This window comes from Leptidea sinapis, chromosome 34 (genome assembly GCF_905404315.1).
Source record: "Leptidea sinapis chromosome 34, ilLepSina1.1, whole genome shotgun sequence".
Classification (NCBI taxonomy): domain Eukaryota; kingdom Metazoa; phylum Arthropoda; class Insecta; order Lepidoptera; family Pieridae; genus Leptidea; species Leptidea sinapis.
The window spans coordinates 7,586,088-7,707,983 of NC_066298.1; the positions used below are offsets into that span (position 1 = coordinate 7,586,088).

Here is a 121,896-nt window from a genome sequence, read left to right on the forward strand (position 1 = left end):
GCCCTTTGAGATATAACAAAATTATGTATGGTGGAATTGTTAATCAAAAATAGGTCTACAGAAAAGTCCATAATGGCATACGTCTATCTATTAAGGATAAGATAAGTACTATATGCATTGTATTACCTACTTAAAAAAATTGACAATTATAGTCGTAATGTAGAGCTGCTTATAAAAGTCATAAAAGGCATTTATTTTCTCAAAATTGATTCCTTTCGAATTCTTTTTGATGTCATTTCTAATAACTACTAGATACTACTACCGCTTCGGAAACAAATGGCGCTCTGAGAGAGTAGAAGCGGAGCAAGAAACTCTCCCAGCATTCTTTTTTTGCGCTCTTTTCAATAAAAATTAATTAATTTACAATATTGTACAATCATTTGTATCGCTATAAAATAATCACAATCTAGTCCCTGGCTGTCCGATCATTTAGATATTCAGCAGTGGAGTAATAGGATTTACGACAGAGCCATTTTTTTATAAAACATTTAAATTTATTTATAGATAATGCCTGAAGTGGCTGGGACTTTATTATAAAAGTGTATACATTTACCCTTAAAGCTATTATGTATCTTATGAAGCCTACTAGAATTAGTTACAAGCAATCCCACATTTCTAGTGTTATAATAATGAAAATCACTATTAAGGGCAAAAAGGTGACGATTTTTGTGAACGTATATTAAATTTTCATAGATGTTCTGAGAATGAACAGTCATAATATTTATTTCTTTAAATTTTTCTTTGAGAGACTGTCTATAACCAAGCTGATATATAGCACGAACAGCTCTCTATTGCAGTGCAAACACTATATCAATGTCAGCAGCATGACCCCATAGTAATATACCGTACGTCATGATGCTGTGAAATAGTATACACCTACGATATTAATCCTTATCTCTTTATAATTACATATCTATACTTCTATACTAATATATAAAGCTGCAGTGTTTGTTTGTTTGTTTGTTTGAACGCGCTAATCTCTGGTACTACTGGTCCAATTTGAATGATTCTTTCAGTTTTGGGTAGTCCATTTATCGAGGAAGGCTATAGGCTATATTTTTTTTCAAAATTAGGGATCCGTAGTAAATTTGCTATTTTGTAACACAAGGTGTAAAATTGAAAACCTATTTTTGCGTGCCCTGTAAAAACTATTGACAATAGAACAAAATGATGTACAGGCTATAATATAGGCAATATTTTATTACTTATAAAACTATCGCGTGAATTATACTTTATATGGCAAAACAACGTTTGCCGGGTCAGCTAGTTTATTATAAAATCATTCAGAAATACGTTATTACATATTTCCGATGGCTTTACACTAAATTATTCCCTAATACTTATATCATTTTTTTTTCTATTGACAGAACAGCGTCTGTCGGGTCAGGTAGTAAGTTATAAAGGATTTAAAGTTAGTTACAAGTAGCTATATTTATACTGGCTATTTAAATGCATAGATTTATTATTTAGGTATTTACTTTAATGACATTTTAACAGGTAGATTCAAATGCTTACCTCTAGGTTTATAGAAAATCCTGCAATTAACAACAGAGAATTTAATCTCTACATTTTTTCACAAAATGGATTGTCACACTGATGGTGCCATCCATAGGTCCATTCACCTAAATAGTCGTAGTTAAAGAGAATATATAAATGCTGTTTAAAATATATTTATTAAATTTTATTGTATGTCTGGTTTTAAGTATCTTTCACGGGGTCTTTTTATTGATAAGATGGAATACGTTGGTTGAGGGCAGCGTAGGACCGATCGTCGTGGATATCTTTGGGGGAGGCCTTTGTCCAGCAGTGGACGTCTTCCGGCTGATGATGATGATGATGATGAGAGTGATAAATAGTGATAGATTACTTGAGGAGACTACCTTAGCCACAGTACGTAGGTAGAATTGGCGTAGCGTGCCTTGGCGGAGCCCCGAATATAAATTTGTTTGGGAGCCCTTATGAGGTAAAGATTTCTCGCAAAAGAAAAAAAAGGATTGTGTGGTTTTATGAAACCACGGTAAAAGTGAATCTTTTTTTCCTATAGGTACCTAATGGATATCTACATAAAATAGAAGCAGCGAACGACAGAGTGCATGTCACGAGGCGAGTAAAATAGAAGGAATAACTATCTTCGACGCTCTTTTCGCCAGTTTCCCGTAATTATTTGTATATGGACACTGGACAGCTTTATTTATGTTTTGGTTTTTCATCGAAAAAAAAGTCGTGAAATCTGCTGCGTATATTTTTTTTATAAGACTCTTCTATTGGACAATCATTTTTCAAACGCGAGTAATTTATTGTATACTAGCTGACCCGACATACGTTGTTCCGTATATAAGATAAACAAAATGATGTTTTTTTAATGAATTTGTCAATAATATATCATAACGTCAAGAAATATTTCGTAAAATATGTTTCACCTTCACTTTATTGTCACTCTCAAACTTGTGACTTATCAGTCTATATAAAAATAATCTGATAGGTAGTTAACAACTGTAGTTAATATACCAAATATAGTTAACTAAAGTTAAGTACATTTTTATTTTTTACCTTCTGAGAAAGTGGGAAAGATATAAAAATTCTTATTAGTTATTCATTTTAAACTATTCTTTCAATTTGATATTTAATCACCTTTTAAACCTTCCCTAGAGTTTCAAAAAATAATTCAAGACCAAAATTAGCCAAATCGGTCCAGCCGTTTTCGTGTTTTAGCGAGTCTAACGAACAGCCATTCATTTTTATATATATAGACTAGTGGACCCAACAGACGTTGTCCTGTTGGAAATTTCAGACACACGTCTTAAATTTGAAAAATCGGTCCATCCGTTGGGAGGAGTCCACTTAAATACACATGAGCAGGATAATTATATTATATCGACGGAATTGAGAATCTAAACCAATCTCAAATTTACTGGAACACACAAAAAAAATCATCAAAATCGGTCCAGCCGTTTAGGAGGTAGTTTAATTGTGAATCAAAACCATTATCAAATCCACCTGAAGACACACACCAATCTCAAATTCACTGCAACACACAAAAAAATCATCAAAATCGGTCCAGCCGTTTAGGAGGTAGTTCAATTGTGAATCTAAACCATTCTCGAATCCTTTTGAATACACACAGAAAGTTTCATTAGAATCGGTCCAGCCGTCTAGGAGGAGTTCAGTGACATACACACGCACACAAGAAATATATATATATATATAAAGATTAGAGATATATTTAGTTACCATGGGGAGTGACAATAACATCACATATTGTAACAACACTTGGTAAACTTCATGAAGCTACATCAGTTGGTATAGTTGATTTGGCATGGGGAGAAGAACTAATAGGTAAGAAGCTCACAGCCCATCCTTTAAATTATAGAATAACTTAATTGTTTAGCGTACCAAATAGAATACTGTACAATTTTAGGAGGACTTTGCAGAACCAGACAAAAACTATGCATCATTATCCTTTATAGCAGGGGTGCTGAAACGGTCGATCGGTAAAAAAATCCGGTATAATAAACTAAAATCGGTAATTACGTACCATCTTATGAAAAGTATGCTCAGGACATGCAGTGTCACACTTCAACATCCAAAGTCACTCTTTAGTTAAGCTTAGAACTTTAGAACGCGTTTGTTTTGTAAGACCCAATAAACTCGCAATTTTGAATAATAATTATGAGCTTTTTCATTGACATTTAAGAGCAGACCTACACTTACCTTGACTAAAAAAATGCATATTTTGCGCAAAACTAATATCTATGTCATCGTGACACTCTACCTAGACGACAATCCTTCATCACACATACTTGAAGCCTCTCAGAGACGATCAATCGTAGTCTAACAATTTTGAGGTAGATCGCCAGTAGTTCAAGCTTGAGCACCCCTGCCTTATAGACTTATAATATATATTTAAAAGGCTTTTAACTAACATAACTCATAATATATTCGATTCAGCACCTTACAAACTAATTTATTTTGTATATTATAGCTATTGTTAAATACTGTTATTGCTAATATTGTTATATTTAATAGACTGAAAAGTGTGACCGTTGAGTTTCTTGTACGTTCTTCTTACGAGCTCTACTTTTTCCAAACAAAAGTCAAAGTCAAATAAACTCTATTAAATTAGGCTTAAATTAAGCGCTTTTGAATTGTCACTATAAATATTTATTTTTAATTACTGAATCTACCATGTTTTCGGAAAAAGTTGAGCTCGTGACAAGAACATACAAGAAACTCAACGGCCACTCTTTTATCAAATAGAGTATTTTACAATGGCTGTAATATACAATACAAATAAGTTTGTAAGGTGGTAGATTTACAATTACAATTCATAATATGGTAGAGTCACGGACGAGTAACATAAGAAGGACTCCGTGTCACCTTACATAACAGTGAGGCACCAAAACAAGCCGGTAAACGTGTAAATACATAGCCCCACGCATACAATACAAGCCGATCAGCCGCCATTATGAGATTTGCCATCATCTACCAGTGGGAGGCTCCTTTTGCACAGGATGCCGGCTAGATTATGGGTACCACACCGGCGCCTATTTCTGCCGTGAAGCAGTAATGTGTAAACATTACTGTGTTTCGGTCTGAAGGGCGCCGTAGCTACCGAAATTACTGGGCAAATGAGACTTAACATCTTGTTATGTCTCAAGCTGACAAACGCAATTGTAGTGCCACTCAGAATTTTTAGACCTTTCAAGAATCCTGAGCGGCACTGCATCGTAATGGGCAGGGCGTATCAATTACCTTCAGCTGAACGTCCCGCTCGTCTCGTTCCGTACTTTCATTAAAAAAAATGCCGTCGTGCGTTTTGAAAAAGTATAAAAACAATACTATAAAAGTATTTGTGGATATATGATTGTTTAAGGGAGAAAAAATTGTGTATGGTATACCCCGTAACCGCACACACACTAGCATAAAGGTGCTTCACTTGCTAATATCACGGCGCGGAGTTCTTTTTTTTTATGGAATAGGAGGACAAACGAGCGTAGGTCAACAGGTCACCTGTTGTTAAGTGATCACCGCCGCCCACACTCTCTTGCAACACCCGAGGAATCACAGGAGCGATGCCGGCCTTTAAGGAAGGTGTACACGCGCTTTTTATGAAGGTACCCATGTCGTATCGTCCCGGAAACACCGCACAAGGAAGTTCATTCCACAGCTTTGTAGTACGTGGAAGAAAGCTCCTTGAAAACCGCTCTGTGGAGGACCGCCACACATCCAGATGGTGAGGATTATATCCTAACTTGTGGCGTGTCGTGCGAAGGTGGAATTCGGCGGCAGGAATCAGGTTAAACAGCTCTTCGGAACACTCCCCGTGATAAAAGCGGTAGAAGACACACAATCTCCGACTCTGGTAGAGCCGGTACCCTCCTGGGGTAAAATCTTTTAAAGATCCACTGTCATATTCGGGTGGAGAGTGAGTTCTTCTTTTTTAACTAGTCCGTGGGTAGAGTCAGTAATTTAAAAGAAATATTTATAGTGACGAAAAGCGCTAAGTTTAAGACTAATTAAAGTTTATTTCACTTTGACTTTGACTAGACTTTAAAGACTAAGTAAATTCGGAAACATTAGTAACATAAATATTTTTTAAAGTGAATATCTACATGAGTGTCGTGTAGAGGCACTTCTCATAATTGTTGGCAGTTGAACAAGTCCCGATTGCATGGAGCGACGACCCTACCAGCACCCTTTCTCCTAATCAAACCACTTACATAACTGGCATCTGTCTGTCACGACATCCTTAATTTTAACGGTTTAAGTATGAATTTATAAAGATGAGATTATTCTTCACATTAGTACGGTAATATTTTGATGTGCTTTTATTACGTCAATAAGGGACGAGACGAGCAGGATCAGTGGGAGGCTCCTTTGCACAGGAAGCCAGCTAGATTATGGGTACCACAACGGCGCCTATTTCTGCCGTGAAGCAGTAATGTGTAAACATTACTGTGTTTCGGTCTGAAGGGCGCCGTAGCTAGTGAAATTACTGGGCATATGAGACTTAACACTTTATGTCTCAAGGTGACGAGCGCATGTGTAGTGCTGCTCAGAATTTTTGGGGTTTTTCAAGAATCCTGAGTGGCACTGCATTGTAATGGGTAGGGCGTAATTTGCCCAGTAATTCCACTAGCCACGGCGCCCTTCAGACCGAAACACAATAATTCTTACATATTACTGCTTCACGGCAGAAATAGTCGCCGTTGTGATACCCATAATCTAGCCGGCATCCTGTGCAAAGGAGCCTCACACTGGTAAAAGCTTGGGTAGCTGTTATGATAAAAAATGATCAAGATTAGAGAAACTCTCTACTTTTCAATATGTAGGTACCTGGTGAGGGAAGTACCTACCCAGTAGCTAACTTAAATAGATTTCCTATGAATTAACGTAATTACACCTCTAACAAATATCATTAATTTATACAAATATGCAAACAAAACTTAACAAATTATACACTAAACCCTTCCTCAGAAACCACAATATCCATTGGTGAAAACAGCATGAAAATCGATGCAGCAATTTTTGAGTTTATCGCGAACAGACAGACGCGGCGAATGACGTCCTTTTGTACCTTGTATCCGAATATATTATGATGATTCGGGACTCGAATCTGCGCCTCTCGGCTATATCCATAATTATGCCCTTTGCTTCACTAATAATACTGCTTAAAAGTTAAACCATTTTTATATAATATTTTTGTTTTGCGTTATAATGTCTAAATAAACTGTAAAATTAACGACATCGGCTCCGTGGATCGCGGACCACTAAATTATAGCATAAAATATACCCCTAATACAAAATGGCGCAGTAACCGTTATAATTACTATAGACAATTTTTTTTGCTTTCTGTCAAAGGTACATTAAAGGCGGGAATCGAATGAAAACTCTTTTATAATTTATTACAATGTAATTTCAGAGAATGGCATCGATACAAAAGCAGTACATAGCTGGGTGTAAAATAACATTCTAAATGAATCTTTTGGAAGGGGCGCCATAATAGGTGTTCCGAGGTCTCTCTACGCGCGACGGGCGACGCACCCTCGCCGCTTAAATCAAAATGTTGCCTTCTAACACATGATATACGAGGACATTAATATATATGGTTTTTATATACTGGGACAACTAGTCAAGCAAAGCGTTCATATAATTAACATAAAAATTCGCAAATATAGATGCTTTAGTAGAGCTCTAGGTATACTTTATATAGAAAACATAAGTTAACTAATGGCTTATTTCAATAGTGATTGTTAAAAAGCTAGATTTTATGTCATTCATCAATCGCTCATGAATGTGTATTTTAATATGTCCGACTTCATTTCCAAACCATATTAGATATAGGTACCTACTAAAAACGATGCTCTGTCACTTTTATAGAAAACCCAAGCTTAAGTTAACAATAGGTTTGTCAACGTAATGGTTTGATAAATTATATTCCTTGGATAGGTAAGTCATTGAAATGCCGTAAGTTGTCATCAATCTACTTTACTCATTGGCATGCTGCGAGATAGCGACGATCTATAAGTATGTGTTAAGTAGGTATAACTACCTACTTATAAATATTATTTTTCATTTACCAATTACAAGACAACACATCATTCGCTATGTACCTAGTTAAAAAAACAGTGTTATAAAACGGTTAAAACTATTAATAATAATAAAACACTTATAAAACAAAAAAATGAATACAATTAAAAAAACAAGAATAATAACTTCAACAAAATTTAAATTAAGTATTGGAATTTGTATAATATTGAACTTTATTTTATTCAATAAATCAATATTGTAAAAATAGTGATTAATATTTTTATTATAATGTCCGCTTAGCTCTACAGCAAACTCAGAAGTAAGAGTGTACGTGAGCGTTCACAAACGAAGTTACACAGTCAAGTAGACAACGAGTGCCCTCTATTGTGCCCTATACATAATGCACGGATACAGAGAACTAACTTTGTTACTGGCTGTCCGCAACGACCGTAGCCTGTGCGCATGCTAATGTCAACCAAAAAAAGCTAGAATCCATGTCCAAGCGTCAATGCGGAAGTGGCGCGAACATGGAATTGAATTTCAATTTTTAAAAAGAGAATGAAAAAGAACCTTGTGACGACTGCAACGGTCTTGACTCTTGATTTTTGGTTGGGTAAAATTATATGAAATAGATATAATAAGCCTACTAATACTTGCATTAATATTGTACTATGATTTCTCAATGCTAATCGAGAAGCTATGTTTTTAGATGCTATAGTGGAAGATTAAAGATTTGAAAACAATGTATGGTTGGTTCGGTATCTTTTATTTTCTAGAAAAAATGGCTTGTATATTGTCATTTAACTACTTAATTTCATCTGTAATTGAAAATAATTCATGACACCATCCCTGTAGTATAAATAACAATGGATACCCGTAGCAATGGGTATGGCGTCGTATTTCACAACGATATCCCAAAACCAGCAACGAGACACCACATACCAGTATTACAACGAATAATTTGATAAATATCTCTGTAATGGTTTGTAATATAAGTATTGTATGCCATTAATACGTGCCTTCAAATATTATTTTGATGCCGATTGTTGTGGTAACTTTTGTTAAATAATGTGGGTATCTTACTACATGTAATCTTATACCGCGGCCAAAGAATATATAATAGCATAAGTACCGCGGCGTGCAAATCTGTCTGTTTGAATTTGTATGAATTCTTTGTACTCTTGGTAAAAAAATTTGAGATATCATTGTATTTGACTTAGTTGTATTTTAAGAAAAACTATAATAAAGATTTTATATTAGGACAATAACAGTAAAATTTCATGATATGACCTTCGATCTCAACTTTGGACTTGGTTTTGTCAAGGGGTTGCGTGTTCCAATCGTTAAATATTGAAATTATACTTCTTTAGGCGCGTTATGAAAAAATTATGAGAGTGAAATTTTAAGATGCGCGCGCATCACTGTAACACAAAAGTAACAGGTTGAAGTTGGTTCCTATAATTTTCTGACATTTGCGTCATTCGTTACTTTTATTTTGGTTTTTTTCGTCCGTTATTGTCCACATAACGGAAAAGGCAAAGGGTTCAAGCCCATACAGCCGTATTCATTATTTAATAATTAATTGTCACAGCCATCTTTGCAAGATTTTTAGAAAATTGTTCTTTCTAAAAACGCTCGAGATATAAATCATTTTAATGATTTTTACTTGGTACATAAGTACATATACCCTTTTTTTTATTAAAAGCATCGTATTAACTAAGTATCATTTTATACCAAATAACACGGACAATTCTTGTCTGTTTTTGAGTCTCCTATAGATAGATAGATATTTATGAAATTTACTATAAGTACCTACGGGCATTTTCGGAGAAAAAAGACTAGTTAGGCTTAGGTAATCTCAAGAAAACGCACTATCCGAGTATTTTAAAATCAATTCGTAGTTTTTATTGAACTTTGAATGTAGGTGGGTACTAGGTATGTACAATGTCCTCATAACTCAATATTACGGTTCATTTGATACAATTAACTTTAATAGAAATATCTACAAAATTAAATATAATTTTTGAAAACAAAGTATTAAAATGCATTTTATATATCTAAGTTAAACTTAGCATTACTTATTTCGGTAAATTAACATCATTTATTTATCTCATCGTTTCGTTTATTATTTTACATAATAGTCAGTAGGTAGGTAACTTACTTTTCGACATTTTGCAGAACAGTAATATTGAAAAGCTATCCAGATTCGACTTCGTGGCTAATAATGTCACATCTCAAGTATCTACTTATATAACAGTATATAATGTATAATAATAAATAACTGTTGGATAATAATTATAAATCCCGTCACGACACGGGGGCGTGCGGACCCGTCGTGTCGCAGTCGTGTCGCCCCCGCACAACACATTTACATCACAATAGCCCCACGCTATGTACTCACATTTTAATGACTGAAGACACCCCGTCGACTTCGATATACTATACTTATGGTACAGAAATGATTTACAAAAAATGGAGTCGGCTTAACGAACTACTTACATTCAGTAGCTACTTAGATATTATAAAGAAAATAAATAATGTAAGAAATAAAATAATGTAAAAAAACCTATGTGTTTAAAGTGATGTGTCAACGCTCATAAAAATATTAGCCAATTTAAAAAGAATAGTGATATACGCAGTGTCAATACTCGAAACAAACATAAACTCGCAATTCCATCTACTAGGCTCCGTAAAATTGCTAAATTTTTTAAAGTGGATTGTGTTATATTTTATTATAAACTCCCAAATGAAATTAAAATATTACCTATTAAAAAATTTCAATGTGTCGTAAAAAACAAATTAACATCTAAGGCCTATTCTAATGTGAAAGATTATTTGAATGATAAAGCATACTTCATCCTGACTTGCACTTAATAACTTATAAAGTTTTACAGTGAATATAGATTTTTTTGACTTTGACTTTGTGTAGGAGTTTCTCTAGAATGCATATATTTAGATGGCTCTAATCGCCCTTTTTTGCAAAACAAATTCTGTATCGATATCACCTGCTTTCCATAGCAGCAATATTCCATATGACATAATGCTATGGAAATATCTGAAATAGATCAGTTTCGCTTTGATAATATCAGTACAATTTTCAATTCCTATAATAGCTGATGTAGCAGCGCTGAGTTTATCTGAGATTGCCTCAATATGTACATCCCATGGAAGTTTTAATCTAATACGATTCCAATAGACGAAGTGGAGTGTACAAGTTTTAATGTTTCCCCATTTATAATACTATTTTACATCTGGTAGGGAGAAATCTATAAATTTAGTTTTACTGACGTTCAGTGACAAATTATTTACCCTAAGCCATGAAAAGATAGTTTTATCTAAATTCTGTGATTCCATATTTAAAACTAAAGAAGTATCGTCTGCGAAAAGAATAATCTCACATTATTTCGAGGCTACAAATGATAAATCGATAATGTGGATGAGGAATAAGAAAGGTCCTACGAATGACACCTGAGGAACACCCATCCGCATTACAGTTCCAGATGAGTTTAGTATTGCTTTCTATTAAAAGAGTGAAATTAATAGCCACTCAGTATCTAAATGGTATATAAGTAGAAACAAATTTTAATATATTTTACGCATTTGTTTGAAATAATACATTTTAGCACTCTCTACTCCTTTTGCATATAAATTAATACTAGGTTTTCTTTTCCGTTATAATGTTTAAATTTGAATGGTTTCTCAAGCATCCAAGCATCTCTTATACGATGTTAAACGTTGTATTGCATAAAATATGTCGTGTCTAATCTATTGCACATATAAAATTAATTCATTGTCACGTAAGTTCCGCACTATCAGATCTATCTTACCTATGTCTCGACGAGCTTTCGACATTCAATCGATTGTATTGTACAAGACAAGTACCTATGTAACCAAAGCGATTGTCAACAAAATATTAAACAATTTCGTGTGTGTATATTTCAAAACTGGGTCCACGATGATAAAAATTAAACACCTTTAATCCGGGTAGGCTTTGCGATCAATTTTGGTCGCGGCGCGGTTTATACCTGAGTGACGTATTTCCAGCCTAAGCTAAGACGGAAAATTTACGTAAAAAATTACACACGATCGTCAGCATAATAAAATTTATGTATGTAATGGAATCATCGAACGATTTTCACATACTTCAAGACGTCCGATTTACTTTAAAATTTGCACACGTTTCAAAGAATAGGAATAAAATATTTTCATTACTTTGGCTTGTATCCTAACCAGGATCGGCAGAATAATAAAATAAGTATAATTATGCAATGGAATCTTTTCGTTTCTTTTCGATTTAGTTGAAACTTGTATCCTTAGATTAAGGATTGGTCTCCGCTGAGCTCCAACTAGTTACCGCACTACCCAAGAACAAAACCTTTTTTACGGCAACTATTAGATGCTTGTGTGCATGATCTTGACACTCAATGGCATCTTTCAAATTTTGTAACTTATATACGCTTCGTGTTATTTTTCATTGAAGCTGGTATATGATCCCAGTGTTTTTCTTATTTCTTGTAGCATTATTTTTACAAAGTTTTACGCAACCTGGCATTTTATTTTTAAACATTAGCAAAGTTTAACAGAACATGTGGCACGCCAACGTCACACCTTGTTCAAGACTGGCTTGAGTACGCCTACTTGAGCGTAGTATTAGTTGCCACATTTTGCGACTACGGCTGCGGTCGTTGGAGTGCAGCGGAGACCAATCCTTATTCTAAGCTTGTATCCAAACCAGGCTCACAAAGACAGGTAAAAATTATCAACATACACACAATAGGTATAAGCGAAATCGAGTTTTTTAATTATATCAATTACATTGTAAACTGTTTTACTGTTGTTGTTAAACATTCACTATTAAGGAATGAAATATTATATATTAATTAGTAGCCCTTAGCCCAGTAGGAGGTTATTAAGGACGCGTTTACGAATCCGACAAAAATAAGATATTTTTCGGCAGAGTTTGTGATGAAATGAAACTAAATCTAACAAAACTAAAAATTGCCACAAATAGATTACTTCTTTATCTCCAATTAGCGGGAAATTTTGATATTTTATGTCGTAAAATCGATTATCCGTTACCTCTTCACACCAAATTGACGAAATGGTGCTTCATTCAGGATCAGTTTTCTGATACTACTTACATAATTTTGTCTCTTAAAAATTACGTAAGGAAAGCAGATATAATATTTTCTAAAACACGGGAAATAAATTAATGAATATGTTTTAAATAGTCTAAGAAAAAAAATAAAATTAATCGTCTAAAATTCATATATTTTTCTGATAAGCATGAGCTTAATGTGTGGTATTAAGGGTTATTATATTTTGTCACTCCATACGCATTGCAGAGAGATCAATCGAAACAACGTCAGTCCGCGTTCGGCCGCCGTCGTGGGTAGACACTGTGTTGGTTGTAAGTAGCAGCTCGTACTCGGAAAGATCGCTGTACGAACATGAATATTTTTTATAAGCTCTACAATACTGTCTTTGATACTTTACATATTTTGTACACAGTCAGATTTAAAAAAAATTATGTTTCTGTATTTTTTGAAGAATTAGTGATTTGTAAGTTCATCTCAAAATATAAGGTCTATACTAAATCGAAATCCAAGATGGCGCCTATGATATTTACCACCTTCTCTTCATGGGTGTCATTTTCATGGTTTTCGGGGTCAACAATAACGAATATCGGGTCAAAATCGAAATCCAAGATGGCGCCTATGAAATTCACCAACTTCTCATCATGGGTGTCATTTTCATGGTTTTTGGGGTCAACAATAACGAATATTGGGTCAAAATCAAAATCCATCCATCCCAAATTCGTTCTCTGCAGCCTCGAGAACCTCGGATAGGATACCCATATTGCTGAAATCATAATTTTGCGCGGCGGCCATCTTGGATTTCAAAAGTGATGCCAAAATCGTTCTCTGCACCCTCGATTACCTCGGATACGATACCCATATTGTTGAAATCATAATTTTTCGCGGCGGCCAACTTGGATTTAAAAACACTGCGTTTAGTGCACACGACGTTATGCGACAGAATTGCCATCTAAAGTTCTAATATTTAACTACTAAATGAATACATCAACCAATTATCAAAAATACATAAGTATTAAGCAAAAACAAAATTCAAACTTGCTAAAGTATCAAATTCATTTGATTCCCGCAATTAACTTTAAGTACGTGTATGTGTTTGAGCGGTGTCAGTGTAGTGGTGCGATTCGATACCTCTCTGTTTTGAGAACGCGTCCTTAATTTTATCTACACCCATGCTTTAAATCCTCTATTAAAGATTCTGAAACAGTTAGCTTATTGCCAACATTAAAACACCCAATATCCTAATAACCATTACATCATCCAAACGAGTGTTGTAATGTTGTACCGAATTTCATCCTTTGATTTTTTTTCGATCCCTTCATGCGCAAAGAGTTTTGAACAGACAGCCACATTCTTATTGCTCGATGCGTGGTATCTGTACGAATTTCAAAAAAAGAACAGTTTCGTTTACGCGCGTTCCACACTACCAGAACGTCGCGCGCCGTAAAAAAAGGTTATTCGAATTTTCTTCGATATTTTTATTGTTTTGTTTACAATAATATATTTTGTATTCACGTCAAAACTATGAAAACTTTAAAATGTGGAAGATATATTTTATTCTATTTTTAGGTAAGTAGGTACGTACCTTGTTTCAAAATATTTAACTAATGCAGTTGTGTTTGACGTCGATTTTTTATCAGAGTAGTTATTCTTTTTCTAGTATAAACCTCATTTATACAAATAGGGTAAGTCCATGGCAGTTTGCCATAGTTTTTCTTAAATGCTTCTAAAAAAACCTTACATTTTTTTTATAGAATTTTTTATTTGTAATTAAACTTTAAACAATTAACGTTAAAATTATACAAACAAATTAAAAAAATTCTGATGTTATCAATTAAAAAAAAAATCTTTTAAATCACGATTGGCTCTCCCGCGGTATCCGGGTATGATGACCATAGCCATGACCATATACCATAAGAGAGAAGATGGCCATAATAAATCAATTCTATTCGTAACATAATTTTTGGTTTTGTTTCTTATTTTTTCACAGCCTTTTTTTCTCTGCACCACATTTAGAACACATTCTTAGAATACAGTGCAATTTTCGTATACCCAAAATTTGCACAACGTGCATTGGAGCCATTCTTCGCAGACATGAGTTTTATAATAATTTTGCTCCACATCCGCGACAATTATCTCTTTCATTAAACTTCTTATTCTCGTTTTCTTTTCCTAATAAACTAGATGGTCCCACATGCCACTTTTTATAATTAGACTTCTTTCTAAGGTTTTTCTTGGAATTTTGTACTTGATAGCTGCGGCACGCGCAGAAAATTCATTATTATGTACAGCACTTATAGCTGCTGTTAGTGAATCTTCACTCCAAATGTCTCTTACAGCTACTGACTTTCGCTTGTATTTATTGAGCATCTAAAACAAATGGGAAGATAATGTTCTTTTAAAATAATATTTAATTTCTGTACCCGGTGTAAGATGGCCATATGGCCATCATATACCGACTAACACTGCCCATCTCTCCTTTTCCTTCGGGAGAGATGACCACACCTAAAAAGAACAGGTCACCACACGATGCGAGTAATTTCGAGGTTATGACACATTGTTACTCATATACTTTGCAACCAAACCAAAAATAACCATTATTTTACGAAACCAATAACACGACAACCTAAAACAAGAACGCTCTAAAAAATATTTCCCCTACACAAAACAAATAAGTACAATTTTACTTACTGTTTGATTATTTTTCGCAAAAAATTTGCACGCGCCTTTGCTCTCATGCGCGTCACAAAGTGAACTAAACTATTACAAGTGCCACCCAGCCGACAGTTCAGGAATTATTTCGATGGGCCATCTCTCGCTTATGGCCATCTACCCCAGAATTACCCTACAAGTACAAATATACATACAGTTTTTTAGATAAGTATTTTTCGTTACGTTAATTTACTAGCTAAAGTAATTTTTGTTTTATTTAAAATTATATTAAGCGTGTCGTCACCAAATGGCCCAACGGAAGACAGCAAACACGATGAGTTGGGACCATTTTTGTAACGTATAGGTAGTATTCTCTCAGATTTTGTTTGTTTATTGTTTGTCTGCTTTATAAGTTTTATTTTAAGTTATTTGTATATTTATGTGTACTATACGTTTCAAGTAAACATTCTTCATTTATTGTAAGTAAACAAAAATAAACACTACTTATACTTAATTAACATGTACTGCCTACATAGGTATAATAAGGAGTATACTTAGTGCAAACAATAAAACATATCAAAGTGTTATCAAATGAACTCTCCTAGTCATCGTTCTGACAATCTTTTGCATTAGTCCTTTCATATAGGTATCATTTTGTAGGCGTCATAGGATTCTTTGAGCGTGCGTCAAAGGCAGGGACCTACTCATAAGGGGTTCAGGTACAATCTGGATAGAGATTTTCTACCTACAGAAAAGAAGAAAGAATTGTACAAAACAGCAGACCCGTTTGCCGACTGGTACCTAAATATTATAATGAAAAACATGCGTATATTATAGGTGCAATATTTAATACCTCTGGGTGGTTATAATGTAGGTACCTATACATATACAGAAATAGGGTGTAGTAATATATTTATGTACCTATTTAATGTTTATCTGTCGCCGCGGCTGATGCACCGCTAGCAGACTGAGAGCGCTTCCGCACTACGTCCGATCCGAATCCGATCCGTACCCGTGAAAACGCTCTAACGGCTGCCGGTAGAGTCGTGGTCGGTGGAGGCATTTGAAAGTCGGTAATAGATGCTTAACAAGCTAACTTATGCATAGTGAACACAAAGTGAGCTTGCGGCGATCCAATCTAAACATTTCCTACAAGTAATTATCCGAATCAGTAAGAACTCCAAGTAGATAAAAGTTAAATATTTTCGGAGGGGCTACGAACAACTATTGTACTTTACCGCTTCAGTTTATAATCGCTTCGATTTTTTTTCGAGTTCGATTAACCACGTTGTGGACATATCCTCTTCCGCTAAAGTTCAAAAGTCCAAAAAGTCCTCACAATTGTTGTTCTCGAGTGACGTAGATCGACTATATTACACATAAAAGACATACCTACCTCTATCTAGGTCATCTGCTTGTTTCTAATTCATACTAATTCGTCATGCTATTTGATTTTTTTTTTCATGAAGAAAAAATCTTTTGCAGAGATTTAATGTGCCCATACGGCTAGGTACCCACTAGATAAAAATAAAAATGGCAATGTTACCGTTCAAAATTAAACGACCAATTTAGACGATAAAATAATTCGAAATGGATTTATCATAGATGGCTTTCAATCTGTACCTGTTCTACGCAGATTTAAATATTGTCAGATCACCCATGCACGGTTGCACCATCGTTAGCCACAATGACTTGGCGTTTAACTTTGTCATTACATGATTCATCTTAAGTGCATAGCCATCTTACAACCTTAATTTGTTTTAAAACATCCAGATGATGACACCTTGTTACAAGGAAAATGCTTAAAGTCCGCTTGTGTGATTATGAGAAGATATTCAGGATTACTCGGGTAAAATGAATAGCTGCCTATCTTTTCCTCTTGAGTTTAAGTGACAAGATTCAAATTCATAGTGCGATAGGAATGCGAATAATTTATACCTAAACACTAATACAATAATAATCCTTATTAATATGATAAGTCACTGCCATCACCGGATAGTCAGCAAACATGTAGATCAGTTCGATGGAACTAACTATAAAAATGAAGTACTTACATGACAAAAATTAACCACCAAAGAGACAATAAATTGGCTTATTGTGCTAGGCACAGATCGCCAAGATGGCAGAAAATATCAAAGGAGAAAAAAAAATGATAAGTGAGTTTGGCTGTTTGGCTGTCACGACTTTACTACTCAATTGATCATCATAAATTTTGCACACAAGCTATAATAGCATAGAACGTATTTTGCGTTATTTATATGATACAAGATGGCTGATTACTGTTGCAACAATATGGATAGCTATCGTTTTCCAAGGTTCTCTATATACTGAAAATAACTAGGTTAACAAAATTTAGCCTCTGTTATGTAATGACTTAATTAACAAGATAAACTCTTAGACACAATTCGACTGTCGATAACAATCGATCTTTACAATCGCAGTGTACTTAAACTCATACTTTGGAAAAAAAGAAGGGTATTCGCGATCCCATCTCTAAACTTCAACTCTGTCGATAACCAAGTTTAACGCGTGAATTTTACGCGCGCGATATATATATAAGACCATCCATGAATTGTTCATATTATTTCATATTCAGTTCATGTTTTATATTATATATGTACACACGAAACAAAGTTGAAATACCGTTATATTTTAGAATGAATAAATGTCTAGTGTTTATGTTTTTATAACCAACCAACTTTATATATACTTTTTTGCTTTCATAGTTATAATTTGAGACATTCATTGCGAAAGACTAAGAAGAATCCCTTGACCTTGATCGACCTTGAAGTGCTTGATCGCTTATGTATGATATAAAATGTAACTATAATATAATTGGACATAATAACCACTGAAATATATTTTACGGTATTTTTTTAAGTAAAGTAAACATTTCAACATATTCCAAAATAGTTAAATAATTAATCAAAAACAGACAAAGAAAACGTGGCTTCAAAGTCCTTATTAAATTTGAATGTACGTTATTTCAAGTTGAAAATATAGCAACAAAAACTAAGTATATCATGCTATTATAATTTTTATTATGTCTTGGAAATATAGTCTAGATATATTATAAAAATAGCAACTTACCAAATATCGGGTAAAACTTCGAAAAAAAAATAATTGGGCCATATGTGCCGGTGTCATGTTACGTTCCTCGAATTGGTACGTATGAACCTGTGGAACGCTAATCCATCCCTACTCTGTGCATAAACTTATAATTTCATTACAATTTTATTGTTATTTACGGCCATTTTCAATAACCTGTCCTTAGTTTAACTTACTAGAGGTAAACAAATATATCGTTTTACGCGTACTTACATTTCAATAATCTATCGACATAAAGCTTTGGACTATCGGCCGTTTTCAATAACCTATCTATCCTTAGTTTAACTTACTAGAGGTAGACAGATCTATCCTTTTACGCTTACTTACATTTCAATAACCTATCAACATAAAGCATTGGACTATAACTATATTGGACATAACTATGGATAAATAAGATTTGTCACTAAACGGCGACAGCAATGTATCCGTATCTTGAGATACGTTATTGAAAACGGCCGTATAACTATATTGGACATAACTATGGATAGATAAGATCTTGTCATTAAAAGGTGACAGCAATGTATCCGTGACTAGAGAAACGTTATTGAATTCGGCCGTTAATCATTAGATATTACAGGCGATTTCTCCTTTCTTTGACTTGGCTCGTTTTATAAATTGATTGTTTGTTTAATTTATTTAGAGCATATTTTGTAACAAGACCATCAGCTCAGACCATAATACAATAAAGGAAGAATATTTAAATAATTTTTCAACTCGATTACAAGAAAAATCCCCGTTAGGTTTGAGGGCAAAAAAATTGTGATAGAAAATAGAAGTCCATAGTATAACTTTTAAAATGTCATTACAATTTGACAATTTCATCATGACATTGACACTGACTCAGACATCACACAGCAACATGTTATTATTTGCCTTTTGACCAGTTGTTCAAACTTCAATTTAAATGTTAAAAAAGCGGTATGATAACAGCGACCTGTGATAGTGATAAGAGAGTATTCAGAATTGCACTTTTAATATTTAGTTTTCTGAGTGCAGTGTGTCGTACATTTACACTAAGACGTATTAGTACGCGGGAGAATTGAACATTTTGCGAGAGCAATGAGTGTAAAAAATAATAAAGTAATTCAAACAGTGTCGGGTTGGGTAGCGGTAGAAATTCTTTTCCAGTGTGTTATTATTGGTTTCTGGCAGCTATTTCAGCTTGCTTTAAGAAGGTTATGGAAAGGACACCGTAGGAAATTATCTAAAAATGTCCCACCGGTGGAATTAGCTGTAGACACATCAATAGGAATACATTGCTATATTATTGTCCAGGTTGGTGTTTTTCTGCTTCTTTCTTTATCTAAATACATTTATATGAAGTTTTCAGCCTGACAAAATTAATAATTATTGTATGTATAACAAAGTTAACTTTAACCCACTGTGTAATGCAATAATTAGCGTTTTTATTTATGTCTTGATTCTTATAACTTTGTAAACAAACTCTAAATTAAATTTTAATTTTTAAAATTAAATTTAATATAATAGACATAATTATATTATAAATTTTATATTTTAGGGAGTAAAATACCACTATGTAGAAACAGGCCCAAAGAATGGACAGTTGGTCTTGATTCTTGGTGATGCCCCTGACATAGGCAATCTCTGGGTCCCATCATGGTCATCAGTAGTTCAAAGACTTGCTGAAAATGGTTACCATGTGGTGACCCTTGATCTTAGAGGAACTGGGGGTAGTGAGTCTGGTGACCGCTGTGACCTCTCACCTCCTAAAGCTGTTGAAGAGCTGGCCGCATTGCTTCAAGCATTAGAAGTATCAGAAAATAGTCCAGCTATTGTTATTGGCTTTGGGATTGGAGGAATGCTAACTTGGTGAGTTTTTATCCCAAAATTATCGACTGCCCTAAGATATTAAATATTTGTCTACTAACCTTGTTAATTATCAGGGCTCACTGTGATTGAATTACTTGGGTGTATTAGGGGTGACCCCATATGTTTTTATGCTCAAAATTACCCTGTACCCTATCATGTTAGACTGTAACTCACAGAAATACCAGAAATGATCTGTACAAAAGATCCAAAAACTGAGATTGTAAAGGCAGACAGACAGTCTTCAAATTGTTACTGTAACTACCATTTTTGGTTTTTTGATAAGATCAAGAGACCTCATTAGTTTTTTGATTCTTAACACATTAATCCATCATTTGTTGTTGTTGAAAATGGGCCAGAGCTTCCAGATAATTCCACAAATTAACTGTGTGAAATAAAGTTGTCTTGCCAAACACCTTTGTGGAATGCTAGATATCTATGTTGTATTAGCTGGTGACCAGTGTGTTTTGCTTCACATAAAAATTTCAGATCAAACTTTAAAATCTTCACAAAATTTGTAGAAGATGAATCATTACATTAATTATTTACTTTTTCCCTAACTAGAATGTAATGAGATAATCTTGTGAGATTTGAGATGAGAACTGTCAAACTGTGTGTTATGAATCAAGATAAAAACTACCCTAAAGTTGAATGAAATAAAAAAACACATGGTGTCCATTTTTTTTAAAAATCGGTTTCGTAGTAGAAGTACATCGCGGACAAACTTGTGACACGAAATTTGCATAAGATGAAGGAAATTTCGCATTTGTAAAGTCTGATCAAATCATTGGTGTCAACCTAAACAATTCCTCCAACCACTTCCCGTGATATGTTGAGAGAGGGGCCCCACATTTCATTTAAACTTTTATATCTTTTGGTTGGGACTAGAATGATGTAGATATGATGCAACCATGCATAAGATATGATATTAAAATGTTGTAATAATAAAAATATTGGTTTTATCAAGACACAGTTGAATAACCTTAAGCTTGTTCGTGATCTAAATCATTGATAAAGTATTACCAGTGATTATAAGATTAGGAGTAATATTGCATATGTTTCAAATTAACTCTTATAAATGCTTACGGTATTCTATTTCATACTAAAATAGAAGAAAAAATTTTTTTTCGTTTGTAGAGCGCCATAACTGGTGAAATTACTGAAGTAATGAAACTTAATAGAGATGTCTCAAATTGTGTTTAGCGCCACTGGATTGTAATGCGCAGGGCGTATCACTTGCTATCATGTGATATTCGTGGTTGTCTCGTCACTTTTTCTTATTAAAAAGGTCACTGATACAATCTCACTGAATTAGTCTTGCTTTTTGTACGCCAAGACATTTCCTTGAAAAACGAACTTCAGAAGAACATGAGACATCCAGGTGTTGGAATGATATCCTAGTTTTTGACGTGTCGTGCGAATTCATCAAACACTTCTTCGGAACGCTCCCGTGATAAATGCGGTCAAATGGTTCAAGCTGATACTGAGTCGCACCAGACACAGATAAGAGCAATACTCCATATTCGGCCGGACCTGCGCTTTGTAGAGCGCTAGAAATTAGAATGTAGGCCGGCTTGAAGTATTGTCGTGCTCTATGTTGTTTATGTTTTGTAATATTCTTTTTTTATATAAGCAGTTTTCCGTTTATCACGTGAGGCTCAGCTGTGTAGTGAGATATCATGAGTGTTTATAAGATACATAATAGTTTTAAGGGTAAATGTATACACTTTTATAATAAAGTCCCAGCCACTGTTCAGGCATTATCTTTAAATAAATTTAAATGTTTTATTAAAAGATGTCTCTGTCATAAATCCTACTACTGCACAGCTGAATATATCTAAGTGATCGGACAGCCTGGGACTAGATTATGATTATATCGTAGCAATAGCTATTACAATACATTATTGTATATTTTATTAAAAAGAGCGCAAAAAAAATAATTCTGGGAGAGTTTCTGGCGCTGCTTCTTCTCTCTCAGAGCGTCATTTGTTTCCGAAGCGGTAGTAGAATCTAAATTATAAATGACATCAAAAATAATTCTATAGGAATTAATTTTGAGAAAATAATTATGCCTTTATATATTTTTTGTTGAAAAGTAATCTTAGTCTGAACTTCACCATTAAAATATATCACTCGATTAATTGACAATCCGTAAATGTTTCGATTTAATTGACCCATGTTAATAATAACAAGGTATCTGGTGCATTGCCAAGGCGCCATGATTCACAAGTTCATAGTGGTGGGAGCGCCTCATCCGAACCTGTACTGGCAGCACCCACCGGCAGCCTTCTGTCATCGCTCCTTGCACTTTATACAGGTAATAATGAGAGAAATTAAATTTGTAACCAAAATTTATAATCGATGCGGGACAACCAACATTTCGAGGTCTTGTTCAACTCTCAGGTTGTGGCTTCATCAAATTGACTTGAGATGTCGCTCTTTCAATTAATCTAAACAATTTTTATCATTCATAAATTTTGGTTACAATTTACACATACACTTTAAAATAACATTTTTATTACGAGAGTGGGTTAAGAAAATTTTGGGTTTATCAAAAATCCTGAGCGGCACTGCATTGTAATTGTCAGGGCGTATCAATTACCATCAGCTGAACGTCTCGCTCGTCTTCTTCAATACGGGCCGAGGCTTGAGAGTGTCAAATAAATTGCTTTATTTTTTTATTGAGTTGACTAGGCAAATGATTTTTATTAGCTCTTTGATTCAAACATGTTGGTTATAAGGCCTATTACAGTTTAAAAGACTGTAATTATTATAAGGCTGCTTGATAGTGGAATATATTGCTCATAAATTGGTATCAAATCGCCCAATAACTACACCAGGACAAAATGTTCTATATATGTTCCTCATTGCAGTACTAATTACAGGCAACATTCATATTTTATAAGGTCAATAAATCAGATATCAGTAGACTTGCCTGATTTCGATATATTCAATACAAAGTTCATTGCTTGTAAAGCTGTCAATGTCCGCAGTGGCCGCACTTCCCCGAGCGTTGGTTAGCGGAGATGGAGACCAGGGACGGGGCGCGGTGGTCACGATCCAGGGCGAGGGACTGGAGCGGGGCACTCAACTACGTCAGAGGTTCGCTTTTCTGTCTTACTCATCTTTTTGTATTTAGAATATAGAAAGAGCACCAATAAAATAATACTGGGGAAGTTCTTTCAAAGATTCTTCTCTCTCGTGGCGCCGTTTGTTTCCGAAGTGGAAGGTGGAACTTTGACATGAAAAAATATCTCACTAAATCAATTTTGAAACTATAAATGGCTAATATGTGACAGGTTCTAGTAGCTCTAGAACTAACTGTTTGTTTATTTGATTCCAACTTTGGGTGTGTGAGCAAAGAACTATTTTTTCGCACAGTATGTAAGCCTCAAGATATTAAAGAGATTTTTCTTTCCCTACTCTTAAAGTCAATGTTGAGCCCAATAATCAGATCCTAATAAACCCTTTAGTCAAAGAAATGATTAGTTCCTTAACAAGTCTATATGTTTTACCAGTGGGAGGCTCCTTTGCACAGGATGCCGACTAGATTATGGGCATTACTAGGCAAATGAGACTTAACATCTTGTACAAGCGCAGTTGTAGTGCCGCTTAGAATTTTTGGAGTTTTTCAATAATCCTGAGCGGCACTGCATTGTAATGGGCAGGGCGTATCAACTACCATCAGCTGAACGTACTGCCCGTCTCGTCCCTTATTTTCATAAAAAAAATGTTCGCCTTCCACTAGGTAACGCAAAATTAGGTAAAATAAAAAATCTTAACCTTAAATAACTACTTACAAGAAATTTTAATATGTATCCCAACTTTGCATTACCCATGTTCATTGGAATATTCTTTTAGTTATTTCACACCTTTTGCCCAACTAAATTGTTAGGTGTGACTCCGTTGTAAGTCATTGTCACTATTTCAAATTATCTATTAGTCAAATTTGAGTGTTTACCTTTCCTAATACTCAATTATGTTTTAATTCTTTTTAATTTTTTACTATGCAATTTTCAACGGTGTTAAACAAGACAGAAAATTCGCAACATGTAAAGAAAAAATAACAATTTTTTATAAGTAGTGTATGTCCGAAAATGTTGTTAGGCGCAGCGTGGTACAGAATCCACCCGGACCACAAGGCGCGTCCTCGTGGGTTGCTGATGGGCACCAAGGATAATGCTGCTCAGCTGGTAGCTAGCGCACAGCACTGTGTCACACCCGCCATCCGGTTGGTGACGAAACCAGAGCCAGGAGACAAGAGCCTCCCTCCTCACGTCATAGACTTCATTGTTGGTGAGTTTCTGGTGACATCCACGTTACCCTAAGTGGCGTTCCATCATAGGAACTTTCTCCCACGTACAACCAAACTGTAGAATTAACTTTATTCTGAGTATGCTTAGAGTTGTATGTAATATTTGAACCTTTGAAAAGTATGCCTTTAAGCTGCCTATCGTAATTCTGGATTGATTTTTTCAAACTCGATGGAGAGTCCTGAATGAAACGTCTTGGACAAAATAAGCTTTTCTCTTCTTCTCTTACGTATAGGTTTGAGTTTTAAGACTGTAATCACATACTGTGTAACTTATAAAAGCGAAGTATAGTTAGTCCAAGATAAAAACTTTTTGTACTTATCTTACTTTTGGCATGTTTGGAATACCTTTACTTCACGTTTATTAAGGCCGCTGTCCCAAGAAATCGCCAAAATAGCACATGATTGGAACAATTTCTTGACGGTTTTTTTTATAAAAATAAGGGATGAGACGAGCAGTACGTTCAGCTGTTGGTAATTGATACGCCCTGCCCATTACAATTCAGTGCCGCTCAGGATTCTTGAAAAACCCCAAAAATTCTGAGCGGCACTACAACTGCGCTCGTCACCTTGAGACATAAAATGTTAGTCTCATTTGCCCAGTAATTTCACTAGCTACAGAGCCCTATAGACCGAAACACAGTAATGCTTACATATTACTGCTTCACGGTAGAAGTAGGCGCCGTTGTGGTACCCATAATCTAGCCTGCCTGTGCAAAGGAGCCTTCCAGTGGTAAAATAAAGCTTATATTATTACAAAAAGTATTTGTATATGTACAGAATATGAGAAGGAAATTCATTTTTTCTTCACATTTCTATTTTTTATAGAGAGTGCGAAAAAAAAATCACCGACATGAAATCTTTTGACGTTTGAGTATTTTTATTGCATCACTTTACATATTATATTGCAATTGAAATGATTTGTAAAACGAAGAAAATGTAAATGTTGATTTAAAATAGTGGCAATGAGTTGCTTGCCATTTCTTCTCGTTAGGATATCATCCTCACCATCTGGATGTGTGGCGGTCCTCCACAGTGCGGTTTTCAAGGAGCTTTCTTCCTCGTACTACAATGCTGTGGAATGAGCTTCCTTATGCGGTGTTTCCGCGACGATACGACATGGGTACCTTCAAAAAAAGCGCGTACACCTTCCTTAAAGGCCGGCAACGCTCCTGTGATTCCTCTGGTGTTGCAAGAGATTGTGGGCGGCGGTGATCACTTAACGCTCGTTTGTCCTCCTATTCCATAAAAAAAAAGCTCAACCCTTTACGAAGTCAATCATCAATGTCATTTCCGTGACCTACATGAATAAAGTGGATTTGATTTGAGACATAAACGTATAATGCTTACTACTCGGCGATGTATATGCTTTTACAACAAGATCCCATAAAATTTTGAAAATAAATGTATGTATTACGAAGTTCAAAAGAATTGTTATAAAACTTTTGTGTGGAAAAGGTTACTATAACATAAATGACTTTCTTAATGACACCACAAATTGGGAATGGAGCGATCGCCCTCAGGCTATTAAATAATAAGTTTTATTGTACGATACTGTAACCATATTTTTTATGAAAAAAAAAGAAGCCCGCTGAGCTTCTTACGACCGTTACTCTCAGGTCTGAGGCATACTTTTTCGAATGGTTTTTTTTACTTTCAATAAGTCATACCATATCCCATTTTTACACGCTTTTTATTAGCTTCACCTGTATGTATGTTTGTTTGTAGCCGACTCATTAGGGTTTGACCCACTTAAAACGGCCAGATTTCGTTCAAACTTCGTAGATTTATCGAGGACCGATGACAATACACTAATTTGATAAAATTATTTATCAATATCAATAGACAGGAATTCATGTTCATTTAAATTTCAACCATTATCTTTTCAACCAAATCGTGTTTTTTAGCCTTTTTATACTATTTTTATTACTAAGCAATAAAAATATTTGAATTTGTTCAATGTGGAATTTAAAATTACCAGGGCGGAAGAAGCAAGTGGATGAGGCGCCCCGTGGCTTAGTGACCAGAGTTCTGGATGCGGTGGCCGACAAGGGTCGCGAGTTCACGGCCAGGCTCGCACTGCCTGCGAACGCGTGACGGTTAAAATCCCTGCCAGAATCACCAGTGGTCCAAATTGGAATTGTGTTATTTTTCGTGAATGTATACTACAGCGTTTTAGTTATATTAGTTTTATGGCTCTCTCTGTATAATAAATACTAAGAAAAAATCAGTCCACTGTTGTGTTTCCAGTGGAGTTAATATAATCTAAGATTTGCCTTAATCCAAAGTACGTACAAGACTGCAGTATATATGGATGATATTATAGTTATTGTGTAAACGGAATTAATTGTAAAAGATTTAAATTTATATTGCATTGAAATTTTTAAACTAACCTTAATTAAAATATGATATTAGTCTCTATATCATAGGTATATTACGATATCGATGAATAATTATTGTCTACTACTTTACTTTGTTCGAATGTTTAATTAATATAAATTAATTATGTTGCTTGGCGTGTTAACAAAGGTACTTTGAACCTACTTTGTAAGTTCCATCAACATAACTTCAGTAGGCATTATCTCCATACATATAATTAGTTAGGATAAATGGCAGCTATTCGTCTTACGGCCGTTCCCAATATACTATCTACGGATAGAGATAAATTACTACCTCCTACTGTCAGTAATTAGCTGTCAAAAATCTGAAGCTGATGCGATAAGTCATTCTTATCGGCTTATATTGTGACGCGTGAATTTTAATTTTATTACTGCACTTTTTTAAGAACAAGAATTGGTCTCTAATAACTATAATTGTTCTAAATTAAAACTTTTCTTATAGTACTACTGTCATTCACAAAAGAACGGTATTGCCGATATAGCGCGCTCGGTTGCACTTGAAGTAAATTGTTCTAGGACAGTTGGTGTAAAAGTACTCAAATTAAGTATCTAATGGTTATTCTATGCATGCTTATCTAATGATATCATGATATTAAATATGTAGATACTAACATTAAAATAATCTTAACCCATTTGAATGAGAGCTTAATAATTAAAAAAAAAACATTATTTAAAGCAAAAATATTCGATCGCAATGTTGGTATAAATAATTTATCGGCATCAATTCATGTTGATTAACACTTTGAAAATGAAGTTTAATTTCAGAATTGGTCTATTTTAGTTTTTTTTTTTAGGTGGAAGATAGAGATGTCATACATAATTAATGATTATGCAAATGATTTGAGTTTTCTTTAGTGTTAATTCCGCCAAAATTTGTCTTTAAACAATTCGACACGTGTTTCGCCTCTACACGAACCATCCTCAGGACGTGTTGTCTCGCCAATATCTGGCACGAGACTAATATATAATTAATGATATCTATCGAGTAAACCTAGCTATATACCTAGTAGAATGTGGTAGTGAACTATACTTGTAAGAGATGCCAACACTCGTGGCAATAGCAGGATAGAACGGTATTGTCACTATAGCGCTCTCTTTCGTACTTAGACCTAAGGACGCATCAAGGGTAAATAGTAGGTATCTTATTTCACAATAACTTTTCTTTCACCTTTAATATTATAAATTATCAATAAAATTTTAATTACATTAAAATATCAATATTGACCTGCTAGTGAGGTTATTGGCATCGATAAACTTTTTGCATTCCGTCATTAATCACTCAATTGCATGTCAACAACGTTGTTTATACAATCACCTAAAGATAAGTTTATTTTTATACTCAATGTTTAAGTTAACGTATTGCAATAAGCTATCTTACAGAGTTATTTAGATGTTATTATCGCCTTTGGGTTAAATCATAATATGTACGTGAAACATGCTTTTTATTTCAAACCACATACTTAATAATAGTTTAATCAAGTGATGACTAGTTTGTTTATGAGATTAAAAATTATCATCGTTATTAACGCTTACAAGTCAAGCTAAATACGATTAATATTTTAAAGTCGACCAACATCGTAACTAATGGAAGGCCTACATTGTAATATTAATAACTTATGGGTAGATACAGATATTCATGTCATCTTTGTCTCAGGAAAGAGATTCTCGTCGAAATATCAAAAACTCGAAATAAGTTGTATCTTTTTTTTTTCCAAATTGTTTATTGTATAATAATTGTAATTAATATAATAAAATACATTTATGTAGATCGAAACACTCCAGTTCTATTATTCCGGCACTCTTTTTTTTGGTTTTTTGCCTGAAATTGACATTTATTTATTGGTGACGTACCTAACGCTAAGGTGCTTTTCGGGTATCATTTTTCTGCTATTTTTGATTACATCAGCTACTATGCAAGACATTTGCAGTTTAGTCCACAGGAATTACGTTTTTTATCATTTCTCATGTAACTCTAAACCTTTATTATAAGGCCGGATCCACGTATTAAGTTATCGAACGAAAGCTATAATGGAAGAGAAAGAGTATGTACATACATACCGAGGCAAGTGAAAAAAGGAAGTTCTGTGTATAGCTTTCGTACAGTTTACCGCCGCAAAGAGTCTGGGAATACGAACATATTTTTCCTCACATGTAGAAGACTGTTCATTTTTATCTTGACCTTGATAGAGGTTAATTTTTAGAAATCGCTATTTTTTCTCGTTATACGTAATAATTACTAAGTATGATAATTTTTATAAGAGATATAATTATTATTATATAAAATAATAAAAAAGTTTGTTCGCCAAAGAAATGTTCCTAATTTTTATATTAATGTTTGTTATGAAATAAAAAACAATGTGCACATTACAAACGCTTTTTATTATGCAATATGCCCACAAAAAGCTACTCAATAAATATTTTATGTATAAATTATTTAGCTATATACAAACATTTTTTTAAATACCCGAAATTATAAACAAAATTGTTTGAAGTAAATACATTGCCTTATTCGTAAACTGGCTTTTTAATGTATGTATCTATATGCCTACTATTACAAATTGTGGTCATTAGCTACCATTTATTCAATAAATTATTGTTTGACATAATAAGATACAAGACATCCAAATATAAAGGATATATTGGACCACATTTAGGGTATGTTCCGATATGCACTGCGTTAACTGCACAGTGCTATCACTGTAGAAAAATTCGTTCCGTTATGGACTGTCAGTATACTGCCGCAGTGCCCTAGGGAAATATATGACGTCGTAAATTGCCGCCATATTCTACTGTGAGCACTGGCGTTTTCGAGGTAAGGTACTAGTTTGATCACGTGATCAGTCAAAACCACTCGAGTGCCTAAAGTCTTAATTAAGTATATTTTTAATTTGACAGTACTCCAACAACAGTTTAAGTTTTTAATGCACTAGAAAACTTTAATACACTCATTTGAATGCCGCGTCAAAAATGCGGCTGACAGTAAACGGGTTACGTTCCGTTTTAAATAGTAACCAATACAACTGGCTATAAAGGAACGGCTTCACAGTATACTAAATTGACGTCACACTGTACATTGGCGCAGTGCATATCGGAACATACCCTTAGTTACACACATTTATTTCTTTCATAAATACTTCACTAGATTATTATTGAAATATAGTGTGACAAGGGTGATAGTGAACGTGGTCACAACGCACTATTGCGCCATATTGGAATATCCACTTCTGTTTTGTTGTTGACTTTGTCCATATTTAAAACCAACACTTAAATAAGTATAAAATAAATTATTATGTATGCCTAGTGTACTTATACATTGAACGCTGAAGCGTAGGAGTAGGGTTGACAACTTCAGACGTTCAGAATGATATAAGCTGACATTCAACAATCTAACAACAGAAGTAGAAAGATTTTTTCGAATTTTTGTCGCTTCGAATTTGTTGAGTCTGTTCAACTGCATTCGAACCGTGTGACCACGTTCATTAAGCAGAACGTACTACCTTTATACATTGTAATTAGTTTATAATTATTAAGTGTAACGCCCGTCTCAAAATCACTGATTTTAAGTAGTTATAGTATATTGCGAATAGCTGCAATGTATTTTCATTAAATTCAACATTGTATATTGTAGCGCCTAGGCCGTTTGGGAGAAACTAACAAACACGAGAGAATTTAATCTAAATGGCTCTTACAATACACGTGAGTAAAAATTGCAAAAATCGGCAGCCGAAATAGACTCAGGTTATAATATTGACCCCAGCACGGAACTTGAGCGGTGTCTTTTTTATGACAATAAGGGACGAGAAGAGCAGGACGTTCAGCTGGTGGTAATCGATACGCCCTGCCCATTACAATGTAGTGCCGCGCCAAACTGAGGGACACTACAAATGCGGTCGTCTCCTTGAGACATAAGGTGTTAAGTCTCATTTGCTTAGTAATTTCACTAGCTACGGCGGCCTTCAGACCGAAACACAATAATGCTTACACATAACTGCTTCACGGCAGAAAAAGGCGCCGTTGTGGTACCCATAATCTATCCGGCATCCTGTGCAAAGAAACCTCCCAGTAATAAAAGCCCTTAGTCGCCTCTTACGACACCCTTGGGCCTGGAACTTCCCTATTCTTTTTATGCCCCAGGGAAGCACAGTCTATTTGTAAGTGTGTCCAAACACATGATCATCTGCCCATAAGTATCACTGTGATCAGAATCGTAACCCAACAGACCGAACTAAAGCGTATCGTAATGGGATACGATCATAAAATGTCTCATGTGCCGGTCATATACGGAGTTCAAAATCCGAGATCTCTTGAAAATTGGGTCGTGTTTTAAAAAATTGACCCAGCTTGAAAGACGTTTATTTAATTTCTTTTATAAAGATTCAAATGATACTTCATCACCATACGTGTATTGTGTATGGTAAAACCATCATAGGAAATTCTTTTCACAAAATTTTTCTAGATCATAATATCAAAATCTTATAAAATCACATCAATACAAAAGCATTACATTTGATCTAAATACAAAAAAAAAAACATAAAATGGCTGACTCTTGTTTCGTGAAAAAGTCGATAAAAAAGACACTAATATCCAACACTTTTACTTTAAAAAGTACTAGTAAATTTTTTAAAATAATTATCCTGCTTAGAGTAAAATACCAAATGGAGACGCCATGAACAACACTGCTGTGACACACAATTCAGATAAAATCGTAAATATTGGTCGTGAAACAAGTTCTGACAAACTCGTAATGAAATGTGTTTAAGAATAAATATTTACAGATTAAACAAAAATACAAGACGACTGCCTGATATTCTCTCAATTTTCTTCTCTTCATACGTCATAAATATAAAGATACGTAAAAATTATACTTAATCTATTCCTTTAACAAAAAGATAGTAAGATATTCAAATTGAAACATGGGTCATCCTAAAATAAAGCATCAATTAATCGCATTAACAACAGGAGAGTTTTTTGAGCAGTGTTGAATCTCTATTATAAACAGTAAATTTTTTGTTGCATTTGCAAAAGGTGCTTTATTTTTGAAGTTATATTTCTTTAGGCACGTTATGAAAAAATTAACAGGGTAACAGGGTGAAGTTGGTTCCCAAAATTTTCTAACGTTTGTGACATTCGTTTTTTTTTTGGTTTCTTCGTCTATTATTAGGATAGGCAAAGGCTTCAAGTCCGTACAGCCGTATACGTTCATAATTAACTCTCAAAGCCATCGTTGCAAGATTTTTACAATATTGTTCTTTCTACAAACGTAGAATAGCACAAGGAATAAAAATAACTTTAAGAATTTTTGCTTTGTTAAGCCAAAGAAGTATAACTTCTTGCGTGCATACATAAGTAGACAGACACTTTTTTTATAGACTTATGAACCTTGTATTTGAGCCATTGAACTACGAAAAACCCACGTTTTTCAACTAAAATAGCGCCCGTCAACGCGTCTCCAGTTGATTATATACTCTTAGCGTCTACACTAGTGAGAGGTATTAAAAATATTTCAGAAGTTTAGAAGACTAGATAAAGGCGGGCTGTCAGTCCATGAGAATAAAATTTAAAACAGTAGAGTTTGTTCTTAATACTTACGATCATAATAATTATCGCTAATAACATTCCAATAAAGATTTGGCACATCATCTATACATTATATTACATTAAGTTCATTAATTTAATTTTGAAAAGCTGAAAGATTGGCCAATACTCTTGAATAACAACAATTTTATAATGACATTTTACTATAAATATCCGTTTGTCCGAGCCCACATTAATTTAAATTAAATTACAAGAAAAAATATAATCTTATGTCCCTACTGTTATGTAAGAAATTATGGAAAAAACCATGCTAATAAACTAGAGAGTATTGACAATCAAAGTTTGCTTACAAATAAATAACATTACATACAAAGGCACCTAATTATTTTTACATTTATCATTGCTTTTGTACAAAATAAAAACAATAAAGAAACATTCCAAATGAATTATTAAGTAAAATTGTTATTTATTATTATCTAACTGGCAGTGTCGATTCAATCCATAAAATAGGGTCCTCCATAAACTTTATAAATGACCAAAAAATTATGGTTACAAGAAATAACACTATTCAAAATTCTTTACACACCTTGTCTATCACTTTCAAGACCTATTTTGTATATATTCGACAATAGCTCTTATGAAAGGAGACAAATACTATGTTCAATCTAAACAGTAGTTTCACCTTTACGTTCAATGTCCGATAACGCTTCGCTCACACAACTGTCACTGTCAGGTTTGAGTGTGACGTCACTATTCATTGTCACATCTAGCCCGTGGTCTCTGCGCGGTAACCGATCCTTGTCCCTACTTGTTATTTGTGTATAAAGTTCATCCAAATCACTTGAAAACGACACTGGACTTTCACAGTTGACTTCCGGACAACTCAACGCAGGCGTCGGAACGTACTTCCCCAATTTCGGATTGTTCTTCATCGATTTCCGCCAGCCCGGGTCGTAATTTACGTACTGACTTTCTATCGTGGAAACGTCTTCGGTGCTAAAACTGATCTCGTTTGGACACATAGACGATGGAGAAGGCGCGTATAGCCCGTGACTTCGGATGCTGACTTCCGACATTTGATAGTTCGGACAGTATATGTCGCTTTCATTCTCGAAGCCTTGTTCACTAGCATTCATACTACTAGTCTCCAAATCAAACGGGGTTTTCGCCATGAAGTATTCCTCTTTCCCTCCGTCTACATCATCAAGTTTTTCTTTTGATACTGCAAGACAGCTATCTGTATTTTGCAGTAAATTATCCATTTCCCCGAAACCTTCAGCATCATCCAAATGAGGCGTCGTCGAACGATTGTTATCATCACTATTCATTGTACATTCTTCAGATATGTCTTGCAGGGACTTATCAACCATATCTTTCTCCTGAACTTTATTCGGCTGTAGATAGTCTATGTACTGTCCAAAACTTTCTGTGTCAGTGATTTCGTTTGTTGAACATAAGGCACTGTGTGTTTCTTGTAACGACGTCATTTCCGAATGAGTGTTTATGGTTTGATCGGAACAAGTGTGAGGCATGGCCATTTCTGATGCCGAGCTGTATTCTAAGCTACACTGTTGTGATATAGTTCTCATTTCTGGTTGATCACTCGCATGACTTTGCAAACATTCTTCGGAGACACTATTTCTTTGACCTTTATTTTTCGGTACGGTTGATTTCACAACCTGGTGTTGTGGTACTTGAGTTTCAGGAACATTTGTGTAAATATTAATTATCTGTCCTCTGTTTGTCTTGGGGTCATCATTTTTATTCCACGATTTTCGGTCGACAGAATAACTTTTGAATTCTTTCGGATCTTCTACTAGTAAATTCGGGTTGAGATTATTGTGACTTTCCTTCAAACCAGCATTATTTTTATCTACGTGTATATTAGTGTTGTTAACTTTGGCCCCAGAATTTATTAAGTTTGCGATACCGTTGTACGCTTCCTTCTTCGGCAAAGGTAAGGAGATATGCGAATCTTCATCACAGTCTCTTCTCAGAGGTAATTCTAAACAATTTCTCTTCATGTTTTGTCTTTGCTTCTTAAAAAATCTTTTGGCAACATTTATTTGATTTGGATTGTAGAACATTTCCGGAACATTACTTTCAGGGTATGTCATCATGGTATTGTTCGATCTGTATTGCTGTCTGTGTAGCACGACTAAATTAATATTGGGAGTCTTTCCATTAAGACTTTTTGCCCCGTCTTTATGCAAGGTTTGTCCGTTCAGTTCGGCACCCGCTTTATACGTCCCACTGTTGTTGGTCTTCGAATTAGTCCTATTTGAGTTCCTACTGTCCGTTCTAGATCTGTTATCGCCCGGAATCTGAGGCGCTGGTAAATTAGATATTGGATTCTGAGTTGTTTGATTCGTATCATAAACGCTTCTGTTTCTGCAACAAGGTTTTCTGTGCTGAAAGTAGCACGTCATCATGGACCATTGCGTTCTGACATCACTGCGGGCAATGCCATAAAAGAACAGTATAAAAGTGCCGAGAATCGTTGCGCAAACAGCGTACACAATACTGCATATGTCCTCTTGGTAGGGCAAATACGCAGGAAGTGGTCTATACACAGCTACGGCACCGCATGTCCATACAGATAAATACAAACAGAGTACTATCACTTGAGCACGCAGTTGTATGATAGGAGTGTGCTCCATGTCAACTATTTCGGAGTCAACTGCAGATTTAATACTGCGTCTTTCTGCGTCACTCGGCTGGGCAGGCTCCCACATCTCTAAATCAACATTTTCAGTCGCCTGAGTGCCTTCCGACAACTGCACGTTCATATTGCGTATCGTGCACCGAATGAGGAGGAATATTATCGATAAGAACAGGAGCAAGATAGCTCCGGGGATAAAAAGAGCGCTCAAAGCGGGCGCCGTGCTCAGAAAACATTGGGAATACCCGGCGTAGTCCTTCAAATTTACAGCCCCCGAAATTCCGCAGACTATTAACGCGATGCCCCACCCAACCAGATACAAGCCGAGGATTGGTTTCTGTATCGGAACATCCGGAGGTAATTCGTCGTCTGGGGTCCTTACAGGATTGTGGGTCTTCATGACCCATTTATACATATTACTGGCTGAGACACACATCCACAGAAGACAACACATAGACAGGTAATGGATAAGTAGACCTAGTATTTGGCAAAGTTTGACATCTTCAGTTTGATAAATGCCTAGGGTGTAAAGGAAGCATAGAAGACCAATGGCAATCCAGGTGTTAATGAGAGCATGCTTCGTCTTCTTTGCCATTTGAATAGCTGGATAACACATGATGTAGGTGAGTGTTGCACAGCTAACACAGCCAATTAGTATAAGGCTGCCCACATACACGGCGGGATGAGATACCTTGAATCTCGCGCCGTCAGTACGAGCCCCATATATGCCCGTTTCAACGTTCTGCAGCAGGCCCACGTAAGCCAGCCGTGTGCAGCTTATTATTATCATATCTGACACCACGTGAGTTATTCGGCAGTCTGCAAAAATAAAAATTTGCAATCAGTCACGCTCATGTAACAATTTTTTTTTTGAAGTGACAACTTCTTATAGGAAGGTAAACCGCTTCGTTACGTAACGCGATACTTCCGTCAGAAAAAAAAACAATTGATACTATTTTAACCGCTAAATTTTAATGGCTTTAAAATGGCTAAAAAAAATTGTTTCAAATTACTCAGTAGGTAATATTTTTTGTAAATCTCCAAGTGTATTTGTTTTTTCTTATTACCACTTTTATAATAAATAATAATAATAAAAAACGTTTTCAGAAATTTTCTGACGTTTGCGACATTACTTCCGTTAGAAAAAAATCAATTAATATGATAAAATTTAAGTAATAACCTAAGCTTATCTCAAGTTAACAATTTCAATATTAAATAGTTCAACTTAGATTAGTTATAGATTAGTCTCCATCCGCCACTACTATCCATTCCGATGGCGAGAACAAATGTGTTGGCAAAATCGCCTTTAACTAGAGCCATTCGCCATATAAATGAACTCCACAACAAAGTGGACATTTTTGAGTGTACGTGGAGTGAACTCGCAAGGGTATTATTATATGTAGTATGTTATGGTAAATAGAAGTATGTTTAAGTTTTTTCTATTTTCTGGTGTGATATATTATTTGTAATGTAATGTTTGATTGTATAATTAGTTTTAGTTTTATTTGTTTGTTGTTTGCTGTGTCTGTTATTCTTGTTTGTGTGTAACTGTCGCATTAGGTAATACCTGTAATGATAGTTGCTATGTGTGTGATAAATAAATAAAAGTTTAAGTTATGTCTGTCCCGGCGACCCGAGGCGCACACGTTTTTTTCTTCCATGGTTGATGCTACATTCACACATACTTACAAGACTTAAATCTAGACATTTTGCTAGTACTTAATTGTTATTATACACCTTTTAAAACCTAAAGAAAGTAAAACCTTTCAACATATTTTGTTTTGTTCAGAAATTTGTTTGAGAGCTACTTTATAAAATACTGAAAGTTGATTTTGAAGATTGTCATATTTTTGAGCCAACGACAAATTTTATTAAAGAACATTTTAGTTAAATAGTAAAATATTAATTTGATTATAATTGGTATATATATTTAATAATATAATTGATAAATTTCATCCAATAAGCTCCCACTTTAAATATTAAAACACCGCTACAATACAACATAAAAAACTTAAGTTTTCTGTACTTATCTAGAATTATCTCAATATCAAAATTCTTAACCTTAGAATTTTGATATTGAGATTGTTTCGATTGTGGTAATGAGTTTCTTGCTACTAATTCTTATTAGCTCAACCCTTTGCGAAGTAGCGGTAGATTCAATGAGAAAAAAAAAATTTTGACATTCATAAGTGTCATTTCCGTGACCTACATGAATAAAGTGATTTTTATTTGATTACTGACCTGTGGGTACGCGATAATAACGAGACCAAGCGTTTATATTTTGTTCTGTCCATTTATTTATATGGCCGTTTCATTAGATGTTACCTCTAAATCTAGTCCATATCTGATATCTAAGGACGGCTTTACGGCCGTTCCCTAAATACTATCTACAGATAGAGATAAATTACTACCTTCTACTGTCAATAATCTGAAGCTGTCCCCGATAAGTCATTCTTATCGCCTTATATTGGATCGTGAATTACAATTTGCATACAAACTTCTATCGCTATGGTAAGCGTAATACGTCCTCCCATTGACAGAGGTGAGTTACCGTCGATAAGTTTATTGGGACAGAAAAATCAACGATAGTTACGATTTTTATCTCAAATAGGCCACAACCAGAGATGGACTGAATATTGGGAACGGCCGTTAGGCAACTTAGTGTCGCCAACCAACAATCAATTTAATCTGCTATGAGTTGTAAGAAAGAAAAAAAATTTCACACGATATGTTATATTATTCTTTATTTATGATTTATTTATATACTTTATTACCTGTAGTGTTGTCCCTCCAGCGCCGCGCGGCCCGCGTCCAAAGCGCGGCGCGTGCGTCCACCCCCGCTCCCCCCGCGCCGCTGACCCCACTGTGCACCCGCAACGTCACTATGATCGGCTCTATGAGCTCGCCGTGAACTAGCGACTTGTCTGTAAAATAATTTCTTATTGAAGTTATACTTTTTTAGTCGCGTTATGAATAAATGATGAGAATGAAATTATAAGATCCGCGCGCATCACTGTAACACAAAAGTAACAGGTTGAAGTTAGTTCCTAAAATTTTCTCGCGTCATTCGTTTTTTTTTGCTTTCTTCGACAATTTTTAGGACAGGCAAAAGGTTCAAGCCCATACAGCCGCATTCATTATTTAGTAATTAATTGTCAAAGCAAGATTTTTACACGGTTGTTCCTTCTAAAAACGTAGAATAGCACGAGGAATAAATCATTTTAATGATTTTTACTTCGTTAGGCCAAAGAAGTATATCTTCTTGCGTGTATACATAAGTACACACACACTTGTTTTTTTCAGCAGCATTTTGCATGTTCATTCACATGTCATCAGCAAAGAGTTTTTGTCATACAAATTTTATGTATTCTTGGGTTCGTTACAATTGCAAAGGCTTAATAAGTGTGTAAGTAAAAATTAATAGCAAAAATCAAATTCATAATTAGTATTAAAAGAGTTACACTGAGTCCATTAAACCTTACAATGGTAATTCGTTTCATTTCCAAACTATGACTGGGATTAATTGAAACAGTATGGTATTAAATTTTCCAGTTCCTATTTATATACCCATCTTAAGAATGATCTTGAATCATCCTCTGTCTATTCAATCAATATCTATACTTATAATAAATCTGTAGATTAATTTAGCAGGGTCAAACATTATTGTGTTTCGGTCTGAAGGGTGCCGTAGCTAGTGTAATTACTTGGCCAATGAAACTTAACATCATATGTGTCAAGGTGATGAAGGCAATTGTAGTGCCGCTCAGAATTTTTGGCGTTTTCAAGAATCCTACGCTAAGAAGCGGTATTGTATTGTAATGGGCAGGACATATAAATTACCATCACCTGAATGTCCTGCTTGTCTCATCCCTTTTATAAAAAACACATCTTACCAAGTTGAAAGCCAACAACAGGCGAGGTGATCTCCATGTTGATATCCTCACGCTTCGTGCTTCTTCCGTAGTAGTCCTTCGATCGATGTCCTCTGACGTGCCCGTCGTCAATATCCGGCAGTAATGGGAACAACGAAGCATCCTCATAGAATGACACCACCAACTCCTGCGGTTTGCTCTGCAGCAATAGACCAGATTCTGTTGTGCTGTACAACAGAGATTGGGGTATCTGGAAATATAATCAAATATGTTGAAAAAAACATTGTGTTATTAAATTATTACTATACATACTATCCCCCTTATTCATAATGGTCCGCTAACTTTAAACAGCCACTAGGGAGTGTGTTTTCTCATTCTGACTTAGGTCAATAGAAGAAGACAGAGTGAGAATTAGCAATGCTTTAAGTTAGCAGACTATTATGAATAAGGGGGTACATGATTGATTACTACAGGACTCTGACTCTATAAATAAGAAAGAAAAACCCTGCCGAGTTTCCTGCTCCCATTCTTCTCAGGTCTGAGGCATACTATTTCGAATGCGTTAGTTTTTGACGCTTAAGAAGTGATTTTAAATACAATTTTGAATAAAAATATTTGAACAAGCAGGTCTTTCTAAGTTCGTTATCAGTTGTACCTCTTTCATGTGCTTAAAGCATATTCTCTGATGGGAGATGTAGAAGGATATTAACACAATTCAACCCAATAGCCAATACATGAACACACCTGTACACTGGCGTGTATGAGCGCGTCGGTGACGGTGAGCAGAGCCACGGTCCGGTTAGTAGTGGAGCAGTGAAGTCTCCGCTCGGCGTCCCCCGTACTGTACCAAACACAAGTCACGCCGCTGAAACCTTCTCGAGCCGGGAACCTTTCTACTGCCAACTTTTTCTAAAATAACCAGATTAACACCTAGCAGTTATAAACCATAACAGCAAAAACACATAAATTTTATATATGTATGTCGAAGAACCTGCTCGGAAACTAGCGAACGCGAGTCGAAGTCTATCGAATTGAGTTTTGACATTATCGTACCATGGCAGCGGGTGAGTAGTCCAAAACTGGAGCTCGTACTGAGCGGACGTGTCTGTTCGATCCTCAAACTTTATTTATTTGATTATTAAAGTATTTGTTAGTTAATTTGTTTGGGTGTTAAATCTTATTATCCAGACTAACCTGACATAATATACATAAATATTATATGAATGTCCCTTCTAATGTTTATTAATTTGATCACCACATCAATAATGTAATATGACTGTTCATGACGGAAAACAAAAGTATTTTCTGGGTTTTCTGTTTTATAAAACACTTAAGTAAATGAAGAATTAAATATTGTTAAAAAAAGTTCAAACAAGCAACTTGTTACTTGATAGTCAAACAAAATGACATAATAAAAGTTTACCTTATGTCCTTGAACATTCGCAGTATATGCAGATATATCCTCTGCTGACACCACCATGTCCGTACAAGATCCATACAACTTCTCTGCCTGTGTCATAACATCCTTCGAAATGTTCATGGCCGCCTCTATCACATCAAGTAGGCTTGTTCCTGAATATTGGTATAAAGAAGTTATAATAATTAAATTGAAAAATTTCATATTATACTCTAACAGACTATGCTACTGCTGGTTTTAATAAACAGAGATGTCAAACTTACCCAATTCTTTCTCTTCTGAAATATATTGCATATAATTTCGAATAGCTGCTGCAACAAACATAACATCATCTGGATCAGAAAACTCCGCCAGAGGATATGTTTTCTCTTGTATCAGCATCGCCAATCTTTCAGAAGCATTGATCGCCGAATATTGTACCAAACTCACATTCAACAGAGCAAACTGTTGGAGCAATTTAGTTATATTACTTATGTATGAACATTCTGTTGTATTCATAATGTCCCAAGTTGAATTACTTTTGCAAAATCTATAAGCCATTCCATTTCCACTCTCACACGGCACAGATGCTGTATGGTTCAATAACAGCTGTGGCCATGAATATAAACCTTTATTGTTAACAAGAGAACTTGTGGGACAGTATTGTGTTGAATTTGATAGAACAACAATTTGTAATGTGTGGTTATGTTTAATATGATTCTGATCCCGATAGGAACATGTCCAATTGCCAGCATGATGACTTGAAAGAGACGGAAAATACACAGCTGTTTCAGCTAAGCCATCTTCCTGCATATCTGTGCTTGTTGCATTCACATCACTACATACATCTGTCACAGAGTGAGTCCATTTTAGTTCATATTTGCCAATCACTGAAGCGAATGGTGCACTGCATGTTATTGTTAATGTATCACCCTCAAATACAACTTGATCGTGTGGTGGTTTGATAACTAAACTACTTGCTGGTAGAACACTACCACAAGCAGAGAGATCGATAAATATTTTGAGTCGCCTGACAGGTTTGTCAACCATGTTGTCAGGAAATGCACATTTAGGTCCTCCAAAAAGTCTCACGCTTGTATTATGTGACCAATCTCCAACCCATAACATCTCACAGTCACATATTAGGGGGTTTTCAGTTATATCCCTGAAAATGGAAAATAATATTTGTCATAACTATAAAAATACCACTGAATATTTAAAAGGGGGGGGGGATGTAGCATCAAGCCATCAATGTGCAAAGATTATATTATATAAGATTATATGATATTTATTTTTATTCTATTCTATCTTAGCATGTTAATACATAGGCTGCACTAAAAGTATCGGGAATGGAATATTTCCACTGTTCCTGTCATATTAAAATCTTTTTAATTGAAAATCCCTGGTTTTAAAAATCAAATACCATTTATTTATTTAAAAAAAGATTCTCGGTCTTATCACAAGGTCTTGTCAAACTTGTTTAGTCGTTGAGAAAATGGAATTGACTCAAGAAAATTCTAGAGCAATGGTTTCTTAACTTTCGAAGTGGTTTAACACAAAAACAGTGTGTTGACCAAATGATTTCTGCATTTGGTGATGAAGCCCCATCCAAAACCACAATTTATCGCTGGTTTGCTGAATTTCAACGTGGACGTGTCAAGCTCAGTGATGATCCCCTTCAAGGTCGTCCAAAAACTGCAGTCACCAAAGAAAACGTTGATGCTGTGCGTAAGCTGATTGAGGAAGGCAACTTTAGACATTGGCATGAGTCAAATACAAATAATCTTGCATGAACAATTAGGTGCAAAAAAGTTGTTTTCCCGATGGATACCGCATTTCGCAATAAGCAGCTCGCGTTACTTGGTGCGTCAGAACTCTCGAAAGATTCCACGCAGGATCCTCAATTGCTGTATACAACATCGTATCAGACGAATCCTGGATATAAGCGTACGTACCCAAACCATAAAACCAGTCACGAGTTTGGGTGTTCGAAAATGAGTTAAAGCCAACAAAAATTGTTCATTCACGGAGTGTTACAAAAAAAATGGTGGCCACGTTTGTCTCCAAAACCGGCCATGTTGCGACTATTCCTCTTGAGGGACAAAGAACGGTTAATGCAGAATGGTATACTAGCATTTGTTTGCCACAGGTCGTTTCTGAACTCCGTAAAGAGAACTGCAAGAGTTCTCACACCACGCACAGAACAAAAGAGTTTTTAGAGCAAGAAAACATAGAATTATTAGACCATCCGCTGTGCAGCCCCGACCTAATCCCTAATGATTTCTATACTTTCCCAAGAGACGCCAACAAAACGGCCATTTTGGAGACCCAACTTCCGAATGGAATGGTTGCTTCAATGATTGGTTCCATCGTATGGAAAAATGTGTCAAATTTCGCGGAGAATACTTCGAAAAGCAATAAATACATTTTTAAATAGTAATATTATGTCACTTCCTTGATTCCCGAAATTTTCAGTGCCGCCCGTTTATCTATTAGTATGCCAATTTTAAAATTGCAAGACAGACATTTCTGTCTGTATGTCTTTCTATAAATTGAGACAAAAATTAAGAATATCATAGTCAGTCATCTGTAAACTGTATATACAGGGTGGTGAAAGCCAAGTCGAAAACTAGGGGACTTAGAGAAAAGTCGTAAAAAGAGTTATGAAGTTGATTTAGAATTTTAATATATTTTTTAATTTCTGGGGACTTTTTGACGGAAATCGACCCAATTGATTTAAAAAAAAATACATTTGAATAGGAGATGAGTTTCCTTCCATGTAAAAAAAATAAAATATGGTATTTCCTCTCATTTTTAGTCACACATTACCTTGTAAAGATTGATCCTTATCAGCAATAGAAGCCATTGGTTCAATAATACAGGGTGTATGACATATATCATAATTATTTTTTTATTGTTACAAAAAAAACTAAAGCAGAATTAATATCAAATTTAATTTTTCTGTTACACATTCAAAAATAAATGTAATTTCATACTTACAGCTGCTTTAATCCAATGAGATAATTGAATGTGCCCATACTCAGTTGGGAAATATGATTGTGTGATAAGTTGAGCCTTTCGAGATTAATCAAGCCATTGAACATTTCCTTGTACACATTACTGATCTGGTTGTGTGATAGATCCAGCCTTTGTAACATTGTCACATTGTAGAAAGCATCTGATTCTATTAAATTTATTTGATTATGGCTGAGATCTCTGTAATATAATAACCATATATAACTAATGGGTGGTTAAATTTGTAATTAAATCAAGTAAGATGTTTGTATAATACACAAATAAAATTTGAAAAACAAAATTTTATGAAAGATGCGGGATTCAAACCCACAACCTCCGGCGTTCCGTGTCGGTGCTGTAACCAACTGAGAGTTGAACAAAGCAAACAGAATTTTATAACGAGGCGGTACTAGAACGGTTAGCTCAGTTAGTTAGAGCACTGGCACGGAATGCCAGAGGTTGTGGGTTCGAATTCTGCATCATTCATAAAATTTTGTTTTTCAAATTTTATTTGTGTATTAATCCTAGAAGTGAGGGTTATCACTTTAAAAACATAACATAATGTTTGTATAAAATATACTTGGATTAAGTAAGAAATCACTAAGTATTAGAAGCCATTAGTAAATTTTATATTCCCTCTTGTGAATATCCCCAATTTTTAGAGATATCCTAAATATTGTACTCAACTATGAATGTTTGTGAGATTGTTTGTTATTTATACATTTAACTAAGGATATAAGATATATATTAACACCAAACTGTTAAGAGTACCTGTGGGAAGGTTTGAATTTAACTGTGGATGAAGTGCTTCATTTAGTGAAGTAATCAAATACCATCACCAAAACGGATTCAATTCTTACCAATCTTATAATATTTTTAAACATGCAACATGAATTACTTACAACTTCTGTAGCTTTGGTAAATTAAGGTCTCTTGATAAGGTTGAAATAGCATTTCCGGACAAGTTCCTGTAAAAAACATTAAAATGGATGTTTAATTACTTCTCATAATGATTATAACAACAGATATTTAAATGAACACATTCATATGATGATAAAAATCCTTGTGTACCTATTGACAGTATATTGAATGCAAATGAATTTATTTTGGAAGAAAAATGGACACATTCATACAAAATATATGCTTACTTAATATAAAACAAAAAAGAAAAGCAATACAAAATGATCTGTGTGGCACTGGTCTTCCAAAACTGGAGTCAAATCAGTTACAGTTATGTCCATACATACACAATGAGCACTACACTGATTTTCAGTGACCCCATTGTGTGATGTTTGGATGGGATAGACTCCGCAAATCTCAGAACCGCAATCTCCAAACGGTTTGTGACGGGATGCCTAGCAATATTTTTTCATATTGGCTATCTGTGCATAAAATACAAAAATAGTAAATAAATGACGGTGCCATGACCAAGACGCCTGGGAAGAGCTTTATTAACATTTCCAGATAGATTATAAGATTTGTGTATATTTTATCTTTTTATAATGTATTAGAATATTACAACTTATTTGTTTCATAATATGTATAGTGGGTAATTTTGCCTTTAATAAAAACTTATTATTATAATTATATTTTGTATATATATATATATATATATATAATAAACATAATATATCTACTGATCGTAACTAATCGAATTGGCAATTAACCATAGTAAACCATTGAGTTCTGCACTTTTGGAGTTAATTTCTAGATTCTGTAAACCTGTATCCTCTTCTCACACACTATTATAAAAAGATTATACATAGCTTTATATTTTGACAGTTACTTAACTACTGCCTACAAGTTCCCAAGACCTCAAGCCTCACTATGCAAACCCGGAAGGCTACCATGAAAGAAATGGAAAACAAGCTGAGCTGTGCTGCTAAGGAGCTAAAGAAGTCAAAGGATCTTTGTCAAACACTTTTAAATGAACGGGAAGAGTGTGAATTGGAGATCCAAAAAGCATTGAAAACATACTCTTCTCTTAAGTCCGAGCTGGCAGACATGCACCAAAAATGTTTAGATTTAACCTTAGAAAGGGACAGCTTACATAAAATCATTAATTCATTTGACAACTGTAGTTCTGAATATGAATGGGCTTTAAGTCGAATAAACATACTTGAGTCTGAATTGCTTCAAAAACAAAGCATGGTAACTGTAGATTTAACAAATGAAAGCTACACTAATAATAAGAATTATATTACAACAAATTCTCATAAAAAGATAAAGAAATATTTGAAAATCAAAAGGTTTATAGCAAAAAGTAGCAAACTCCTTAATAACCAATTCCTAGGCCAAAAATTTTGTAAAATTAGGTCAAAAAACCAAGAGTTGCTAAAAAATTACATAAATATAATAAAGAATTAACAGAGCCCCATGCAATACATAAAATTGATACAGATATATTAAATAATAAAATATCTTCTCTAGAAACAATGTTGCAAAACATTACTCAAAAATATAATTCAGCGCAGGAGCAAATATCAGAACATATTAAGCAGGCTGATTGCTTAATTAAATTAGGCAATGAAAACATGGAACGCTTTGAATCCCTTATAAACAATAATAATAATAATAATATGTGCCACTGCTCCAGCACAACTAATAAACATTCATTAGAAAATTATCAAGACCTAAGTGTATCCCCATTAAAAACTAGTCAAAGTATGGATACAAGTGCATCAAATAGGTTTATATTATTTTCAGACAAAATTAGCCAAGGGTTTGGACCTTTATTAAATAATGCAGTTGCAAAGAATTGTGAGTTGATAAATATATGTAAACCCAATATAACTTTCAATAACCTCATAAATTCCATACCAAAAATAAATCTAAAAGAAAAAACGATCATAGGTATAATGTTTGGTAATAACTCTCATAATATTAAAAATAAGGACCTAATTAAAAATATAGAACAATTAATTAATATTTCCAATAACACAAAATCTAAAGTGATGATGTGTACATTTCCATACTCCTCGGATTTGACACAGGAGCAAAATAGAAAAATATTTAAATTAAATACAACTTTGTATAATGCAACATTCCACAACAATAACAATTTAATTTTATTTGAGACAAATAAATTCATTAATTATAAACTGAAAATAACCAATGGTAACCTATACCTACCATTTAGAGTTAAGCAACAGCTGGCTACTTTAGTAGCTTATAGTCTTAGTCAACAAACTACTTCCTCTGTAGTATTATTTAATAAACATGCCTCTATTGGGAAAAATTGTAAAATAATCGACATACAAGCCTCTATTGGGGAATGTATTAGTAATAATGTACAAAAATATAACAATGAAGACTTTTCTTCAATTAATTTAAATTAAGTTATTTGACAAGGGAGGACAACTCTTGCAATATCATACAAAATAGGCAACATTCACCAAATATAAATGTTACTGCTATAGATAATCATAATATAAAGCTCATAAATATTGTTCACCAGAACATACAAGGTATCTCAAGTAAGGAATTAGAAATTGAACTGTTTTTGAGCTGCTGTAATATAGATATATTATGTATTACAGAACATTGGCGTAAGAGTCATCAGCTCCAGTTTAGTTTTAGAGAACATAAAGTAGTCAGTTCGTTTTGTAGAAGTAGGGCAATACATGGAGGTTCCCTAATTATTATTAATAATAGATTAAAATGTAAAAATAGAAGAGATATTGTTAATCTCTCTATAGAACAACTAATTGAGATAGCTTGTATAGAACTAGAGCAATTTATTATTGTAAGTGTATACCGCCCCCCCCACTGCATCATATGAACAATTCCAACATAGAATGGAGGAGGTACTATCAAAATTTAGCAAAACTAGCAAGTCAATTATAGTGTGTGGAGATTTTAATATAAACTTGCTTGAACCTTCGGCCAATTGTACTAGCCTTAAAAATTTATTTCAAAGTTTTAATTTGTTCAATGTATTTTGGGAATCTACTAGAATCACTTCTACAACAGCAACCTGTTTAGATAATATTTTTACAGATGTTACTATTACTAGTAAACTCATAATTAATAATCTTCAGTCCGACCATAGTGGGCAACTTATAAAAGTAAATACAAGATTGGACAATGTCAGAAAAGGTGACGATTATACCAGTTACGGGTAGCCGTCTTGAGAGGTTTAGAAATAATTTGGTAAATACGATACCATTTTTACACTGTGGCGAAACTGCCAATTTTCACTACAACTTAGTCTTCAATTCCTTCTGTGAGGAATTTGACAGGATTTTTACTCCAGTAATGGTGACAGTAAACAACAAACATAGTTTTAATGATTGGGCAACAATGGGTATCCACAAAAGTCGTAAACGCTTATATGACCTTTATTATGAGAAACATTACAATAATAGTGAAGAATTTAAAATATATGTAAAAAAATACTCCAAGCTCTTTAAAATAGTTTGTCATGAAGCGAAAACACGTTTCATTGCAGATAAAATTAAAAACAGTAATAATAAAGTAAAAGCGACTTGGAGTGTAATTAACAATGAAACTGGTAGATCGAATTGCCGTAACACCTCTATCTGTTTAAATATTAATAATCGCGTTATAAATTCGGAAATAGAAATTGCAAATGAATTTGATAAATACTTCTCCGAAATCCCGATTGTCACGACCAAATACCTTAATTCTTCGCCAAAAGCAGCATATGATATGCTTAAATTACACGTACCAGTATGAAGATACTGATCAGTAGAATTAATTTAAGTATGTTACAGGTAGCGATATAATAAAAATCTTCAAATTAATTAACCTAAAAAATACAAAAGACCTATGGGGCCATTCGACTAATATTGTTAAATACATACTTGACATTATAGCACCTGAATTAGCAATAATATTTAATGAATGCATAGATGAGGGTGTGTTCCCTGACCTCATGAAATACAGCAAAGTTATACCTTTGTTTAAATCGGGCAGTTCTTTTGACCCTGCTAATTTCAGACCTATTTCAGTGCTGCCTGTTTTAAGTAAAATTTTGGAAAACTTTTGCTTAAACAGCTACAAATGCATTTTTGTAAATTAATGAACAAAAATCAGTTTGGTTTCACTAGGGGCTTCTCAACAATTAATGCGGGTACTAGACTCATTGAGCACATCTTTGACGCCTGGGAAGAGTCACAGGATGCAATGGGCATTTATTTGTGATTTGTCAAAAGCATTTGACTGCGTCCACCATGAAATTTTACTCCTAAAACTAAAGCATTATGGAGTGAAAAATAGAGCCCTAAATCTGTTAAAATCATATTTAAGCGAAAGAGTTCAGATAGTCGATGTAAATGGCAAACGGTCTTCGGGTAAACCTGTGGGAATAGGTGTTCCACAGGGTCCTATTCTCGGTCCTTTCTTGTTTCTTATATATATTAACGATCTACCGTTTGTGGTAGATGATAGCCATGAGATTGTATTGTTTGCTGATGATACTTCACTTATTTTTAAAGTGAAGCGACGTGCGGATATTGATGACGAGGTAAGCAATGCACTCTCAAAGATAGTGCGTTGGATTGAGACAAATAATCTTAAACAGTAAAAAAACAAAGTGTTTACGGTTCATTACACCAAACACAGCGGAGGTACAAACCAACGTACTTATAAATGACCAGAGATTGGAACTTTTGGACACTACGGTCTTCTTGGGTATCAGGTTAGATAAAAAGCTTCAGTGGGGTCCACATATTACCCATATAGCAGATAGACTCAGCTCTGTGGCATATGCAGTTAGAAAGATTAGAGAGTACACGAATGTTGCGACCGCTAGATTAGTGTACTTTAGTTATTTTCACAGCATCATGACGTACGGTATATTACTATGGGGTCATGCTGCTGACATTGGTATAGTGTTTGCACTGCAAAAGAGAGCTGTTCGTGTTATATATCAGCTTGGTTATAGACAGTCTCTCAAAGAAAAATTTAAAGAAATAAATATTATGACTGTTTATTGTCAGTGCATTTATGAAAATTTAATATATGTTCACAAAAATCGTCACCTTTTTGCTCTTAATAATGATTTTCATTATTATAACACTAGAAATAAGGGATTGCTTGTAACTAATTCTAGTAGGCTTCATAAGATACATAATAACTTTAAGGGTAAATGTATACACTTCTACAATAAAGTCCCAGCCATTGTTCAGGCATTATCTATAAATAAATTTAAATGTTTTATAAGAAAATGGCTCTGTCGTAAATCCTATAACTCCACTGCTGAATATCTAAATGATCGGACAGCCTGGGACTAGATTGTGATTATTTTATTGCGATTGTACAATATTGTATATTTTTATTGAAAAGAGCGCATAAAAAAAGAATGCTGGGAGAGTTTCTTGCGCCGCTTCTTCTCTCTCAGAGTGCCATTTGTTTCCGAAGCGGTAGTAGTATCTAGTAGTATAAGAAATGACATCAAAGAGAATTCTAAAGGAATCAATTTTGAGAAAAATAAATGCCTGAACCTTGTAACATAATAAAAGGCCAAATATTTGTATAAATTTACGGCCAATATTGTGTTAAGATTAATACAAAGGATAGTATCAGTGCCACTTGCATCATACAGGTAGGAAATTATTCTTCATGTTTTTATAAAGAAATATACCTTTTTTTCTTTAAAAAATTAGTTATATTATTATTTGGTCATGTTTAAAATTTGAAAATAACTTACATAAACAAAATGTTGTTTACTAAAATATATTAGTGAGTTGTTATCAGGATGCTATTTTTGTTGAAAATTATTATATGTATTCTGCAGTATTATAAGTTGAAACAACTTACGAAGTATAAGTAACACGATATAGGTACTGACAACTATTATTATTTAAAATAATATCACAACAAATATTGGTGCAACTTACAAGCTCACAACCAGCATCAATAACTTGTTCAAATTTATTTCCTTGAGTTCAGTAATCGGAGCTGGATTACCACCACATCTTATTTTTAGGGGTTCTTCAAGATTTGACTCCAAGGCTCCATCACCAGACTTGCCTCCCTTACATACACAAAGCGAAGGACAAAATCCTGACGACTTTCCAAGAATTAAAAACCACACAACGAACCAAAACATTTTGATCATTATTTATACTATTCAAGAATGGCAAAGAGCCAAATTAAGATAAAATCACATCTTAACAAATTCCTCAGTATTTCTGTAGTATTTCAGTATTAGAACTTAGATACCGGTTCTTAAACTGAATGCGAATTGTGAAAACATGTATATGAAATGCATTTCTAGATTACACATTTGTCTCAAATATAATTCAAGAAAATAAACAATAATAAATTATACTGGTAGCCTGTGGATATGCCGATTGCCGATTTCCGACTCCGACATTTGTAAAAAATTGACATTTAAAGCTTATCAAATTTTTTTCTATCGAGGAGTTTTTGACGCACAACATACATACACATCTCTTATTGTTGACACCATATGAAATGGCCACAACCAGGTCATCTGCCTTAACTCTTGTTGTTACATATTGATAACGAAAGCATAATAAAAAACTTAGAAGTAATTAAAGAGCAACGTTAAATAATCAAATAATATTTTATATTTCGAACAAAGAAGTGTAAAATGAAATATAGACATAAAATATACTTGCGCATAGACGACCTAACAAGTAACAACCCGAATAATGCGTGAATATTGAAAATACTGAGGAAAGACTAAGGAGTTAATTTCAAGCGTTGCTGACAATTTTCTAACTTGCTGTATCTCTGTTAAGCCCGCTCCACATTCACGCAAAAAACTCGCGAGAAAGCGAGAAAATCACGATAAATGCGAATGTGGAATCGATTCACATCTTTTTGTAGGTTTTTGGACGCGAGATAAAGGAGCGAAGAAGACGAGAATTTGCAACGACTCCACACTCGCATGTTTCTCAGTGTCTGTCAATAGCGAGCGTCACGTCGATTATAATAGTTTTGCGTGGTATCTATTGAGCATCAATATGAGCCGGATTTGGAAGGCCGAACTAGAATTGACATTCCTAGAATATATTCAACCAAAACAGATTTTATGAAATATAAATTCAAAACATTATAAAAAATTCACGATGCGTGGGAACGTATAAGCGCCTTGATAGAATTACCCATATATATATAAACACAAAATGTGTGTGTGTGGTGTCACACCAGAATAGCATCACCCCACCTTGTCCCGTGGCTGTCGTAAGTGGCGACTAAGGGATACAAACAACGATGACGGGCAGCAGCATCTTTCGTTAAGAGCACCCCATTTTCTGCGATCGCTAATCCGCCTGTCAAACGTGACGATTATGGCAAAATCCCTCAAACTTGACAGACACTATAAGGCCTCGGTCCCCTACTCCCCAGTGACACCGCTCGAGGTGACCACGGCAGCAGCCACATAAACGATGGGGCAGGGGGGCTAAGAATCTCCGGGTTAAGCAAGGTTTATGGAAGATAAACGAATACCATTGGCCCCGCCGACATACAATGTCAAGCCACTGCGGACCGACGAGAAGTTGGAAGAACTGGAGGAAGCTTTAAGCAGATTACGATGGGATGTCGTGGGGTTATCTGAGGTCCGAAGACAGGACTCGATAATTCTAAGTTTTGGGCATATGCTCTACTACCGGGAGGGCGACCGACTGTCCCAGGCTTGTGTCGGGTTCCTCGTTCACAAGTCTCTCGTCAACAACGTAACTGAGGTGGAGAGCGTGTCGACTAGGGTAGCGTATGTAATACTCAGAATTACTGAACGGTATTCGTTAAAGGTCATACAGGTTTACGCTTCGACTTCTACACACTCAGATAAGGAGGTGGAGGCAATGTATGAGGACATCTCAACAGAACAACGCAAATGAACTTGGATCAGCCCTGATGGTGCCACCAAAAATGAGATCCACTTCTTTATGTCGATCAAAAGATAAATATTCAGTGATGTTTCCGTGATCAACTCAGTGAAAACTGGGACTGATCACCGTATATTAAGAGGCACATTGAATATCACTCCAAAACTGGAGCGGTCTCGACTGGTGAAATCTATGCTCCGACTCACACCCATCCAGATCCAAAACGCCTCAGTGACTGCGTATTCGTGGACTAGTATAAAAACAGGTTCAAACGGCGGGGTCTAAGTTCTTCAAGGCCAGCTGTTCAAAAAGAACCGGAAAAATTTCAGACGCCAAATGAACCTTCAGTCCCCGGACAATGCTTTACAGTATAGGCAGCTACACATACAGATCTCCAGGTCATTGACGTGATATACGCCGCCATAATACAGATTATGTGAAGACAGCCATAGAGCGTAACAAAGGCTTCAAATTATTCGCACGAGATTTGTCTATTGGGCAGAGCCAACTGATGAGGCTGAAGACCGGTGGCGGCAGGGTTGTTTCGTCTAAGCCCGAACATTTGAGGGAAGTGAGATTTTCTACGGACATTTATAAACGACCTCACGGTCGCCTGTGACCAATAAGGCTGAAGACCCAAGAGCAAAATTAACCCGACACTATACCGAAGATATCCCAGATGTCAGCCTGTACGAGATTAGTATGGTATAAGTATTAGTATGTATGTACCTAAAACAGCTTAAAAACAACAAGGCGCCGGGTGATAATGGAATTACAGCCGAGAGAGTTGGTGGTACTCCTGTACTTAAGACCCTCCAGAAGCTATTCAATTCCGTCATCCTCGAGGGCAAAACACCGCAAGCATGGCACAGAAGTAAAGTGGTGCTGTTCTTCAAAAAGGGTGATAAAATGCTTTTGAAGAACTATACGCCCATTTCACTCTTGAGCCATATATAAGCTGTTTTCTAAGGCACAAATCGTCTTGTGTGCAGGCTTGACGACTCCCAGCTTCCTGCACTAGCCGGATTCCCAAAAGCCTTTAGCACCATAGACCATATACATACGTTGTGGCAGGTTATACAGAAGACAGAGGAGTATAACCAGCCACTATGCTTGGCGTTCGTGGACTATGAGAAGGTCTTTAATTCGATCAAGACCTGGGCGGTGCTTCATTCTCTCCAGAGGTGCCACATTGATAAGCGATTTATCGAAGCGTTGAAGTTTTTGTATGTAAACGCCGCCATGTCAGTCCGTCTCCAGGATCAGATCCCGAAGCCTATCCGACTGCAGTGGGGAGTCAGACAAGGCGATGTCCTATCGCCCAAGCCGTTCACCGCTGCGTTGGAAGATGTCCTTAAGATTCTGGACTGGAACGGACTGGGCATCAACATCAACGGCGAATTATACATCACTCACCTTCGTTCGCAGACGATATCGTAATCATGGCAGAGACCATGGAAGACTTAAGCCATATGCTCGTTGGCCTTAATACAGCTTGACGAGGTCTCAAAATGAACATGGACAAGACAAAGATCATGTCAAATGTCCATGTTGCACGAACTCCCATAACAATTGGGAACTGTACTCTCGAAATTGTCGACGAGTACGTCTCCCTCCGACAAAAAATCCAGTTGAGCAGTTTCAATTTCGCGAAAGGGGTCACTCGTCGAATCCAACTCGAATGGGCAGCGTTCGGAAAGCTCCGTTAAATCTTCTCGTCCCAAATACCGCAGTCTCTGAAGAAGAAGTTTTTCAACCAGTGTGTGTTGCCAGTGATGACTTACGGCACGCAGACGTGGTCGCTAACTATGGACCTTATGAGAAAGCTCATGGTCGCTCAGAGGGCGGCTGGAGAAGGCTATGTTCGAAGTTTCCCTGCGAGATCGACTCAGAAATAAGGAGAGGAGAGAGGAGAGAGAAATAATCCGTAGGAGAACCAAAGTTACCGACATAGTGCAAATGATTGCGAAACTGAAGTGGCAGTGGGCAGGGCACATAGTTCGGCGGAAGGATGGCCGTTGGGGCAGTAAAGTCCTTGAATGGCGATCACGTACTGGAAGATGTAGTGTTGGTAATCCCCCCACAAGATGGACCGACGTTCACGATTGTCGATCGCCGTATCGCAGCAGAGCAACCTTGCGAGTGTGTACCCAAAGAAGCTCTCACCAAGAATGTCGCTGAGATTAAAGGCAAGGATGTCACGTAATGTGGCGCACGCATTAGAGATGTTCTTCTCTCTCACAAGCTCTGTTTGTCTAAGCACTAGTATATTGTAAGCCTATGGCACTTTGTCTAGCCAACTTTACAGCAAGAGCCAAAATAAATAAGAAGTTACTGTAGTCTGTAGTAGGTATTCAGTATATTATTTCTCTTACTACGTTGAACGTTCCATTCTCGAAATTTAAAGTCAAGAATGTCAGTTTAAAATTAATTTATTTTAAATAATGTCGGTTGAGTTTTATGTAGGTATTATTTTGAATATGTTGTGAAGTTGGCCTATATAACATTATTTTATTATTAAATGTCTCAAAAAATAATACAATATTATATTCAAAAATAAAATGCACGATCGTGTCACTGAGAGCCTATCAAATCGAGATGTTCCATCGTTTATAGAAGCTCGTCCACCTCTAATAACCAATCCGTTTATGAGGCCTCGACCTGAAAAGGGTAGAAACCTAATGGATCTATTCGAGGAAGAATCGGAGTTTGAAGAGTCTGATCTAGTTCAAGTGTATTTACGTGTAAAGCCCTGTAATAAACCTAACAATTTATACGATGTGCGTTCAGATCGGTGTTTAGTTACATCGCTGGACACAACTACTGCTGGTCATGGAAGAAGAACCCAGCATAACGTTTCAAAGATGTACACATTTTCTCACATCTTTGGTCCGGATACTGATCAAGGAGAAATTTTTGAGCACGTCGTCAAAGATAATCTCAAAAAACTTCTTGAAGGTCGAAGCTTTACTCTTCTTACGTACGGCGCATCAGGATCTGGCAAAACATTCACATTGATGGGCACAGTATTATCACCAGGCTTAGTGCCAAGATCATTGGAATATGTGTTTAAAATAATAAATGCTGCACAATATCCTGTTTATAAACCAGCTGAAGGAGGAGGAGATAAATTAAATGTTTCACAACAGGTCTATGAACTACAGGTAAATGTTTCAAACTCAAAAAATTCTGTTTACATCTATGTTTATATGAATAAATAGATAAATAATATTTCTGTTGCAGTGGGTAAAGAAATTGAGAAAAGTATCTATTGCTCCTCTCAAAGATAAATACAGAAGGATGAGCACACAACTCAGCAGTAATATGACTATAAGTAATCTAGATATAACAAATGACTCTAATTATTTCGTTTGGGTAAGTCATCTTCATTAAACCGTCTGATAATCATATTCAATGTTATACTTAACCTTCTGCAATCGTTAGTGCCCCAGGGCACTAGATTTTTCAGATATACCGAATCTGAAAGTGCTGTGCTGCAGACTTCGCTCACCAAGTTCCGACTATTATTTTGTTTATAAGATGGTTTATTTTGCATGGTCTTGTAGTTTCAATAGCTTTCAGATACATTCACTTAAATCATCCTTAGTATAAGTAATCTATTATTACATGTGATCAGAGTTTCCCGGAATGGAGAAGTTAGATATAAATGTAGTAAATTATACACTCATTGTTCGTGCCAAACACTGTATCTAACATATATTGATGTTTCTCAACAAATTAATGAATATATAAAGAAGGTAATTTATCAATCTGGTTAGTCAATCACTGACCAGATTGAATCTGGTGTGGGAGGTACCATACATGACTACTCAAAAGACCTCTTAGAGAGAGAGATTGCCAAAAATTATGAGGCACATTACATTAAAACCACACAACAACACAACTATGCACTCTATCAAGAGTGTTTTGGCTGGGAAGAATGGTAAGAGTGGTGTCTGGTACTCTAATTATTAGGTGCAGATTGCTTTATAATTATATCTTATCTATACTAATATTTTAAAGCTGCAGTGTTTGTTTGTTTGTTTGAACGCGCTAATCTCTGGTACTACTGGTCCGATTTGAATGATTCTTTCAGTGTTGGGTAGTCCATTTATCGAGGAAGGCTATAGGCTATGTTTTTTTTTTCAAAATTAGGGATCCGTAATAAAATTGCTATTTTGTAACACAAGGTGTAAAATGGAAAACCTATTTTTGCGTGCGCTGCAAAAACTATTGACAATAGAACAAAATGATGTACAGGCTATAATATAGGCAATATTTTATCTCAGTATTTCCACGGAAACAAGAAAAACGAGGGTGAAACCGCGGGGCACAGCTAGTTGGTTTATATTAAGATTATTAATTAAGTGTTTGGCATTTAAATACATCATTTGAAATGTTTCAGGTATCATTTATAGAGATATACAATGAGAAAATTTATGATTTACTGACTATATCGGAAAGGCGCAACACTTCAAATTTAGCTATAAGGGAAGATTCTAATGGAAATGTTTATGTTAAGGTAATTTTTTTTTGTACAGAAATTTTGTAGTAATTGGATGAAGATGGGTCTTTAAGTGACATGTTTGGTAGAATGTTATTTATAATGACTTAGTTTAAATAATGTGTTATTATTATTATTAATTTGGACAGATTTTTTTATGATCTTAGATTTGTTAAGTTTGTCTCAGCTTCAAATAATTGAATATAGTTATTCTGCTATTAGGATGTTATAATAAACACATGTATTGGTACTTCGCCATATTTCTGTTAGGAGATAGATGCAAAAGTGAACATTTTAACTTGCAACATGTTAAATTTATTTAAAAAAAGGAAAAAAACATTATTATATATTATTGGTCCAAAAAATGAAATTATATCAATATGATATATTTCAGAATTTTGTTTTGACTAAAAAGCCTGAAAAACAAAAAAAAACTTAATGAAACTTACAGCAGATTTACAACAACAACTTATTTCAAAGAAACTGAAAAAAAAATGATCACAAATTCGTATTCGAACTAAACTTAAGGTTGAAACTTTAAAGTTTTCATAAAATTACGTATTTAAATCCCAATATGTAATTATTTAGACTCAACTTGTTGGTGTCTAAAACCGGAGCTCATCCGATTTTGAGAACCATGATCTGCATCTATCTATGCAAATGTCAATGGATCGTTTCATGAGCTGCATTAATTTGGCAATCGGAGACAAGCTTGCACAGGATTCTTGTCCTGGCCAATCCCGAAAGCTGCTATCAATAAAATGAGCTTGTCGCCCTGCCACCATTCTTTCTTCATATAACTTGACTCTTTTTAACAATGGAAAGATATAACCGACCATCATGTTATTTAGTAATCAGTGTTGGTCAGGTTGTCCTGTGGGTTCCTATATTTTTCAATTAAAAAAAGGGAAATAATTAATTCTTTATTAATTTATTTATGGTTTATTTCCAGGGTGCTACTCAAGCATTTGTGAGATCTGGAGAGGAGGCATATGATGTTATGGTTGCTGGCAAACTTAACCTGCAAGTAGCAGCCACAGGGGTTCATGCCGAATCATCAAGATCACACTGTATCTTTACAATAACACTGCTCAAAGAAACTGGTATGGATATTGTCTCTTCAATTATAATATATATCAAGAAGTTGTTATGATTTACTTATAACAATGTTAACCTGATTCCTGTCGCCGAATTCCACCTTTGCATGACACGCCACAAGTTAGGATATCATCCTCACCATCTGGATGTGTGGTGGTCCTCCACAGTGCGGTTTTCAAGGAGCTTTCTTCCACGTACTACAAAGCTGTGGAATGAGCTAACATTCTCAACACTATCCTATGAGAAATATACCACTGTGTTGCTCTTACACTCCTACCTGGGTTTTCATGTGAGAGTGGTACCTAAGTGGAATCTGTGATGTCCTATTTGTTTATATGTGTTTCCCCTTCTGTGATTATATAGTAAAACACTTTTTAACCAACTTCAAAAAGGAGAAGGGTATCAATTCAATCGGTATTTTTTTTAATGTACACTGATTACTCTGAGATTTACGATCTGATTTACGTAATTCTTCTTTAGTTCGGTGCGGAATAGATGCCATTTGGTCCCATAAATTTTACATAGTTTGGCCCAGTAGTTATCATAATTGTTTTTTGTGTACAACTATTTTAGGAGTTTTCATTCCGGTTGATTATATATTATTAACTGACAATAAAAAGTATAAAAAAAAACTATAATTAAAAAAACCGACTTAAAAAACTGAAAAGTATCAAATAATGAAAGATTTAATTTAATACACCTCATATGCAAACCTTTACCTTTAATATTAATAAAATACTATTATTTGTATGTGCAACATATTGATAGATATTTGACGACTGTATAGCCGATTGGTTAGCGATCCTACCTACTAAGCTAGAGGTCCCGGGTTCGAATCCCGGTAGGTGCAAGCATTTATATGATGAATATGGATGTTTGTTTTCGAGTCATGGATGTTTATATGTTTTTATGAATGTTTAAGTAAGTATATTGTATTAAATATATCGTTGTCTTGCAACCCATAACACAGGCTATATATGCCTAATTTGGGGCAAGAAATTTGTGTAAAAATTGTGTCAATATTATTATTATTATAGCTTTGAAGTCAGTGGCTGTTTTTTTTTTTTTTGGATTTTATGGCCTGGTAACGTAAACCTTTAAGCCATGTCTTTTATAATATTAAGTTTTATTTTGTTTAGGCCTTGGCATTGACTTAAACCTATCAATAGGTAGCACATACAAATAATAGTTTTTTATTAATATTAAAGGTAAAGGTTTGCAGGTGTATTAAATTAAAATCTTAGGTTCGTAGATAACATAAACGATTTTAATAAATGTTTGTAGATGGATCATGTGTCAGCTCGTCGGTGCGACTGTGTGACCTGGCGGGGTGTGAGCGAGCGCGACGCACGCGCAACACAGGAACTCGCATGCAAGAGTCGCGAGCCATCAACTCATCCCTGCACGTGCTAGAACGCTGCCTCCACATGCTGCGCCGGAAGCAGAACTGCTCGCGCGCCTTGCTTGTACCATACAGGTCTGCTTAACAACGAGTCATCAGTCATTTTTTGCGGAAATATTACTTAAAAAAGCATATTTTTTTTGAAAGTTCAAAGTGCTATGTTATAATATAATATAATATTGACACACTTTTTACACAAATTATTTTGCCCCAAGTTAAGCATATATAGTCTGTGTTATGGGTTACAAGACAACGATATATTTAATACAATATACCTACTTACTTAAACATACATAAATTCATATAAATATACATAAATACATTTCAACATGCATGACTCGGAAACACACATTAATATTCATCATATAAATGCTTGCACCTACCGGGATTCGAACCCGGGACGTCTAGCTTCGTAGGTAGGATCGGTAACCACTCGGCTATACAGGTCCTTATATATTATAAAAAAACGCCGAAATAATAATCAGCGTATTTAAAAATAGCCAGTACACACAGACACATGAAAGCTCTTTAAAAATGATGTCATAGTATATATAAAACAAACATATTAAAGGATTGGTTGAAAATGTACATTTCGTTGCTATGCTTTTATTAAATATTAACTTAATTCAGATAATTGAATTTCAGATATTATTGCACTTTCTAAAAACTAATTTCTTGCTCAAAATTGAATTATTATCAGAAATATTAATGTAAGTAGACATAATTCTCAAATAATAAAAAATATTTAAAAATCGTATTGTCAATTTTTGGACCATCTTTATAACATGAATATGTTTAATCACACTCACATACTGATGGCAAAACAGGACCAAAAGTGCTATGGGGATAATAATATAATGACACATGTTTTTTCAGAGAGTCAAAATTAACGCGGCTTCTTGGTACGGGTCTGTCTGGGTCCCGAGGTGAGGCCGTCAGTATGGTGGTAACCCTGAACCCCGCAATAGAATACGCGCAGGAGAACAAACATGTTTTGCAGTTGGCAGCAGTCGCTAAAGACATACGTAAGTATTCACACTAATAAAGGCATAAAAGGCATTTATTATCTCAAAATTTATTCCTATATAATTCTTTTTGATGTCACTTCAAACACTACCACCGCTTCGGAAACGAGAGAAGAAACGGCGCAAGAAACTCTCCCATCATTCTTTTTTTGCGCTCTTAATAATAAAACATACAATATTGTATTGTCATTGTTATTGCTATAAAATAATCATAATCTAGTCCCAGGCTGGCGGATCACTAACGGCCATTCCCAATATTCAGTCTATCGCTTACTTGAGATAAATGTCGTAACTATCGTTGACTTTTCTGTCCCAATAAACTTATCGACGGTAACTCACCTTATTCGTAAATGCTGTCTGTCAATGGGATGACGTATAGCTTACCTGCGATAGAAGTTTGCATGCAAATTGCAATTCACGCTTCCCAATATAAGGCGATAAGAATGACTTATTATCTCGACTTATATCTATATTGGGACAGCTAATTACTGACAGTAAAGGTAGTAATTTATATCTTTCTGTAGATAGTATATTGGGAACGGCCGTTAGATATTCAGCTGTGGAGTAGAAGGATTTAGGACAGCCATTTTTAATAAAACTATTAATATTTATAGATAATGACTGAACAGTGACTGTATGATAAAAATGTATACATAAAGTTTATACTGTATAAGTGTATACATTAGTGAAATGATTTTTATATGCAATTTTCTCCCATACCACGTCTATCAAGAACTTATAACTCCATCTATGGTGAAGTAGATATTTTTAAAGATTCTTTACCTGCTTTTAAGAAAAATATTACGAGATTGTTAGGCACCAAAATTTGATTAATATTATTCTTCTTCTTTTTTTTTCTTCTTTTCAAATTTGTATCTTGATTTTATAATTTTTGCTTTATTTTATATAATTGTTTTCTTGGTGTCACGGAAGCAAAGGCTGTGCATGTTGTGACACCTTAATTTGTTGTACATTCAACTCATTATTTGTTAATATTTGATATATTTTAAGCGTATTAGAATGTAACAACTACTGGTTGTCCTATAAATAAATAAATAAGACTATACACCATTATAGCCATTAATAGTCTTTTAACAAATGTAAGTCTCTAGAGTCTCGACTATTACACTAGTACTACGTAAATAATTAAATATTTATAACCACTATCAAGCATCCCTTTTGAAATGAGAATGATGATGTAACAATCACAGCCAGTAAGAGTATATTTATTTTGGTCTTGAAGACAACCAAATAATATTTTACATGAAAGTCGAAGTTAACCTGTAGGGGGTATCGGCAACGTAAGTGTGAAGACCATTCCCAGGTCTCCAATGGTGTAGTAGGCAAGGAAGTATTAAAGTTATTTTAGTGTACATGTTGTCATGTCTGTATATTTGTATTATTTTGTTATATCAGTGAAACTATTCTAGGATACATCCAATATTGTAATTTTTATATTATATTCAATTTCTTAATTTACTATAGTGATGTATCTGTTAGTTACCCTATTAAATAAATAAAATATAACATATAGAATATCATCAGGATGTATAGAGAGCCATGAAATAATTTATTATGTTTCAAAGATTGACTGAACTGTTATAATGTGTGTTATTTGTTTAGAGATGAACAATACAACATATGAATATCCAAGCTCATTGGAGGACACACGGGACACATCAACCTACAACTACGATGAGGAAATAATGAGACTAAGAGCAGAGAATGAACGGCTGCATTTCGAATCTATCCAGTGAGTTTTACATCCTTGTTTGTCTATTTTTGCTAGTACTATCTTGTAGGTATATTAAATAGCTATGGGATTTCTAGGATTCATTTCATTCATAATCTAGACGGCATCCTGTGATGCCGGTAGTAATGATATGATCTTAGTTGTTTTGCTTGACCTATACCGAGACCGATATCATAACAAACCGAGATGCAATCCTGATCTCAATGCACTGAGCACCTCTCCCTGTTAAGATATATATACATAATAACTTTTATAGATTATTAGATATAGATTTTATAGATTTACTACAACCACGCGCTAATTTCACATATCCTTAAATTTTTAATTATATAATCCAAACTAGGCATAAGTGTTGTAAAACCATCCATTGTACTTTTAAGATATTTAATCGTAAAGAGAACTTTGGAGCGATGCGATAATTGTCGAAATAATACACAGATGTCGAAATACTGCTGTCGAAAAATAAATCTCTAATCGTAGATAGCGTTAAAAAATAAAACGTAGTTTATACATATGCAGAAATCAGCGCCGTGAAATTCACAATCAGTATTTCGACATGCGCAATTGTATTAATCATGATCGAATAAATATAATATATATAATCCAAAATATAAATCAGTTTAAGGGTAAATATAAAATGGCGTTGTTAAAAAAACAACAGGAAGCTGAAAATTTTAATTATTGTGTATGGAAAGAACTTCCCTTGTATAAATATTTTTCATGATTTAACTATAACATTTGCAACTCGTTTCATATTCCATTTAAACTGACACATTGACACACACTCATATATTTATACAACACACACACTCACACTCATAATTTATACAGAGGTTGATACATTTAGAAAAAGTTTAGATCTGCATTGTAATCGTTATTAGTTTGCCCTCTTTACTATGTATCCCACCTTACACCTTAGGGAGATGGCAATGGCTGAAAACCTGCGCTGCATGAAAATATTATTTCAAGCAGCATAAGCTGAGCCTACTCCCTTTTGTCTTTATGTATGTTTGTAATAAGCTGATATTGTATACTTAAATTAAGTTCAAGGCAATAAATTTTATTACTATTATTATTATAATTGTATTCTTGAGTATTACATGTATATAAATCAAAGAATTAAATAAATAGCGCGTTTTTGCAGCTGGTATTTTTTTTTACAGTAAAACTAGGTAACGGCATCACCGCGTACCCAATTAGATGTTTGACAACATATTAAGTTGGTGTGAAAATAATTAAATAACAGCAAAAATTTAAACAAATTAAAAATATAAATCAAAGGTCAAAACAATCCTTGCTTTATAATCAATGCGGGCTTTCGTTTACAGTAGTGATTGGTTGTCCCATGGACGGCTAATTTATATTATTATATGTCATTTGTATGAAAATTATCAAAATTGTAATGATCAGATGAAAACACACCCTTTTCTTAATTACACTTCATTTTTAGAGTTCAGTAGCCAAATGGCAAAAAACGGAACACTACTGTGCTGGGGCGGGTAGCTACTAGCTAGTGATTCAAATTGGACACCACACAAGTAAAGACATTCCACATTATGACTATGTGGATGAACGTTCCTTTGGAACAAATTAATGTTACATATCCAGATCGAATTTCTAAGTCATCCTGTCTGGTTGAAACAGTGCTAAGCGGCTGTACGAGGAGCAGTTGGCATCGATGGAGGCGAGTCTGATGGAGAACGCTGACACCACGCGAGAGCTGGTGAATAAGGCGCGCGAAGCGACCACGCAGTTCTACGTCGCCGAGATCAATAGGCTCAAGGAAAAGGTATTATTTATTAGGTTTATTTACAATCACAATAATACACACAAATATAAAAAGTACAACTAAAAAACAGGAATTAAATGTAGTGATTACTTACAAATAAATACAGAATTAAACAGTTTTTTTTTATTAATAAATGAGTAATTAATTAAAAGTAATTTACCAATTATAACACTAGTAAAGATTACCAATGTTCGTGCAAATGGTCTTGCGGAATTTGGCTAAGAATCAGCAAGAACGGCAATATCATCTACGCTATAATTATTTAATATTTTACATAACCTTGGGACTAGGGAATTGGTACCTAGGATCGTTCGGCGAAGTGAACGACAAAATGGAGTAATAGGCTTACGTGGAATTCTTGCTGGTAGTCTTAGGCTTTTTAGGGACGAGACGAGCAGGACGTTCAGCTGATGGTATTTGATACGCCCTATCCATTATAATGCAATGCCGCTAGGATTATTGTAAAACCCAAAAATTCGGAGCCGCACTACAATTGCGCTCGTCACCTTGAGACAAGATAAGTCTGATTTGCCCAACAATTTCACTAGCTACGGCTAAATTTATTTAGCAACTTGGGGCCGCCGAAACAGCCGTCCAGTAGTTTATGAGTAAACTGAATATCCAAAAGTTCCCTACGTTCATCCAATGTATTCATTTTGAAGAAAGCCAGCCTTTCTTTGTAAGAAAAAATTTTCTTGGCTTTGCCGGCACTAAAAGCCACATGCCACAGAAATCGTTTTTGAAAATGTTCCAGTCTTAGAAGGGTAGGGCACAAAAAATTCTGTACCACATACCTATTATTAGTCTTGAATAAATGATTATTATTATTGGCGAATAGCAACATACAGAAACGAGTGACAAATACTGGAGATGGCTTTTCTTTAGAGGAGGAGAGGCATTAACGGTTATATTATTTTCTATTTTTATTATATGTACGTAATAAAATGGCTGTCCTATGGTACTATTTTAAATAAATTATGGCATTGTTGACAGATGGAAAAATTGACAGAGGAGTACGAGTGCCAACTAAGTAAACTGCGTTCGGAACTCACTTCTCCGGTGGATTGTAAGGTATGTCATTTTATTAAACCATTTTATAAGGCTCAACTGCGGTACTGAAGTGCAAACCCGAAATTTTGAATATTTAAGCCTGTCCCTAAAAAATACTTAATATAAATTGCGTCCCTGTCACTAACTCTCTTTTCTCTTAACAGGATACCCGGCTTGCAAGAGAGATCGCGATTCTACAGGTGATTATATAACTTATTTTAGAAGTGCGACATTGAAATAAACTTGTCTAGATAAAAGTTAAGTATTATATTATATATGTCGGCTCAGGCTGGATAATAGGACTTTACGCACATAGAGATTAACAGTTATGAATACTTTACAGAATATATTGAATTTGAATTCAAATTAATTTTGTGGATCGAACAGACACGTCCTCTCGGTACGAGAGTGACTCCAGTGTGAGACTGAGACCCGTCCGCTCTTACGGCCATGTCCGAGCTCGAGTCGTGAGTCGTGACACGTCGGCTCGCGTTCGCTAGTTTCATAGCGGGTCCTTCGACATATAATTATAAACTATTATTATACTTAATGGCTTCTCAAGACTGCATTCTAAAATTTTGTATTTTTCTTTTAATCAGGAAGAAGTGAATGCTGAGAGGTTGGCAAGGAAGAGGGCTGAAGCTGAGGCGGAGCATTTACGGGCTTGCCTTGCAGAAAGAGATGGTATGGTACCTTACTGCACAATATTTCTTGATAATGTAAAGATTGTATGTATTGTATTGAACCGAGAAAATGTAACTAATCTTAATAGTTTTTATTAAAACAGCTTTTCTTAGATTTCAAAGAAACATATGTGAACTATTAGTCTCTGTAGAAAATTATGACATTTTATATCCACCATATTTTTGTTGGTTTTGACATAACAACCAAGGGCAGAATTTAAATCGAAAAAATATTAAATACTTAGTTTTTCAACTTGATTCTTAAGTCGACAGTAGATTTTGTAGTAAAGTAGTTCTTTTTTATGATTTGTTTCACGAAAATGCTACATTTGATACATACTTTAGCTACAGATACAGTTGCCTCTCGAAATTGCATTGAGTGGCTATTGTGACATTTAAGTTAGTTGTTATAAGTGCTGATCCCATGGTCGATGTTTTTGTAAGATACATCTTACAAAAACGTAAGATACATTTATCATTATGTATTGCACTTAAAATATTAATTTAATTTTTTTTTACCTTTTACAATGGGTTAAAAAATAATATTATATTTGTAGATTTTCTCTAAACTCCATAGTTTTCTAGAAATTTGGATGTAAATTTTCATTACCTTGTTTCTGCACCGGATTTAAGAAAATTTCGAATAAACATATTAGAGCAGAATTATAGATTGGCAGGGAACGTAGCACCTAGGCAGGCAGGTTGACGCGATTCACACGAATAAGCCAAGCTAGCAAGCTACAGCATTCTTGAACTCTTTTAACATGTAAGATCGGCAAAGCCATCCTTTTACTCTGACACAAATTTTCCTCAGTCATTTTCGATTTGAACTTTCATTAATTCAGTTATTGTGTTCTTTGGTCCCAAGTCCCAATTATCAATATAATTGCACTTACCTCGGCGAATATTATTACATCTATTTTAGACATTGTTGGAAAAAAAACTACTGTTTCAGCTAAAATAAAAGCTGTTGTGTCTATTTGAAATTGCATTAGTAATAATTGCATTACTTATTATTGTTTTTTATTATTTAATCTCAGAGTGTTATAGACGACGATATAGCAGTTAGCACATTTTTGATCGCATATTTTTAAGTTACAGTAGCCTCACTAGACCATATTTGTTTGTTAATTAAAGAATGTAATTAAAAAAATTTGACATTTGCTATTTAATAAAATCGCCTAAGTTTTAGAGCTTAGGGACGCAAGTTTGATAGGTCTTTAGCTAGATTTGACGGCTTTTCTAAGGCCATTATAGCTTGATCGAATTACCATAAATTTTATTAAAATAATAACGTAAGTTTTTAATACGGGTTAAGAAAATCATTTTTTATTTAATTATTTCAGAGAATGAAGAAAAGGAAAGAACTGGAAGTGACCTATCAGACACCAACAGTGAAGAAGAAGTTGACGACAATATTAACGAAAGTCTCGAACCAACATTCCACAAAGATGAAATCAATAGGTCTAGACTAGTAAGACAAAGCATTATGAATGAAAGTTGTGCCGATAGCTCTGATAATTCAGATGTATTGGAGATATCAAGTGATACAATCAAGGAGCATAGCTTTAACGACTGTGCCTTTGCAGTTAGCGAGCACATTATAAGTACATGTAAGAAAATTTGTGGAGATAAGACATTCGATGCAAATCAAACGTCGCAAAATTCATTTGAAGAATCCGAATTAGTTAAAACATATAATAACGAATCTTGTTATGACGACCAAGTTGTGGAAGTGGAACCGAATTTAGGAGAAAAATCAGGAGAAGAAGAACAACGTGACGTACAAAATCAAACGTCGCAAAATTCATTTGAAGAATCCGAATTAGTTAAAACATATAATAACGAATCTTGTTATGACGACCAAGTTGTGGAAGTGGAACCGAATTTAGGAGAAAAATCAGGAGAAGAAGAACAACGTGACGTACAACGATCAGTATCAGATTCTTTTTGTAACGAGCCCATCGCCGTTTTAGGAAATAGACCAGATGATATATTATGTAACAGTAGGGAAGAGGTCATAAATGATATTAATACTAAAGAAATTGGAGAAAAGCGACAAACTTTTGTAAAGAATGATGTAAATTCATTAAACTTTGTTCCGGACAATTCAAATACTTCACTAGCCACATTTGAACAGTTGGAAATAGCTACAATGGACAGTGGTCAAACAGCAGCGTCATATGAATTCAATACAGTGAATAATGGAAACAAGAACCGTCATTTTTTTGATGATAATAATGGACAAACTCAAAACAACGTTACAAATGAAGGTAAAAAGCTGTACTTTGAAAATATTCAGGAAATTATTGAAACTGATGTCAATAAACAACAAGATGATTATAGATCCCCTTCAATAGTAAAAGATGAGGTGCCCACGGACTATCAGCCAAGTATGATCAAAAAACTTCTTGCAAAGTCCCTTAAAACCTGCAGAGATGCTCCTGGTCCACAACCAATACAAAAAATCAATAATTCTCGTGCGTCTGATGGTTCTGTGGATATCTTTGAATGTTTCGATTCGCCATCTCAAGATCTTGAAGAAAAAATTACAGATGTAGAAACAGTTGGTAAATCTATTGCTTGCATTGATATTGTTGAAGAAAAAGAAATGTGTGTCGATAATTTTGACACTCTTACAACGATTAAAAAATCGGAAGCTGAAGAATTATTTAAAGTACCTATTGTAGTTCGTAAATCAGCTAAAGTAATAGATGATGATCAAAAAGTTAAAAATGTAATTGAAAAAACTGCGAAAGATTTAGATGTAACAATTCCAAATAGTGAAATATCACAGCAAAATATGACAGCTAATAATACATTGGAACAGTTTGAAAATATTTACAAAGATGTAACAATACCTAGAGTTACAGAATTCGAAAATCTTGTTTCGGACTCACATGAAACTATTGATGACGATATCAAACAACCAAGTGCAATCAAATACAATTTACGTAAAAAATCTCAGATGAAGCTAAAAAATGAAGAATTGAGAGACTTGAAAGAAGATAATAAAGGTGTTGATGAGGTTTTATTGCAGAGCGAATCAAAATGTGCAAGTAAATCTAGAACGAGTAAACGCAATCTTCGGCTGCGCAGACGGAACAATGTAACAAGTGAAGAATGTAATTCAAATGGAGAAGATCAATTAAAGGATATTGTGAATCTGCAAAGTGAATTCTGTGATGTGACGATGGGGAAACCTGCTCCTGAGAAGGTTGTTACAGACATCAAGTCGCCTGAGAAGCCTCAGGATGAAAATATGCCACCCAATGTTGAACTGCAAAGTATTTCTAAAAGGTATAATATCAATCGTAAAACTCCCTTCTAAGTTAGTCTTGTTCAATACTTAATTTATCAAGTGATTTTTTAAGAGATACATCATTTAAACATTTTACTACCAACCACAAGTGCTCTCGGTGACTGGAATGAGAATTCACCTCTAGCAGCGCCCATTCACGTGCATGGTGCATGGATCAGCCATGGCCATATTTCAGGGAAAAGAACGACCGCCCGACGACAGCGCCATAAGCAATGACATTCATGTATTGCAAGCCATAACACAGCCTATGTCTTCAAGAGACAGAGTAAATGATAATAGAATGAGAATGTTTTTTTTTTAATTTATTTCATGAAGATGGAATCTGGTCCTTGAGCCGGAATAATAAAATGGTGAAAGATAAGATAATAATAATATGTTGTAGTGTGACCCGCAGCCGTCGCAAGTTGTTCACGCCGCGAGCGGACCCGCTGGAGGAGAACATATCGCAGGGAGGGGACAGCAGCGAGCGGGTGCGGGTGCCTCGCCCCTCCTACCACCGGCCGCGCGCTCGCAGGAAGCTGTAGGACCCAATACTGATTGACAGACTGAATCATATTATATCAATTAATGTAAATAATGATTAAATTTTAAATTTGGACCGGCATTTTTATTACAAACGGATCATTCACACGGTTCACTTGTGATAAATTGAAATTGATGATCAATAGTTAAATTTTATATACTACTAGCTGGTAACCTGGTTCTGAACAAAATTTAAAATCTTTTGTGTTGATTACAAAAAGAGAATGCTCATATGTCGCCTATGTTTTTCTCATGCGTCAAGATGAAATTAATATAGTAATTATTTACTCAATTTTTGCCATTATCTCCCGATCGGAATCAACGATTTGAACAGGGGATTCAATTTAAAATAAAATAAAACATTTTATAGATTTCCCTGTAAATGGGTGGTGTGGTGGTAATAAGGTGACGGAAATAAAGCCAGCAATTTCTATGAGTGTTGCAGTTTAGTAAATAAGTATAGGTACTATTGACATTTATTGATTTGAATCGGTGTTTTTGTATTGGAATCGATTTTGGCAACATCACACTCTGTAAACACTCATGTAAGTCTTTTTTAGGTAATCGAAACTTACTAAAAATCTTAATTTTTATCCATAAAAGCCCTTATCCCACATTATGTGGAGTCAGCACCTCAATTGTGAGTCCATCCATTTTTGGGCAATCTCCTTTGTAGAAGTTCAATAATTACAATAATTATTTCGTTTTCCCCTGTTCTTGTAATGAATTAATAATGTCACAACAGAACTGTCAAACTGTGCGACAAAAATTTACTCAGAATTATTCGTACAAAAATAAAATTTTCACGGGTCACAATTCGAAATAAAACTACTCGGATTTAGGACTTCATCGCGGACAAACACCGTGAAAATATTATATTATTATATAAATTTTTGAACAAGCATGCAATTAGGTAAATAGAAGCTATATAAATAAATGGGATCTTATAACGTGAATTTAGTCAAACTAAAACTCAAACAGAGGCGTGATACTTATATATACGTCTCTTAAGACGCCAGCTTGTTCTTTAGTTTATGCGGGAACTTAAGAAATGGAGCGTCAAAGATTTTAATACAGAATTTTATATAGATCTAAATGTATATAAAATTCTGTATAAAATAAGGACCGGCGTTATGAGATTTGGAATCACCTGATTTTGCCAACAGAATTTTATAACTTAGAGCATGAGATGAATTGCTGTTAATATAAATAAAGAACTAATACTTACAATATAATATGATTCATATAGAAACTAAAACAGAACTCTGACATTTAACTAATTAGTCGTAATTAAGGAAAACGAGTCGAAATTTAAATTGATAAGTTTATCACTTATGATCGGGAAATTAATGGTTTGAATTTTAATTAAATATATCATGGAGTAGATTGCGTTGAGAAGAAATTTAGTTTCATAATTTGATTGAATTTTCAGATTGCTATTTATCATATAGAATATACTATTAGCCCTGACTGTAAACTGGTGGTTTAATATTAAAATTAACTAAGGCAGCTTCGCGAAGCTCTAAGAATAAAGCGATTCACTCTATTGTATGAAACGTGCAGTTATTGATAGATGACAGCTATAATTTTGTAAAAATAGGAGATAGCGGAAATCTACTACGTTCTACGCAACTGTTCGCTTTCAAACTTAGCCGCAATACTTCGGGGCCAATCGCGATACTGTAATTACTACTATTTCAAACGTTTCATACTAAACTAAATTTTACTAAGGGAGCCTGTTATTACGTAGTATTTACATCCTCTTTGTACTATAGATCTAATGCCAAGCTCGGCTGACTGTTTTCGTATCACGGCTTGTTTCAAAATTACGACATTGGCTGACCACTTGTGATTAAAAAATAAATGGCACTAGAAGCTATGTTTTTCCCTATAAGTATTTAATTATGTAACAGAAACCACATTTTGCTTAAGATAATATTTTTATTTTACATTTATCAATTAACCCCCTTATTCATAATAGTCTGCTAACTTAAAGCATTGCTAATTCTTACTTTGTCTTCTTCTATTGACCTATGTCAGAATGAAAAATAACACTCTGTAGCAGCTATTTTAAGTTAGCGGACCATTATGAATAAGGGGGTAAATAATTACATATATATTATGTGGCAAAATATTATTTTACATCCAAAGCTTCACATAAACTGATTCATGGGATCGTCGTCTCGTTTCCGTTTCATCATATAGGCCTCTAGTTCTTCTTCAGTTGGAGCCTTCACATCGTACATGCTGTTATAAGATCTCTTTCTTTCATCCTGAGATAAGAGGTATTCTGCATGTTTTTGCTGCTTTTCTTCCATTTCTAATGCCTGTAAGAGTTTCAAAATTAGTGATAGTATATTTACAGTTGATAGTAGCTTACTTGTTGAATAATAAAATGAATGAATTATAATTCTAAATTTAATGTATACTACTGTATCATATTGTCCTTAATAGAAGTGTAATGATATTATTAGTGTTCCCATGCTGCCTCATACATACATGCAAAACAATCATATATCTCTTATTGTTAAAGCAGTGTTCGTTAGAAACGTTTTCCTTTGACCGTTTTTTCTCCGAATCTGCAAATCCGACTACCACGAAAGTCCTAATTTTTCGGGTTAATATAATATAGCCTATAACACTCACAGATAATGCGTCGTTCTATTGCCAACAGAATTTTCTAAATCAGTTCAGTACATCCAGAGATTACCCCCTACAACTTCACAAACTTTACCTATTTATAGCCCCTGTATCCCAAAGGGTTATTGTGTTTCGGTCTGAAAGGCGTCATAGCTAGTGAAATTACTGGGCAAATGAGACTTTAACATCTCTTATGTCTCAACATGACGAGGGCAATTACTCTTTGTAGTGCCATTGAGAATTTCTGGGTTTTTCAAAAATCCTGAGCGGCATCAGCTGAACGTCCTGCTCGTCTCGCCTCACTGTCATAAAAAAGGGGTAGCCAGAGATCACGGATCTCCATTAACCATGAATTTGATATATTTGATTAGCTTCTTCCTATCTAATCAAAGCCTTCGCACATTTTCTCTTAATCTTGGCATTATTAACTATACATACATGTACGCCCGAGGCGACCTTACCTTTTCCAACACTTGTCTTATAAATTTTTACATTCAATCTACTTTCATCCATCCCCTCCACATGGCCAAGCCACTTAAAATTTTTCTTATCTGCCATTACCTACCTCTCTTGATTGTACATATTGGTCTCTAATACCACTAATTACGATTCATGTTGAAAAATTACAATTTGTGTACAAAATACAAACTTTACCTTTTTCAACTTATCCTCCTCAGTCTTCTTTTCCTCTTTCTTCTTCTTTTTCTTAGACTTCTTTTTGTTCTTCTTCTTCTTTTTACTCCTTTCCGTCTTTGTGCGAGTATCAACTTCTGAATCAGAGGAACTGCTCTCTGATGTGGATTTTTGAGATTTTTCTGAAACTAAAAATACACAAAAATAATACCTGATACATGCGACAATTCATTAGGTTTTACATCTAGAAAAACAACCATTATAGGATGACATTCTTGTTCGTATATTGAGGCCCTATCTTTATTATGCGCCTTTTTCTGTTCGCAGCAGTGTAAGTGCAAGCTCTGTGTGTGGTACGTTTCGATGGACACTACAGCAGCCGGGGTTGTCGGAGACACAGTGCTCTGTGAACGGCTAGATCACTTGGCGTTGCGTAGCGAGGGTGCTTCATTAAGGTGTCCTTTACCGCATCTATCATGAAGAGTGTTCCGAAGAGCTGTTTCACCTGATTCCTGTCGCCGAATTCCACCTTCGCACTCCACGCCACAAAATAGGATATCATCCCCAACAACTGAGTGTGTGGCGTTTCTCCACAGTGCGGTTTTCAAGGAGCTTTCTTCCATGTAGTACAAAGCTGTGGGATGAACTTTCTTGCGCGGTGTTTCCGGGACGATACTACATGGGTACCTTCAATAAAAGCGTGTACACCTTCCTTAAAGCCAACGCTCCTGTCATTCCTCTGGTGTTGCAAGAGAATGAGGGCGGCGGTGATAACTTAACACCAGGGGGCCTACTCCTAAAATCGATATTCGATATAGCATTAGTCGTGTCGAATCCTACTCTTAGTTACATCGTAATCAATGTCGATGCGATGATTGTACGAACGAAACATTTTTCGATATTATCGGTCTTAGGACCCTAGCCCTACTCTTAGTTGAAAATGTCAGAGACGAATATTCGAATTCGACAAACAATCAAACGTAATTTTTACGATAATCTCAACGACACCTTATAAGCTGTCGTTGCTATTATCGTTTCAAGTTGTATAGATATATTTGCTATACAATATACATACTTAATAAATAAAATTAAAATAATTATATGTGATTTACTATTCAACAGGATTTATTTACAACCAAGTAATTTAAGTCATTTTGTTAATCGTTTATGCGTAGAAAGTAATGCAAATGGTCGCCTGATAAATAGGAAGTCGACGAGAAGGGTTGAGTTACCTTTTTTTACATTTTATTATCCGCAAGTTTTGTATTATTTATTCAATTTTAAATGGTCATATTATATTCATTAAGTACATATTTTTTGAATATTTACATTTTGTGTAAATGATGCAAATTAGTGGTGCAGAGTCTGGCATGGTCCTAAGCGCCTAAGCTATGTTTTGACTTTTGACAATTAGCAGCGACATAGCAGAGATTATTCATAGTTTGCGCATAATTCATTCACTCTAACATCGTAAAAAAATCAAAATATTAGTCTATGGTTACGATGTTGTTACGATAAACGATATGGAATACGAACATTTATTAGAGTAGGGTATGTCCGATATATTCGGGTTATTATCGCTTCGTTCCAAATATATCGTTGTCGATTATGCGCGTAGGCTTCCAGGTTGACACTTACACTCGTTTGTACTCCTTTTCCATAAAAAAAACTGGTGAAATTACTGTCGCAAGGTTTTGAGTGCAATTGTGATGCCGCTTAGGATCATTGGAAAACCAAATACATTGCAATGGGCAGGCGTATGTTCTACAATTCAAATCAAATCAAATCAAAATCAGTTTACTCACGTAGGTCACGGAAATGACACTTATGAATGTCAAAAAAAATGAAATATTTTTCTTATTGAATCTACCGCTACTTCGTAAAGGGTTGAGCTAATGAGAAGAAGTAGCAAGAAACTCATTGCCACTCTATCAAGATTTACATTTACATCGATTTACAAATCATTTCAATTACAATATAATATGTAAAATGTAAAAAGATGCAACAAACACACTCAAACGTCAAATAGTCAATGTCTTACACGAGTAAGTCAAAAAAGTAAATGTAAATTAATACAAAAGTTATTGAGTACAGTAGCTGCATCATCCACATACACCATAAATAAGTAATGGTATTCTGTGTCATTGGGTGAACATATTGCATCGCCTCGTTACTTCTTATAAAAAAAAAGGCTTTGGAAGTAGGCATATAAAAACCTATATGGTTAGGTAACCATTAAGCTAGTGTCAAGTTTAGCGAGTTAAGTTGAAGACAGGTAATGGCTGTATTTTTGTTCTCACCAGTGTGAGGCTCTTTTGCACAGGATGCCGGCTAGATTATGGGTACCACAACGGCGCCTATTTCTGCCGTGAAGCGGTAAAGTGTAAGCACTACTGTGTTTCGGTCTGAAGGGCGCCGTAGCTAATGAAATTTCTGGGCAAATGAGACTTAACATCGAATGTCTCAAGGTGACGAGCGCAGCTGTATTGTATGGGCAGGGCGTATCAATTACCAACACCTGAACGTCCTGCTCGTCTTGTCCCGTATTTTCATTTAAAAAAAAAGCATAATTTTAAACACGATTTAGAAGATCTTAAAATTTGTTAAAACACCAATTATATAAATATTACACATAATATTATTATTCGGTATAACTAAGGTAAGAGATCAATTAAAATGTAAAATCAAATTAGTCAAATACCCATATACTATCTATTTTACGTACTTGTTTTATGTTCAACTTGTTGTGTGGTTTCCTGTACGTCCAACACGACATTCTTGCCCGCTTCGCCCACGCAATACGACATCTGATACAAAAAAAAATATAAAGTAATGTACGCTTAATATTCATCTAGGTATTATTATGAAAAGAAGAATGGCAGAATCTCGAACATAACTGACAAATTTACGTCGACCCGTAAAACAATGAGCTTTTCTTCTTAAAATAATATTGTATCTAACACATATCATCTTTTTTTTTATGGAATAGGAGGTCAAACAAACAAACGAGTGTACAGGTCACCTGGTGTTAAGTGATCACCGCCGCCCACAATCCTTTAAGGAATCTTGCCCCAAACTAGGCACAGCCTGTACTTTGAGTACAACATAACGATATATTTAATATACTTACATAAATACAAATAAACATCCATGACTCGGAAACAATCATTCATATTCATCATATAAATGATTGCACCTACCGGGATTCGAACCCGGGACCTCTAGCTTAGTAGACAGGGTCACCAACCACATGGCTATAGGGGTCGTCAATTATTATTTATTTAAGTCTTCAGAATTAGTATTATTGACGGAAGTTGAGAGCTAGGCTGTATGGATTACATTTTTTCCCTTGTTTGTTTTGAAGTTTTAAAAGAAGTGGCCATAAGAAAAAACATAATCCCATTGCTTTGAGGTAACCTACCCAACTATATGCAAACTAATTTCGTAATTTGAATTTAGCTTGGAGCAAGAGCATAGGTACTGCTTCACTTATTTATTTGTCCTCATTATTTAATAAATAATTAAACTTCAATGAATAAAAACTCAGTATCGGTAGTCTAATAAAAGGACAAATAAATGGTTTTTCACATTTCCACGTGACATTTTTGAAAATGGTCATGAGGATTTGTTTACTTTAAAACCATACCATCGTAGTTATAGCAGGCCTGTCTCACTCCCTGTGGAGGTATCTAAATAAGTAGGTACGTATGTACGTGCGGCGGCCTCTACAGAGTAGGCCAACCAGTAGGGACTCACGAGCGAGCAGTGACGAAATTACGATGACATACTTTTTATAAGTTGATCTTATACTAGGCTGGTACAGTTTTCAGTAAAGAAGACAACCCTAATGTCGTCAGAAGAGGTAAGAGTCACACGATAGAAAGAGAGGCAGAAGTTGCCTAAAATTGCCTAAGAAGGTGAACAAAATTGTCGCTGTGCGATCTGAATTACACCTTATTGTATGACCGCGAGAGTCCCTATTTCTTTAATTGTTTTCGCAGAGTGAGACTTCCATACTTTTACTATTATATATTCTTTGGTAATAGGAATATATGTTTGACATGAGCACCCAATATAGCTAATATGACTTATTTAAAATTACCAATTTTTATCAACAACTATACCTTTATAAAAGAATGACAACACTTGTATCCCCACTGCCCGTCCTTCCAGTAGGAGCCCCACACGCTCGTGTGGTTGTTTATGAGCACATCCTCTTCATATTTGCTTCTACAAAATAAATAAGCATCAATTTAAAAAATATAGTTACAAATCTTTTTCTGAAAAAAATAAGTTAATATATCTGATATATGCGGTATAAGGTGTAGAGATAACAGCTAAGACTACTCCTATCAAAACTATTGCTATCTAAAAGGGGCACGCAGAGACTACTTCTAAAGTGTTAACATTCTATAGTCCACAGACGTTGAACTTAGATGAGGTTCAAAAAACATTTATAAAAATTTTAATTCTAAATTATGTACCTGGAGTGGTTCCATATACAGAATAAATCAATCCCTACAATAAAAAAGAGTGAATCAATCAAAACTCTTGCTTTTTCCGATATACGTCTGTATCCTCATAATAATAAGCCATTTATTACATAACCCTATTTTACAATCAAATGCTAGTGGTAGTTTTATTTAAAGTGACCAAATTAATTACTTTTTCTTATATAATTTTGGTTATGGACCCCATTTTGGGTATAGACCTCCCCCAACATTTTCCATTTTTCCCTACCCTTGCCCTGATCGATTCAGTTTCTCCCCACCGCCTGCACGATGTCATCTGCATGACATCATAGGCCTAGAATAGTTTCGCTGCAGCCGGACCGGTGCATATTTTGTCATCATCTTGCAAGAACCCATAGTGTTAACACCAGGAACAAATATAAATTTATAATGCCTATTACCCGGGTAAGCCGAGTTAGTAGGTCTTTTGTGGAGTGATGTATATATACTTTTTCTGACAAGAATCCGGAAAATGTTCGAAGCAAATGTATTACGAAATACAAAAGAATTGCTAAAAAACGTTTTTGTGGTAAAGGTTACTAAAACATAAAAGACTTTCTTAATCAAAACATAGATTGGAAATGGAGCGACCGCCCTCAGGCTATTAAACAATAAATTAATTGTACAATTTTCCAACCATATTTTTATATAAAAAAAAACCCACTGAGTTTCTTACGCCCGTTTTCTCAGGTGTGAGGCATAAGTGATAATATTATACCCTATTCTGAAATTGCAAGTATATTTTTTTTTTTAAAATATATTTACACTAAAATTTATAATTAAATAGCCTGTTCGCTCCACTCCCAATCATTAAGAATATAATTTACGTTATAGTTACCACACAAACGTTTTTAACAATTCTTTTGAACTTAGTAATACATTTTCTGGAATCATGTTGTTAAAGCATATGCATCACCCAATAAAAGACTTACTAACTCGACTCAACCGAGTAGTAGGCATAAGAAGTTTATATTTGTTCCTCGTGTTAACATTATGACTGTCGCAGTTTCTAGCAAATTCCTCAATGTGCTTATGAACATATAGAACATTTACAAGAATACATAGAGATGCAACAGTCAAAATGCTTATTTCTTTAATTTTTCTCTTAATAATAACACACTTACTTAATCCAATGTTTCTCTGCGGGTGTGACCAGAGTTCCGTCTCTGTTGTACTGCGTGAACACCTCAGTCTGCGCCAGTAGCAGCTCCCGGGGTGGGACCTTCAAGTGTTCTTCCCCACCATACTTGTCTAGCACAGATTGTTTCACCTGAAAACATATTACAAATATTTTTCAAACCCATACCACAACCAATACTCTGTGGTAGCACCAGAGAAATCATAAGTAAGTTATTACCAACCTTATTAAATTTTTCATTTAGGGAATATAATAATTATAATGTTGCCCCACCTGCATTACAATCTAGCCTCATCTTAGAATAACAAGTAATTCTACTTTAACTTTAACTGCTAGATAAATTAAACTAAGAATGTGTCCATTAACACTCTATTAAGGCGAAGAGAAAGCAGAAAACACGCAAACATGGTGTTTTTAGACAAGTTTTGTGGTGAAAGTATAGCCTTTCGAGCTATGAACACTATTTAATCCTGTTACACATATCCTTAAGTCTTATTTTTAGGTTGCTAATGCTTGCTGTTGGTTATAGTTAACACTGCCGAGCCTTTTTGAACTACCACTTTTCTTTGAAGTTAAACAAGTTTTTTGGCATGGCGTGACGCATTTTTTTGGTACTTCTCTCAGAATAGTTATTCTTATAGCTTGTACTTTTTTGTGTAGGTTCATTTATTCAGATTAGTAGTGAATAACGAGGATTGTAAGCATATAAACTGTTTTCTACGCTAGAATTTTGAAAATATTGGCTTTGTTACATAGATGGCGGGCCGGAAGCCGTGAACTCATAAAGCTCAAGGTCGCTGGCATTTAGTGTCGCCTTAAGGGTAAGTCACTTTGTTCATGTGTCTTTTAGAACCAACCAACCTTATAAAGCGGCAAATTAACATACATATTAATTCGATAAGCGATAACATATTAGTTCGTGGCGGGCGAAGTCAGCGGTTCTACCTATTGCGTCGCAGACGCTTATAATTTTTAATTTCAGGCTAGCTGTCCAAGGCATTATCTATAAATAAATTTAAATGTTTTATTAAAAAATGGCTCTGTCCTAAATCCTATTACTCCACAGCTGATTATGATAGAAATGACTGTACAATATTGTATATTTTTATTGAAAAGAGCGCAAAAAAAATGCTGGGAGAGTTTCTTGCGCCGCTTCTTCTCTCTCAGAGCGCCATTTGTTACCGAAGCGGTAGTAGTATCCAATATATTAGAAATGACATCAAAAAGAATTCTGAAGGAATCAATTTTGAGAAGGTAAATGCCTTTTAATGCTTTTATAAGTCAACATAATTTTTTTTATTTCATTTCACTGTGGGTAGCATTGATCACTGACCATCACATGACCCCGATTATAGTGTACAATCCTTCACAATCGTGTTAACTATTCCAAAAAAATTTTTAGAAAGAACTTTCTCGTGTTTCCAACACAATAATATGATATTGGTTATTTAAAAAAAAATGTGCGTACTTAAGAGGCCAGCTATTGTCCTGTGATTCTAAAAAAGACAGGCAAAACCTGTGACTGACTCAATTGGTGTTGCTAGTCCATAAGAAAGTGATCTTAGTCTCAAGCTGTTTCTACTAGTTTGAATGATACCTGCGTCTTAAGCTGCTCCTTTTGCTGTTGGTACTGGTTCTGCAGCAGTTGCAGCTTCGTCGGTTCGGCCAAGAGATGGACATCCAGCCCCTTCGCCTGCGCCTCCCACGCGAACATTTGTGCAGCGGCGTGGTTTCTTGTGTCACCGGTGAAACGGACGAAGTTCTCACCAGCATAGTCTGATCTGTATTTACAATAATATACTGTTAAATAGAAATACTGACTTTAGCCAGTTAATTTTTGAAGGCACCCATGTCGTATCGTCCTGGAAGAATTGACAAACGCTGAAGTATATTACATCATTTGTTTGTACTAGTAAAATAGTCGCATGAAAACCGCACTGGGGAGTAATGACCATATCCGTACGGTGAGGTTGACATTAAGTGTGGCGGGTGCTACGATAGATCTTATCCGTCACTGGCAACAATCGAGTGAAACAGTTCTTCGGAACATTCCACCATAAATGCGTTAGAGGCCACACAACGGAGCGATGTCTCTAAGAAACGCCAAGCAATGGAGTCCTCCACGCGTCGAGGAGCTCTGTATTGCCAGTGAAGTATGGTTCTTCTGGTACTAGGGAGCACCAGACCAGAGACAAGGGCAATACTGCATGTGGCTGAATCTGCGCTTTATTTCTATAAGCGTTCTCGCTTGAAGTAATGTCTAGCTCTTTTGAATTAACGTCATCCTCATCTATATATATAAAATGAATTGCTGTCCGTTAGTCTCGCTAAAACTCGAGAACGGCTGGACCGATTCGGCCAATTTAGGTCTTGAATTCTTTGTGGAAGTCCAGGGAAGGTTTAAAAGCTGCATAAATAGGAAAATGCTGCTAACTTAAATAAAAACAACAATTTTTTTTTTCCTTTGATGTGTCCATACATAATTTCTATGAGAGAATTTATTGACGCACGGTTTGACAGTACTGCTGTGAAACAATTTCATTACGACAGCAGGGTGCATATTTTACGAAGTAATTTTTGATGTTATGATATATTATTGACAAATTCATATAAAAACATTATTTTATTTATTATATACAGAACTATCTGTCGGGTCAGCTATTATAATAATAAATCAATCTTGGAGGCCATTAGTAGGCGCCACGCGGACGATGTGTCAGTGACCTCTCGCGAACGCGATCAGCTGACGACTGATTTATTAATTATCGAGAGTACGCGTATTTTTAGACATCAGTCGTCAGGCCGAATTTCGTTACCTGATGCATTTTGTTTACTTTTTATTCTATTCGACATTTAAATTAACGCGGAGTAATTTAGAAAATGCTTAATACTTATTTCGGGGAACATTCCGAAAATTAAGTCGAATTTACTAATCCATCCCCTTAAAATTGGCTACTCGTACTAAAAAAATAATACATTAAACTGATCAGGCAAGTTTAATCAAAAGATTCCATCAAGATTCTACAAAGCTATGAGCATCTTCTAAATTTAGTTTATTATATATTTTATAAATTTGTTTTATCTTTTCCGTGAGATAACCCATTTCAAACTTATGTCGCACAAATAAAAGATTAATAAATTAATGCAGTTGTTTGTCTAAAATAATTTGTAGCCACGTTTTTATCGTTAGAAAGACACTTTGTACAATATTTCACTTTATTTATTATTTGTCAGTACCAACGTCATCTATGTTCGTATACTATGCATCGATGAGAATAACTTTTAGCGTTCCAACATCAATTCGCTAAATTGGCTTTCCAATTTAGCGCTCTCTAGCGGTCGGACGGATTCCGAGGTCGAGGGTTCGAGTCCGCGTCGTTCATAAATATTGGTTACAAATTTAACGTATATTTATTTTTCTGTTTGAATTAATGTATTTGTTAGCATATCCAGACAAGACACTACACTTACTCTGTGGCCTCTGGGTTAGGGTTGTCTCTCATGGCTCGAGTTTTAGGATCATAGTAGGCAGAGTTGATGTCCAAATTGCGCAGGTATTTAGCAGTGTCTTCGCGAATACGCAGGTTGCGTACTGTGATACGTTGTTTTGAGTCGACCTGTAACATATTAAGTTATAAATATTTAAATTTTTGCTTATGAAAACTTACAATTGTAACTTAAGAAATAGAAAACTCGTAACTCACAAACAAGCAACAGCAATTTCATAACTTAACCTGTAATATCTCAGATCATTTATACATCTAGATAGACACACAACAGCTGTGAAAATGTCGAAAATAATTGAGTGTAGAGTTAACGTCTATTTTGAGCAATTCATGTACATGAACAGAGTGTCATACAAATCGCGGGTGTAAGCCGAGCTTGTCACGCACACTAAAGTATTAAACCTGGCCTGTTTTTATTGGTTGTCTAACAGCAAGAGACTCTATGAAATAAAAATATTTATTTCAGTTTCAAAAATGGTACAAACATAATAGTGGATGTGACCTTCTATTAAGTGAGAAACACCTGTGCCAGAAGGCCACGCTCATATCAATTAAAATCAACAGTTCCAAAAACTAGGGATCACAAATTAAGTCTTAAAAATATAATGTAACAAAAGAAAAATATTATACAAACAGGATGTCTGTGTGTGTGTGTGTGTCTCTTTAGGTGTGCGTGTGTGTGTGTCATTGTTACTTTTCGTAAAACACTACTTATTGTACTATCAAGAAGGTTTACTCTGTGTAGTTAAATAGAGAAATATCTAGACATAATAATTATGTATGTGTGTGTACAATACACACACATGGCACATGCCAACTTACTTTTGTTCCAGGCATGTCCACTTCATCAACATATTTGTCTTCATCTTCCCCTTCATTATCATCTTCCTCGGTAGCTGTTGGATCTGGTAATCAAAAAAAAAAATTTCAAATTCAAAATTTCTATATTTGGTATTAAATTGTAACAAAATTACTTAAATCTACTTATTAAAGCAATTTACAATTAAGCCTTATATATGTAGGTATCAGAAAACTTATTTCTACAACCCTATCTACGTATTGAGGAATAAAACTTTATTATGCTTAAAAAACTAATACATGAGGTTTGTGGGGGGGGGAATCCAGGAAACTGGGAAAACCTGGCTATTTGCTATTGATGGATCTGGTAATCAAATTAAATAAAGTTGTATAGAAGTATCAAATTGTGATTGTTAGTAAAGTAAAATTGTCATAGCAATTTTTTGTGTACAAGAGATTTATTTGGGGGTTATGTTTTCAATTTATTGTCGCCACTATCAATTCACGACAATGAAGAATGTTAATGGGTATGTGACATCTCTTGAAACTGTCTCAACAATGTTTAGATATATATAAATACAATGGTCTTTGTTTCATTGCAAAATACCAATTAGTTTAGATTTTACTCACATCTTAAGTTCCCATAAATATTTGAATGTCGCGCGGGCGCGCAGCCACTGTGGTCAACACTCACTCCTTTTACATTTCAGCACACTACATGACTTTCTTATATATAGACTTCTTATAAATAATATATAATTAAACATTTCAAACATAATTTGCCCCAGTGACCTGTAACGGAGCGCGCAAAGTATTGCGCGAGTGTTGACTTATGACGTCACACATAGCGAGTACCGGCCGGTCGAAACTCGCACCATGCGTAACCGATATATATAATATAATATTAACACACTTTTTACACAAATTATCCTGCCCCAAGTTAAGCATATATAGCCTGTGTTATGGGTTACAAGACAATGATATATGTAATACAATATACTTACTTAAACATACATAAATTCATATAAACATACATAAATACATTTAAACATCCATGACTCGGAAACAAACATCCATATTCATCATATAAATGCATGCACCTACCGGGATTCGAACCCGGGACCTCTAGCTTAGTAGGTAGGATCGCTAACCACTCGGCTATACAAGTCGTCAATATATGTATTACAATTCCATATCTCGGATACCAATTGAAGTATCGAAATAATTTTTACACACAATTTTTATATTTTCTATATAGAATACGAAAAGCGCAAAATCAAAATGAGTGAATATCTTCATTAAAAATATTTCTTAAAGTTAATACAAATTAAAAATATTCACCTTCCTCCAATTTCTTAGCTCTCATTTCCCTCTTGGCATCTTCAACTTTTTGATACTCTTCAATGATGGCCTTGTGCTCTGAAGGATCATAGCCGTTCCAACGGTCGCGTTTACCATCATAACTAAGATTTAAATTTGGTTGGTTAAATTCATCAGGGGCTATACCAGCATTACTGAATTTCGCACCTATCTGCAATTATTATCAATATTTATAATTGTAATAGATAATTCTGTAATTTAGTCTTTAAATGTTTTTATTTTATTTTGTCTTTCAACATTTCTTAAAACAACATTAACTAACCTTTCGTGGTCTCTCAAGACAATCTTTTTTCTTGTGTGTTATTGCCCCACAGTTCTCACAAGCACCTTTCCTATACTTTGTAACTACTTTAGTCTGGAAGAAAAATATTTAAATTTATATCTCTGATTCTAATTGAGTTGATTTAGTAAATAGTTTCTCAACCTTATTTTGCTCACTTTGAGAATATGTTTTTTTTCTAGAGTATTTTCGTATATTTTTTTGCCTTTTTAGACTATATTTTTAATCTACCCACGCCCCATCTGCGCCATCTCAATGCCCCCTAATTTTCTCTAGGTCTTCTACTGCCCCCCCCAAAGGCTCAAACGCCCATCAGGGGGCGTTATCGCCCACATTGAGAACCTATGATTTAGTACAATGTATAATGAACTGTCACTGTAAACCCATATCAGGTGAGCGGCACTCTGCTATAGACTAGTATATTTTGGTACTTCTATAGGTACACCTTCACATATTGCAAGAGAATGTGGGTGGAGGTGATCATTTAACATCAGGTGACACGGACTTTTGTTTGTCCTCCTGTTCTGATCTGAAAATAAGTTTTAGTAGCCAGCTCAACCTAAAGTTGCTATTTCATCAAAAGTACATCTTTTTCCTACTGAGTCTGCTCTTGTATATCTTTGCATGTGTTCTATCTTTCTTTTTTCATTTTTATTTTGAGATGAGTTTCTTGAAATAATTGTTTCACAATGTATGATTTTCATGTATTTTGTAACTAAGATGAATTAGATAAACCTGTCAAATAAAAAAATATATTTAATATAAAATAATACTTACAGTATCAACACCTTTATTATAATAGGTATCGAGTTTTGTAAAATCCCCTTCCCGATCTGCCTGTGGTCTCTGATGTTTCAATGTAGGGCCGGATGTACCATAATACCATGGTGCCGAGGAAATGTACTGGGGTATATGAGGGTTTATATCTTTACCTGTTAATTTATTCAGATATAATTATTCTTGAACATTTTATGTAAAAACAACAAATATAATAAATTATTGTAAGTTTATTTGTATGACACTTGAGATACATATAAAATAAACAATATCATAATAAATAATATGTTGCTGAAATAAGAGAAAAGCAAGGTTATTGTTGAAAGTTTTAAATTGAAGTAACTATTTTATACTAAGAAAATTTACCAACATATTCACAAATATAGTTTGATAATTTAATTTCATTTGTTATTTGATTTATCAGATACAATCTAACAAAACTATATTCTATACAAATGATGTTGTTTTTAAAACAATAATCAATTATGGTATTTAAAGACCACTAGTTTAGTATTTAGTTACATTATTATTATTTCTCATCTTACCAGTCTCGTCAACAGCAGCTGGTGCAGTACCAGCTTTTCGTGCTTCCTCTAATTCTTTAGCTTTACGCCAATCTTCTCTTGATTTTTTCTTGGGTTCATCATCTTCATCACCTAAATCGTCTTTGTGACGCAATATTTGGGAAACAGCTGCTTTGGTTGTAGTCGTCATGGTTTATGTATTAAAAATAACAGTTAAAACAATGTTTCACGCTTCAAACTAACGATGAAAATTGAAAACATGAGAAAAATTAAGTTTTACACATGCATATTTCCACAATATTTATTATTTACAAATGAAAACTTCAGTCAGAACTTTTTTTTTTTCAATAAGAATTGACCACAGAGTACTTTTCCATATAAAGTATTTGGTTTTTTTTTCCGATCCATCAGGCTCCAACTTAAATACAAAAAAAGAAGAATAATTTATTCATTTTTCAATATACTCGATTACAAGAAAAACCATCTTTATGTAGGTTAGACCTCCACTCTATCCTTGTTTTTCTTTACTCTTCCCTATTCAACTTTAGAATGACTTTTGAAACGTCAAATATTGACCATGTAGGTATGATAAGTGATAACGAAGATTCTAAGGAGCCATAACGTCAACTTGGTATTTGGCAATTGGCAATGTAACATGTCACAATTATACAATGTCAATGTCGTACTCAGAGCACTAACTGACAACAATCCTAATCATAATTCATAAAGACTCATGTCTCATGAATTAAAAAAAGTAATTTGTTGATTACCTGGTGATACACTAACATTTTGATTGTTAAATTGTGTCTTATATTATCGAAATGATGGCTGAGGATACGACAGCCGATGCAACCAGACGGTTAAACGTTAAAAAACAGACATTAGATGATGCATACGCTGCCCCCGCGAATTTCTTAGAAATCGACGTGGTGAACCCAGTTACAACTGTGGGAGATGGTAAAAAACGTTATACAGACTATGAAGTACGCATGAGGGTAAGTATTTTAATTTCTACCACGTTACTGCATGAAATCTGCACACAGCATTATGTATGGATGTTCGGTAAAGTGGGCGTTTTGTGAGTCAACTGTCGTTAATATTTGAGCGTTCGGTAGTCATTTAAGCAATTTCCTGTTTCCAGACAAATCTTCCTGTGTTTAAAGTGAAAGAATCGAGCGTGAGGCGGCGGTACAGTGATTTTGAATGGCTACGAAATGAATTGGAAAGAGACAGTAAGGTAAGCTTCAATGATAGGGACATTGTTATCAGTAACAATATAGTTTAATGACTCACAGTTAAGCTTTGTTCTTTTTCTTAATTATTATGCTATTATTTAATAATGTATATTATTATACTACTCAGCATGGGACTTAATATTAAAATATAATTTTTTACCTTACAATGTAATAATTCAGTTATTATTACAAATATTTTACAGAAATTATTTTTTTAATGAGTAGCAGTGGGAGGCTTTTTTCCATAGGAGACTGGCATGGTACCACAGAGACACCTTTTCTGCCATCAAGCAGAAGTGTATGAACCATATAATATTTCATTTGATGGGATCCATAGCTAACAAAATTAATGGGCTAATGATACTTTCACAAATGTGATGCCCACTCAGAAATTTTTGTTAAATCAAGATTCCAGAATCCTTAGTGCCTATGCTTTGTAAGGGGCAGGATGTATCACTTTACCATGTGATACTTTTGTAATCATTGAAAATACTGTTCTTATTCACTTAAATATTTTTTTACATCATACTTGAATATGTTTAATCATTGTTGCAGATTGTTGTACCACCATTGCCTGGAAAAGCCCTTAAAAGACAATTACCTTTTCGGGGAGATGATGGAATCTTTGAAGAAGAATTTATAGAAGATCGAAGAAAAGGTAAGGTTATATTATTTTAGGGTTGCAATTTGTAACTATAAGAAGATAAACATAACTGACCCGAATGAAGTGTGAATAAAGTGAATGTGGTAACATTTTCTTTGTATACTATTTACAAGCAGATTTAAAAAGCTCTTTACAGTGACTCGAAAAATAGATATAAAAATGGTCATGGGCAATTCAAAAACCCTTTGGAGCTAAACAATATGTAGTGCCAGTTATTGAAAAGGGTGTTCTCAAAGTGGTGTTCTCAAATATGCATATTATGAAGTGTGAATGGATTTTTTTAAAAATGTCAACTTGGAATGAAATGGAATACATTCCACAAGCAGATTAGGAGTGTATTAAAAAAGGGGCAGGTCACTATTACCATGAATGACAGGGATTCGAGTATGTTGATGCTGTCAGCTAGTAATCTCACACCTCTGGGTGAATAAATATATGTTTGTTAATGTGTGTTCAGAAAACAACTGAAACAGTCTCATGATCTGACTTTAAATGAATGAATAAAAAAATTATATGTATGGTAAAGAAGCTATTCTTCTTTAGCACACCAAAATAAAAATAACTCCAAAAAACTTTTATGTATAAATCTTGGAAACTTGATCAACTCTTATTTCATTTGGTCTGTAGGTATATCAAAAACAAATTCACTCTTATGATTTTTTGCAAATGTAGAATGAAAAGGATAACTTTAAAAAAAACCATGTTAGTTTCATAGGATTTGCTCATAAGCTTCCTTTTACAGGCACATCTCACTCCCGATGTAGTTATCAAAATCATTAGTACACGTGGCAGCCTCTACAGACAGGCTATCCAGTAAATTCAAATTCAAATATTTTTATTCAAAATAGGATGTGAAATCACTTATTGAAAGTCAAAAAACTACCACCCATTCCAAAATGAATGCCTCAGGCCTGAGAAGAATGGGCGCAACAAACTCAGCGGGCTTTTTTTTCATCAAAAATATGTTTTACAATTCAAGTAACATTAACAAAGTAATATTGTACAATTAAACTTATTATTTAATAGCCTGAGGGCGATCACTCCATTCCTTATCTGTGGTATCATTAAGAAAGTCATTTATGTTATAGTAACCTTTACCACACAAACGTTTTTTAATAATTCTTTTGAATAATGTAATACTTTTGTTTTGAACATTTTCTGGGATCCTGTTTTAAAAGCATATACATCGCCCACAAAAGACTTGTTAACTCGACTTAGTCGCGTAGTAGGCATTATAAGCTTATGTCTGTTCCTGGTGTTAACATTATGGTTATGACAGTTTCTGGCAAATTCACTTATATGCCTATGAAGATACATTACATTATCAAGTATATATTGAGAAGCAACAGTCAAGATGTTAATTTCTTTGAATTTTGCTCTCAATGATTCCTTAGGGGCTAGGTTATAAATAGCGCGAATAGCCCTCTTCTGCAGCACAAATATTGTATTAATATTGGTAGCGCTGCCCCACAGCAATATACCATAGGACAATACTATGGAAGTAACTAAAGTATACAAGTCGCGCCGTATCTATGTCAGTTAGTTAATTAAAGACTCATGAGTGAGTAGTGAAACATGTAAAGCTTTGGTGTCACTTACTTCACAGATCCGACCAATATTTAAAAAATCATCAAACATTAAAAAGCAAAGCATCAAGGTCATTGAGATCCAAATTCAAATTAATTAAGCTTCCTAAAGACACTCAAAACAATCAAATTTAAAGTGATTATTATAATATTACCATTTATAATAGCTAATTACTTATTACATGTACTTAGTAGGTTCTATGGTTGTGTTTCGTTCTTAGATCAAGAGCTGACAGCAAAAAAGTAATTTGTTATTTTAAATTTAAACCTAAGAGGACATGTGCAAGTCTAGCTAGTGTCGTGGTTGTGTTCAACGTCGCATGAAACTACCAACCTATTTAAATAGTTCCTACTTTTTGAAGGAAAAATCACCTATTTTAAACATGTTGTTGTCTTCCAAGATATACATACTATCTACAACTAAAGTAGGTTTGACAATCAAAGAATATTGATTTAAAATTACGATTACAACATATTTATTTTATAGAAAAAACTAAGCTATTTTTCTAATGTGACCTTATCTAGTAGGTACGTAGGTAACGTAGGTACCTACCGTTTTAGGTAAAGAAGACAACCCTAACGTCCGCGTCGTCAGACGAGTTAAGAGTCACGCAAAAGAAAGAGGCAACTTCTGGGTGAATAAAAATGTACTGCTGGGACTTAATTAAATAGTGCTGTGTGATCTGAGGTTCCTATTTCTTTAATTGATTTTGCGGAGTGAGTCGGTAGGGTGGCTTAAATCATAATTATCATTAGGGCCTTTTTGTGATCCAATATTGGATAAAAAGGCAATAAAGGCATTTATTTTCTCAAAATTGATTCCTTTAGAATACTTTTTGATGTCATTTCTAATATACTAGATACTACTACCGCTTCGGAAACAAATGGCGCTCTGAGAGAGAAGAAGCGGTGCAAACTCCCAGCATTCTTTTTTTGCGCTCTGTTTAATAAAATATACAATATTTTACTGTCATTGCTATTGCTACAAGATAATCATAATCTAGTCCCAGGCTGTCCGATCACTTAGATATTCAGCTGTGGAGTAATAGGATTAACGACAGAGCCATTTTTTAATAAAACATTTAAATTTATTTATGATAATGCCTGAACAGTGGCTGGGACACTATTATAATAGTGTATACATTTACCCTTAAAGCTATTATGTATCTTCTGAAGCCTACTAGATTTGTCACAAGCAGTCCCTTATTTCTAGTGTTATAATAATGAAAATCACTACTAAGAGCAAAAGGGTGACGATTTTTGTGAACGTATATTAAATTTTCATAAATGTACTGACAATGAAGAGTACAATGACATAATATTTATGATTTTGATGGCGGCCTCTTTCCTATTCACCAATAGCCTGTGATATTGTGCCTGCCTTATCATCTATTGACCTCTGTGTGATCGCATGTCGTCCATCATGCCGCGGTGATCTGCCACGCAGTCTGTCCGCTATGGTTTAATCAATTCAAGTACTCTTCTTGGGGCGAAGAGTAAGCACTCTTACGTACTTAATTGTAGAAAACACGCAAACATGGTGTTTTTAGACAAGTTTTGTGGTGAAAGTATAGCATTTCGAGCTATGAACACTACTTAATCCTGTTACACATATCCTTAAGTCTTATTTGTAGGTTGCTAATGCTTGCTGTTGGTTATAGTTAACACTGCCGAGCCTTTTTGAACTACCACTTTTCATTGAAGTTAAACAAGTTTTTTGGCATGGCGTGACGCATTTTTTGGTACTTCTCTTAGAAAAGTTATTCTTATAGCTTGTACTTTTTTGTGTAGGTTCATTTATTCAGATTAGTAGTGAATAACGAGGATTGTAAGCATATAAACTGTTTTCCACCCAAGAATTTTGAAAATATTTGCTTTGTTACATAGATGGCGGACTGGCGCCGTGAACTCATATCGCTCAAGGTCGCTGGCATTTAGTGTCGCCTTAAGCGAATCTTGTCTATTCCATCAATATGATCCCATTATGAATTCATTCAATTAAAACTTTGTCTCTGTTGATATTGATATAGATTTTAATATAATTAATTTAGCACAATTTAAAAATGTAATGAACAAGAGAATTACTGCAATACATGATCTAAAATGAAGCTCATAAATTCTGTAACATTAGTCTTTTTTTTAATGTTCGTTTTCAGTAATATTTAGTTGATTAAACTGTACTTGTCACATTATAAACTTTAAGTCGTAGTGAGAAATTTGTAAGGAACAATTGTTTTACTATTATATATTTTAAGCCACTTATTTGTACCTAGATTTTAGATAATTGTTCTGTTTTTTTCTCCAAATAAACAAAAAAATAATTGGTCCTGCCCTTTACTCGTTACGATGGCCCTGACGTTTGTTTACTTTAGCCCTACTGCAGATCCGTTCATTGTGTAATCGGTCGCGCAGGGTGAATCCAAGTATTTCTCGCTTAGAGCTTAGATAAAATTAAAAGTCTATAAATACATAATATAACATCATCTTGTTATGATCTTATGTAACAATTTTGCGATGGAGAAACCTCAGAAACGCACAAAGACAATTAGCGGCCAATATTTCAATGACCTTCATTGATCTGGGTTTCGCATGAACCAAGTTATTGAGCACTTGTAATAAATTAAAATTCATTAATGTTAATGTACACAATTTTTTTGTTCATTTGATATTTAATTGCTAGTTGTTAGACTGAGACTCAAATGTCTTTGCACATAAATCATTATATGAGAGATATATAAAAAACAATGTCTGTCTAAACGTCATAAATGCAAAACTACTTAAAGGCTTTTATATAGGCACACTAATAGACTCGCAGACTCTTTTTTTTAATGAAAATAAGAGGCAAGACGTTGGTAATTGATACGCCATGCCCATTACAATGCAGTGCCGCTCAGGATTCTTGAAAAACCCCAAAAATTCTGAGCGGCACTGCAACTGCGCTCGTCACCGTGAGACATAAGATGTTAAGTCTCATTTGCCCAGTAATTTCAGACCGAAACACAGTAATGCTTACACATTGCTGCTTCACGGCAGAAATAGGCGCCGTTATTGTACCCATAAACTAGCCGGCATCCTGTGCAAAGGAGCCTCCCACTGGCCAAGGTAGAGACTATACAATGTAATTTTGTATGTTAATTCGCGAGTTGATCTTCATTTAGAGTGTAAGGCACCGGGACCATATACTAAGAATCAACGGACGAAGTCTGCTATAGCAGTTCTTCTTCTACATTTTTTCAAGAAAACAACAAAATTTTGATCTTCTGTACTTTGCTCTAAAATGTATAATTTTGAGTGGCTTTTGATAAATTCATAAAATCATTTCAATATTTCATTTTTATTTGGACATGTTCTTTCGGATTCGTATATCTCTCTCTCGAGTGCTTGTTATTTTATATAACTGATATGGGACATAGGAATAGAGTTAAATATTTTCTTTTCGCGAGTCGTCTTTGAAAACGTCAATAAACTCCGCTTCTGCTGATGAGGTTGGGCAATCACTGACAATAAACAGGCCATTCAAAGCTTCATATTACTGCAAAAAGCATAGTTCGCGGACGTCACCGTGCTTATCCGCCGGCGCTGTATGAAGTAGATATTACGTCATATCTCACACTTCAAAGCATTTCACAAATCTAACAGTCTGGTGTAGCGCTGTGATGTTTCTGACAATTGTTTAAACGTTGGGCTTGTTATACAAATGATTTAAGTTTTCTTTAGTGTTAATTCCGCCAATATTTGTTTTCAAAACAATTCGACTCGTGTTTCGCCTCTGCACGGGCATCCTCAGGACGTGTTGTCTCGCCAAATGCCAGATTTTGGCGGAATGTATATATAAAATATTGGCGGAATTAACACTAAAGAAAACTTAAATCATTTGTTTAATTATGGATTTCCGCAAAGTAACGCCTAATTCAATAATTTTTTTTTTGTTGGGCTTGTTGCTTAGATCGACTCGAAACGATGCTTGACCCGAATTATGTGTCAGTTATGAAGGATTTATTTTTCCGTAGTCAAATTCCTGCACAAACAGTGCAATTTGCCGTTTATAGCTATTATATTTGTCAATAATCGGCGGCGTCCCGGAATCTATTACTTATAAGTTATAGGTGCATTTGTATTGCAACATTCAGGAAAACTCATTTCTAGCATCAGAGCCTAATAAGAGAATACTAAGAATCCGCGAAGTTTAAAACCATTCGCTCCAATTTTCTCCGACTTTCTCATATTTTTTCAGGCAAGCATGTTGTAGGTTTGTTTGTCATTGTAGCTACTTTAATTAGTCCTTTATTACATTACGTGTGTGTTTATTCGATGTGGAAAAACACCTACCGTTCATACTTCAAAGTGTAAATATTCTAGAGGTGTTGTGTTGTTAGATACAGACGTTAAAACAACAACAGTTACATCACCGTAACGTTCTAATGAGACGTAATATATTTTTTTTTATGGAATAGGAGGACAAACGTACGGGTCACCTGGTGTTAAGTGATCACCGCCGCCCACATTCTCTTGCAACACCAGAGTAATCACAAGAGCGTTGCCGGCCTTTAAGGAAGGTGTACGCGCTTTTTTTGAAGGTACCCATGTCGTATTGTCCCGGAAACACCGCACAAGGAAGCTCATTCCATAGCTTTGTAGTACGAGGGAGAAAGCTCCTTGAAACTGCACTTGCACTGTGGAGGACCGCCACACATCCAGATGGTGGGGATGAAATCCTAACTTGTGGCGTGTCGTGCGAAGGTGGAATTCGGCGGCAGGAATCAGGTTAAACAGCTCTTCGGAACACTCCCCGTGATAAATGCGGTAGAAGACACACAATGAAGCATAATGAATATTGAACAATAATAAATACGTTTGTTGCTAAAGTAATGTCGTTGCTAAGTAACTATCTCGGCATCCTTGCGGACTCGTGAAATTAATTAATATTATATTTTATTTTCAGGTTTAGAAGTATTCATTAACAAAATAGCGGGCCATCCACTAGCTCAAAACGAGCGTTGCCTACACATGTTCCTCCAAGATTCTACAATTGACAAAAACTATGTGCCTGGAAAAATAAGAAGCACATAACTCAACCTTATTACATTGTGTTGTAAAGTGATTCTCCGTTAAATTTGTTATTTATTGTATACTTAGCCAATTTGCTCATAATATGTGTTATTTAAATATCACCGAAACACTCAACTGTTTGTGCTATCATCAAATATTTTACAAATGTCAAAACTCTATAAAAGTTGCACTAGAAAGTATCGAAACTTTACATTTTAATGGATGTAGTTCCTGAAAAACATTCAAAGCCACAAACATCACACTTTAAGGAATTCGTGTTTAAAGTTTAATAAATATTAGTGTATTCCGTACACGTGGGTTGGGCTACTAAGTCATGATGTCATTTAAAAGAGTAGTAGTCATTTAAAAAGTAGTAGACAGTAGGGCTGCCATTTTTTGTCAGTCCGTTGATATGAATCACGTGACCAGTTTTGTGTTCTAACTCAAATTCGACATGATTGTGATTTGGAACGTTTTTCTGGAATTACGTGCAAATGAATTAATTACTGCTAAAAATGTAGCTAGGTAATGTAATGTTGCAACTGGTTTTGCAGTAGATTATATTAAAAGTTGATGTAGTCTATAGTGGATTGATTTAGTGGAGAAGTACTTTACAATTGACCGTCCCAATACAAATACAGTGATAATTGGACTTGGGTTTTATATCAATATTACAGTGAGATACACTCAGTTCATTCCACATATATATGTAATCACTTCCATATCTGAGATTGTGTTACATCGGCATTGAAAATTTTACAACAGACAAAAACGGTGAATGCTTTAAAGTATAGTGGAAAATTTTATAGTAATAAATTTTGTCATTTTTGTTTCTCATAAGTATTGAAAATGAAATTAAGGACTGTTTTTTATTTTACATTCTAAATTAAAGATTTTTGACATCATCCATTTTGTTCACTTAAGATCAGACCTAAATTTTTGCTTGTAATCATATTATAGAAGCCCATATTGTTTGCTACGACCTATTGGTTAAATCAACTGAGTCGTTTGAGTTTCGGAGTTTCGAAATTATTCGTTTGAATTACGTTTTGGAGCAAATAATGGGTGTCTGAGTAGATTGGTCGGATGTCAGGAATGTAAGTTAGAACAAAGATATAAAATAAGATAGCTTTTTTTGAGTAATATACCTACTTGTTAGTATTGTTTAATCATGTTTAGTTTTATTTTGTCATTTCTGAATGCCAGCGTTTGGCTAAATTTGGCTTGCTTACACTGTAATATCTCGTAAAAGCATTCTTACGGCCGTTCCCAATATTCATTCTATCTCTTACTTGAGGCAAAAATCGTAACTATCATCGACTTTTCTGTCCCAATAAACTTAACGACGGTAACTCACCTTATCCGTACACGCGTACGGGACGACGTATAGCTTACCAGCGATAGAAGTTTGTATGGAAATTGCATTTCACGCGTCCCAATATAAGGAGTTAAGAATGACATATTGGGACAGCTTCAGATTGTTGACAGCTAATTACTGACAGTAGAAGGTAGTAATTTATCTCTATCTGTAGATAGTATATTGGGAACGGCCGTTAGTAATTTAAAAATGAATATTGGAAAGATTACATGGGTATTAGGTTTATCCATCTAATTTATTATATTTACTGAAACAATTTTTTTTTCGGATGCAGTTTTAGCCTACTCGTACATACAGTAATACTAACTGATAAAAAAATTGTCCTGTTAATACTAATATACTGTTATTAATTAGTATTTAGTTAAAACAATATTGTTATGCATGAAAACTGAATTTAGCCAAATAAAAGACTGTTGGGATTTGATATTCGACGCGCAGCAAACATAATATCGGACATTGAACCTACTGCGAGCTAATCCACATGGAAAAGTTCCTTAATAAGTGAGAAAGAAATGTGAGTTTATGTTGATTAGAGATTACATAAAAAGATTGATATTCACCTACAAAATAATACGAACATAGTAATAAATATTCGCTCCTGTGAGAACATTGAATATATATCTACCATATAAATATTACCGCAAGGTGGCAGGGTCAACAACCGACATTATTTTGCTCCGCGACCGATGTGTAATTGTTTTAAGATTTGTCAATATTATTTATAACTTCCAGATTATTTAGAGTTAATTGTATTAATACTATACGTTATTGTTAAAATTATGAAGTAGAAGTTATCGTCGACTTGCTATTATGATCTTTTATTTTTTTGTGTAATCTAGTTTTAAAATAAATCAATTTTTTTTTTTTTTTGATCGTTTATGCTACTAGTTAGCCTGTAGTTTATTTAAAGACATTGATTTCTAGCGAAATATAATCGAAGTAATGTTCACAGATAAATTATTTTATTTAAACAATCAATAATCGTATATTTATCGATTCTATTACTTACGGCGCCATATTATTTTAACCGTCAAATACATTGCATTCAAAAGGGGCTATTTTTGAAATAGTATGATGCTGGATGATTCGGTCTATGAAATCTGTGTATCTTTTTTTTATTGTATATTTGCCAGTGTGCTATTATCATGTAAAATGTGATTTTAAAGAAATATATTAATATTAAATAGGAAACATCTCTACAATCAATATTTGTACTGTATTTTCATTATAATCTAAGATGAATTGCTTTATATCTATTATATTAGAGAAATTGCACGAGCACTCAAGATATCGTATTTATTAAAATAATATATTTATGATCTAACACGAATAATATAAAATAAAATCGTAAAAAAAATACATCTACTTATATCGAATAAGTAATTTCATCTCAAAAATATTTTGTGAGAGAAGTTGTAAAAGGCTTTCGATCGATTATTTTTGGACAATTGTACTAAACAGAGCAAGAAACTAGGTAGTCTGCCAAATATTTGTCATTTAGTTTAGTGTTTAGTATTCATTGTAGATTACCAGTGCTATTTTTATAATTTAAGAATCTATAATATGAATTGATTTATTTTTTTGAAAGGCTTAATTCATATTTTACGTTCAAAGAACAAGTAAATTAATTTAATATAATTGTTTAGAAAGGCTGGCGAAGCTTATCTGCGTATTGTACGTATAGACGGTATCACCGCTGCATAGACTGTCTACAAGCGACGTTGCCAACTCATCTTCACAAGGGCGTGGCGCCGTTGCCGCACCGTCTGTATTTACTTCAATGTTGTGGATACATGCAAAGCCTTTAAGCGTTTAATGAAAAAATATTAAATTACTGTCGCCAGTTGACAGAACAGTCATTCGGTCGTGGCGTGCGACGACTTGTGAACTTTGCGATTTTTTGGAATATTTATTGCTAGGAAAATTCACATGAGAAATTATTTCGATTTTTTTTATTACATTCAATGAGAATGCATTGAAAGTAGCAATAATTCCCATGCATATTATACAGTGATAGCAGCGTAATAACTCCATCTAAACCAGTCCTTAGATCGCTCGTTATAGGGCAGTGTACTCGCTTATTAGGCGAAACACTCTCCCGTTTGTCGCCATTAAAGAAATTATCTCCACTAAACACATTTAGGTTATTATTCTATTTGCTTAATAACTTATTAATAATTAAAAAGTTAAATTCTTTTAAAACATATAAAAAACATGGTAACATTAAAATGTGTTCACAAAAAGGGAATATTTGGAGATTTACCTACATGTATTATGAAATATAATCCCCATTTATCCACCCTTAGGGATGGTATTATTCAAAATCAGTTCACAAGTGGTGGATAAATGGTGTTACACGAATACACAAGAGAATTTAGTCGGTTGGAAAAATCATTCATAGGTAATGTCTCCATTTATTGTATAAAATTATCAAAACAAAATTTACTCCTCTCCTCAAATTATCAACGTGGCCACTTATGTTTACATGTTTTTTAAAACTATTCACAGAAAGCCTCTGTTAATAAGTATTTTATTTTTGTCATAAACGTTATGTATTTGAATAATGTTACTAAATCATTTATATCTATATATACATATATATAGGTATATTTGTGTATTTCTGTTATATTGTAATATAATAGATCATGTACATCGTGTTAGGGTAATGAAATAAATTTGCAATGGTATCATAATATTTGCTTTTATTTTACATTTGTTTGGTTTGGCGATAAAGAACCGATTAAAGTCTTGAAGATTGTGAACAATTAAATAGTGATCGGTGAGGGGCATCTGGAATGTGAACCTACTATATGAAACAAGTGTTTTATTTCATGCTGTAGATGAATATGCAAATGAATCTTTACAGCGTAACTCTATTAATTTTATTTGTTACTTGATAACAAGAAAACGATTGATTTTATTTTTATAAGCCAAAAAAGGAAAAATTTTGAAATTTTAAAGGCTTTTCCAGCACCGTAAGCACACTTTCATAACAGCAAACTTGGTTTTTACACTATCGAATGAGATCTTGAAAATCAAAATGGTGCAATCCTTGAAACCTACGATGTTATAGGTGACAAGTTTGTGAAATTAATGGGCCAATGGGTTTTAACATATTAACACTTATTCACAAAGGAGCAGAAGTGCAATGCCACTAAGAATTTTGGTTTCGATGAAGAATTCTGAGCGGCATTGCATTGTCGTGGGCAGGGCGTACCATCAGGTGCACGCCTAGCCAGTTTCAAGTTTTTCGTTGAAAAATCAACTTCTAAATCTTCAAACAATGTGTTCATGTGAAAACAAAATTCCAAATAAAACTATATATTTATTGTGTCTTAATCATATTTCATTTGTATATTTATTGTGTCGGATTGAAATAATAACGCCATCTCAAGTCAATTATCTAATATGAAAATATAGGAGGTGGCATCAATAATAGATAATATTAAGATAATAATAATTAGATGATAATAATAAGTAGATCCTGTAGATGGCGCCACAACCCGAGAATTGAAGAAATGCCTAAGTATCCATCTCTACTATGTGCCTATACTGGATATATTTATATGTATATATTCGGACGCAGTTTAAGTTTTTGTAGCTACCTAGAGATGCAGGTTTGGATCCGACATCATCAATAAAGTATGGTCACAATCAAATTCTTATTTAAGACTTTTTTTCTCATAAACTACTTTCAAACTTTAGGTTGTTCCGGTGGGCAAAAATTGTGAAGATATATCTAACTACGGAAATTTGCGTTGCGGCTTAAATTTCAAACCACGAATTTAAAGTTTAAAAAAAACGGTGAGTGGCTGTCAAAAAGTAAAGTTGACCAAATAAAAAAAACTGATTCCATCCAACATTCAACACAAGGAACCAATCAATTCTCACTTATATCATTTAAAAGTCAGGCAGAACATAGATTTTGGTACTTTAATAGACTTAAGTACAACAAAACAACTAGACTCACTTTTATTAAAAAGTCGTCAAAAATATCGGAGCGGCGCGGTGTTGTATGCTATAAGTACGTATGCCGTACACATTAACTTATAAAGATAACATTCATTCAAATTATCACCTGATTTCGTGGCAGTAATGTTCAAAGTCTATGTATTGTGCACGCTCATAAGAAGCTCATCGAATATGGTGCGGTTGGCGATATATTTTGTTGAAATGTACTTATTTAGCAAAATGATTAAGAACGTCAAGTTAGTTAAATCATTTTGTTAATTTAACTGGGCACTTACCTGAAATACAACACTCCATCCATTTTAAGTTTGGATGCGGTGTTTTTTGGACTGTTTTTCGCTGAACGCATTGGCATTGCGTGGCGTTGTTTTCAAAGCGCGGTCGAAACACTACTGAACGAAAACTTTTCCTAATAGACGCGTAGGCAGAGTTTTGCTTCAGACAATTTTTGAGCGTGAAATTGTGAGTCTAGTTGTTTATTGTACGTCAATGTTTACTTAACTTTCATTTTCGAAATTCCGGAAACAAATGAGTAACGTTTAACCTTTGCTTAAGAATCAGATGAGTTCATGCAAGATTGCAAGCATACGTATTTCGTCGCTTTGCCCGTCTGAACTCTGAACAAGCATTGCGGACAGCGGACGATGCTTTGCAAGTTTCAACACGTTGTATTAAAATTGAATAGGTACCTATGTAGGTAAGTATTAACCAGTACCAGTCGCTGAGCTTTTGAATATATTATCTGCCTAAAGTGATAGGTATTAATATTTATCAAACTACTTGAAAATTTAAGGCGTTTCCGACAAAACCAACCAATGAATACTTTTTTGCAAATAATTCATTTATACTGTTATAGAATAATGTTAATAATTTGGTTTACCTCCACCATTTCTATGTATGTGTACCATCTCTATGTAACTTACAGTTGGCATGTGTGTTTGGGTTGGGCATTTTGGAATACAAATTATTTAGTATTAATGAAAATAATTATTATTATTAAACAAATATAAGTATGTAATGCGTTAAATTCTATTCAGAGCTCTCAGTCTTCACTTGAACCAGACCGCGGGAGGGCTTCCGCACAGAATCTTCTTGCCGCCACAGCTTCTGACCACGAATCTCTATCTCCTCGTGCCACGCCTCTTGAGTTTTCCTGCACATTGGTTTAAAGAAATCTCAAAAAAAATATCAAAACTGTGCGCTTTTCAATTCTTTTTATCTTCCTTTCATATATAGATTGAATCTACTATAACATATTATGTTTGGAAAAAGTGGCGAGAGCCTGTTTTCTAATTTACAGTAGAAATTCTGGCCACTCATTTAAACCAAAAAGTATTGTATAATAGTTTTAGATTACTACAAATGAGATTGTAAATACCCAAGATGCGTAGAAACTTTAATAATTTCATTCAATATCCTATCCTGGAAACAAAAACTGTCGAAATATAAGAATGATATGATGTTTTGTAAACATGAATGTCGTGATTACTATCAAAGTGAGAAATTATCTACCATAATATAAGAAACAACCACTTATTATCCGTGATGTTAACATATTTATAATTAATAATAACACACGCATTGACCAGTCATCTCCGCCGTCATACACTTCTGAGTAAAGCCAATTACATTTTAGTGATTAATCCGCCACGAGAAAACTGTTCTATCAAAAATCTTCTTTTTTTTTCTTTAAACCTGGCCAATTTGCTTGGGACAACAAAGTATTTAGGTTAAGCTTCTAGCATTATTCTTCAAAGTCATCTAAGTATTTTAGTTTTTAGAAGGTATTTTAAAGTTTACATGTTAAAACTCCAGAAGTATGCCGATTTAGATTAGTCCCAAATTAAGACATAGGTATCTAGTTAGTACTACAACACGTGCTCACATAATAGTGATACATATTTTGATACATCTAATTACTCTACATTCCACTAAATAGTGGACGTAAATACGCACTTGCAGTTTTCCATCAGCGGGCTCGTGTTGGGGAACAAGGTCTGCAACATCATAAGACACGGAATGATCACGACGGACAGAAACTGGATCTGCTCCGCTGGCTGGTTAAGTCTTCGGTTTCGATCCATCATGCTGAGCGGGTGGTAGCCCATTTCGCGTTCTTTGTCACCCTGTGTTTTATGAACTAAGTTAGTAGTTATCATTGACCTTATAACACCGTAGACTCATAATACATGCATTCGCAATGGATATTGAAGTATTTCAGTCAACCACCCGAGATAAGCGGGCGCAGGGCGCTGATAACCGAACGCTCATTGGTTAGTTGACGAAAATAACATAAAATAAACAATTTGTTATGTTTTAAAGTGATGACCCTCACTTGCTAGGATTAATACACAATTTGAAAACAAAATTTTATAAACGATGCGGGACTCGAACCCACGACCTCTGACGTTCCGTGCCAGTCTCTCCCAACTGCTAACCGTTCGAGTGACGTATCGTCAAAAAATCTTGTATGCTTTGTTCAACTCTCAGGTTGTGGCTTCATCTACATCTGTAGATCTGTGGGTTTAGATATATATTATATTCTCTTATTTTATCGTGGTATCTCAAAGCATCTGGCCTTCCTAATTAGGCTTCTATATGGTCGATAAAATTAAAAGTACATCTTTTACTTTGTAAAAGAGACACAAAACGTATAAAATTACACCACACCTTCATCTGAACTATTCTTTCGGTTTGAAGGGTGTAAGGTCCTGCGTCCGGGGTTTATTTATATTTATTTTTCCTATTAATTATATTATCCAAAACTATCTTCCACAATAAGTATCAATAATGTTCAAATCTTCAGTTCAATAATATTTTTTTGTTTACCTGATTATAAAATTCCTCGTAAACACACTCCGCTATCGCTTTGGAGACACCGAACGGCTTGCAACAACCAGACAGGTCGCTCGTCGTCATCAATATTCCCTTAATAAATAAATGTGAAAATATGTAATAAACGTAAAAGTTATACTCCTATATATACTTATATAGTTATTTTAGATAACATTTTGAGAAATTCTGCTATAAAACATTTCCTTAGAGGTATCAGAAGCCAGCAACGACTGACTGTTGGCAAAAACTTATCATCATCATATTTTGACCAATGTTTAGTTCGACAGATTGTATCTTATTATTCATGTTGATATTTATGCAAGCAACTTTTTACATTACTAGTACGACAAACCACACACCTTGTGGGCACCTGCCAACAATAGCGTCTGTTTCGATTTGAAATGCTAGTGATACGACCGGACTAACATCATGTTATATGTCTCAATGGGAACGGAGAAAGCTATACTCGAAGTTTCCCTGCGAGATCCGAAGAAGAAATGAGGAGATCCGAAGGAGAACCTAAGTCACCGACATAGCCCAAATGATTTAGGAACTGAAGTGACCGTGGGCTGGACGGACATATGCCTTTCGATGCAAATTGGTGCCCAAGAGTGTTTGATTATAAACTTCGATTTCTCGCTCAGAAACTCAAAGAACTGTAACATTTATTCGAAAGTTAACCTTCCTAGACCATATAACCGCTCTGGGCTTTTAACAGAGTAGGTACCTACTTATTTGCGTTTTTGTGCGAGGGATGGACGGTATTTGGATGTTTATGTATTAGTATAAATCGGTAGCTGTGCTTCTTTTCTATTGTTTGTGTACAAATTAATATTGTTTGTTTTTATTAATTATTTGCTTTTATATTGTAATTAGCTCACGCCGTTTTATTAAAGTATAAATAATTTAAATTATTAATGATGGCAGATTACTTACACAATAATTGAAGAATATTTCGAAGATAAGTGTAGTTACAGGTACTTGTTGTTACGTTGATGTTAGAAAATATTCGTAACTCGCACTACGCACTACATTAAATTACATAATTATAATCTCCCTCAAATATTGTTATGCCTGCAAAGGGCCGCAACGTATTAAGTACATTAGCTTTTAAGATCCATGTAAACAAATAAATATCTTGTATTACTACCTTGAGCATTTTCCTATGTGAATTATCCGTCCATTCGAAGGTACCATCGGCCAGTAGCGGCGATAGTTGAGCACGCAACTGAAATAGAAATAAAGCAGTATCCTTGATAAAGAAGGTCTAGTACATAAGCTTTTGGAACAGTCTGAGAATAATTCTATCGTGGAACAACTTTAGTTCCAATGGCGTTGTTAACAGGCCGAAGACACAAAAAGAGCGAAGAGACCATGAGTGGCCGTGATCAATTGAAATGCGGAAATCTTTCGTATAGTGACGACCCGCGCCCGCTTATCTCGGGTGGATATATGTATCCAAGTTGTTGTAAGTGACCCTGCACACTGAGCTAGAGGGTCCGGGTTCGAATCCCGATATCTATCGGACATTTGTGTGATCAATAATTTTATATGTAGGTATGTTTGTTTTGGAGTCATGGATGCTTGTGTAATATATTATGTATTTATGTTCGACGTTTGAGTTTGTAGGGATTTGTTATGGAAGGTTAGCTGACCAGTAACACCCGCAGGGTTGTAAGACAAATAAGAATGTCATTAAGTGCTAGTCTTGAGTGTCGAAGTGAAGACCGCATGGTGATGTGGTTACACAGTTTTATGTAGCGTTATTACGACTCGGGTGATTTGACTCTTATGGCTATGATGGAAATCAACATAAAAAATATAAGTACTTAAAAGTAAGGACGCCATCTTCACGTTTTCTGTTCTCCTATCCCTGGCCCCTTTTTAGTAGCTACATCCTCGACCTGACACGCTATTTATAACCTAGATCCTTGCAACTAGTAACGAATCATCAGGTAATATCATTCTTTTCTTTTCATATATTTTGTCCTAGAAACATTTTTATAGTAATATTTTGCTTATCAAGTTTGACTATACGATGTTAACGAGTCTGTATGTAGTTAGAAGTCAAATGTATACATATGTATATGTACGATTACCTGGAAATAGAGCGCTAGGTCTGTGCAGAGTATGTTGTACTTCATTTCCTGCAAGATTCTGTCACGATCGTCAATCGACAACAAGGCCAGAAGTTTTTTTTCCTACAACATATTCCGGCATTATTTATTTAGTTAGAAATACCAACATTTGTTTACATTGATGCGTTATATATTTATAATATAGACTAAATATAATGTACTTAATGTAACAAACAATTACAGGTATCTACCACATGCTTTAATAATTTTCACAAAGTATTAGTTTAAGAGGAAAAAAAATAAGAAGTGATTAATTAGGGTTCCTTTTTTCTTTTAGAGGTACGAAACTCATAAAAAACTACGCTGTGAAGATGATGATATCTATTACGTAAAATACACCATACCTCGATAATATGCTTGGCAAGAAAGAAATGGTGGTGTTCCAGCGTGGATGTCTTGTACATCTGGGCCAGAGGATGTCGGGACATGATGAGGAAGTTGTTGTTGAAACCTGGGTGGTCCAGGTCGTGGCAAATGCCGCCCAGCATCAGTGCTGCCGTCTGTGTACAAAATATATTGAGCATCGCTTTTTTTCAACAACAACAATCGCTTTTTGGCAAACAGACAAGTGTTTCATAAAATTTAATTTAATATTTTTTTACTAGGTGTAGGTGAGATTGTTTTCAACTTTATAGTGCCATTTCAGATAAAGGTTGCAGCGGTCCATCGACTCTGCTAGCATGGCCTATCGTGCGTCTTGGTAACAACTTACTTATTAATTACCAACAGATGACAATCTATGAATGCCAAAAATAAAAACGTAACCTCAACAAAGTCAAAGTATCCTGGGTTACTGCTGAGTATCATGTACATCGTGTGCGTGAAGCAGAAGGCGTGCTCCGCGTTGTGATAGGGGTTCTGACGGTAGCAGCTCAGGATGGTCAGCACGAAGTCTGCCAGGATGCGTCGCTCGAAGTTGCCGTCGGCGAAGGTCTCCACGAACATGTAGCACAGCAGCCCTGGCATGTCTTCCTTGCTGCACTCGCTTATGTGGAAATCGTAGCTGAGAACATATTTGTAATAAACACTCTTTTTAAAATTAAAATTTAAATCGGTAAACCGCCTATTTCTGGCCTTAAGACGAATAGTAAGGAAAAACATACAAACTAGGTTTTAAGACAACTTAATGGTGAAAATATAACATTTGGAGCTATGAACACTACTTTATCTTGTTAGACATACCCTCAAGTCTTATTTGTACGTTGCCAACGCGTGCTGTTGGTTATAGTTATCACTCCAGAGGTATTTTTAAATACCATTTTGTACAAGTTTGCGGGAGTAGGTACGTTGGGACACGGCAATGTTCGTTGTGCGGTCGTCGGTACTCGGGAATGAACCAAGCTCCTCCCACTTGCTCAAGGTTGCTGGCAATTAGTGTCGCCTTAAGGACGTAAGGTAAATATCAAATGGAAAAAAATTGCAAGCTTCGGTGATGAAAATACATACAACAATACACTGGTCGCAGCAGCGAGACGTAATTTGTGTCCGGCCGGTATTGCTTTCTCATTTTTTGTAGAGCCTTTTTTCTTCTAAATATTCCATACCTATGTGCGCAATTGCCGCTTTAAAAACTAACCCTCACGCGAATACCTTTCTCCACACAAACTTTTTTTTTACAAATAATAAGTCAGTCGCTATCGCAGCTATTTTCTAAATTGTCAACACAAAATTAAAAATAAATAAATGACGAGTTTTTACTAACCCCCTTATTCATAATGTTCCGCTAACTTTAAACAGCCGCTTAGCAGTGTTTTTTCTCATTCTGACTTAGGTCAATAGAAGAAGATAGAGTGAGAATTAGCAATGCTTTAAGTTAGAAGACTATTATGAATAATAGGGTAATTCTAAACGGCAGCAGTGAAATATGAGAGATGTTTTTATCAAGCGCGAGCGAAATCGGTATAAATCTTCGAACTAGTTTTAATAGTCTGTCAGTCTGTTTTTGCTTAAATAGGTAACTCCTATGTACATAATATTTAGAAAACATATCGTGTATTAATTATTATAATATTGTTTTTAACTATTTTCGTCATTTAGAGAAAACATATATTATATTAATTAAAACATTGTTAATATAATAATGTTGTCATTATTTTTTATGTTTAATTATCTATTAACCTCCTAAAATTATTTGATGGTAAAACGACTCCATTGGACTCCATCAGCTCCTCCAGTTCATGTCGGCACGGCTTCAGATGCAGGCCCATCAGTGTTCCGAAAACCTTGTTCAGATTCTCCTGCGTAAATAAAGAAACAGGTTAATCTTGTCAGGGTATGCTCCGCCGCGCCGTCAGAATGTCCACTGGCGCTCTCAAGCGGATGTGTTGCACATTACTTTTATCGGCTTAAAAGTCGCCTTAGCTACTGAAATTACTGAACTACTGGCAACTAACAAATAATTTCTTGTGTTTTTCAAGAGTCCTAAGTGGCAAGGCAATGCAATAGGCTGGGCAATAATTACTTAGGTAGGCCTACCAACATTAATTTTATGTATCATAAAATATATACCGTCCAGTGAATTTCACTGTGGATATAGCACAGATTCCTTTCACGTGACAGACTAGTGATAGAAACATTTGAGATACACAAAAGTGTGTGTTTTTACACACACCAAATTTCCACACATTACATATTTTGGACAGTCAAAACAACGTGTACATCAACGTCCTTTTTTCAAAATTGCGTTCAAAAATTAATTTATTTTAGTATTGAAAGTCTAATAACTAACTATCTATTCCGAAGAGAAATGCCTCAAACCTGAAAAGATCGGAAGGCACTAGTACTTTTTTATATAAATTTATTGTGATTTAGACTGTTTCTGATCGCATGGGCACTTATGACTTAGCGTATATTTAAGCAAGATTATCATTACTCCGACTACATCTACATTCTTTTTCTTCACACCCACTCCTGGTCATAAGTGACACGACCTTTTCCATTAGTACGAATCTACAAAATCAAAAAAAACGTACTAAGGATCACGCAGTTGAAACACATTGCAACAAGCCGATTAATTTCAATATCGACTTCGTTAGTTTGAGCCCAGATATACTTGTACACTGCAAATATACAGGGAGTCTCGTCTGCGATGTTGGAGCCACTAAGCCCCTTATTCATAATGGTCCGCTAACTTTAAACAGCCGCAAACTTAAACAAACTCCTAAGAGTGTTTTTTCTCATTCTTACAAAGCTTTAAGTTAGCTATTATGAATAAGGGGGTAAGTATATAAAATACGTTCAATTTTATCGACAAATCTCCTATTAAACATAATTTAATGAACACTTATCAAAACTATTACAATTACATTTTTATGTCAATGTGAACAAAGACCGGTAAACGCAGTGTTGGTAGGCCCCCCACAAGATGGACCGACGTTCTGGTCAAGATCGCCAGAGAACGTTGGATGAGGCTAGCGCAGGATTTTGGGGGAGGCCATTGTCCAGCAGTGGACGTCTTCCGGGTGACGATGATATTGATGATTGAGCTCAACAAACAAATTGAGCTCCAAAAACTTATACAGGAGTTTTAAAAAGACAAATGATATTCGAAGGTCTAAACCGGTAGCTAAAAGATATAATATGGATGTTTGGATATGTTTGATGTTCATTATTAAATAGTTATAAAAATATTTAAAAAATCAAGGCTGCCATAATTCTACTTATAGCAATGGACCAAATGGATATGTGGCCGAGTGTAGATAATAATCGATATAACCGGCAGTGGAGATCACTCGCCTAAGTGACCCCCTCGCTCATCTGAATAGTATCATAAGAAGTGTTACGTGAAATATCTTCTGCTGCTGCATATTGTAGAAGTGCACAATGAGCGAGCAGTAGTTGACGAACACGTCGAATATCTTCTCGTCCTCCGAGTTGAACGGCGTGAAGTTCGTCTTATTTGTCAGTTGGACCACGCCTGGGTGAAGGTAAATTACTTTAATGCAGCAAATTTTACTTGTAATTTTACCTATAATATTTTTTTTATACTTTGCTTCTGGAATTAATTAATATACAGATTTAATTTGTACCAAAATTTATGGACGATGCGATACTCGAATCGGCTCCGCTCGGGTTCCGTCACTCGGATGGTTGGCTCAGTTAGTAAGAGCGCTCGTTCATGAATTTTAAATTTAAATTTATTATTAAATTTGTATATATAATTACTTGTCCTAACTGACCCAATGATCAATCAACGCAGAGCCTAACAGAGCCAGTTTCTTAAAAGACGTCATAAGAGATGTACGAAATTTCATATGCGAGACAGGCCTTTTACAGTCGCTTTACGAAATTTAAACGAACTTTCGCATAGGATTGACTTATTTGCTTGCTCACTGAACGAGTTTCAAATTAGAGTAGTTGTTGTATGTTCTAGTAATAGTAATTAGTATAGTAATAATCTAGTATAGTAGGTATAGATTGTTAGTAGTAGCTCTAAAATTTATGTTTTTATTAATTTAAATACTTAAATTTAAGTCAAGCCTCGATCGCAATAGTTCACTCTGAAAGGATAGGGGCTTTTTTGGTTAAATAAATAAATAAAATATTCATGCTTCTGGATAGAAACATATTGTGTAGTTATTGGCGTATTTATATGCTACCACAGAATAAATAATGAGTAGCTGTCAGGTACTCCAGGTTTGAAAGTATATTATAATATGTAGGTATGCTAAAGATCATTTTGAAGGAATAGGCCACAGTAAAGCATGGCTGAGTTAAGCTACTCTGCACCGACATACAGATAAAATAAAAGTGTCTGTTTGGTAATAACAGATTTTCACAATGTAGGTAGGTACACGACAGCACATTCTACAAGTTTTCTTTAATTTGAACGCATGAAAAATAGGTAAAACAATTTCTTTAGACTGTAGGTCTATGACTTTTAGGTTTTCTTTACCAAATATCAATTAAAAATCTGTTTGTAATAAAAATATATGTGACGCACCATCGGAACTTCATTTTTTGTATTATGTTTAGGGTTTCGCAACTAAAGTAAAAACCGAAACCCTGTTTTTATTAAGACTTCGAGATTGTAGCTAAAAGCACGTGAGTTTAAATATTAATAAATAGTAATACATTACCCTACCTATTGTAAACTATTGATATTTGGGTAACATTTGATTATTTAAAAGAGTGGCAATGAATTTATTGTGGCTACGAAGCTAAAAATGAAAGAAGCCACTAACTGTTCCGAATTTTTTTAATTTCTTTTACCGATAACAGTATCCTTATCCATAACGGGTGCGAGGAGACACGACCTTACGACTGTCCCCGTGACCGGATCGATCTCCTTCAAGAAGCGGGGATCTTTGAACGCGTCGCGGACGTTCAGCGGTTTGCCTGTGCGAGCCACTAGGCCTGCAGGAGTCTGATCGGTGGATAGGCTGCAATTTTTGTTTACATTATGTTAGCCATGGATATACAGGATATAGGTTAGGTTCTCTTAAATCTAGAAGTCAATATTTCAAAGATTTTAAAAGGCAAGCAACGCTCCTGTATTTCCTCTGGTGTTGCAAGAGAATGCGGCTGTGATCACTTACGCGCGTTTATCCTCCGAAAGAGTATTATTATATATTTATTCTTATAAGAGGTGCAGCGCTACACTACCTATGAGTTGACCAATGGCGGCAACTGGAAATTAATTTTGCCATCTTGCGTTAATTGTCTGTATTGAATAAAAGCTGCTTACGAATGCGCGTGTTTTAAATGTACTTCTCTTGGGTCTTTTCCACATACCGTAAATATCTAGTTCGTGGAAAGATACCTTCGGTGCTTCTCCGACATATATGGTTGATTGCAATATTTTATAAGTAAACAAATAAAATGCAGTCGCTCAATGTTTGCTATATTCTTACTTGATTTTATTCCTCTTTTTTGGCATCGCGGACTGTTCTGCGCTCCAGCCGTCATCCCACATGTCGGCCTGGATGTGATCTCCTATGTGCACCTTATCTATTATGAAAAAACTGCTCCTCATTGTTCCTATAAAGGATTTTATAACTGCCTGAAATTTTAAAAATGCAATATGTCAGGTAGGTACATAAATCATAAAAATACGCAATATCATTTGTTTTCATTTTTATGACGTTTTCTTCTCCTTTTTTTATATGTTCTCACTATTTGATTTCCAATTTACACCTTCAGATATAGTACAGGTTTTTAACACCCTGTACAAGAGGGGCAGACGGGCAAGAGGCTCATGGGATGGAGAATGGTAAGGAAACCGCCCATGGACATCCGCAACAGCAGGTGTCAAGAGATGTTGCCGGACTAAAAATATCCTTATAGGTGTGATATGCTAAAAATATCACACCCATAAGGGTAAGCATAATAATGATTCTTATTAAAACCAAACTGCATCTGTGCAGTATTGGTCCGGACCATTACTGCCACAAGTACTAAGGGCTTTTTAGAAGTGGGAGAGTCACGCAGCCGTCTTTTGACGTCAGCACAATCGGGCCAGACTCGTCCGGGTTAATTACCACACTCGCACAGAATACCGGCGTGAAGTAGCGGCCTAGTGCCGCTATGTTTCGTATAGGTTAGTCGAGGACCGGAGGCCATTTCGGTGAAGCCGGCCTTGTGTTTCCTTACGGAGACGCAGATATCTGGACCTAGCGATACGTCATATTTAACGTACGCCGGGTACAAAATTGAACACAATTTTTTGCCTCATGCCGGGGTATGTGTGTACGTTAGGGAGGATATCTGCTGTCGCCGTCTCGGCAATTTTGAGGGTAGGGACGTGTCCACTCTCTGGCTCCGCGTAGATTTAGAGGACCGCGTCCGCATCTATGCGTGTGTCTACAGGTCCCATAGTGATAACGCTGAAACCGATCATCTCATGGGCTGCGTTCAAGCGGCAATTGACGACGTGCTTGCACAGATCCCCTCCGCTGAAATTGTAGTCTTGGGTGATTTCAACGGGCACAATGCCGAATGGCTTGGATCACGTACCACAGACTACGCAGGGCGATCTGTGCATAATTTTGCATTGGCGTACGGTCTGTCCCAATTGGTTGCGTCGCCAACGCGGCTCCCGGATGTGGATAGCCACATGCCGCCCTTATTAGATCTTCTGCTGACTACACATCCCGATGGTTACCAGGTCATTGTCCACGCCCCTCTTGGAACGTCCGACCATTGCCTGGTCAGGAGTGTAGTGCCTATCCGACGCCCACGTCGCAGACCACCAGCGACCCGCTGCGTTTGGCACTACAAGTCAGCAGATTGGGATAGGATGCGTTCCTTTTTGCATCCTACCCTTGGAGCAGGGTTTGTTTCCCTTCGGATGATCCTAGTGCCTGCGCCGTTGCAGTAGCCGATGTGATACTACAGGGCATGGATATTTTTATACCAAGCTCTGTAGTACCGATCGGTGGCAGATCACAGCTCTGGTTCGATGCGTCAGTTAAAGCAGCATCTGACTGCAAAAAACAGGCGTATCGAACTTGGGTTGCGGCGCTGGGCACAAAGGATCCGAACTGCATAGTTCTTAAGAGGAAATACAACCGTGCTTCCAGATTTTTTAAGCGGCAAATCGCCCGTGCAAAGTCAAAACCGGCGAGCAGCTTTCCAGTTACCCGACCGGAACACGTAAGTTCTGGTCGTTGTCAAAAGCTGCTCTTGGTAACTTCAGCCAGCCGTCCATGCTATTGAAAGCAAGGGGGAAGGCCTGGCAGTTAGCCTGGATATAGCGAAGGCCTTTGATCGTGTATGGCACAAGGCGCTCCTCTCTAAACTTCATTTGGGCTTCCCGAGAGCTTGTGCAAGTGGACCTCCAGCTTCCTCACTGGGCGCAGCATACAGGTCGTTGTCGACGGATATTGCTCGAACCCGAAGCCCGTGAATGCTGGAGTGCCCCAAGGCTGTGTGCTATCTCCTACGCTGTTTCTTCTGCATATCAATGATATGTTGGACACCTCCAACATTCATTGCTATGCAGATGACAGCACTGGTGATGCCGTATACACGGGCCATGCACGTCTCTCTCGAGAAATCGTCGACCAGTGCCGGGAGAAACTTGTGTCTTCTATCGAGGCCTCTCTTGAGAAGGTCGCGGAATGGGGTAAATTGAACCTTGTCCAATTTAACCCCCAGAAGACTCAAGTTTGCGCGTTTACCACTAAAAAACCCCCATTTGTCGCATCACCGCTCTTCGACAACACTTCCCTAAAAGCCTCGCCTAGTATCGGAATACTGGGTCTTGAAATCTCGAGCGATTGCCAATTCCGTGGCCATCTGGAGGGCAAAGCCAAATTGGCTTCAAAGAAACTGGGCGTCATTAATAGAGCACGGCAATACTTAAAGCCGGCCCACATTCTAGCGCTGTACAAAGCGCAGGTCCGGCCACACATGGAGTATTGCTGTCATCTCTGGTCTGGCGCACACCAGTATCAGCTCGATCCATTTGACCGCGTGCAACGCAGATCAGCTCGAATTGTCGGGGACCCAGTACTCTGTGAACGGCTGGATCACTTTGCGTTGCGTAGAGACGTCGCTTCATTGTGTGTCTTCTTATTCCTGCCGCCGAATTCCACCTTCGCACGACACGCCACAAGTTAGGATATCATCCTCACCATCTGGATCTGTGGCGGTCCTCCACAGTGCGGTTTACAAGGAGCTTTCTTCCACGTACTACAAAGCTGTGGAAAGAACTTCCTTGTGCGGTGTTTCCGGGACGATACGACATGGGTACCTTCAAAAAAAGCGCGTACACCTTCCTTAAAGGCCGGCAACGCTCCTGTGATTCCTCTGGTGTTGCAAGAGAGTGTGAGCGGCGGTTATCACTTAACAACAGGTGACCCGTACGCTCGTTTGTCCTCCTATTCCATAAAAAAATAAAAAAGTGCCAAGACACCCATTTCTGGCGCAAAATAACAGTGCACTTTAACTGCGCGTATTATTATGCTATGTTCTGGTTCCGATGTGTGCCGGTGTTAGCACATAGAAGTGGTTGTTTTTTAGCAGCTGATGATAAGACTAAACATAAATACTTAAACTGTAAAAAACGGATTATAAAATAATATGCTAATCCTATCGTGTTACCCGACCAGCATATCCGTCAGCATGGTGTCCAATGACGCCAGATCGCTGAAGTAGTTGTTCAGTAGCGCTCTGAGCTCCTGGTTCAGGTGGGATGTCTTCTGCAGCAGTATCCTGGCCTGAGCCTGGTGCACGGCTGCACCCGCCCAGCATGCTATGCTGACCACAGTATAGATTACGTTCTGTTGACAATTTAGACGGAATATCCATAATTAACAGTTCAAACATAGCTTTATATTACACATAGTTAAAAGCTTAGACGGAGAAAAAGGAGATATGGCTTAATTATGGGTATTTTATACCGGTGCGGAAAGAAGGAAGCAAATCAGGTGCGCAGTGAGAGGAGATTAGAATTATTGATTAGGGAGGAGGGAGGTATGGAGAGGAGATTAGTATAGTTATAGTATTATTAGTATAGTAGATATTAGTAGATGGGAGATGTGGACGGGGGAGGGAGACAATATTCCATAACAGATCGCCCACTACCACTTTTGAGCCTTTCGGTTTGTGTAACATTCATTGCGTGTGTGCTGTGAGCTATTTTGTACTATAATTGTATAGAAATCGTAAGGGATAGGTTTCATAACGATATTATATAGAAATGGAATTCATTTTTGACGAGCATGGTAAACATAGAATGTCTATTTATATCCCTGTTAAACAAAGTAAAAATAAAAACTTTTTATTGAAATTAAAATACTAACCGATGCCTTGAAATACGAATCCCTCCTTGCTTCATACTAACTTCAACACTTTTAATTTTACAGTCTGTAAACGAGCATAATTGCTTCAAATAATTATTTTAATTACGCAATGAGTTTACGCTTCGAATGGTATGCAGTATATTTTCAACGTTGGCAGTATAACTATTCCACTTCTGAATGCTCTCAAACGACACCCTGGGTCTGGGACTGCCCTATTCTCTTTTGCTTGCCCCGGAAAGCGAAGTACGTAGGTACTTAAATTTAGCTTGTGTTTAATTCACCATTTACCTACGTTCTCAAACCTCCTCACCTTTCACAGTAGGTACAATTAAGCAGCTACTATCAAGTGATCATGGTTTTTCACTTTACATTTCATCTTAAATCGTTGTAGAATGTGTAACTAAACTAACAAATGCACGCTTGGATAAGTCAAGCTATTATCGAAACACTCACAGCATCATAGTTCTCACTGTCCGTCCGATACAACTCCAGCACAGCATAGCAGTCCCCATCTGGCTTTACGATAGGCATGCATAGAGCCACCTTTGCTTCAATCCACTTGAGTCCTTCAGCGAATCTTCGGTCGCGCTGCACGTCTTCGATCAGAAGATACTCCTTAGTAGACGCCACGTGCGCTGCTGGGACCTTATTTTCCTCTGGAAGTTTATTTATATTATCGTTATTGCCTAGTTTTAAGTGATCTTGAACTATAAGCATGTTAGCTTTCGAGTCATGGATGTTTATATTACACATGTAGGTACCTATTTCTGTAACTACGGCTTATTTTGTAGGTAGTTATGGACGGTTAGCTTAGCAGTAGCATTCGTTGGCACAGTAAACACTCAAGTTGCAGAGGGGACGCTGGTAATTAAAATAAGTTTTTTGTGGGTATATTAGACTCGTTATTATCTACAAACTAATTTAATTTAACTTTACTTATATTAACCTATTTTTTTATCCTTTGTCAGAGAAAAGCTAAGCTACAGATGCCCAAGTTTTTCAATTGAATATTTGACAGTCTTGAGTCTTCTACTAGTGTAATTCATAGTAAGTACTTAAGTATGCCTAGTTATTATTTATGTTAGTTAATTATTTTGTAAAATGTGTAAAATTGTATCTAACAAATATCTTATAAATAATATCTGTAAAAATATCATAAATAAATTTATTCTTATTCTAAGCGCATTAATTCGGTAAAAATGTGTTTACCAATTTAAAATTTCTGTCGCTCGGTAAATATATAATTTATTTTATTTATTTCTTTATTCCTGATTTGGCTACTATGGCCCACTTAAATGTCATAATAATACAGTCAGATATAATTATAATTAATACATAAATAACATAAAATATGTACATAAATTATTGAATTTAAAAAAAATAATAACAAAGCCCCATATTCCACAGTCCCTGTGTGCAACGTGCAGTTTACAACAGCGGTTTATATAATAACCACAGTCGAGCCGATCCGCCAGTGCAGTCAGCATGCTGTTGTTGCTCCCCCGGACTCGACGCACCAGTGACGTGCCTCTCTTTCGCATTATTGTATAGAAACAGTCAACACGGGCTTCGGCAAACATCGCTGAGGAGCTGCAATAGCGAGGAAGCCTCAACAGCACCCTAAAAGCATTGTTGTACTGGACCCGAAGGGCGTTGTACGATCTTTGCGTATAGTCGGTCCACAGGCTGCAGGTATAGAATGAGGTGCAGTAGGCCCTAAAAAGAGTAATCTCAGTGGCGGATTTACAGATTTGCCGCCTGTAGGCTATTAAATTTTTGTCGCCTCTAAATTTTGATATCAATTTTCTATAAGTAAAATTCCAACCTTTTGATTTGTGCTCCATCATCCTCGTTACATAAACTTTTCCCGTTTGGTTAGTATCCTTGATTATTTTTACACCAAAGAATTATCAAAAAATATTATTTTATGCAAAAAATATCTCAATCATGTACCACTTTTAAAGTAAGGTAAGCTGTAAGGGAGCTAAACCGTTTAGCTTTTCTTGACTTAAAGTCGATCGTAGGTAGTTCTTTACTCTCTTCAAGCAAGAGAAGGAAACTTCTTCATGGAAGAAGTTCCATCTGACCAATTTATCGCTCTTGTAAAGAAAATACGAAGAAAGAGCCATACGAAGTACTATATCCAAGTTTGGATAAATGTTTCCTAGATGTTGTTCTCGCAAGAATGAAGACAGACTTTTTAATGATCCAGAAATTGGTTTTATTGAAATTCTTTTAGACGAAAGGTGGCTTTGAAAGTGTACGCATTCGTGAACTAAGTCTATTTCTAAATCTAAGATACATCATCGTTACCATCAGAACTGATGGTAACAACTCACTCATACAACCATTACCGCCGTTTCCAGTTTTTCAATTTTCTAATCAGCAAATTGACTAACTTCATATTTTGTGAAGGGCATTTTTTTACTGTCAAGTCGCAGACGATCAAATACCAGTTAAACGATTAATTTAAACCAAAAGACTATATTATATTATTTAATAGTAATTAGTCAATTTTAGTCAGTATTTTTACGCTTAAAGAAATAACTTTCTGAAATTGAATTTGACAATTTGCAAACTTGTCATCTCATAATTATTAGGTACACGGAGAAAAAATTATAGCAGTTATCTTATAGTTAGTGAAGAAAATATATAAAAAAATACTAAATTTCGACCATAATATCGAATCGCTATGGCGTTATTCTAAAAAATCATTCATCAAATTCATTCATTTCAAGACAGTAGAAAGTAGTAATTTATCTCTATCTGTACTTAGTGCATATTATATCTATTGTTTTGGAATAGTGAATTTGAAGTACACTAACTTACAATTTGTCTAAACATGTGTAGATATACTAAATTTTTCAATGCAGCAATGAACATAAGCGTCTTGTTTGATTACAGACAGGTAGAAATTATGCCACAGATCGCACCCTCACTAAGTCGTTAAGGAGTCCCATTGACCATCATATTCGACTACGACTTCTAATTACTTGACCATAACTTTGTTATAGTAGATGACATAAATATGACGACGAATATATATATATATATATACGACGAATTGAGAACCTCCTCCTTTTTGAAGTCAGTAAAAAATATGAACTAAATTTGCCGCCCCTAAAAATTTGCCGCCCTAGGCTCCAGCCTACTCAGCCTGCTGGTAAATCCGCCACTGAGTAATCTTAACATCTGAAGAGCACCTTGCAAACCTATGGATCACCATATTAACTCTTACCGACATCGCCCTCCGTTCCCGCTCAACATCTGCGTCATCCCTCAGGGAAGGTGTTACTAAATGGCCAAGATATTTAAATAGATCAACCGTTTCTAACAATATTCCATTAAGCCTTATAGGTGGCATTTCTATTACTTTTCTAGGCCCTCCCTGAAAGACCATGCACTTGCTCTTTTTAACATTATAAATCAGCCCGTGTTCATCAACTTTCTGAGTCCACCGACTGAAGCGCTCAGCAGAACCATGTCGTCCGCGTAGCTTATGTTATTGAAACATACGTCGCCTATGTGACAACCGACATGCTGTTTGCTGAGCGCCTCGATCATACCATTTTCATAGAGATTAAAAATGGAGGACGAGCTCAACCCCCCCTGCCTCACCCCGCATTCCAATCAGTACGAATCAGACATGGTGCCCGACCATTTCACATTATTCAACTGGTTCCCATACCAATACTTAAAGATGTTAATAAGCTCATTAGGAATATTGGATGCTCTCATCTTTTCCCATAGGATGTCATATGAGACCAAATCGAAAGCCTTGGAAAGGTCAAGGAAGCAAGCGTAAACAGATGTATTTCTACCTGTATAGTATTTGACAGCACCCTTCAAGCACAATATCGCAGTTTCCGTGGAAAGTCCCTGCCGAAAACCAAACTGGTTATCATGCAACTGCAAGAATCTATTTAATTGTGCATTTAGAATGCTGTCAAATACTTTAGCTATAATAGTAGCTAAAGATATAGGCCTATAGATTTTATATCTGATAAATTTCCATTTTTGTTTTTCACTACAGGTACTACAAGTCTTCATCATGTCCGTCGGTAGGTACCTTGTCATTCGGATGTAATAAATGCATCATCATTTGGCGGTTTAACTTTACCAAAACACGTGTCAAACTCACGAGACATTGCTACCTGGTTAACTACCTTATATGACATTGCTTATGGTTATTCGGCCAAATGCCAATATAGGTACTTGCAACATAAAATCTTTGTCATCTAGAAATTAAGGGTAAACAGAAAATGAATGGCTAACCTATAGGTATGTTGATCTCGTGTCGCTCTGGATTCTTCGAGTTTTCTGTCATTAAAACTATTTCATTCTTAACTTTGTTAACGATGTAAACAAAAACTCCTGCAAGTTTTAATATCAATAAAATATCCATTGTGCTACTAGATCAAGATCACCGGAGTAGCATGGATGATGAGGATGGATTGTCCTAGTTTTGACATGGCATCATTTAGGAAATTACGATGAAATTACCTCGATAATATTTTCGCGCTGTAAAATTTTCGCTTCTGCGGTTTTATCTTTTTTTACTTGTGCGCCTGTTTTTACTGTAGGTGCGTCAGCTTTGCACTTGATGGATATCTCATGATTAGGGAGGAAAACAAACGACTTTTTTACGGAATAGGAGAGTAAACATACGAGCATGCGGGTCATCTGATGTTAAGTGATCACCACCGCTATACTGTCTGCAACACTCGACGGGGCTATTACACGGGCATGGCCGGTCACAACTTCAGCAGTTCTTTCGTTAGGCCGTGGTCTCCTATTTTACGCCGTACGCTGCGTCACAATGCTTAGGTACTATATAAATGTACTGTTGTGGTCGCTTTCACACGTCGACGCTGGCGTGTTGACGCCGTACGCGGCATCCGAACACCGTGCGCAGCGTCTCTATTCATTTCGAACCATTGCAGCATGAAGGTCGTCGTTCGCGTCACACAAAATGATGAGGTTTGATAAAGGAAAAGACGAGTTGTTGATTGAATTAGTAAAATATTATAATGCAGTGTATGATAAAAGTGACAAGAATCATAAAAACAATATGTTATATAAGCATCAATGTTGGGAAAAAATTAGTGATGCAGTCGGATCTCCTGGTAAGTAAGTAACAAAATTTTCACCAAATCCATCGCGAAAACACTACCGCACGAGACAGCTCGTGGCGTGAGTAGCCACTGATCTACCTGCGTCACGCCAGACGTATTGACCGCCGATGCTGTGCGTTGCGTCCAGACGCTGGACTTGGAAGCCACGGAATTGACGTTGACGCTAACGCCAGATGCCGCGTACGGCATAAAATAGGAGACCATAGCCTTAGTTAGTTTCAAAGCAGGACATACCAGAGCTATTAGTCACGGTTCTCAAAACATTCGCAGTTTCATACAACAGTGAATTCAAATCAACCGTATCCTCAAGGAAAACATTGAACCTGTTTATATCTAAATATTTCTCTTCTTTTCTGTACGTCCTTTCTCCTTTTCTCTCTATTTGAGCGTAAGGTGCTATCACGCGACGAGTTATTTTGTCGAGCCTATCCGAAGGCACAAGGAAATGCGACTGGACTTTAGGCAAACTTTGCTTTAATTCATCTTGTTTTATCGTATCTTGGCGACTTTTAACTGATTTCACACGTGATACTTCGGACATTATTTTTTAGTTTATGTAAGAATACAATCAAATATCCATAAATAGCTGTTATTATTTTTATATCAAATCGATCTGCTTGACAGAAAAAGTACCTATATGACATAATATTCATGTCACTGGTTTGTTTTTATTGATTCACGGACGAGTAAAAAAATACCTTTTTTTTCTTTTTTTACTAGTCCGTGTAATGATTATGTAATGAAGATAATGAAAGACATTTTATGAATTACGTAATTATTTATTGTAAACATTTATTTTGTAGGACGGAAAATCTACATCACATTACACGTTTCGGTATTAGCTTGGGTAATATACATATAAAAAAACCATGTCCAACAAAGATTTTATATTATTAGAGCCTTAGATTAAGAATTGGTCACCTCTGTGCTCCAACTACATACCGGACTACCTAATATCAATAGCTTTTTTATTACAGCAATTATTACTATTAGATTCTTCTAGGCATCTTTCAAATTTCGTAACATACGCTTCGTTTTATTTTATATTGAAATTAATAAAATACAAAATACTTACTGATGATATGTAATCCCATTGTCTTTCTTATTTCTTGTATTATTTTTATAAAGTTTTACTACGCAACCAGGTATTTTAATTTTCAATTATTAGCAAAGTTTAAAAGAACATGTGGCACGTCAACTTCACACATTCTTAGAGACTGGCATGAGTACGAGTTAGTTGCCAATTACGCCTGAGGTATCTAGTTGGGAGCGCAGCGGAGACCAATCCATATATTTAGGCAAAACAAAATTCCTGAATAACCTAATTGATATTAAAACAAATAGGTATTACAGCAGAAAAATAGTACTAACGCATAAGTTTACTTTGAAGTCTATGGTGTTAACCATAATTCTATAATCCCTGAAATATGTATTATTCGTAATTATATTAAGCCTTCCTAAAGCAATTTGAAGTCTTTATCGTCATGTAAATTTTTTGCTATAGAGCGTTGTGGACTGTGGTAACCCACCCAAGCAGGTATCAGAAAAGATAACATGATATTAATTAGATTTTAATGAGCCAGTCTATCGGAGGTCACCATGAATGCTTAGAGTTTATGAGTAAGATTATGTGGTCAAGACCATTGAAAGCCTTTTCAAAGGTTGTATTTTTTTTATTTAATATAGGAAAAATTATTTGGTGTAGAACGGCCAGTGGTAAACATAACTTTGTATTAGAGTTTAGAATGTTTTACTACCTAGATTTTTTTTTAAATATTTAATGTATTGGGATACATTACTTATATACATAATATGTTGAGCCCGTCTGTAAGTGTATTTATTTCATATGTAATAATACTAATACTAGGGTTACCCGTCAACAAAACGTAAAATAGGGTTTCAAATCATTCCTTGAACGTCAAAAACATCTTAAAACCATAGTTACCCGGTTTTGATTCATAGCATTTTAGGATTATGTTGAATATAATATTCTCAGGCAGCCGGATAAGTGGATTTAATTGTCATGTGTCCAATTGAATTCTAAATACACAATCTACATATTTGAAAACCACACAATTTACTTCACATTTTTTTTATATTTTTTTTTTATAAAAAAATATTTATTTACAAATATTATCAATTAAAATTAGATGTACTAATTGTAATGATTTCATTATTATAAAAAAGATTTTATTTCTACTTTATCACTTATAATACTACTTCATTTTAAAAATTTACAATTTGTGCTACAATTGGCCATCTTACGGCCATGTTATCTGCTTTCTCTCTTTTTTGGGAGGTGGACTATCAGTTACTACCATCTGTAACAAATAAAAATCACTATTACAAAATCAAAAATTCACTATATACTCTGTTAAAACAATAAAAAAATGCTAAGAACATTATGTGATTAATGAACAATCCCATATTAAAATTTAACTCCATGGTTCCTATCAAGTCGTTTAACACACCTTTTTTTGTTTAATCTATTCTCAATGGAGTGAAATACGTCCAGCAAAGCTGGCTGGAATAGCTAGTTTTTTATAAGTACAACAATATTTGAATGAGAAACCCTATAGCCCAGTGGTTAGTGACA

At 35.2% G+C, this 121,896-nt stretch overlaps 6 protein-coding genes across 8 annotated transcripts; 3 read left to right on the forward strand and 3 right to left on the reverse strand.

The window, feature by feature from the left end:
• Window positions 1-19,254: 19,254 nt before the first annotated feature.
• LOC126975080 (epoxide hydrolase 4-like) lies at window positions 19,255-27,157 on the forward strand. The gene is made up of 6 exons (XM_050822889.1): window positions 19,255-19,661; window positions 19,906-20,216; window positions 22,407-22,530; window positions 23,207-23,315; window positions 24,321-24,509; window positions 26,507-27,157. Exons 1-6 carry the CDS (start codon window positions 19,446-19,448, stop codon window positions 26,620-26,622), a joined length of 1,065 nt encoding a protein of 354 aa, XP_050678846.1. The 5' UTR covers window positions 19,255-19,445; the 3' UTR covers window positions 26,623-27,157.
• A 2,127-nt stretch (window positions 27,158-29,284) lies between these two features.
• LOC126975034 (adhesion G protein-coupled receptor A3) lies at window positions 29,285-50,749 on the reverse strand. Its single transcript, XM_050822812.1, has 9 exons — window positions 50,269-50,749; window positions 44,308-44,373; window positions 43,391-43,606; window positions 40,675-41,555; window positions 40,418-40,566; window positions 39,739-39,903; window positions 39,016-39,244; window positions 37,897-38,046; window positions 29,285-35,941 (listed from the first exon to the last, which is right to left on the reverse strand). The coding sequence occupies exons 1-9, from the start codon at window positions 50,487-50,489 to the stop codon at window positions 33,126-33,128; spliced, it is 4,893 nt and encodes a 1,630-aa protein (XP_050678769.1). The 5' UTR covers window positions 50,490-50,749; the 3' UTR covers window positions 29,285-33,125.
• Window positions 50,750-54,683: 3,934 nt separating this feature from the next.
• On the forward strand, window positions 54,684-69,454 carry LOC126975038 (uncharacterized). 2 transcript variants are annotated; one of them, XM_050822821.1, is made up of 13 exons: window positions 54,684-55,394; window positions 55,474-55,605; window positions 56,636-56,752; window positions 57,687-57,837; window positions 59,117-59,309; window positions 60,111-60,259; window positions 61,883-62,012; window positions 63,657-63,801; window positions 64,795-64,872; window positions 65,016-65,051; window positions 65,451-65,535; window positions 66,881-68,834; window positions 69,239-69,454. In XM_050822821.1, exons 1-13 carry the CDS (start codon window positions 54,792-54,794, stop codon window positions 69,378-69,380), a joined length of 3,915 nt encoding a protein of 1,304 aa, XP_050678778.1. In that variant the 5' UTR covers window positions 54,684-54,791; the 3' UTR covers window positions 69,381-69,454. The 2 variants fall into 2 exon arrangements, with proteins under 2 accessions (XP_050678778.1, XP_050678779.1); XM_050822822.1 differs by having other exon boundaries at window positions 69,251-69,454.
• A 1,845-nt stretch (window positions 69,455-71,299) lies between these two features.
• On the reverse strand, window positions 71,300-85,960 carry LOC126975061 (pre-mRNA-splicing factor Slu7). Its single transcript, XM_050822864.1, has 12 exons — window positions 85,587-85,960; window positions 85,042-85,196; window positions 84,247-84,339; window positions 83,946-84,135; window positions 82,629-82,711; window positions 81,772-81,917; window positions 79,898-80,081; window positions 78,287-78,432; window positions 76,776-76,881; window positions 75,377-75,458; window positions 72,673-72,839; window positions 71,300-71,705 (listed from the first exon to the last, which is right to left on the reverse strand). Exons 1-12 carry the CDS (start codon window positions 85,753-85,755, stop codon window positions 71,532-71,534), a joined length of 1,695 nt encoding a protein of 564 aa, XP_050678821.1. The 5' UTR covers window positions 85,756-85,960; the 3' UTR covers window positions 71,300-71,531.
• Window positions 85,961-86,261: 301 nt separating this feature from the next.
• LOC126975106 (sorting nexin-12) lies at window positions 86,262-98,170 on the forward strand. The gene is made up of 4 exons (XM_050822932.1): window positions 86,262-86,560; window positions 86,707-86,802; window positions 87,356-87,458; window positions 93,993-98,170. Exons 1-4 carry the CDS (start codon window positions 86,387-86,389, stop codon window positions 94,118-94,120), a joined length of 501 nt encoding a protein of 166 aa, XP_050678889.1. The 5' UTR covers window positions 86,262-86,386; the 3' UTR covers window positions 94,121-98,170.
• A 2,189-nt stretch (window positions 98,171-100,359) lies between these two features.
• On the reverse strand, window positions 100,360-119,892 carry LOC126975050 (cAMP and cAMP-inhibited cGMP 3',5'-cyclic phosphodiesterase 10A-like). Of its 2 annotated transcripts, XM_050822840.1 has the most exons (15): window positions 119,535-119,892; window positions 118,441-118,539; window positions 114,619-114,821; window positions 113,470-113,643; window positions 110,272-110,420; window positions 109,631-109,800; window positions 108,202-108,335; window positions 106,538-106,656; window positions 105,185-105,422; window positions 104,764-104,919; window positions 104,381-104,482; window positions 103,432-103,509; window positions 102,276-102,374; window positions 101,403-101,572; window positions 100,360-100,599 (listed from the first exon to the last, which is right to left on the reverse strand). In XM_050822840.1, the coding sequence occupies exons 1-15, from the start codon at window positions 119,839-119,841 to the stop codon at window positions 100,476-100,478; spliced, it is 2,322 nt and encodes a 773-aa protein (XP_050678797.1). In that variant the 5' UTR covers window positions 119,842-119,892; the 3' UTR covers window positions 100,360-100,475. The 2 variants fall into 2 exon arrangements, with proteins under 2 accessions (XP_050678797.1, XP_050678798.1); XM_050822841.1 differs by lacking the exons at window positions 114,619-114,821; window positions 118,441-118,539; window positions 119,535-119,892 and adding an exon at window positions 114,166-114,241.
• Between the last annotated feature and the right edge of the window lie 2,004 nt (window positions 119,893-121,896).

Coding starts and splice junctions, on each gene's coding strand:
- LOC126975080 (XM_050822889.1), top strand. CDS start 19,446: ATGAGTGTAAAAAATAATAAAGTAATTCAAACAGTGTCGGGTTGGGTA. Junction 19,662..19,905: donor ATTGCTATATTATTGTCCAG/GTTGGTGTTTTT, acceptor TTTATATTTTAG/GGAGTAAAATACCACTATGT. Junction 20,217..22,406: donor ATTGGAGGAATGCTAACTTG/GTGAGTTTTTAT, acceptor AATAATAACAAG/GTATCTGGTGCATTGCCAAG.
- LOC126975034 (XM_050822812.1), bottom strand. CDS start 50,489: ATGATCAAAATGTTTTGGTTCGTTGTGTGGTTTTTAATTCTTGGAAAG. Junction 43,607..44,307: donor TTACCAAAGCTACAGAAGTT/GTAAGTAATTCA, acceptor ATTATATTACAG/AGATCTCAGCCATAATCAAA. Junction 39,245..39,738: donor TCATACACGCCAGTGTACAG/GTGTGTTCATGT, acceptor TTATATTTCCAG/ATACCCCAATCTCTGTTGTA.
- LOC126975038 (XM_050822821.1), top strand. CDS start 54,792: ATGCACGATCGTGTCACTGAGAGCCTATCAAATCGAGATGTTCCATCG. Junction 63,802..64,794: donor TCAATAGGCTCAAGGAAAAG/GTATTATTTATT, acceptor CATTGTTGACAG/ATGGAAAAATTGACAGAGGA. Junction 64,873..65,015: donor CTTCTCCGGTGGATTGTAAG/GTATGTCATTTT, acceptor TTCTCTTAACAG/GATACCCGGCTTGCAAGAGA.
- LOC126975061 (XM_050822864.1), bottom strand. CDS start 85,755: ATGACGACTACAACCAAAGCAGCTGTTTCCCAAATATTGCGTCACAAA. Junction 72,840..75,376: donor ACAAGTTGAACATAAAACAA/GTACGTAAAATA, acceptor GTGTATTTTTAG/TTTCAGAAAAATCTCAAAAA. Junction 71,706..72,672: donor AGGAGGATAAGTTGAAAAAG/GTAAAGTTTGTA, acceptor AAACTCTTACAG/GCATTAGAAATGGAAGAAAA.
- LOC126975106 (XM_050822932.1), top strand. CDS start 86,387: ATGATGGCTGAGGATACGACAGCCGATGCAACCAGACGGTTAAACGTT. Junction 86,561..86,706: donor ACTATGAAGTACGCATGAGG/GTAAGTATTTTA, acceptor TCCTGTTTCCAG/ACAAATCTTCCTGTGTTTAA. Junction 87,459..93,992: donor TATAGAAGATCGAAGAAAAG/GTAAGGTTATAT, acceptor TTTTATTTTCAG/GTTTAGAAGTATTCATTAAC.
- LOC126975050 (XM_050822840.1), bottom strand. CDS start 119,841: ATGTCCGAAGTATCACGTGTGAAATCAGTTAAAAGTCGCCAAGATACG. Junction 105,423..106,537: donor CCATCAAATAATTTTAGGAG/GTTAATAGATAA, acceptor ATATGTTCTCAG/CTACGATTTCCACATAAGCG. Junction 102,375..103,431: donor CACATAGGAAAATGCTCAAG/GTAGTAATACAA, acceptor TTATTTATTAAG/GGAATATTGATGACGACGAG.